Source organism: Salvia splendens, chromosome 20, assembly GCF_004379255.2.
Source record: "Salvia splendens isolate huo1 chromosome 20, SspV2, whole genome shotgun sequence".
Lineage (NCBI taxonomy): Eukaryota > Viridiplantae > Streptophyta > Magnoliopsida > Lamiales > Lamiaceae > Salvia > Salvia splendens.
In genome coordinates this window covers 16,312,958-16,457,136 of record NC_056051.1, presented here as the reverse complement: position 1 = coordinate 16,457,136, position 144,179 = coordinate 16,312,958, and the positions used below count along the sequence as shown (strand labels likewise).

The window sequence follows — 144,179 nt, the reverse complement described above, 5'->3', positions numbered from 1 at the left end:
TTTACTTTTTTCAAAATCAGAATCCCCACCACCAACATTCACAATGTACTCATACAGGTAATTCAAGGATATAGGAAAATAATGCATTGACATATAAAAATAATGTAGAGTATATATGAATTAATGAATATACAAATATCACATTTGTCATCTGCCAATTTAAAACAGAAACAACCATAATTCATTCAGAATCTGAAATAATGTTGTCTCATTGGCAAATAATGAAGCGTTTAAATAACGTAACGAACAAACAATTTCTGAATTTACTCTTTCACAATCTAAAATCCAACCAACAACATTCACAATGTACTCACACATTAACAATAATGGATTGAGATTCTAAAAACACAAATATTACACTTGTTATCTGACAAATTAAAAAAGATATGAGCAAACTGCATTTACATGTTAAAATAATGTAGTCACATTGACAAATAATGTACAGTTTATATCAAGTAATGAACAAACAGATTTTATAAACCATTTATCATAACAGGGAATGCACATATACAGATTACACCAACTCCGCGACAACTTCAAACCATCAAAATACACATATAATGTCCATATCCATCACAGTAATGAACACGCCAACATTGAATAATTTTATACAAATACAATCAACCAGCATACGACTAATGGATACAGTAGTTAAATTAATGCACACAATTATGCAAATAATGTACAAATTATGTTTTTCCATATGGGATTACAAACCAAACATACAAAGCAATTCGAATTGAACCTACAGACAAAAGCTCACCCTCTTGCTGGGATTGCTGTGAATTGGTTGGTCGTCCTCTTTTTGTCATTTTAAGATCTGCGAAGGAATCCAACCAAACAAAAACGGAGATTGATTTTATTAACAAATACGTCGGATTGGTGGTAATCGGCTGAATGGTGGTGTGGGTGTTGTGTTACTAGCGAATCTTGAAGAAAGGGTTATTGAAACACGAAATTAACAATCGGAAAACCCTACCTCTTCTTAAAACTCGGTGGAGTATTGTTAGAACAGAACCGAAGCCTGCAAATCGACTGTAAAACGGCTTGAATTTCAGTTTAACCGGCGAATACAATGGCGGTGGCGGCTAGGGTTTGCTAGTTGAATGGAATTTGAGAAGACGCTTTGGAGAGATAAGCGGGAGTAAATACGGTTTCTGATGAATGAGGCGGTAGATGGAAAGTAGTGGGGGTATCCCGCTAAAATCGCGGCTCCTCATTTTCTTCAGATTTTAGAACGTAAAATTACTAATTCACCCTCATAATGCACGAAATAAACGAAATAATGAACTACGGAATGTTTAAGTAGGACTTAAATCAGCGTCGTTCATCTAGCAGATCCAACGATCCAAATCAAATTGGAACTTAAATCTAAGCATAGAAAAGGACTTTAACATGACCCTACATATATATATATAAATATAGGGGTGTGATCCATTGCTAACTTTCTTAAGTTGCTAACTCTGCTAACTCATCAATACAGTGTATCAAAAGTGTCAACACAATGATATTAAAATGTCAACATTAACTTAGTTGATATTTAAATATAATGTGTTGACATTTATATATAAAATGTAAACTGTATTAAAATTAGGGGTGACAAATCGTGCGTGTCGGGTCGTTATCGTGTCGACACGATAACAACAAACACGAACACGACCCATTAAGAAAACCCCAAACACAAACACGAACACGACCCGCTACCCTCAGACACGAACACGATACGAACACGACACGAACCCATTAACGACACGAACCACTTCGGGTCAACACGACACGATAACACCACGTACATGAGATGACACGATAACGACTCGATAACAACACGACCTGATAACGGTTAAACCTATTAAAAACATCCAATTGCTAATTACAAAATATGATCTAAACATAAAAACATCAATAATTTCTTAGTAACAAAATCCAACAAAATCCAACAAATATCCAACAAAATTCAACAAAAATGAAAATAATAAGAATTAATAATATTATAATATTATTTCTTAACGGATAACACGAACCCCGACACGAACACGACACGAAATTTTCGTGTCCTTAACGGGTCGACCCGATAAGGAAACGAACCCAATAAGCTCTAACCCAAACCCATTAATTTCGTGCCGGTTCGTGTCGTGTTATCGTGTCGTATCAAAAATTGACAGCCCTAATTAAAATGTCAATACAAATTTTTATTGACATTTTTTATACATTGCATTGATGATTGATGAGTTACCAAGTTAGCAATTTAAAAAAAAATTAGCATTATAACACACCTCAATAAATATATTAATCAATGTTATCTTCTTGTCGTAGCACAAGACCAGATTTGTAGGATGGAATCGCTCTATACGACCCGAATGATCTAAATGGGGAAAGTGATAGTGATATCCAGCCCGTTGATAGCCGTGCATAGACTGCCCCATCATTACCTGGTTTCACAATCACACTAATATCTTCTCATCCTGAGTGGGGCATTGTAAGTGCAATATTCTATAATACATATATCAAAATGGTATCATTAATAAAATAAATCCAAAATTCCTTGTTAGTAATCGAATCAAAATTTAATTATGAATGAACATATTATTTTATTTACTTTTCAAAGTTTGCCAAGTATATTTTGGTGTACACATGTGGAGGACAAGGACTCCATTAAACCTGCTAAGTTTTGGGTTGACTGTTGGAATAATTGAGTGAACAATTACATAAAGCTCTCTATGGTGATTAACTAAGAACGACGGAGAAGGAGCATAAACTGTAGAGCGGAAGCGTACATTGATCCATAACGAATTAAACGGTGGAATTGCTTTGCAGTGGCTATGGATCTTCCAAACGATCAGAGACGTCCTTCACAATAGTCTGCCGAGAGAATACAGAGACATTGAACGTTCTTCTGACGTCTGGGGACCATAACTTGACTTATATTTATATTAAATATAAACCCCTTTATTTTCTATTCGGTCCATCATCAAATAGAAAATCTCATATGGTATCTACACTTATTTCCATAACAAATAAATGCACTTTAGCCCAAACTTTATTCTTTAATAGATCACTTTAATTTGGCAACTGAAAGATAGCCATACACATTAAATTGGTAATGTGGAAGCCCAAAAATTCTAACAATCTCTCACTTGGGCAACACATGACACCAAATAAATGTGTACTAACCGAATGAGCGCTTAAAAGTGCTATCACATAGTGTATTTCCGAACAATCTTATTATCAACCATACCGACATAGGACTAAAGAGGCAGTCACCATATTTTTTTCATGATTAAACCCATCAGTAATCACATATGCAAATATAATCAACAACAGATCAATTATGGAGTGTAGCATGGAAATTTCATGCAAGGTGATCATACATGCCTATTTCCAACTGGTCCTCCCAAATCCTTAGTAAGATCAAACCAAAACCAAATTACAAAAGTAATGGACAAAACACAATACTTTATTTTTGCAGAGAATAACATGAGTTTATAACTTCATGTTCAAAACACAATATAGAGCAATAACCAAAATTACTCCCACTGAACGGAAATACCCTTAAATAACATAATACCTATTTGGGCTACATGCCCATGAATGACCTTGAGTGTTAGTCCTTTAGTGAACGAATTTTCTATCAAATGCGTTACCTTATGCTCTATAGGTATTTGTCCATTCTGAACTTTAATTTACAACCAAGAAACTATGACATAGCAGAGCTTTTGTCGTTTGGAATACAATAATGCATGGTTATTGTCAAAACATAACTTTAGTGGTCTTTCAATACCTTTAACAATATGCAGCTTAGTGACAAAATTTCACAGTCATATTCAATAACTAGATACCCAAAACAAGTTACGAATTTTGTTGTCATGGCAGAAGTAGCTACAAGTGTTTGCTCAGCACTTCTCCATGAAATGGCTCCACAGCCAACAGACACACGTAACCTAAAATGGATCATTTACTGTATTGGCATCTAACAAAATCAGAATCAAAATGCCTAAAGATCTCTCCAAATGATCTGATTTTCTGTATCCGAGCATGTAATGCTTAGTTCTCTGTAAATATCCCATAACCCGTTTTGTTGCTTCCTAATGATCCATGTCGGGTTATTGAGATATCTGCCATGAATATTTTGAACTTGTCTAGAACCTCAAACTTTTCATTGGTTAAATATAGGTACACATAATGAGAACAGTTGTCTATACTTGATATAAAATATTGTCGACCATTCCATGAAACCAAAGGGAATGAACCACAAATGTCCGTATATATCAATTCTTGGACGTCTGCACCTCTGTCGGCACCTAATTTCTTATGTTTGGTCTGCTTTTGATTCAACATGTAAAGCTTCTGAATATGAAGTAACATAATTGAGCATACAAAGATTGTTATATGCACTTCAGGAAACAGTGCCCACAATATTAAAATTATTTGAAGGAAGAACTTTACTATTTCTGAATGAACAAGAGAAACCAAATTTGTTCAAAGCAGAAATAGAAACCAAATTCTGTCTAAAGACAGTACAACAGAGTATCCTTCAAAAACCAGAAAAAAATCCAGTCTTTAATAACAATCAATCTACAACGCCCAATAGTCTATAGTTCCACCGATTTGTCATATCACACATAGATGTATCTTTCACCATCAATGGACTTTCGGTAGCTCAGACAGCCTTACATTGATAACCTTATGTGAGCAGTAGCACCAGAATCTACCCACTAAATATCATTAGGGATTAAATCCAAATTAACTTCAAAACAGACCAAAAACATGGATTGTAACTTCCTTTGCATGTCATGCGTGATATTTACAATTCTTCTTTATATATCCTTGTTTACCACAAACGAAACAACTATCATTATCCTTATTTTGTTTCTTTTGTGATGAACCCTTATCCATAGCAGCATTCTCAATAAACTTTTCTTAATGCCCTTTACTTTATTTCTTGAGATACTAACCAGATGTGCAACACCAAATGCACAAGCAAGTCTTTAGAATTCAAGCTTAAGTGAAGCAACATAAGACATTTTCATAATGTGCTCCATTATGTTGCACTTGCTCTTATACTTTATTGAGATCAAGCATGCTTGTCTCAGCCTTAATGTTTTTCGCAAAACGTTCCTTAATTTTGGCAAGGTATTCACTGACCTTAGTAATATTCTCAGATGTAGTGCCTCGAAAGGCTTCTAGGATGCTATACTTAATGATCATTAGACTTACGCTATTCAAGCATTTTCATTTCTCATAGTTTCTCCTTTGATCAAGAGTACTATTATCCATACGAGAAACAAATTGCTCGGTCCTTAGCACGTAATCCAGATCCATGCAACCCAGAGTAATTAGAATATTATCTTTCCAATCCTTAAAATTTGACCCATTCAACACTAACATATTGTTCATGTTGGAAGAAACCGCAGAAGCAGACATCATAAATGAACAGAGAACAAAACCGAAATAATTGTCATGCTCACATAATGAAATTCAAATAAGAAGGTAACATCTCGAGGTACCGGCACAACATTTAAATCAAGTCTTTGGACAGTAATATAAACTTGTAAGTGGCAACCTCTATGTAGTGATCAAACACTGACAATAAAATCATGTCAAGCAATGTCCACCTTTGGGCATCACACTACTCACACGATAAACTGGATAATTGTCATGTACTTACCACCACAGGTATGTGTGTATCTCGTGCCAAATAATAATCTTCCTTTGGGCCGACTAATATCCGCATTAAAATACACACACTTCACCGTCCTAATATTCGCAATAAAAAAGTCTAGACAAGAGAGGTTACTTTGGCAACGTCATGTTTCGACTAATCTACTTTGAATATTAGTAAAACATTACGAGGTTCCGAGCACAACATCCACATTAAGTCTTTTGACAGTAATATGAACTTGTAAATGGCAGCCTCCTTACAGTGGTTAAACACTGACAATAAGATCTTGTTGAGTAGCGTCCACCTTTTAGCATCACACCACTCACAAGAAAACTGAATAATTATCATGTATTTATTACCACAAGTATATGTGTATTTCGTGCCAAATATTAATCTTCCTTTTGACCGACTAATATCCGCATTAAAATACACACTCGTCAATGAAGGAACATGAGATGCACCCTACAATTTGAATTTAAAACTTTAATTAAATTCTCAAAAGAATTATTAATTCCCAATTAATTAGCCAATTAATTGAGACTTTATGTGAATTAATTATTCAAATTTCTTTCTTAATGTAAAGACGTTAAAAACGTGCATAAAACACATTAAATTGAATAATTAATTCACACTCAATATAATATATGCATAAATTTCGACGAACAAAAGTTCACGCAACACTAATGCACCAACTAAAATCCATACATATATGCAGAATCAATATTTTTCCATAAAGAAATTGCTTATTAGCATAATTAAAATAATTCACTAACCAAAGTTATAATCTGTAGGCGTACAAATTATATACGCAAACTTAATGATGCAGCGGCTAAAAAAAGAATTCATCCATAATCATATACCTCATGAATTCTTAATAATCAAAACCTAATTGAAATGCGTGCCTAACCATAACTTTGAATTATACAACCAATTCGATCAACTCTATAATAATTAAATCTAATATTTTTGAACTTTGTGAATTATTCACCACAATGAATTCCCCATGAATACAAACACGAAGGAATTCAATTCTGTAACCAAAAATCATTCCATATATATGTAGCGACCATATGCATACAACTCATCAAATAAGATAACTAAATCAAACCATGAATCATCAACAATATCCACAGTGATGTCCGCATATTTTTGTCTTTCATCAAAAGACAACCGTAGGAATGAACTCAGTTTATTAATCCAAAGCAATTCTGGAATACGAGTACAATTATACATCCAAATGGAATTCATCAATACAAATCTTATCAACGAATTCTAATATACTCCAGCAGATTCAACATGATTCACAATTCATTAACATAAAACGGAGTGCATCCAAAATAAGATTAACCAAAACCTTAATTCTCCTTTCCTAATTCTCAGAGAATCATCAATAGAGTGGCTCTGATACACTTGTTGGAATAATTGAGTGAACAATTACATAAAGCTCTCTATGATGATTAACCTAGAACGACGGAGAAGGAGCATAAACTGTAGAGCGGAAGCGTACCTTGATCCATAACGAATTAAACCGTGAAATTGCTTTGCAGCGGCTATGGATCTTCCAAACGATCAGAGACGTCCTTCACAATAGTAACCCTAACTTATATTTATATTAAATATAAACCCCTTTATTTTCTATTCGGTCCCTCATCAAATAGAAAATCTCATATGGTATCTACACTTATTTCCATAACAAATAAATACACTTTAGCCCAAACTTTAATATTTAATAGATGACTTTAATTAGGCAACTGAAAGATAGCATACACATTAAATTAGTCATGTGGAAGCCCAAAAATTCTAACATTGACAACTAAGCATGGGACGTTGCTGTCATGATACGAGACCACAAGATCACTGTTAAGCTTGGGTGGAAAAAGTTCGTGCGTGATAATCATCTCGAAGTTGGCACTATTTGTAAGTTCGAGCTGCTCCTGACAGACCACACCAACACCAACACCAACACCAACATTATAGTCTCATTTCGTCGCTAGGAAAGGAACAAATGTTGATTGTTGATTATGCATATGTGTGTCTGTATCTATCTATCTATGTTTCGTGTATTGGATAATCAGGTCTCGTTCTCTGTTGATAAAATATTGGCTGACTTCAACATTTGTGAACTTGATCATGTAAGATTGATTATCTAATTTAGTTTTTATCATCTTAGTTACTTTTCTCTGTATTCAGTATCTAATGGGAACTCCAAAATTATCTGTTAATGTTCGTCTACTCATCTAAATTTTTATTTTCAATGGTGTTAAGAAATATAATATGCTAACTACATGCATATGAAATGAAATTAAAGTTACGGCAAAATCGACACAAATAGCAACATGGATTGAGACCCAAAATGAAAATAAACTCACAGATAAACCCAAACTTGGAAAAGTATTATGGCAAACTACAAAGCTCCAAAATGAAAATGGAGTCGTGGTCTATCTTGACTACATCCGATTGCTACATAATAAAATATGCAAAATACAACAACATATGAGATATATTAGCGTCGAAATCCCTACCCCAAACCGTTGTCCTGTCAGATTGAAAAAAACAGACATGAGATGTTCACATAATATGAGTATAAGATTAGACAACAAGTCGAAAGTGACCAAATCACTTACATGAGCCAATATAGCTTGGGCAAGTTCATCTCTGCGTTGGTTCCATGCAGCGGTTGGTTCTATTCCACCAACCAACTCTGCATCCTCATTATCTTCAAATGCTATCTAACCCCTTTGTAAGGGATGAGGAACCCATCGCTATTAGCATAACCGTTACCACAAAGGTGTATTAATTCCCTATTAGAGTTGCCAATTAGTAAACCGAGTAAATTACCACATCAGTAAATTAGCAAAAACGTCATTAGTAGTGTTAGTTGAAGCTGGAAAATAGGAATTGGTGGAATTGCTTTACCTATAGGAACTCTCAACACTATTGCTGAAGCATAGCAACATTCATTGCCTGATTAAAAATTAATCACATGACAACAATACTTGGAACTAAAAGAAGGATGTAGACAAACATATGAATTGAAACATAGCTAGAAAAACTCAAATAAGAAACCATATTGCAGGACAAAATTTTTTAACCTAAACAATCCAATCAATTTTACGAATCTTGAAATTTTCAAAATTATCAAAATTTTACTGAACTCAAAATTCTCGTGGAGTAGGAAACTGACCTCGAAATCGATATGGAGCAAGGAATGAATTTTTGAATTCCAGATCTTCAACGCCGATGAAGAAGTGTTGGTGAATATGTTGGGGATATGGCAGCGGAAATTGCAAATTAAATAAATCCACAAAAGAATCTATTTAGGAGATTATGTGGATCGATTCAATTTCATGCTTGAACATGTAGAGACATATTATTGCGCAATTAATCACATAATTTAGAATTACATTATGACGTTGAATACTTACAATTATGATTCTCTAAAAAATCGAAGTGGCTTGCTACTTCTCCACGTGTAGATTTTGAATCTTGATTGTGATTGCAAGACCAATGATCTTCAAACCTATGAGCCAACTCATCTAAATTCCTTATGGGAGGAATCTCTTAGAAATAATAAGGATCTTGAAGGAGAAGACAAGAATGCCAAGAACACACAAAAGAGGAATTTCGAATTCCTCTATGAGAGAGAGGGCCGAAAATTTCATGTGTGGAGGCTAGGGTTTCACTTCATGTGTTGTGTCTATTTGTCAAGCCTCCTTCATCCCTATTTATAAAGTTTGTGATGGACTAGGTTAGGGATCTATGGGGCTTGGATTGGGCCTCCCCCATTGGACATTCTTTACTAATTAAATTATAACTCATAATTCAATATAAGGCCAATGGAATATTTCTTGTGCCACTATTGAAAAAATACTGACCGCCCATCCAATCCGTGATTACAAGCAATCTGGGTTAACCTCTTTAATATATTATTTCTCGTGTCTAAGACTTTCTATATCCATTAATTAATTTGTAGTCTGCTATGGACTTTAAATTAATCAATATCTTTTATTTCCAAGAGTTTGTCTAGTACGAAAAGTATATTAAAATATACTTTTCCTTTTCTATTATTCTTGGATAAAATCCAAACCAACGGGTTTCCGAATAGTAGAACTTTTCTCGAACACCTCTTGGGATATAGTCATACCGCGTAGGCACACGATGTAATAATAAAACTGACACCATACTAGTTATCAATTACTACTGCCCAAGATATCAAGAATATTGGGTTACGAAAAACCCTCACCTACTGATAAGTGAAAGCAGTGTATGATTAAATAACGTGTGTCCTATATTATTACAAAGATTAAGAAATATTAAATCTCTAAGACATTGTCTTACAGTAGATAGCAATAAAGACGTGTCTATATATTTTAGATCCTTTCAATGCCACACCAGTGTCACTAGTCATTCTCAAAGTAAAGACGACTTTCGGATGAACACTGCAACCTTTCGCGATAGGTAGCTGATGAGGCTCGTTTCATGCATGTGTTTTTTTTTGTTTACTAAAATTAACTCCTATATAAGGGAGGAAATTACAAATAAACTCATATACTATAGATAGGAGGAAATTACAACTGATGTCAAGAGGGCTTGAACTCGGCACCTCATGCAATAATGTATAAGCTCCTTGCCGCTAGGACAAAGACATGTGTTCCGTGGCAAAACTGTGCTCAAATCCATGAACTAACGTCTTTTTTTGAGCCAGGTGTGTGAGGAATCCGCCATTTTCAGAAGAAAGAAAAAATCAGTTGGCGGAAGAGCGAAGCAAGAAAAGAAGCAAAAAACTGCAGCATTAAGTGGATCAAGTCAAAAATCAAACGAAGCCAGCAGGAGTTCCACATGAAGATAGAGAAAGAGATCGCACTACAAAATGTGAAGGGCAGTAATGATATTTCAGAGAGGACGGTACGCTAGGGATCAGAGCCCTACGCCTCTCTATATAAGGAAAGCCCAACACAAGAGAAAAGGGGAGTCCCAGCGAGTAGTGAAGGGGGGTCTCACAACCACTCTTAGTGAGAATATCTTTAGGATTTCAAATCGGAGCTCTTTCACTTCTTGTTCTTGAATCCGTCGCGCACACACACACTTGGTCCTAGCTTAGTTTAGTTAGCTGGTAGTTTGGTGCTGGTTTTCTGCATTTTTCAGCTTTCGGTTCTGTATTCCGCTCCAAGAAGGGGCGATGAAACAATTTAATGCTTTTGTAGTTTGTTTTCAGCTTACTTTTGATGTTATTGATCTTTGATGTTTTGATTTAGTAGATTTGAATTTATGATTTCATTTCCAGCCGATGTGTTCTATTTTCATGCATGGTATTTCAGATCTGCTGTTGATTTCTGTTTTGTGATGCATATCTTAGTTTAAATTGTTTGGTTATGTTTTGATTTGGCCAAATATGATGTTTCATGTCTGAGTTTTCTTGGGATGTTTAAATCTGGGTGTTTATGTTTCATTTCTGCATGATCATGGGTTAGTTTTGTGTTACGTAGCCGCAGCTTAGATTCTAGGAATAGATTTAATTTCATGGATTGTTATGATGTTTCGTCTTCCTTAACTTTTCAGATCTGTTCTTTGCTCTGTTTTCCATGTTGATTTGTTAAAGAAGATGAAGTTGTTAGAAAGTTTTTACTTTATCGTACACTTTGCAAGGGACTGACAGCCCCGTTTATTCTGTTCATCCACTTATGGAAAGTTCAGTCGAGTTGATCAAGTAGACTAGTTAAGCTTTTATGAGTTGATCAGTTTAATAATTAAATCTCTCCAGTCCAGTAGTTAACTTAACCCACCCCTAGAAGCGTGGCAGCAGCCATTCCCATTTCGTGTCCAGCATGCAAATCTCAAACGCCTCTTCTCTGTGGGATCGATCCTTATTTCCCTATAATATTAATAGTATTAGTGGGTTAAGGTTTTGAAAGAACGCTCCCTTTTGCTATCTTATTCATATCACTCAAGTCGAATCAATATCGAGTTGATCAACCCGAGCTTTTGCTGGATCCACTCATCTGCAGTTTGCAGGTAGCAGGCGTATGTAGGCTGGCTTGATCAGTTCGACGATCCAGCTTGAGCAGTCCACAACAATACAAATACAAGAAGAAGGAAGTTACGAAAGTGGAGAAGCACGACAAGACCTTTCAGTAGCCAAAACCTATCTAGGTTGTGAAAAAGTTTTACTTCTGCAAGGTTCCGGCTGGGCCACCTACTGTGATGACCTGTTCCACGACCCAGCCTTCAATGTATAAGACTTAGAATGATTTTACTTTCCGGCGTTTTAATTATATAATTAAATATATAATTAAAGACGGTCAATACCCATTAAAGTAAAATACACAGCATGAAGAAAACATTTATTATTCTCATTAAACGAGGAGAATTTACAATATACAAGCAATTTATCAAATTCATAATAAACTCGAAAAATATTTTTTAGTATATATGTTCCAACAATCTCCCAGTTGTTAGGGTTTTGTATACTAGAAATCACCTTTCGAGTGATTGCATACTGTAAAACTCTAATGGTTATTTTCCAATAAATACAACAGATTATTTTTGTCATAATGTTGTTATGTTTTACATTTAATGGTTGTTTATTGCATATTTAAATGTATAAGCAAACGTAACAAAGTCTAAGTCTTTGTTTTAGTAGACCGGTTGTGGGCGTCGTCCAATTTAAGGTAACACGGTCAGTTCTAAACAAAGAAAAATAAGAATTTCACAACCTAGATAGGCCTAGACTACCTATCGCGAAAGGTTGCAATGTCAGTCCGATTATTTCTAAGCCTAATTGAAATAAGATGACGTTGGTGTGGTATAACACTGAATGGATCTAACAGCAAGACGAGTCTTTATGCTATCTACTGAAAGACGAGGTATTGATAATTAATTTCTTAATCAATGAACGTTAGCATTGCGCATACGATATTGAGTATCCACTACTTTGACTTACTAAAGGTGCGGGTTTTTCGTAACCCAACGATCCAGGTATATTGGGTAGTGGTGATCATTATCTAGAGGTGCTAGGATTGCTATTATGTTGAATCATGCGCGAGGAGAGTCTCGTTTGATAACATCCACAAGAGGAGCTCGAAACAAGGTTTTTTTATTCGGAACCTAGCTAGTTGGAGTTTAATTACTCTATGAATAATAAATAAGAGTTTCTTGCTAAGTCCACTATTGGAATTCAAAATATGTTAATTAATTAAGTCTATAGCAGACATTAATTAATTCATGAATGTTTCCATCTTAAGCGCGGAAAATAAATAAAATGCAATTAAAGGAAACCCGGGATACTTGTAATTTCGGATTTGGAAGGCAGTGCAATATTACTTCTGTAGTGGGTGCTCGTAATATTCCAATATAAGCTTATATTAAATTGTGGGTTCAATTTAATTAGTAAAAAGCTAATTGGGTGAGGCCTGTTCCAAATTCTTCCTTAGATCCCTGACTGGGCCCAATGTGTGACTTAATATAAATAGGAGAATAAAGGAGACAAAAATCACTTTTTTGAATACACAAAAATTTTTGTCCCCCTCTAGAAAGAGAGAGCTCGAAATTTGTGCTTCCTCCATGAGCAGTTTCTGTCTTCCGTTATTCGAGTCCTAGTACGTTGGTGAGATTTGCCCACACAAATATCAGCGTATAATCCGGGACACCAGTCAGAAGATCCGAGGTCTTGTATTGAAGATCTTCACGTGGAGACGGAGCAAGCCATCATCGATTCTTAATTGAATCTACGAGGTAAATTCGCTAATTCTGTAGTAAGCATGTTTTAGGATTTTATGTGCTAAAGCATGTTTTTTAATTCAAGTTATGAGCATGATACATGTGATAATTACGCGAATAGAATTTGTCTAAATAATCTGCTAAATAGATCAAATTCATATGATCGGTAAATTCATGCACGCTTCCGCTGCCAACCCCTTCAATTGGTATGAGAGCCAGTCTTTGGCTCTGATTATTTGGATTTAAATTTCGTGAAATTCATATATGCATGTGTTATTTGATTGCGAAACATGTTCTTGGTGTTTTTGTTTAATTTTATGCATGATGAACTCAAGAACTATCGAATCAAATAACTTGAATTGCTCGAACCCACCACGTGCGATCGAGGTAGGGATATCGAGACAGTGGGAGCCGGGAGCCATGATCACGGGGCGACGCGCAGACAAGTGGGGGCTCGTGCGCGCCGCCGGCCGAGACCACACGCACCAGACGGAACCCGGGTCGAGGTCGACGCGGCGATGACTGGCGCGGAGTGGTGGTTCGTCCGAGAACCACCGAGACACCGCGAGACACTAGGCCAACCCTAGGCGGAAGGCTTCCCGAGACGAAGCTCCAGTCGTGGCCGAGACGTGTGCGCCATAAGGCGCGACATGTGCCGAGACGAGAGGAGAATCCAGGCTCGGGAGGGACGAGACGGGCGATAGCAACTGGCCGAGAGCAGCGCCGCAGTCGTGCGCGCTGCTGGCTGAGAGTCGCGGCACCCGACGAGCCACGACACCGAGACGGACTTAGCTGCTGGCCGAGAGCTGAGGCGCCTGTGCGCGTCTCGCTGGCTGAGAGCTGCCGAGACACCGACGAGCCGGTGGTCTGGCCAGGCGGCCGAGAGCATGTGCGCACTCGTGCGCTGCTGGCCGAGACGTTTCATGCGTCGTGATCTTTTTGGATCTTCGTCGTTCATCGTTCATTCGAACCTCGTACGATGAGATAACGATGAACGATTATTTTAATGATTATTTAATTATTTTATTAAAAGATATCATTAAAATATTATTATTTAATGGAAATAAAATCTTTTTGGAAGATTTGTTTAGATTTTAGGAATATTTTTATTATTATCTATATCTATGGAAATAAATAATATTATTTTATTCCTAGATGATATAGATGAGAATAATTTAATAGTTTCCTAATATTTATCTAGATTTAAGGAATATTTTTATTATTTTCTATATCTATGGAAATAAATAATATTATTTTGATTCCTAGATGATATGGATAAGAATAATTTAATAGTTTCCTAATATTTATATATCTAAGATCCTAAAAATGATAGATATGTATGAAAACATTAAATATTGAAATATCTCTTCCTAATCTTGAACATGTTTGAATTTAATTTTTCATGTCTTATTAAGAATTAAATAATTTATTTATTTTAGACAAATCTTATAGTAGACATGAATAAGAATTAAATTCTAGATCAACAATTTTCTAAAGGAAGATAACAACGTTAATCTAAAGATTTAATTATCCAGTAGATTAAATACCAACAGAATTTAATTAAGCCTTAAACTGCCTCAAGGCTAAGGATAATTAAAGTAAAACCATAACCAAAAATATCTAAGCTATAATTACGAACTCAACGTTTGTATATGGTCTCCATCAATTGGTCTGCAATTTATGAAGCCTTTTTCTAATATTATCGCCACCTGCTCTGTGCGGAAAATAATCCTAAGAAAATAGCAAGTTCATGAGGGCGGACTTCTCAAATATAAATAGTATGAACTAGAATGTGGTTTCCAATATTATCGCCACCTGCTCTGTGAGGACAATAATCCTAAGAAACTACGAGATTCAGAAGTTCACACAGAATTTATGAGTTAGCCATATCTTGTTAGCAGCACATAAGCATTGTTATGGGAGTGTGTTGTAGAAACGAGACTCTGTAATGCTAAAGAGATGGTCTTGCTTAGGCAACATTTGGCGGCCATGCCACTCTGTGGTCTCTGGACTATTCCTCGGTGTTGTGACCAGTAAAATTGTAAGATTTTAATGCGTATTGACTTCCTCTGGAGGGTACACAATTTTAATTTTACAGTTGTAAGATTTTGAAAAGTTTTATGGTTAATCTAATCAAACTTCTTACATAAGTTTATGACAATAGAAAAATACTCTGTTTTGCAGTGCAAATCAAATCGTCAATATGTCGTTCAATCCTCTTTCTGCAATTCTCAAAGAAAATAAACTCGAGGTCCAAAATTACATAGAATGGAAACAAAATTTGGACATCGTTCTCACAGCAGATGAGTACATCTTTGTGCTCACCACCCCGCGACCTCCAGTGCCGCCGGCTAACGCTGCGGCAGGAGTCAGAGATGCACACAGACGGTGGCATAAGGCGAATGAGATGGCTAAGTGCTACATGTTGGCTTCTATGTCTTCGGTACTCAAGCATCAGCATTCGGCCATGGAAACAGCCGCCGAGATTATGCAGAATCTCAAAAATCTTTTTGATACTCAGAATCGAACGGCTAAGTCTCAAGCCTTTCGAAGTATCATGTCGAAGACAATGAAGGAAGGCTCGTCTGTGAGGGACCACGTGCTCGAGATGATGGGCCACCTCAACCAAATTGAGGTCTTGGGAGGGACTATCGATCCCGAGTCCCAGGTGACTATCATCCTTCAAAGTCTTCCCCCTAACTACCAACAGTTCAAGCTCAACTTCGAGATGAACAAAAGGAATTACACCTTGGCAGAGTTGTTGACTGAACTTCAGTCGGCAGAGGACCTTATGGTCCAGGCTAAGGCAGCCATGATGATTTCGGCGCCTCGTTCCTCTGGCATAAAGCCTAGCAAAGGAAAAAGGCAGGCACCGAACTTAGGACCGGCCAAGATAGCTAAGGGAAAGAAGAAGAAGAGGGCTAACAAGAAGCCCACGGGGAAGTGTTTCAAGTGTGGAGAGAAGGGGCATTGGAAGCCAGACAGTCCTAAACGGGGCAAGGCTACAGGTATGCACCAGGCTCTAGTTGTCGAGTCTTGTTTGACTTCGACATCAATTTGCACTTGGGTTATTGACACAGGAGCCACTGATCATATTTGTTTTGATCCTGACTTAATGCAGGTGACAAGACGGCTACATGATCGTGAGATCGAAGTCCAGCTGGGCGACACTACCAAAGTGGCAGCCGTTGCAGTGGGAGACATTTATTTGCGTTTTACTAGTGATAGATTTTTTATTTTGAAGAATGTTTTGTTGATACCTTCTTTTAGAAGAAATTTAATTTCAGTTTCTAAATTGGTTTATGATGGATATTCAATTTCTTTTAATGACAACTACGTTATTAAGAAAGATGGTTCTTATATCTGTCGTGGTATCATGGAAAACAATCTGTACACAATCACTTCTACACAGTTTAATAATCGTAAATCAGAACTCAATACAACATCGAAAATTTCAAAGTAACGAAAGGAACCTTCAAGTTCAATGAACGAAACGTACTTATGGCACCTTAGACTTGGTCATGCAAATGAAAGGAGGATACATTCTCTTGTTCAACAAGATCTTATTAAAGGTCTAGATGAGGAACCTTTTCATAAGTGTGAGTCATGCTTAGAAGGCAAGATGACCAAGAGGCCTTTTAAGGCTAAGGGCAATAGGGCCAAAGAAGTACTTGAGCTCGTTCATTCCGATGTATGTGGACCAATGTCAACGGAGGCAAGAGGTGGTTTTCGATACTTCATCACATTTATTGATGACTTCTCGAAAATTGGATATGTCTATTTGATGCGTCACAAGTCAGAGTCTTTTGACAAGTTTAAAGACTTTAAGACTCTTGTGGAGAAGTATCATGGAAAGAATATCAAAAGCCTATGATCTGATCGTGGAGGCGAATACCTCATGCCGAATTTTTAGACTACTTATCGGAGTCGGGTATTGAATCCCAACTGACTGCGCCGGGCACGCCCCAACAGAACGGCGTGGCTGAAAGAAGGAACAGGACCTTGTTAAATATGGTTCGATCGATGATGAGTTATGCACGTCTGCCTATTTCGTTTTAGGGACATGCCTTGCTTTCTGCAAGTCACATTTTAGACAATTTACCATCAAAATCCGTACCTAAAACTCCATATGAGTTGTGGACTGGGCGTAAGCCCAATCTAGCACATCTCAAGGTTTGGGGTTGCCCGGCTCATGTATTGGAAAAGGATCCAACTAAGCTAGGATCTAGGACTGAGGTATGTTTGTTTATAGGATACCCCAAAGGGACGAAAGGTTATGAATTCTTTAGTCTCCGAGATAAGAAAGTCATTGTGAGCACTCACGCGACATTCTTAGAGGAAGACTATGTAATGAATCATAAACCCAGCAGTGAAGTGGCTCTTGATGAGCTAACTTCTGTCACAAGTTTCATTAACCAAGAACAAGTACCAAGTGTACAAACAATTCCCGAAACTTCAACTTCTAATCAAAATATTGTAGTGCCGCGCCGCAGTGGGAGGGTCTCACATGAGCCCGACAGATACATTAGTTTGGGGGAATCTATGGATCACTCCTCGGACAGCAATGTATTAGATCCCTGGAACTTTACGGAAGCGCTGGCAGATGTCGATCATTGCGAATGGGTGAAAGCAATGGATTCGGAACTACAATCTATGATAGACAAAGACGTCTACGATTTGTCCGTCTTACCCGAAGGTTGTACTGCCATTGGGAGCAAGTGGATATATAAGCGTAAACGTGGACCCGATGGACGAGTTAAAGTCTTCAAAGCAAGACTAGTGGCCAAGGGGTATACCCAAAAGGAAGGCATCGATTATGATGAGACCTTCTCCCCATTGGCCATGCTCAAATCGATCTGGATACTGTTGTCTATTGCAGCTTATATGGATTGGGATGTATGGCAGATGGACGTTAAGACTGCGTTTCTAAACGGCATTCTTGAGGAGACCATCTACATGGAACAACCTCAAGGATATGTGAAGGACGAAAAGTCTAGTGAGTTGTGCGCTTGCAAAAATCGATCTGAGCAACTGCTAGGTCGAGACACCACGCTTCTCCGAATTAACTGAATCACAGGGTCCAGTAACTCGAGGGATCGAATGGCGCTTCGGTCGTTGGGCACTCACGACTCTCCTTCAACAATTAAATTTCCTCAACCCGAATACTATGGATTAGTATAGGGAAGTGGAGTCGATCCCACAGAGATGGATTCGTAGGCTAGTATTGAGAGAATTTGGACAAAATGGCTGCTGCCACGCAAAAGGGGTTGAGATTTTAACTACTACTAGACCTAGGCACAAAACGTAAATACTAGACCGAAGAACAAGGACTCTTAAACCAAGTAACAGGCAGAAAAAGTTAAACAATTCCTAGACCCAGTACATAACTACCGATAACCACTAGACAAAGGAAATAAAAAGTGGGGACCATGAAAGCCAAGCCTGACAACGTACGGTAAAGCTGCAGCTAACAATCTTCATGCACTTTTCTAACTAATTCAGATTCGCAAATGGAGAAAACAGAGGAAATGCCCAGATTCAAACATAATAAATAGATTTGGTCGACGGAAACTTACAATAACTCGAAAATACGACAGATCTACGTAAACTAGGCGAAATGAAATGTAAATACGTAAACTAGGCATGGAAATCAAGTACTCCTTCTCAGATTACGTCGGACGCTTAATCCACTCCGGATCCAAGCCATCCGAACCCAACGAACAGCAAAACCAACGCCATAACTCCGATTTTCACAGATCTACTCCGATCTCAATCAAACATGAACAATCTGCAAACAAATCACAAACTCCAGCAAAACCCAACCTCCGATTCATCCAAAAAGCGGAACCATTCTTCAGATCCAAACAACAAGTATCGGCAATAAATCAGAACCAACTGCAAAAATAACTAACTCCGACAATCCTAACTCGAAATCAATCGAACTCAACCAGCAAACCAGAAATGAACACAATAGACATAAGCGAAAGTAAAATCTGAAATAAAACAGGAAATATTGGTTGTCAAAACAAAACCGAGCTTCGAACAGCGAAGCTCGGCGGAATCAGTGTAAATAGCAATGGAAATGTAAATTGTTTCTTCGCCCTTGAACTAGGACGGTGTTACAACCCTCGAACCATTGTCGGAAAGCTAAACGTGAACCACCAGTCGAGTGCTAACTGGAATCTCTCGCAAATTCAGAGTCAAGTGTGTGGAAAGGTGAATCGAGCAAGGAGCTGTTAGTGAGGCCTCCACCGAGAAGGTCCCTCCAGCCTGCATGCTTCTCCCGTTTATAGATGCGGACATAGCCTTCTAGAGTTTTCGTAGAAATCCCTATTCTACCCTTCAACTCCGAGGCTTTCTCCGTCTAGCAATTTTCTTCCAATTGTTCACCCTTTCGCCAGTTTCCTAGGACCATGCAAGCGTCCTCTTCTTTTCCTGGATCTGGCGAAAAACTTCACATACCTGACTTAATTCAATGCGTTAGACCCAGCAATTTCATGAAATGAACCCCTAGACCGATGCATGAAATTAGCCTTATCAATATGCCATAAAGGGCAAAGAACACATGGTTTGGAAGCTTAAGAAGGCCATCTATGGCCTCAAGCAAGCATCTAGATCGTGGAACCAATGTTTCGATCAAACTGTTTGCAAGTTTGGATTCGAAAAGTGCCCAAGTGAAAGCTGCGTGTATAAGAAAGTTGATAAGGGGAATGTAGTGTTCTTAGTTTTATATGTAGATGACATTCTTCTAATTGGAAACAATAAAAAGATGTTGTCATCAGTTCGAACATGGTTATCAAACCAGTTCGAGATGAAGGATATGGGAGACGCGGGACACATCCTCGGGGATCAAGGTTCTTCGAAATCGAGAGAAGAAGATGTTGTGCTTATCTCAAGAATCTTACATCGAAACAGTACTTAGTCGTTTTAGCATGCAGGATGCCAAGAAATGTTTCTTACCTTTTAGACATGGCATCCATTTATCTCAAGAGATGTGCCCTAAAACGCCGTCTGAGATACAGGAAATGAGAAGGATTCCATATGCTTCGGCAGTTGGAAGTCTCATGTATGTTATGCTTTGTACTAGACCTGATATTTGCTTTGTTGTTGGCATGGTAGCAAGATATCAGTCGAATTCGGGCCAAGGACATTGGACTGCCGTAAATAACATACTCAAGTACCTTAAACGGACTAAGGACTATGCTCTAGTTTACAATGCAGTCGAGCTATGCCCTTTGGGATATACTGACTCAGACTTTCAAGCTGATCAGGACTCGAGAAAATCTACTTCAGGATATGTGTTCACCTTAGGAGGTGGAGCCGTAATTTGGAAGAGTGTGAAGCAGAAATGCATCGCGGACTGGACCATGGAAGCCGAGTATGTGGCCGCTTCGGAGGCTGCAAAAGAGGCTGTATGGTTCAAGAACTTCTTTATGGATTTAGGTGTGGTTTCGAATCTGCCCAAGAGCATCACCATTTATTGTGACAATTCTGGTGCTGTGGCAAACTCGAAAGAACCAAGAGCTCACGAAGCGAGCAAACACATAGAGCGGAAGTATCATATCATTAGAGATATAGTGCAGAGAGGAGACATAAAAGTGGTCAAGTTTGCGTCAGAGAACAACCTGTCAGATCCTTTTACAAAGGCTTTGGCGGTGAAACCGTTCGAGTGCCACATTGAAGGGATGGGAGTTCGACTCATTCAAGACCTCAACTCGCTTTCAGTATAAGTGGGAGAAATTTAGACGTGTGCACTACCATTTTGTATACTCGAAAGCTGTTTTGAGTATAAGTGGGAGATTGTTAGGGTTTTGTATACTAGAAATCACCTTTCGAGTGATTGCATACTGTAAAACTCTAATGGTTATTTTCCAATAAATACAACATATTATTTTTGTCATGATGTTGTTATGTTTTACATTTAATGGTTGTTTATTGCATATTTAAATGTATAAGCAAACGTAACAAAGTCTAAGTCTTTGGTAGACAGGTTGTGGGCGTCGTCCAATTTAAGGTTGCAATGTCAGTCCGATTATTTCTAAGCCTTATTGAAATAAGATGACGTTGGTGTGGTATAGCACTGAATGAATCTAACAGCAAGACGAGTCTTTATGCTATCTACTGAAAGACGAGGTATTGATAATCAATTTCTTAATCAATGTACGTTAGCATTGAGCATACGATATTGAGTATCTACTACTTTGACTTACCAAAGGTGCGGGTTTTTCGTAACCCAACGATCCAGGTATATTGGGTAGTGGTGATCATTATCTAGAGGTGCTAGGATTGCTATTATGTTGAAACGTGCGCGAGGAGAGTCTCGTTTGATAACATCCACAAGAGGAGCTCGAAACAAGGTTTTTTTATTCGGAACCTAGCTAGTTGGAGTTTAATTACTCTATGAATAATAAATAAGAGTTTCTTGCTAAGTCCACTCTTGAAATTCGAAATATGTTAATTAATTAAGTCTATAGCAGACATTAATTAATTAATGTATGTTTCTATCTTAAGCGCGAGAAATAAATCAAATGCAATTAAAGGAAACCCGAAATACTTGTAATTTCGGATTTGGAAGGCAGTGCAATATTACTTCTGTAGTGGTTGCTCGTAATATTCCAATATAAGCTTATATTAAATTGTGGGTTCAATTTAATTAGTAAAAAGCTAATTGGGTGAGGCTTGTTCCAAATTCTTCCTTAGATCCCTGACTGGGCCCAAGTGTGGCTTAATATAAATAGGAGAATAAAGGAGACAAAAATCACTTTTTTGAATACACAAAAATTTTCATCCCCCTCTAGAAAGAGAGAGCTCGAAATTTGTGCTTCCTCCGTGAGCAGTTTCTGTCTTCCATTATTCGAGTCCTAGTACGTTGGTGAGATTTGCCCACACAAATATCAGCGTATAGTCCGGGACACCAGTCAGAAGATCCGAGGTCTTGTATTGAAGATCTTCACGTGGAGACGGAGCAAGCCATCATCGATTCTTAATTGAATCTACGAGGTAAATTGGTTAATTCCGTAGTAAGCATGTTTTAGGATTTTATGTGCTAAAGCATGTTTTTTAATTCAAGTTATGAGCATGATACATGTGATAATTACGCGAATAGAATTTGTCTAAATAATCTGCTAAATAGATCAAATTCATATGATCGGTAAATTCATGCACGCTTCCGCTGCCAACCCCTTCACCACTTATACTCAAAACATGCTTTCGAGTATACTACTGTCAATTTTCTTCAATTTCTCCCACTTATAGAGAAAGCAGGTCTGAGTCTTTAATGCACTTAACACCTATGCCTTCCATATGACGATAAAACGTCCCACCCAATAGGGCTTTTGTGAAAGGATCAACAAGGTTGTTTTCTATTGCAATCTTGACTACTTGTATGTCTCATTTCTGTACAATCTCATGAATGATATTATACTTCCCCTCTATGTGTTTGCTTAGCTTCATCAGGTCGTGTTTCCCTTGAGTTAGACGCATGGCTAGAGTAATCATAACAAAATATAATACTCATTGGCATACTCGGAATCACGGTCAAAGCTATTAGGAAATTACTGAGATGAATAACTACCTTAGCAGTTTCTGATGAAACCGCACTTGTAATTTTCATGATACAGTCCATGATGTAATCACACTCCTTCATGACTCAGTTTTCAACTCCTAACGGAACACATAGTTAGAGGATGACTTTCTCGATCATCGATCAATTATAAAATTTGGTCGATGTAACCTAAAGGACATAACATGGATGTCTGGTAAACTAGAGCATACCGTTTAGTCTTCTTCAAGTACTACAGTATTTTCTTTACCATCCAATGTCCTTGGCCATGGTTAATATGATATCAAACTTCTATGCCAACGGCAAAGCTAATATCTAACTTAATACACATCATAGCATACATGAGACTTCCAATTATAGAACTTGTCTCATTCTTCTTGATCTCATTCAGAAAAACACTTGACTAGAGACAAGATAATTCCATCTAGAGGAGTAAAACTTTTCTTTGAAATTTTCAATGCTAAAGTGTCTAAGTATTGTGTAGATGTAGGATTTTTAAGAAAACATAACATTCTTTTCTAGCAATCTAAAGACTTAGATGCTTGGAATGTAACTAGTTTATCTCAAATCCTCCATCGTTAAACTGGGTAGACAACCAGTTTCCTACTCTAGATAACCCTCTTAGTTGTTTATCAACTTTTATAGATGTCATCATCGTAGAGTACTGAAAATACCAAATATTGTGCACTTTTAACTTTCTTGTACTTGTACCTATGTAGAGGGCACTGGTCAAATTCAAAAGATTTGACAACGAGGATGAAACGCATGTTCTATGATTTAGATCCTTGCCTAAGACCATAAATGATCTACATAATCTTCCAAATCACGTGTTTCTTGCCCTTCATTATATAACTATTAAGATGTTCCATGTAGATGATCTCCTCAAGACTTCTACCAATGAGAACTGTCTTGACAATCATAATACATACATCCTAATTTATGTAGGCTACAATAGACAATATGATACAAATCGACTTAGGCATAATGTCAGGCGAGAAGACGATTATCTCTGGGCATAACCCATTAGCCATTATTCTAGCCTTCTAAGATCCATGTTTACACTTGTCATCACTAGCTCCCACTGGCTTAAATAGCCTATGGGTAGTATCGCAAGTCTTACAAACATTCTTGTCTATCTAAAATTATTATTCATAATCTATCATTTTTACAAAAATGATTATCTGAATGAGCCAATGCGTCCTTGTAGTTACAGGGATTATGTTCAATTTGATCTAAGACTGAGTCTAAAGACTCTCTTAGGCCCATGAACTTATTATGTTCGCGAAGAACGCTCCCACTACGATGTGACTCTTATAATCATAGGTACAAACATTGTTTTTCTTAGTGCACAAGTTTCTAATGGTATGACTTCTTGGTTAAGATGGAAAATAAATATTCTCATTATCTTGAGAATCGTCATGTTTGTTAGGATCAAAACGCTCCAAAGTTAGAGTTATACCACTGATGCGTCGGGTTATGAGAGTTTTCTCCCTATTCTTCCCCCTTTCCTATAAATTTCCCTGGGCCAGGCTACGATTTTTTTCTGCCCTTGAGGATTATTTTTTTTTTTTTTTTTTTTCCTCTTCCTCATTTTCCTGTATTATAACCCCTTTCCCCTGGACTTCGTCCAGCTTATACCTCCGAATTTTTAGTTTATTTCTCCCCTGGACTTCGTCCAGCTTATACCTCCACTTCCTGGACTTCGTCCAGCTTATGCCTCCTTTTTCTGGACTTCGTCCAGCTTATACCTCCAGAAACCCCTTTTTTTTCCGTCAGACTCTACTCCCTAAGCATCAAGTGATAGCCCATTTTTTTTTCATGTTAGCTCTAAAAGTGTTTAGGCTTATAACTCACTTTATAGTAGGGCTGTACAGCTAGGTTATCTAAGGCATTTTCCATCGTCCTAACTTCATTCAGATCGCATTCGGCTTATTAAGGAAGAAGGTGTCAAAGTTGATCTGCTTTCTCTCTTCAATCACTCTTACTAAGGGGATCTCGCCTTATTATCTAGCTAGCTCATGCGAAGCACACAACCTAAGACACAAAAACGAAACTTACTCCCCCCCTCCCCCCTCCCGCTTCACTCAAGCTTGTCCCAAAGCTATCGTAGTGAAGGGGGGAAAAGGGAAGTACTAACAGCAGACTAATAAAGCAAACAACAACAAACATAAATACAGAGCAAAACTTCTCACACTTAGACCGAGCATCGGGCTAAGTGGGAGAAGGCGCAACAAACAACCAAGGCATGCAAAAAAAAAACAAAACACCCTCTTCTCACACTTAGACCAAAAGTTGGGCTAAGTGTAAGAAAGGCAACACATATGTACAATTACAGAGCATGCTGGCATATAAGAACACAAACGAAACGGAAAATAATAAAATAATAAAAAAAAGAAAATAAGGGTTACTTGGCTCCGTGGGGGGTTCAATTCGGGGTCTGGCCCCCGCGAGGGCCAGACTTTGGTGGCGCTGTCTGGTGGGTCACCTTAGCTTTCTTTCTGGCCGGCAACTCCGGCTTCTCATGTCGTTCTTCTGTCGGGCGGGGTACGGTTGTTCTCAATATCACGGGCCGAGAGGGAGATGGAGTAGTCTGGGGCCTTGGGGCATGCGGTGGCTTCTGCGCAGTCAGACTTCCTTGACCTGGCGTTGTAGAATCGCCGCTAGGCTTCGGAAGTTCCTTCGGAGTCTCTGGGAACCTTGCTCTAACCCACTTTGTCATCGCCATCATCAACTCAACTCCTTCCGTCATCTTCTCAGTACATCTGGTCGATGTCGCCACAAGATCGGACAAGCGCCCCTTGAGGGCCACCATTTCCTCCCTAACCTTCCGAACTTCCGTCCGTATGTCTTCCAGTTCTGTTCGTACTCCAGCGACATCCTTCCTGACACTCTCAGTACTATTCTTACTTTTTCCCCACAGGGACACAATTTTCTCCCGAACCATCTTCATTTCTGACCTCATCCAACCTACCTCCTTTCGCACTTCCTCTACTTCAATCCTGGCTCCTGCTTCTTCGTCAGTCGTATCCTTCACTTCCACCACATCGGGGTCCTGTTTCACCTGAGCCTCTGACTGCCCAACCTCGTAAAGCACACTTCCCTTCCGCGTGCGATCAGCAACCCTTTATTGAAAAAATAATCCATGTTAAAAACCTCAGGGGGCGAACATGTCTTTACCTCTCGGCATGCCTTATGGATCTTCATGATTACATTCCTCTGCAGATAGGCTCCGAGCAGGTGGCACGTGTATAGGTGCCGGGAAGGATTTGCACTCACTTGATGGCAGGCTTGGGCTATCCAATAGCCCAAGTGAACTCTTACCCCCGTAGCCATGCACCATGTGAAGTATAGATCGGCGGTAGTCAGAGCGTTGTTGGCAGTTCCCATTAAATTGTAACTAATAAAAGTTTGGGCAAATCGCAGGACCCTATTTTCGATGTGGTGTGCCTTTGAAAAGCTTGTTTTAAACTGACCCACCCTCGGGTGAGTCAAGAACTCCCAGGCGCTTTGCGCTTTGAATCCCGGCGTCAGTTTTGGTGGACCAATCATCCTCTCATTCCACAGGCCTTCATCGTCCTCCGTTCGCGTCTGCAAACCCATCCGCAAGGTCCATTCCCGGATGCTCATTGTATGTTCCTCACTGAAAAGTCTGAAATTGATGGATTCGGCATCCAAATCGGTAGTGGACTTGAATCGGAAGGTGGAAAAGAATTCTCGGGCTAGGTCAATCGGGACCTAGGTAGTACTGTGCTTGAGCAACCAATCGAAGCCTATTGCATCGATATAAGTCCGGAATTCATCGTTGCAAGCAATCGTTTTGAGCTCCGATGAGCTATACATCTTTCCTGACTTAGCGACCTTCCCCTCAGTACTCTTCTCCTTATAAATGGCCGTGCGCTTTGGGTCATCAAACGTCCTCATTTTATCTAGCAAGCTGTTTGTTATCCACACTTCGGTCGGCTCAAAGTTGAATTCCTCTTCCTGTTCTTCTTTCGAGTCGTTGGACTCAGAAGAGCTCTCGGTTTCTGCGGCATATGGTACCTTGGCTGCCGGCGGAAGCGTGGATTTAGTAGAGTTCCCTCTCGCCTTTTTGGTCGAGGAAGGAGCAATTTGTTTCCCCTTCCTTTTCTTCTCAGCCGCTTGGCGACGCTTCTCCTCATCACTCTCCCCCCTGCCAGGTCTGGGAGAGTTCACCTGTTCAGATGCTGCGGTCTCTGGACCCAGCGATTCTTCCTCCGTCGGCTCCACTGTCTCAACAATCTCCTCAATGAGGCTCCGGCGAGCCCGCCGCCTAGCATCTCTGGGGTTGACCGGCGAGTCGGTATCCTCCGGGATCTCGGTCAGATCCACAATCAACTTCACCCCGGCGTCAGCGGGTTCCGGGCTATTTTCAGAATCGAGGGCTTCTCCCTCCTTGGACAACAATGGGGGTGCCCCCGAGATGTAAACAGGGGTCTCTACCCCCTCAAATCTTTCCCCGACGTGGGCCTCAGTACCCACCGGTTTCTCAGGGGTATCCCCCTCAACATTTTGTTCAGAAATTAGGGCCTCGTCGCCCCCATCTTCACCAACTATAGGGGCCTCCCCCCCCACAGATTTTTCCAAAACAGGGGTTTCCCCCTCCACAGATTTTTCCAAAACAGGGGTTTCCCCCTCGGAAATACTAACAATAGCAGCAAAATCTTTAACTTCCCCAGATGGCTCCATAACATCTCTCTCAACATATTCCTCACTAGCAAGTACGGGCTTCACCCCCTCAGAAACACTAACCGAAACAGGGGTTTCCCCCTCAGTTGCAGAGTCTACCCTTGGTTCGCACATAGCCAACAGTTCCAACCCTGTGACCAAATCTGAGTTGTCTTCACGATTCCCTGCGGTGGTTGGTTCCGGGCTAGTGGTTGTGGCTTCTTGAACGGTTTCAGGTTCGGTGACGGGTTCTGAGACGGCCTCCGGTTGTGGTACACTAGAAAACGGAGCAGCCTGTACGGATTTACCCATTACGGTTGCAAACATGGCGAATGCCTCCATTGCCTTCTCCGCACCCCCAAATTTCTGGAATAGCTCGGCCATAAACGCCGCCGCCCCAGAGTCGGCGGATCCTGAGGTGCTACCGGTTCCTTGCTTGTTTTCCATGGATGTTCTGTGGAATTTTTGTAAAGAATTTGGGGCGGAATTTGCAGATTAGGGTTAGAGAGAGAGAAAAAGGGGAGAGGAAATTGGGGATTTTTTCATTTTCGTGAATATTGGAGAGAGAATAGGTAATGAAAATAGGAAGGCTAAACCGATTATAGTGTAGGCATGAGAGAGGACGTTTTTGGCAGGCGGTTGCAGGTGATGACGCTTGCGACCGTACGCCTCCCCATAAAGTTCCTTTTGAAATCCGAACCGGGGCCAACTCCCTCCAAAATTTTTACTCCACAATTCCTTGCCCTTGTGAATTCCTTCTGCAAAATCACACTTAAAGAAAAACATTAAACTAAAAATTGAAACGCCAGACTCCCCGGGTCTAGGGTATGACGGTATCAAAAAAATTCCTTAAGGAGTCTGGTATTTCAAAAATATTTTTGGAAGATTATTATTTTTTTCTGATTTGTTTGGGTTTTTCTTGATTTAAAGAAAGCGATTGAATATTTACAATTTATGTTCAAGTGTTCTCAAGATTCCCTAGGTCAGGTCATGCTAAAACTTCTTGGATGCTGGACCTAGGAAATCTCTAAGAACACTCACTTCCCAGATCTATTAGGCGATATCGTGGAGTGCGCGTAGTGGCATTTCGTCCACTACGCACATCTCCGAGCTATCCCTAAATACCTTTACCCTATGACCGTTAACAAGAAAAGGAGTAGAGTTTGAAGAACTTCCCTGGATTTCTACAGCTCCATTTACACGCAAGCTCACAACAGTGTATGGCCCAATCCATTTGGATTTTAACTTACCAGGCATTAGCTTGAGCCGGGATTGGAATAGAAGAACCTTCTGCCCGACTTGCAATTCCTTGACCCGGAGGTTCTTGTCATGCCAGAGTCTTGTTTTCTCTTTGTACCACATCGCCGATTCATATGACTCCAGCCTTAGCTCCTCCAACTCCTGCAGCTGCAATTTCCTCTCCTCCTCGCAGGATTCGGGTCTCATGTTTATTTCCTTGACCGCCCAATATGCTCGGTGTTCTACTCCCACGGGCAAGTGACACATTTTGCCGAACACAAGCCTATATGGTGACATCCCAATAGGCGTCTTGTATGCCGTCCGGTAAGCCCATAGTGCGTCTCCAAGCCTCTTACTCCAGTCTTTCCTGGACGGATTAACCGTCTTTTCCAGTATCGCCTTTATTTCTCTGTTGGATATTTCCGCCTGGCCGTTGGATTGAGGATGATAAGGTGTAGACAGTCTGTGATGGACGCCATATTTTCTCATCAGAGCTTCAATAGTCCGGTTGCGAAAGTGTGTCCCATTGTCAGATATTATAGCTCTGGGCACTCCGTACCTGTTGAAAATGTTAGCTCTAAGAAACCTTGCTACCTCCTTAGCTTCGCACGAGGTGGTTGCTTTTGCCTCTATCCATTTTGACACATAATCCACTGCCACAAGTATGTAGGTGTTCCCGTATGAAGACGGAAATGGACCCATGAAGTCCATCCCCCAAACATCGAAGATCTCACACACAATCACTGGGACTTGCGGCATCTCATCCCTCCTGGATATTCCCCCGGTCTGCTGACACCTCTCACAATTCTGACAAAACTCGAACGCATCTTTATGCAACGTAGGCCAGTAAAAACCACTATCTAACACCTTCCTTGCTGTCTTCCTAGGTCCAAAGTGACCTCCACAAGCTAGGGCATGGCAATGATTCAGCACATCCCTCTGTTCCCACTCCGGGATACACCTCCGGATTACTTGGTCGGCTCCCATTCGCCACAAATACGGGTCATCCCAGAAATAGTACTTGGCCTCGCTCTTCAATTTCATCTTCTGGGCCCGGGAGATTACTTGCGAACTGGGCACTTCTCCAGTGACTAAGTAATTTGCCAGATCTGCGAACCATGGCTCAGCGTTTTTATGGCTTTTCCCTTTTTCGTCATCCCCTGGACCTGTTAACTCCATAACCTCCTCCCAGCTGGTAGGTCGAGGAAATTTTTTTACGTAGTACAAATGTTCCTCAGGGAATGCGTCCGGTATTGCTTCCTTGGTCTCCCCTTGAAATATCCTGCTCAGATGATCGGCTACTTTATTTTCAGTTCCCTTTTTATCTCTAACTTCCCAATCGAATTCTTGCAAAAGCAACACCCAACGGATTAATCTCGGCTTGGATTCTTTCTTCGCCAGCAAGTACTTTATCGCAGCGTGATCAGTGAAGACTATCACCCTCGACCCAAGCAAATATGGTCGGAATTTTTCAAAAGAGTACACGACTGCCAACATTTCCTTCTCCGTGGTGTCATAGTTTTTCTGGGCCTGGTTGAGCGTTTTTTACGCATAGAAAATTACGTAACTTTTTCCGTCAACTCTTTGACCTAGCACCGCCCCTACTGCATAGTCACTCGCGTCGCACATTATTTCAAATGGCAAACTCCAATCGGGCGCTCGGATAATGGGAGCCGATACTAGTCTATCTTTCAGTAGTTGAAAAGCCTTTATGCACTCCTCATTGAAAACAAACTCAACATCATTGTGCAGCAAATGAGTGAGTGGCTGAGCAATCTTCGCAAAATCCTTAATGAATCTTCTATAAAATCCTGCGTGCCCTAGGAATCCTCTTACCTCCTTCTGGTTCGTCGGGTAAGGCAGTTTTGATATCACCTCAATCTTTGCCTGGTCTACTTGTATACCTTTTTCCGAGACTACGTGCCCTAGGACAATTCCCTTAGGGACCATAAAGTGGCATTTCTCGAAGTTCAAAACCAAATGTTTTTCCTGGCATCTTCTCAATACTTTATCCAGACTAGCCAAACATGAGTCAAATGAATTCCCGTACACAGTGAAGTCGTCCATAAAAATCTCGATGCAGTCCTCCAAAAGATCCGAGAAGATACTCATCATACACCACTGAAAAGTGCCTGGCGCATTGCACAGGCCAAACGACATCCTCCTGTACGCATACGTGCCGAAAGGACACGTGAAAGTTGTCTTCTCCTGGTCCTCGGGATCCACATAGATTTGAAAATACCCACTATACCCGTCTAGGAAACAGAAGTATTGCTTGCCCGCTAACCTCTCCAGCATCTGGTCAATGAAAGGTAGAGGGAAATGATCTTTCTTGGTCGCTTCATTTAACTTCCTATAATCGATGCACATCCTCCACCCAGTGACTAGTCTGGTGGGCACCAATTCATTCTTGTCGTTCTTGACCACTTGTATTCCTGACTTCTTGGGTACCATATGGACTGGACTCACTCATTCACTGTCTGGTATGGAATAAATGATTTCTAGGGAGAGTAGTTTCAATACTTCCTTCAGCACTTCCTCCCTCATGTTAGGATTCAATTTGCGTTGAGGGTCTCTGCAGGCTTTTGCTCCTTCCTCCAAGCGGATGTGATGCATGCACAAATCTGGACTAATTCCTACCAGGTCAGAGAGTGTCCACCCAATAGCCTTCTTGTTTCTTCGGATTACCTTCAGCAGTTCCTCTTCTTGTCCCTCGGTCAAGCTGCTGTTGATAATAATAGGGAAAGTTTCGTTCTCCTCTAGATAAGCATACTTTAGGCCTGGTTGAAGTGTTTTCAGCTCTTTCTTGGGAACATCTTTTTCCTGGGGCAAGGGATTTTTCTCTGTTACTTCCGTAGTTATTCCCTTCCTTGACCCAGCAGAACCTTCCACACTCGCCACATAAGGTGTATTCCTTGACCTGGCTAGCTCCGGATTTGCACAGAATTCCAGAATTGCTTCAGCTAACTCCTCATCAGATAACTCACTTGTGTTCATTGCTTGACACCAACTGGCTACCTCTTTATCAATGTCAAGACTCATTTCGGAGTTCTCAATCTGTTCCTGCATTAATTCCGTCTCAAGATATTCCTGGACCAAAGGGTTAATAACATCTATAGCATGCATATTTTCAACGTCAAGAGGTTTCTTCATTGCCTCATCAATGCTGAATGTATATTTCTCCCCATTGTAATCAAGGCAAATTGTTCCATCAAAAACATCAATGATAGTCTTAGCGGTTCGTAGGAAGGGTCTCCCTAAAAGTACTCCGCCCGACTCAGCAGACTCATTATCACTCATCTTAATCACATGGAAATCAGCAGGGTACAAGAAGTCATGTACCCTGACTATCACATTCTCAAGCACCCCTTCAGGACAAATGCATGACCTATCCGCCAATTGAATCACAACTTTCGTATCTACCATGCCTACCCCAACTAACTTCTTGTATATGGAAAGTGGTAACACGTTTATCGATGCACCTAAATCACACATAGCATGCTCGATTTTCACATTACCAATAGAGATGGGTAAGGTGAACATACCTGGGTCATTGCATTTTGAAGGCATCTTCCTTTTCTGAATTACTGCGGAGACATTCTCGCCTATCAGAATTTTCCCACTGGGCCTAGCCTTCCCAGCTATAAATTCCTTGATGAACTTGCTAAATACTGGCATCTTCAGGGCCTGTAAAAATGGCAGATTGATTTCCAACTTCCCAAAAATGTCCATGAAGTCTACCGGTTCTTCCTTCTGTTTCTTGGCTTCCCCCCGACTCGGAAAAGGTTTCAGTCGCTTCCCTGCTCCGGTAGAACTTTCAGCTGATAACTCTCCAGTTTCTTTTCCCACTGCCCCATCTTCCAACTCCGGCTCTGGATCGAGGAAGAATGGTTCGGTCGGTGTAGGTAATTGTTTCTCCAAATCTTTCTCCTCAAGGTCATCCTTGACCAAGGGACTTCCTCCCTCCAAGTGTCTGGGTCTGGGAGTTGTATCCTCTTTCTTCTTGCCTTCCTTAGGATCTGTCCTCTCCTTTGTTCTCACCACCGGTCCCTCATATCCTTTCCCGGACCTCAAGGTAATATGACTTATATTATCTCTATCAGGTGGCCTTACTGAGGCCGGAATTTTTCTTTCGTTTCCCCGCATGTCACTCAAAGAAGTGGCTATTTGGGACAATTGCTTAGTCAACATATCCATGGCTGCTTTCTGCTCCTGTTGAGCGTCTTGCAACTTGTGCACTACGTCATTGTTCGATTGCAGGTTGTTTTGCATATGTTGCTGAGAACTGACGAGGTCTTGCACCATATCATCGATATTCTTTGTTAACTTTGGTGGTTGACTGGGTCCCGGCCCTATACTCAGAGTCGGTCCACTTGCTTGATTCTGACGAGCGTTTCCTTGACCGCCTGAAGAGTTATTGTATTGATTTCCTTGGCCCTGGTAATTGTTTTGGAAATTCCTTTGGTGCGGTGGTACATAAGGGTTCCCTTGATAATTCTGATTCCTGTTTCCCCAGCTCGAGTGGTCTCCTTGGTTCCAATTAATCCAGTTGCCCTGCCCCTCTTGATTCCTTCCTGACCAGTTACCTTGTCTTTCGGGCTGAGGTGCAAACTGCTGACTTTGTTGTGGTGCCGGCTGATTCTGTTCGTTGTCAGTCCATCTGAAATTTGGATGGTTTCTCCAAGGCGCATCTCTCTGTCTCCCTGGATTCCAGCTCCCATCGGGATTCCAACTTCCCATTGCATTGACCTGGGCCTGATAATCTCCTTCCTGGGTCCCGTAATATTGTTGCATTTGATTATCTCCTGGACCAGGAGATTTCTCCTTCCCTTGTGAAGCCAGTGGAATCGTCTTTTCAATCGCGTTCAAAAGAGCCTTCTCGAGCCTATCAATCCTCGCTTCGACTTTGTTATCTTCTTGTTCTCTGCCAGCATGCACCGATCCTCTTTTCACTGCATTCCTAGGGTTATCGTACGCCTTCTTAGCGTCAATCAACTTCCCTAGGATCTCTCTTGCCTCACTTCCCCTTTTTCTTGTGAAATTTCCCCCACTCGAGGAGTTCATTAAGTCCTTTGACTCGGGAGTGGCTCCTTCGTAAAACAGAGAGTAGGTCTCTGCCTCTATCATCTGGTGATTCGGGCATGCATCCAACAACCCCTTAAATCTCGACCAGTACTGACTCAATGATTCATCGTAATCTTGCTTACACTCTAGTATTTCTTTCTTAAGTGCATTCGTCTTGTTGGATGGGAAGAAATAATCTAAGAATTCCAACTTGAAGTCCCTCCACGTGCGGATAGAATCCGGAGGCAACCTCAATAGCCACGTATTAGCTTCCCCTTTCAAGGTAAACGGAATCGCTCGTAAGCGATAATCCTCCTCTGTTGCATCATTCGGCCTCTTCTGAATACCACATAACTTACTGAATTCATTTAAGAACTCATACGGACACTCATTTCTACGCCCAGAGAACGTCGGCAAGATGCCGAGTACGTTTGTCTTGATCTCGATAGTCCTCTGGCGTGGATTCATTACTATAGCTTGAGCTGGTTCTCCATCTAAATGGGCAGTGAGAGAGCCGATTTCTGGATCTGGGTCTACCACCTGCGCCATGACTAATTCCTCTGCTTCCCCCTGTTTCTGACTCTGTTTCTGATTCGGGTGGTGATTCTGGATCTCCGCGTCCTGACGACGTCCAAGATTCTTCGCTAGTAAATTCACTCGGAAACGGGCCTCCTGTGGTGAACCCTGATCTGGTGGTTACAGTAGAGACTATATCCTTAACCCGCCAACCAAACTGTCCGTGTGTCCACCCAGATGAGTTGCTCCAGTAGGTAGACCTTGAGCCTCTGCTCATAAACTGCAAAACAAAAAGAGAAAGAAAACAAATCAATACTATTTACACCACAGACTCTGAACACTAGCACTAAGCACACCATCCATCCCCGGCAACGGCGCCATTTGAAGGACGAAAAGTCTAGTGAGTTGTGCGCTTGCAAAAATCGATCTGAGCAACTGCTAGGTCGAGACACCACGCTTCTCCGAATTAACTGAATCACAGGGTCCAGTAACTCGAGGGATCAAATGGCGCTTCGGTCGTTGGGCACTCACGACTCTCCTTCAACAATTAAATTTCCTCAACCCGAATACTATGGATTAGTATAGGGAAGTGGAGTCGATCCCACAGAGATGGATTCGTAGGCTAGTATTGAGAGAATTTGGACAAAATGGCTGCTGCCACGCAAAAGGGGTTGAGATTTTAACTACTACTAGACCTAGGCACAAAACGTAAATACTAGACCGAAGAACAAGGACTCTTAAACCAAGTAACAGGCAGAAAAAGTTAAACAATTCCTAGACCGAGTACATAACTACCGATAACCACTAGACAAAGGAAATAAAAAGTGGGGACCATGAAAGCCAAGCCTGACAACGTACGGTAAAGCTGCAGCTAACAATCTTCATGCACTTTTCTAACTAATTCAGATTCGCAAATGGAGAAAACAGAGGAAATGCCCAGATTCAAACATAATAAACAGATTTGGTCGACGGAAACTTACAATAACTCGAAAATACGACAGATCTACGTAAACTAGGCGAAATGAAATGTAAATACGTAAACTAGGCATGGAAATCAAGTACTCCTTCTCAGATTACGTCGGACGCTTAATCCACTCCGGATCCAAGCCATCCGAACCCAACGAACAGCAAAACCAACGCCATAACTCCGATTTTCACAGATCTACTCCGATCTCAATCAAACATGAACAATCTGCAAACAAATCACAAACTCCAGCAAAACCCAACCTCCGATTCATCCAAAAAGCGGAACCATTCTTCAGATCCAAACAACAAGTATCGGCAATAAATCAGAACCAACTGCAAAAATAACTAACTCCGACAATCCTAACTCGAAATCAATCGAACTCAACCAGCAAACCAGAAATGAACACAATAGACATAAGCGAAAGTAAAATCTGAAATAAAACAGGAAATATTGGTTGTCAAAACAAAACCGAGCTTCGAACAGCGAAGCTCGGCGGAATCAGTGTAAATAGCAACGGAAATGTAAATTGTTTCTTCGCCCTTGAACTAGGACGGTGTTACAACCCTCGAACCATTGTCGGAAAGCTAAACGTGAACCACCAGTCGAGTGCTAACTGGAATATCTCGCAAATTCAGAGTCAAGTGTGTGGAAAGGTGAATCGAGCAAGGAGCTGTTAGTGAGGCCTCCACCGAGAAGGTCCCTCCAGCCTGCATGCTTCTCCCGTTTATAGATGCGGACATAGCCTTCTAGAGTTTTCGTAGAAATCCCTATTCTACCCTTCAACTCCGAGGCTTTCTCCGTCTAGCAATTTTCTTCCAATTGTTCACCCTTTCGCCAGTTTCCTAGGACCATGCAAGCGTCCTCTTCTTTTCCTGGATCTGGCGAAAAACTTCACATACCTGACTTAATTCAATGCGTTAGACCCAGCAATTTCATGAAATGAACCCCTAGACCGATGCATGAAATTAGCCTTATCAATATGCCATAAAGGGCAAAGAACACATGGTTTGGAAGCTTAAGAAGGCCATCTATGGCCTCAAGCAAGCATCTAGATCGTGGAACCAATGTTTCGATCAAACTGTTTGCAAGTTTGGATTCGAAAAGTGCCCAAGTGAAAGCTGCGTGTATAAGAAAGTTGATAAGGGGAATGTAGTGTTCTTAGTTTTATATGTAGATGACATTCTTCTAATTGGAAACAATAAAAAGATGTTGTCATCAGTTCGAACATGGTTATCAAACCAGTTCGAGATGAAGGATATGGGAGACGCGGGACACATCCTCGGGGATCAAGGTTCTTCGAAATCGAGAGAAGAAGATGTTGTGCTTATCTCAAGAATCTTACATCGAAACAGTACTTAGTCGTTTTAGCATGCAGGATGCCAAGAAATGTTTCTTACCTTTTAGACATGGCATCCATTTATCTCAAGAGATGTGCCCTAAAACGCCGTCTGAGATACAGGAAATGAGAAGGATTCCATATGCTTCGGCAGTTGGAAGTCTCATGTATGTTATGCTTTGTACTAGACCTGATATTTGCTTTGTTGTTGGCATGGTAGCAAGATATCAGTCGAATTCGGGCCAAGGACATTGGACTGCCGTAAAGAACATACTCAAGTACCTTAAACGGACTAAGGACTATGCTCTAGTTTACAATGCAGTCGAGCTATGCCCTTTGGGATATACTGACTCAGACTTTCAAGCTGATCAGGACTCGAGAAAATCTACTTCAGGATATGTGTTCACCTTAGGAGGTGGAGCCGTAATTTGGAAGAGTGTGAAGCAGAAATGCATCGCGGACTGGACCATGGAAGCCGAGTATGTGGCCGCTTCGGAGGCTGCAAAAGAGGCTGTATGGTTCAAGAACTTCTTTATGGATTTAGGTGTGGTTTCGAATCTGCCCAAGAGCATCACCATTTATTGTGACAATTCTGGTGCTGTGGCAAACTCGAAAGAACCAAGAGCTCACGAAGCGAGCAAACACATAGAGCGGAAGTATCATATCATTAGAGATATAGTGCAGAGAGGAGACATAAAAGTGGTCAAGTTTGCGTCAGAGAACAACCTGGCAGATCCTTTTACAAAGGCTTTGGCGGTGAAACCGTTCGAGTGCCACATTGAAGGGATGGGAGTTCGACTCATTCAAGACCTCAACTCGCTTTCAGTATAAGTGGGAGAAATTTAGACGTGTGCACTACCATTTTGTATACTCGAAAGCTGTTTTGAGTATAAGTGGGAGATTGTTAGGGTTTTGTATACTAGAAATCACCTTTCGAGTGATTGCATACTGTAAAACTCTAATGGTTATTTTCCAATAAATACAACATATTATTTTTGTCATGATGTTGTTATGTTTTACATTTAATGGTTGTTTATTGCATATTTAAATGTATAAGCAAACGTAACAAAGTCTAAGTCTTTGGTAGACCGGTTGTGGGCGTCGTCCAATTTAAGGTAACATGGTCAGTTCTAAACAAAGAAAAATAAGAATTTCACAACCTAGATAGGCCTAGACTACCTATCGCGAAAGGTTGCAATGTCAGTCCGATTATTTCTAAGCCTTATTGAAATAAGATGACGTTGGTGTGGTATAGCACTGAATGGATCTAACAGCAAGACGAGTCTTTATGCTATCTACTGAAAGACGAGGTATTGATAATCAATTTCTTAATCAATGTACGTTAGCATTGAGCATACGATATTGAGTATCTACTACTTTGACTTACCAAAGGTGCGGGTTTTTCGTAACCCAACGATCCAGGTATATTGGGTAGTGGTGATCATTATCTAGAGGTGCTAGGATTGCTATTATGTTGAAACGTGCGCGAGGAGAGTCTCGTTTGATAACATCCACAAGAGGAGCTCGAAACAAGGTTTTTTTATTCGGAACCTAGCTAGTTGGAGTTTAATTACTCTATGAATAATAAATAAGAGTTTCTTGCTAAGTCCACTCTTGAAATTCGAAATATGTTAATTAATTAAGTCTATAGCAGACATTAATTAATTAATGTATGTTTCTATCTTAAGCGCGAGAAATAAATCAAATGCAATTAAAGGAAACCCGAAATACTTGTAATTTCGGATTTGGAAGGCAGTGCAATATTACTTCTGTAGTGGTTGCTCGTAATATTCCAATATAAGCTTATATTAAATTGTGGGTTCAATTTAATTAGTAAAAAGCTAATTGGGTGAGGCTTGTTCCAAATTCTTCCTTAGATCCCTGACTGGGCCCGATGTGTGGCTTAATATAAATAGGAGAATAAAGGAGACAAAAATCACTTTTTTGAATACACAAAAATTTTCATCCCCCTCTAGAAAGAGAGAGCTCGAAATTTGTGCTTCCTCCGTGAGCAGTTTCTGTCTTCCATTATTCGAGTCCTAGTACGTTGGTGAGATTTGCCCACACAAATATCAGCGTATAGTCCGGGACACCAGTCAGAAGATCCGAGGTCTTGTATTGAAGATCTTCACGTGGAGACGGAGCAAGCCATCATCGATTCTTAATTGAATCTACGAGGTAAATTGGCTAATTCCGTAGTAAGCATGTTTTAGGATTTTATGTGCTAAAGCATGTTTTTTAATTCAAGTTATGAGCATGATACATGTGATAATTACGCGAATAGAATTTGTCTAAATAATCTGCTAAATAGATCAAATTCATATGATCGGTAAATTCATGCACGCTTCCGCTGCCAACCCCTTCACCACTTATACTCAAAACATGCTTTCGAGTATACTACTGTCAATTTTCTTCAATTTCTCCCACTTATAGAGAAAGCAGGTCTGAGTCTTTAATGCACTTAACACCTATGCCTTCCATATGACGATAAAACGTCCCACCCAATAGGGCTTTTGTGAAAGGATCAACAAGGTTGTTTTCTATTGCAATCTTGACTACTTGTATGTCTCATTTCTGTACAATCTCATGAATGATATTATACTTCCCCTCTATGTGTTTGCTTAGCTTCATCAGGTCGTGTTTCCCTTGAGTTAGACGCATGGCTAGAGTAATCATAACAAAATATAATACTCATTGGCATACTCGGAATCACGGTCAAAGCTATTAGGAAATTACTGAGATGAATAACTACCTTAGCAGTTTCTGATGAAACCGCACTTGTAATTTTCATGATACAGTCCATGATGTAATCACACTCCTTCATGACTCAGTTTTCAACTCCTAACGGAACACATAGTCAGAGGATGACTTTCTCGATCATCGATCAATTATAAAATTTGGTCGATGTAACCTAAAGGACATAACATGGATGTCTGGTAAACTAGAGCATACCGTTTAGTCTTCTTCAAGTACTACAGTATTTTCTTTACCATCCAATGTCCTTGGCCATGGTTAATATGATATCAAACTTCTATGCCAACGGCAAAGCTAATATCTAACTTAATACACATCATAGCATACATGAGACTTCCAATTATAGAACTTGTCTCATTCTTCTTGATCTCATTCAGAAAAACACTTGACTAGAGACAAGATAATTCCATCTAGAGGAGTAAAACTTTTCTTTGAAATTTTCAATGCTAAAGTGTCTAAGTATTGTGTAGATGTAGGATTTTTAAGAAAACATAACATTCTTTTCTAGCAATCTAAAGACTTAGATGCTTGGAATGTAACTAGTTTATCTCAAATCCTCCATCGTTAAACTGGGTAGACAACCAGTTTCCTACTCTAGATAACCCCCTTAGTTGTTTATCAACTTTTATAGATGTCATCATCGTAGAGTACTGAAAATACCAAATATTGTGCACTTTTAACTTTCTTGTACTTGTACCTATGTAGAGGGCACTGGTCAAATTCAAAAGATTTGACAACGAGGATGAAACGCATGTTCTATGATTTAGATCCTTGCCTAAGACCATAAATGATCTACATAATCTTCCAAATCACGTGTTTCTTGCCCTTCATTATATAACCATTAAGATGTTCCATGTAGATGATCTCCTCAAGACTTCTACCAATGTGAACTGTCTTGACAATCATAATACATACATCCTAATTTATGTAGGCTACAATAGACAATATGATACAGATCGACTTAGGCATAATGTCAGGCGAGAAGACGATTATCTCTGGGCATAACCCATTAGCCATTATTCTAGCCTTCTAAGATCCATGTTTACACTTGTCATCACTAGCTCCCACTGGCTTAAATAGCCTATGGGTAGTATCGCAAGTCTTACAAACATTCTTGTCTATCTAAAATTATTATTCATAATCTATCATTTTTACAAAAATGATTATCTGAATGAGCCAATGCGTCCTTGTAGTTACAGGGATTATGTTCAATTTGATCTAAGACTGAGTCTAAAGACTCTCTTAGGCCCATGAACTTATTATGTTCGCGAAGAACGCTCCCACTACGATGTGACTCTTATAATCATAGGTACAAACATTGTTTTTCTTAGTGCACAAGTTTCTAATGGTATGACTTCTTGGTTAAGATGGAAAATAAATATTCTCATTATCTTGAGAATCGTCATGTTTGTTAGGCTTGTAGTTTTTCTCATAGTCTTAATCCAAATCTAGTATTCGTATAAACAAATACCTTTTAGTTCTGAAGAATTTAGAACTTATACCATTTCTATCATTTGGGATAACTTTAAAACATACCTCAGCACACAATTCCAATTACTTGGATACCTTTTCCAAAACATGTGTTGGAATAACTCCACACCTTGAGATATGTAGGACTAGACTTACCTCTAGTCCGCAACTCGTGTGTTGTAAAAGGTACTGATGTTATGGTAGTTTCTTTAAGGTATAACTCGTTGTTTTCAACGTATATCCCATCAATGATAAGGTGTTATTGAGTAAAACTGTTCACATATCGAACTTATCATCGAGAGACTTCGATATCTTCTTATATGACTATCTCATTCTTTAGAAGAATGCTTGGAGTAGACAACTAGATTTTAACCCCCACTACTTATCTTAACTCATTGCTCGTCTCCTATGGTGTAAACCAATTAGACTTGCTAGTCTTTCTGTAACGCCCCACTTTCGGAACCCTATTTTGCGAAGCATAAAATTTTTGCATTTAATGCTTTTAATGCCATGAAGTATGCGAATTAAATGATGAGTGAATTAATTTCTTGTTTCCTATGTGACCTAATTGTGCCTTGGAATTGAGTTTTGGTTTGAATAGTCAAGGATGTGGAATATATGACGTGGCTGTTTGAATAATTGATACGGGGTGAAATATATTGCGACGAATTATTTTTTTCAAGGGCGAGTGAGATTAAATAGGATCGTCAATAATTACCTTGCCCATTTTTTTTATTTGAAATATTCGACCACTCCTATTTATTTGAGAGGGATTCTATTTTCCTTGGATTTAATTATTTGCTTGGGATATTTATCCAAATTAAATTCAAAGCCAATTATTGTTTATCTTCTTCATGGGGAAAAATTGACCCCCATGCTTGCCCATGGAGATTTCGAAAATCTCCTAATCTTGGAGAGGGGGAATTATTCTTCATACTAATTGATCCCCTCTTTATTTCCTTCCATGAATAAATAATGAATATCCTAGCATATCTAAGGAAATCTTGCCTTACCTTATTCAATTAAAATTTTGAAATTGATTCCTTGTGGGAGGAACATAAAAAATCGTCTATTCCCTATTTTAATAGTAGGATTTTATTTTTTTATTCTGCTCCGTATTATTTTATTCCACTCCGTGAAAATACCAAATTAAATAATAGGCTAAGTAAATAGCCAAGATTTCAAAATATTCTCCCCCACATTCACGCCTATTTTCTCCATTCCCTCATATTTTCCCAAATCTTTATTTAATTATGGGATATTTTATTTCTAACTCTATAAATAAGAGAGGAGAGAAAACCCTAAACCTAGCCACTACACGCCTTCTCTCTTCTCCACTCCTCTACCACTTGTTCTTCCCTTTCTCTCAAGATCTCTTCATCCCTTGCCAAGAATTTGTTGAATAATCAAGATTTTACCTTGTTCTACCGATCATTTCAATCAAGAAAGGTATAACTGAACTTCTTTTCTCATCCTCCCCTTTCAAACATTTATTTCGATGCTCTCATGCATATAATGAGTGTAGGGATCGTAAATCTAAGAAATTAATCGGGTGGGATTGATGGTTGCATGAGAAAAAGATATGTTTATGCGCTTATGGTTGTATATAAATGAACATGTGAATGATTTGTAGTGAATGCGATGTGAATATATGAGAACATGATGGTGAGATCTTTTTGAAGCATGATTATGTGTTGGAAGCATGAATATATGTGTTTGGATGAGTATTTGATAAACCTAGTTCGAAATTGTGAGGCGTGAAAACTGTGATGTTTGGACAGTAGATTCCGACGTATGTTTGACTGAGCAAATGATCTTATTTTGGTGTGAAGTTTTAACTGAGTAAACTTAAAGGTGTCTTCTGTGTTGTGTGTAAATTTCAGCCTTTTTGAACGAAATATGAATTTTTAATGAATTTTTTAAGTTGACTGCGCAGTCCTGCCATAATTGGTATTCTCGTCCAGTGAGTTTCGTTTTTTATTTGACCCACCTAGGAATGTGAGTTTAATGTGAATTTTTAACTGAATGATCTTTGAGATGTCTACTGTATTGTGGTAAAATTTCAGCCCCAACGGAGGTTGGATGAATTTTTAATAATTTTACAACATGACTGCGCTATTCTGCCAGATTGCTACTATACAAAAAATACCTATGTTGTTAAGTTTGAATGATATTTGTGATGCATATGTGTTAAGGAACCATTCTATGATGAAGTGATGTATTATACGTTGGTGTGTTCCTTGTGTTGATGAACGTTTGGGATGGGTAAGTTAAAGAGACGATGGAAGGAACGTTAGGACATGCATGATTTTGAGCCGATAGTTGAGACTGATGTTTGACTGAGCAAATGATCTTATTTTGGTGTGAAGTTTTAACTGAGTAAACTTCAAGGTGTCTTCTGTGTTGTGTGTAAATTTCAGCCTTTTTGAACGAAATATGAATTTTTAATGAATTTTTTAAGTTGACTGCGCAGTCCTGCCATAATTGGTATTCTCGTCCAGTGAGTTTCGTTTTTTATTTGACCCACCTAGGAATGTGAGTTTAATGTGAATTTTTAACTGAATGATCTTTGAGATGTCTACTGTATTGTGGTAAAATTTCAGCCCCAACGGAGGTTGGATGAATTTTTAATAATTTTACAACATGACTGCGCTATTCTGCCAGATTGCTACTATACAAAAAATACCTATGTTGTTAAGTTTGAATGATATTTATGATGCATATGTGTTAAGGAACCATTCTATGATGAAGTGATGTATTATACGTTGGTGTGTTCCTTGTGTTGATGAACGTTTGGGATGGGTAAATTAAAGAGACGATGGAAGGAACGTTAGGACATGCATGATTTTGAGCCGATAGTTGAGACTGATTTTTGATACACATAATTTAAAGGTGATAACTCGCGCTCTCAGCGTGACCGCAAGGGAAAAGAAGTACTTGAAATCTAAGCATTCGAGGTGGGCTTTCTTTTAAATAAGGACGATGTCCTAAATATTTTTCCGATGAGAATGAAATTGTGTTTATCATGCCTTGTTTGATTTTAACGTGCCTATCTGATGTGGCTTTTGCCACTATTATTTAAACCGAATTCAGGTCCTCGTAGAGCCGCAAACTCTACTTGGATTAGTGTACACCAATGATAGACCGTGTGTCAGCGTACGGGTTGGCCGGTCTAGTGACCTAGTTTGCGGCCGCATTCCTTGTCATGTATGTGCGGATATGGCTAACGTCTATGGAAAATGACTGATCAGTCGACTTTTTACAATGGGAAATGATTTTGAGTGCCTCGGGCCTTTCTAAAGCTAAACCCCGATGGTTACTTATGTAAGGCATGATAGATCAATAATAATTTTTTTGAAAATGTTTTCGGCATAAGTCCACTAAGTATCTTTATAGTACTCAGCCCTGCGTGTGTTTTCCCTATATGCAGGTTGAGCGGCGGCGAGAGGTTGGTGGTGTTGAGCAAGTAACTTAAAGAATTTAATGTTTATCTTTGAATTATGGGTGTCGTTGTGTCTTCACACATGACGTCACTCCTTCTCTTGGTCGTTTTCCGCTGCAATACTTCTTTTACTTATTAGTTGTGGGGCCCGAACTTAAATTTGTCCGGTTATTGGTTTCTTGTGATTTTGTTGGATAATGTCAAACTCTTAATCGTTTCCCTTTGAGTATTAATTGTCGGCCCAACTCATTATTTAAACCCGAGTCCTCTTCTTGTTTTATACTTAATTGTTCATTTAGTATGTCGGTCAAACCTCCTTGATGAAACCCTAGCCTATTTTTCTTGTTATATTTAAGTCCGTTTAAGTCGCGATCGCCGCATTTATCATACCCTAGAAGGGCGGTCGTGACACTTTCTATGTTGCATCTCTATAAGTATTTCGAATCTCTTGAACCATTAAATAATTCTAATTTATAGTGCATGAACCAGACTATCTTGACTTTCAAGCTATTTAACAAAGAAGTTATTAAAATCTCGATAGTCACTTGAGTTAGACAAAATCAATTTGAACAATCTCCAAGTACTTTCTTGGCCTTATGTCTAAGTGTCATAAATACTTTTATCATTCATTGTCTAAAAATTTGAACGGTTGTGTAAGCTCAATCTTGTTGCATTTATATTGTTTTGATTAGATACTATGATGTTTTTCTATGGTACTATGATAGATATCTGAATCACATTTCTTAATAATGCACGCATTATAAAATGTCATCGAACATATCTTAATCATATACAAGTTTAAAAACTGAAACTGAATTCTTTCTAAACACAATTGTACCGAAAAACAAAATCTTACTTACCAAAACAAAACAATAACATGAGTATAAATAAATAGCTCCCACTGCAACAACTGCCCAACTGGATCTGGAACTCTCTTTTAGAAGTTGCATTGCTACCTAAGCCATTGTCCTTCTATAGAAGAGGTCAATCCTACTTACAATGCATCTACTCTCTTTTAGAAGTTGTATTGCTATCTAAGCCATTGTAAGTCGGATTGACCCCATTGTCCTTCTATTGAAGAGGTCAATCTGACTTACAATGCATCTTCTCTTTGCTTCTTCGCCAATTTTTCTTGCCTTTCTTGCTTTCTAGCAGACATTGATGACAATTCAACTATTCCATCTTTCCATTGCAAGTCTTCTGTTCGATAAAACTAGGACATAGAAAAGATGTAGCCTTAATGAATTCGTCAACTATCATGTTATCTTCCTCCAACAGTAGTAAAGTGAATACCATGTTGAAGGTTTCCAACTTTTCAGTAACAACCTTCTTATAGTCACTTCTTATTACAGTTGTCGATGCACTAAGTATATAAACTATTTGAGTAATCAGAAGATTCTTCAAAACATTCTACCTCTTTTGGATTTCCAATAAAATCTGGACAACGTCCTCATTGGATATCCCTTTTACATCGGTATAAACCAAGACTTGTCTTACTACTTCCAAGAAAGTAGCTTGACCTTCTACCTTAAAGAATTTGTCGAGTACATGCATAAAATGCATTCTCAAACTTTCTTTGTGAAATTTTGTCTAGGAAATGGAGGACATGAATTGGTGAGTACAAACTTTAAGTTTTCAGCAATGAGAATCTTATCCATTTATATTTCCAGTCTACTTAATTTTGGCCTTCGAGTTTTCTTTCAAGATCACAAATAATGGATTGAGCGACATAATTGATATTGACTGAGAAAAATAAAAGGTATCCTTCACACAAACCATACATGATAAAAGAATGTAAAAAATCATAAAACATTCGAGAATCACATATGCTATTAAAACGCTAAATAAACAAGCACCAATAGATGTCATGGATTATTTAGCTTTTAAAAGGGTTTTCTTGGTCACAATACCGACAGATAGTCCAGAGACCATAAGAATGACATGGCTGCCTAATATTGCCTAATCTAGTACCATAATTCTAGTCCTCAAGAATCTTATCTTGCTTTGAATACTCCTCTAAAGAAAGGTCGCACGCCACTCAATAAGATTCTAAGACCATGGTTAACATCTTTTAAACAATGTTCACTTCTTGATAATATTGCTCCCACTAGACACGATATTACTTCAGAAATATGCCTTTCATTTAAAAGAACCATTTTAGTTATTCAAATATTGTGAAAACTGTAAATACTACTGATAACATGACTCCTCTAAAGAAAGGTCGAAATGTTATTTAATTTACTTCACATTTGAATATCATTTATGGAGACCATATACAACATGGTTGTTCGTAATTGTCGCTTAGTCATTTTTAAATAAAATGGTTTTCATTTGATTATCATGCAAGCAAATAATTATTTAACTCACATAAAATGTAAATCGCATAGGAAAATATTTTTGCACACTTTGTCACATCACACATAATCAAATAAATCATTTGATTTTAAACCACTAAGTGTCTAAAACCAAATAATTAAAATAAATCACATTTTATCCTTTCCATGAACCATGGTATTCCAGATAAAAAGGATTAAATAAAACATATACCCCATTTGGGGGTCAGCCTTAACATATACCCCATTTGATGGTGTTTGAAAAAAAAACATATACCCCATTTGACTAAATCAAATATCTAGGGCATAAAAATTAGGTCAAGACCACACATTGGACCTTGCCTATTAATCGGGCCATCTAAAACTCTAATTAGGGTTTTGCCCTAAAATAAAAACAACCGTCGTCGCCGTCTTCATCCGGGCTGCCCAGCCCGCCGCTGCCTCGATCTGGGTGCGTTCGAACCCTAGGGTTTCCGGCCTACGCTGCTGGCCTGCTGCCGCCGTCAGCCCGCGCCATTGTCGCCACTTCAAGGCAGCAGCAGCAGCAGCCGCTGCTGTAGGCTCTTCTCTCCAGTCGCACCGCTGCCTCGTTCTGCGTGCGGTTGGACCCTAGGGTTTCCGGCCGCCGCCGGTCTTGTTCTTCGTCAAGTTTGCTCCATTGTATTACATTTCTTTGTATTCTAACTATTTCATTTGTTTACAAAAGAAAATACAAGGAAAAACAAATCCTAATCTACCACGGGCAACCCCCGTGGGTTTACAATAAAGCGAAGAACAATAAGATTCAACAATCACACAATATAACAAGCATGAAAACAATCATCCATCACATTTTTCAAACATGTAAATCTACATAATTGAAACACATATGTAGAACACAACCACATAGATCTAGAATAAACTATCATAGATCTACAATATTCTTGATCTAGAATATTCTCTTAGATCTAGAATATAATTTCATAGATCTAGAATATTCTTTCTTGCAACTATGTTAAAAAAATAGATCTAGAATATACTCTATAGATGTTGGAATATTCTATCATAGATCAAGACATTCTTCACGGATCTTGAATAAAATTCATAGATCTAGAATGTTCTTTAGTAGATCTAGAATATTCACTTATAGATCTAAAATATTCTTCACGGATGCATTCAATTTTTGAAAAAACTAGATTAAATCCACATAATCAGAGCCTAAAAGCATGTCTCTGATACCATTTGTTGGGGATATCACAGCGGAAATTGCAAATAAATAAATCCACAAAAGAATCTATTTAGGAGATTGTGTGGATCGATTCAATTACATGCTTGAACATGTAGAGACATATTATTGCGCAACTAATCACATAATTTAGAATTAAATTATGATGTTGAATACTTACAATTATGATTCTCCAAAGAATCGAAGTGGCTTGCTACTTCTCCACGTGTAGATCTTGAAGCTTGATTGTGATTGCAAGACCAAGGATCTTCTAACCTATGACCCAACTCTAGATCTAAATTCCTTGTGGGAGGAATCTCTTAGAAAAATAAGAATCTTGAAGGAGAAGACAAGAATGCCAAGAACACACAAAAGAGGAATTTTGAATTTCTCTATGAGAGAGAGGGCCGAAAATTCCAGTGTGGAGGCTAGGGTTTCACTTCATGTGTTGTGTCTATTTGTCAAGCCCCCTTCATCCCTATTTATAGAGTTTGTGATGGGCTAGGTTAGGGATCTATGGGGTTTGGATTGAGCCTCCCCTATTGGACCTTCTTTACTAATTATATTATAACACATAATTCAATATAAGGCCAATGGAATATTTCCTGTGCCACTATCGAAAAAATACTGACCGCCCATCCAATCCGTGATTACAAGCAATCTGGGTTAACCTCTTTAATATATTATTTCTCGTGTCTAAGACTTTCTATATCCATTAATTAATTTGTAGTCTGCTATGGACTTTAAATTAATCAATATCTTTTATTTCCAATAGTTTGTCTAGAACGAGAAGTATATTAAAATATACTTTGCCTTTTCTATTATTCTTGGATAAAATCCAAACCGGTCGGGTTTCCGAACAATAGAACTTTTCTCGAACACCTCTTGGGGATATAGTCATACAGCGCAGACACACGATTCAATGTAATAATAAAACTGACACCATACTAGTTATCAATTACTACTGCCCAAGATATCGGGAATATTGGGTTACGAAAAACCCACACCTACTGATAAGTGAAAGCAGCGTATGATTAAATAATGTGTGCCCTATATTATTACAAAGATTAAGAAATATTAAATCTCCAAGACATCGTCTTACAGTAGATAGCAATAAAGACGTGTCTATATATTTTAGATCCTTTCAATGCTATACCAACCAGTGTCACTAGTCATTCTCAAGGTAAAGACGACTTTCGGATGGACACTGTAACCTTTCGCGATAGTTAGTCAAAGTCTGTCTAGGTTGTGAAAAAGTTTTACTTCTACAAGGTTCCGATTTGGCCACCTATTGTGATGACCTGTTCCACGACCCAGCCTTCAATGTAGAAGACTTAGACTGATTTTACTTTCGGTGTTTTAATTATATAATTAAATATATAATTAAAGACGATCAATACCCATTAAAGTAAAATACACAATATGAAGAAAATATTTATTATAATAAGCTGATTTTTTGGTATATATGTTCCAACAAAATAATCTTTTGGTCGAAGAAGTAAAGCATTGTCGAAGAAGGAAACCAGCGAATGTAGTGGTGAAAACAATAATAGAGGGATAAAATAGGAATTTCAGCTTCTTTGCTGGGTGTGGAGAACGAGGCAATTTACATATCGGAGCCTCACTCTACGATTTGTAAACAGCAGCTCTCTGAACGATTACAACGGGCCTGCTCCCAATTCTTGGGCCAATGAGTAATAAATGCTGGAAAACCAAACACATGCAATCCACAGATAAAATTCACTAAATGCCCATTTCGTGAAAATCAAACTCCTCGTTATTTTTTTTAAAAGCTTCTCTCACGTTAATATAGATATACTATTTTTCTTTTTCCATCTAACACATCATCTACTAAAATCTCGTGTTATTCTCAAATGTGTCATCTATTATGAGACGGGAGAGTATATTGCAGAATTACAAAAAAAACAAAGGAAAAGAAAGAAGAATGAATATGAGGTAAAGCGACGTCGTTTGCTGCACCGCAGACTGCTGTGATTACCCACCACTGAAGCTCCCTTGAAATTTAACCTTGCTCGCAAAGGATTTCTCTTCTCCTACTTTTAGCTCCGAATTCTTCTGCAGCTCGCTAATCAGGGTTTAGGTAAACCTAATCTCTGAATCCTATATTGACATTGTTTGGAGATTGAACCTTTTTGTGCTGATTCAGATCTTACAATATGCTAAGTTGCGCAAGGCTTCATTTTTTTGCTATTGTTTTAAATGTTTTCGGGTCTCTCATTTGATGATTCCTGGGGTTTTCTTAACTTTGAGTTAACCTTTGTTTTTCTGAATCTAATTGAAGGAAACGTTTTCGGGTCTCGTTCTAGTTTGTCTAGAACGAGAAGTATATTAAAATATACTTTGCCTTTTCTATTATTCTTGGATAAAATCCAAACCGGTCGGGTTTCCGAACAATAGAACTTTTCTCGAACACCTCTTGGGGATATAATCATACAGCGCAGACACACGATTCAATGTAATAATAAAACTGACACCATACTAGTTATCAATTACTACTGCCCAAGATATCAGGAATATTGGGTTACGAAAAACCCACACCTACTGATAAGTGAAAGCAGCGTATGATTAAATAATGTGTGCCCTATATTATTACAAAGATTAAGAAATATTAAATCTCCAAGACATCGTCTTACAGTAGATAGCAATAAAGACGTGTCTATATATTTTAGATCCTTTCAATGCTATACCAACCAGTGTCACTAGTCATTCTCAAGGTAAAGACGACTTTCGGATGGACACTGTAACCTTTCGCGATAGTTAGTCAAAGTCTGTCTAGGTTGTGAAAAAGTTTTACTTCTACAAGGTTCCGATTTGGCCACCTATTGTGATGACCTGTTCCACGACCCAGCCTTCAATGTAGAAGACTTAGACTGATTTTACTTTCGGTGTTTTAATTATATAATTAAATATATAATTAAAGACGATCAATACCCATTAAAGTAAAATACACAATATGAAGAAAATATTTATTATAATAAGCTGATTTTTTTGGTATATATGTTCCAACAAAATAATCTTTTGGTCGAAGAAGTAAAGCATTGTCGAAGAAGGAAACCAGCGAATGTAGTGGTGAAAACAATAATAGAGGGATAAAATAGGAATTTCAGCTTCTTTGCTGGGTGTGGAGAACGAGGCAATTTACATATCGGAGCCTCACTCTACGATTTGTAAACAGCAGCTCTCTGAACGATTACAACGGGCCTGCTCCCAATTCTTGGGCCAATGAGTAATAAATGCTGGAAAACCAAACACATGCAATCCACAGATAAAATTCACTAAATGCCCATTTCGTGAAAATCAAACTCCTCGTTATTTTTTTAAAAGCTTCTCTCACGTTAATATAGATATACTATTTTTCTTTTTCCATCTAACACATAATCTACTAAAATCTCGTGTTATTCTCAAATGTGTCATCTATTATGAGACGGGAGAGTATATTGCAGAATTACAAAAAAAACAAAGGAAAAGAAAGAAGAATGAATATGAGGTAAAGCGACGTCGTTTGCTGCACCGCAGACTGCTGTGATTACCCACCACTGAAGCTCCTTGAAATTTAACCTTGCTCGCAAAGGATTTCTCTTCTCCTACTTTTAGCTCCGAATTCTTCTGCAGCTCGCTAATCAGGGTTTAGGTAAACCTAATCTCTGAATCCTATATTGACATTGTTTGGAGATTGAACCTTTTTGTGCTGATTCAGATCTTACAATATGCTAAGTTGCGCAAGGCTTCATTTTTTTGCTATTGTTTTAAATGTTTTCGGGTCTCTCATTTGATGATTCCTGGGGTTTTCTTAACTTTGAGTTAACCTTTGTTTTTCTGAATCTAATTAAAGGAAACGTTTCCCCCCCCCCCCTTGTTTTGAGCAATTTAATCAAATAAAGATGGAGAGACAGTACTCCTTAGAAGATTCAAGACTTTAAATAATGTTTCAGATCTGCAATCTCCATCCAGTCATCTTGGTTAATCAATACAATCATTATTCAGATAAATCCCCTGCTCTACATTTGATTGTATGATGAAATTTATTGTGTATTTTTTCCCCCTTGTATTGTTCTTACTGCTGAGATAAAGAACCCTAGTGAATTTCTTTGTCAAATGTAGAGAATCACATTTTCTGTTTATTAAACTTAGACTTGATGATTCATATTGTTTAGTGATTCTGTTAACAAGTACTGAAAATTTCTTTTATTGGTGGATTGGTGTTACACTTGCTTCTCTTATAGCTTGATTAAATTCTTGATGTTCATGGTTCTGGAGAGATCTTTTCTGCATTTTATGAAGTGAATTATGATCGGGAGTTTGGTCCGATTATATTTTCGTTTACATATACTTATGTTCTTGGCCTCATAGTTGCTGAAGTGGAAGAGAAGGGAAGGGGGAACTATGATGTTTTCTTTCTTTGCCTGTGAAGCTTTATTGAGTTTGGATTTGAATGTGTAAAGGTTTAATGGCTGTGTTTTTAACATGTCACATATTATTTCCTAAGCTGTACCAAAATTATAGGATTTCCATTTCTTTGCACAAAATCAAAATGGAGCTTGTGGAGTTTGGTAATACTACATGTTGCTTTTCTCAATCTAATTAGTGTTTTTGGCAGATCTAAGCAGTAGGGATCAAAGTATTACTGTCGAGTCAAAAGATGGCTCGAGCTGGGGGGATAACGAATGCAGTGAATGTGGGAATCGCAGTCCAAGCTGACTGGGAGAATCGAGAATTCATTTCTCACGTCTCCCTCAATGTTCGACGCCTGTTTGACTTCCTTGTGCAATTTGGTATGCCTGCTCGATTCCCGTTTTATTTGTCATTCTTCTCATTGCTTACTTAATTCATTGTCATTGTTTTGTTTAAAAAATCAGAATCTACTACAAAAAACAAATTATCAAAACTGAATGAGAAGCTGGGTACGTTGGAGCGGCGCCTGGAATTGCTGGAAGTGCAAGTCAGCAATGCAACAGCTAATCCTGCTCTCTTCACTTCTACTTGATCTCCTCACCATCTTTGAGAAAAAATGACTACATGTGGTTAATTTGCTGGACTACTATAAATTCATTTGTTTCTTACACCAATGTATATCGAGATGTATAACAAATATTTGACCCCCTCGAATGTTGCTGCTGCACCTCATTTTATGTACGATTTATATAGAATTATTTCCGACTTAGACCATATCCAACCATACACTGAATCTCATTTTTTATATAAAAAACTAATCATATTGCAAACCCAAACCCATTTTTGTGTTTTTCTACCGAATAACAACAAATATGATATGGAGCTATTGCAAAAAATTTGTGAGATATATGCTCAAAAAATGAGTTTGGAGTAAAATATGGTTGGAGTAAAATAACTCTTTGGTGTGACATATACACAAAAATGAGTTTGACTTTTGAGCAAATGGTTAGAGATGCCCTAAGAGCAATGGTTTTGGTATAAACTTACAAGAATGGCTCCTGTCAAACTGAGACACGGATTATGTTTTTCTTGTACCAATTTTAAGCACCTAAATTGAATCGAATGATGATACATTTATTGCAAAATATACAAAGAACGAGAGGAACGTGTATGGTTTAAAATAAAATCAAAAAGAATGTGTAATCTACAAATCTTGAACAAAGAATTAAAAATCATCAGAAATTTGGGTTTTCGGTATGCAAAATAACCCCAAGATCAGAGAGGTCCTTTCGCAATGAATCAGCAGTTTTGAAGTGGATGCCATTGAAGCCAGCATGGAGCGCAGCCTCAACATTTTTCATCCTGTTAGGAAGATTACAATAAGCATATATATGCTGTAAGCTAAAACTTTATGTGAACTTCCTATTGTTCAAAATAAAGCATTCACGTGCAATTCCTAGTTTCACAATAATTTCAGGAATCTAACCTACTGCTATGTCTGTTTATCAGAGGCTTGATTTTAGGATCACATGGCATGGGAGACAAGCATATGCAGAACAACCATCAACCTAGCACCATATGAGTTCTGTCTAATACATTGTTGTGTCTGCTCACACATTTTAAGCCTAATGTTGTGAAACTAGTGAACCTGATACGATCCCACATCGGTTTCACACGAAAGTGTGGAATAGCATATAATAGGGAGTCAACCCTTTACCTTTGACCATGGTTTTGGGTTAAGTTAGGGCTTCCTATCTTATATGCTTATCAGAACCCAATCTCATGTTGCATCTACTTTGTAGATTTAATAGCCTATTTGCCTGCTATGGGACTTGTGTGCAAAATTTTGTAGCCTATTTGCCTGCTAAGGGATGGTTAAGAGACTGTCCACTGCAGATGCTCTTAGCACAGTAATGTTACCTGTCATCAATAAAGATACATGATGTTGGCTCGACCTTCAAGTGCTTCAACATATCCATATAGAAGTCAGGATCAGGCTTCCTTTTTCCTGCATTGATTTATTTTCAATTTTTCATCATCCCACTTTTGCGAGGTGAAAATTGGGAATAGAATTGTGTGCAACTGATAGTGCAAGCAGAGATTTCAGCCTAGTTTTCTATTTTTTCTGACAGCAACTACTTCAATATTTTCCTAGAGATATGGATAAACATCAGGAAAAAGTAGCAAAATATGAAAACATAGGATTCAAAATTGTGTGGAAAAATAATTTGAACTACTTTTGCAGAATAGAGTTAAATGCACATCACACTGCAAACCCAGACATCCTCCAAAGTTGAACATAGGATAGCTTCCTAATTCATATGCCTATTGGTCCAATACAAGCAATGAAAAGTCCAGTTTTTGGTCCATAATGGTGAAAAAATGAATCGTTCAATATCTAGCAAAAAACACCAACCACAGTTTCTCCACACCTGTATATATAGCAATGATGACTACCCAATTCGGTTTTCCTTTTGCTATCACAGTAATGAGAATAGCAAGCAAAAAAAGGCTGGGGAAGAAAAATGTACCCATTGTGCATGAACAGAATGTCCAAGATAAGTAGGATGAGAGTTTTAGCTTTTCTTCAATGATTTCATACCTGCAACAGAAAAGTTCAGAAAAAGAAACAAGGGGACAATGCCTCTCAGAGCTTTCACAAAAGCATGTCCATTCAAACAAACCAAATGGGATAGTTTGTTGAAGTATGCATTTCATATCCATTGTTCTTTAGATCAATAAGTAATTCTTCAACTCCTTCAATGTAGGCATATGCTCTCCTCATGCAGCTTTTGAGTCCTGCAAGAAAGCAGACATGATCATGACTATCCACTCAAACTTACGTTGTAAGCCAGCAATTTTGACCCATTTGAGAGATATCCAATGTTACATAATCAAGCCGGTTTCATGCATACCAGGAATATTTTGCAAGAAATAAGTTATCAGGTTAGAAGTTCAAACACGTGTTCATGATTAAGTTTTGAAATTATGAACTCGAAATTTGATTGTGCGGACAAAAAGTTGCTCTGAATAGCTAATTACAGCTCTCGATCTCAACTTTCATGAGGAACCAGATATATTATGTCGAATTATATTAATACACAAGATCTGTTAACTTTACCTTCCAAGTCAAATGGCCTGCCATCCTTGAAAAACTTTTGTGCCAGCTCAACCTGAAAAGAAGTAACTTGTATGTACTTACATATAGAGAATATGTGTAGGCAATCAAAAAGTGAATGGTGAACTCTAATATTAGGCTACAGAGTTATTCCGAATAAATTCTATATCACTGCAAACAAGTACCTGTAGGAGAGTCTTCTAAATGTATTTGTATTTCTGAGAGTTGAGCTAAAGGCTACCATGAATATCAGCTACAGGAAATGGGGTTCATATACAATGAACGCATCAGTTAGGGGCTACTTGGTATGGTGGAATGGAATGAGGGAATGGAATGGATTCCTACCTCCATTCCATTCCTTTGCTTGGTATTTTTATTCCTTATGAATTACCATTCCCTTTGGAATCATCATTCCATTCCACATGGGAATAGCCATTCCTTCCATTTAGCTAAGGAATGGCCATTCCATTCCATTTCACACACAACCCCCCACCCCCACCCCACACACATAGCAACACACACCCACAGCAACACGCACAAACACACACACACACACACACAGCAATACACACACACTCTGCAACACACAAAAACACACGCACACACATACACACACGCACACAGCAACACACACGCACACAAACACATAACAACACACACAGAAACACACACACACAGTAACACATGCACATATGCACACACACAAGCACATATATGCACACACACACATACATACACCACATATACACACAATCATTTACATAGTACAAATTAATATGATCCAAAATATTTGAGAAAAATATTTTTGAATAAATATTTTTTTATAGAATCAACATATTAATTATTCATATTTCATTCCATTCCATTATATTCCTATATTATTTGTAGTTACCCCAAGTATAAGAATGAAATCAATCAAGGAGTAATAATTCCATTCCATTTGTAAACCTTACATTCACCAAGCACATGAATGGAATGGAATCCCCATTCCATTCCTATCCTCATTCCATTCCCATCTCCATTCCATTCCCTCCTCATTCCATTCCATCATACCAAGAATCCCCTTACTTGCTTTGGAGACAGTGGATGGTGGTCACAGAATAACGGACAGCAGTTTCATCCCATGATGATGAGAGTAGTTGCTGTTAAGCAGTCTTTACTATCATTAATTGCCAGTTATTAGCTAATAGTCCTTAATAATCATTTGTTGCATGTTAATTATTCTTCATTTATATGTAGTGTCCCTAAGATTAGAAGGACATGTATGAAGATATAGTAATCAGGGAAGGCAATAGCCAAGGCACTCTCTACATTGGCAAATGAACCTGGTCATTTGGGCAATTGAGTTGGGTTTAGGTCTAAGCATGCCCTAAGCAACTGCAGTAGCCATTCTGCAGAGGCTGATAATACTCCAGGCTACTTAAAAAGGTTTACACTTACCCCTCCTACCCCAGCTCAGTAACCTATCTATCTCACTCTCACAATCAAAACCGTGGAGTTCGGATAGCCAATCTGATGAGTGCCACAAGTTCATACATAGTACTACCCCCGTCCACAAAAAAGAGACTAATTTTACCATCTTGGGTCATCCGCAAAAATTAGACCAATTCTAAATATAGAATGTTTTAAACAAATACTATCCTTACGCATCATTCTGAATGTGGACCCCATGATTCACTAACACTACTTCCACCCCTTTCTCCCTCCCTCTCTTACTTTACCAATCGCGCAATAAAACCCGTGTCATTTACAACTTTGTCTATATTTTTGTGGACGGAGGTAGTACTATGCAGAGAATCTTGCTCCTTCATCGCTCCATCCTCATAGGTTAGACTTGAAAAAGGTAACATTCTGTTTGATCACTACCTACAAGGCTACAACATTGGTTTCACTGTTTCGCGCTTTTAGTGGCTACTAGAAATGGATCCACTGATTTTAGTATTCTATTGCCAACTCTGTAAGTGGTGACGGTCTCATTTATTAGTAGTATGTCGTAAGATCAGAACTATAGTTACAAGCTTCACAGGAACCAGGATTGATTAATTGATAATACAAAGAAAGAAACTTTGGATCAACAACACATTGCTTCATATTCATTCTGGCATTCTACAAATGGTGAGCATAGTAAAATTGATATTATACCTCATTAATAAGACCCTTCTCAAACTCAACCCAGGCAGTAGGATGCTTGCATTCCAGAAGCTCTTCCATGGACATTCTGCACAAAGGAAAACACACCAATTGCAAAATTAAAGATGATTTTGTTCCAGCTAATATCAAAGAGAGAGGAAGAATACCCGAAAAAGGCAGGGATGTGGTGGTAAAAAGGATCGCGGACGATTGTGTCCATAATATCAAAAAGCAGTACTGGAAGCCTTCTTGTAGAATGCGAATTGGCGGCGGACATTTTGATTCGACGGGCAGAAGCTGTAAAGGGCGGGCGTTGCTCTACTTTTGCCACCGGAAAGCTACTCAATCTCCAAACCAATCTTTGAGCTGCCATAAACCGCCGCCGCTTTAAATCGAGATTTTCCCTTTCCTAAATTTTTCGATTAGGATTAATGGATTACTACTATTTAGCAAATAGAGTGGGTAAATTTGAATTGGTGCTCGTGATACTGACGCATGTGGACGCTAAAATTCTCACCAATTTTTCTTTGGACATATATGAATCTCTTCTTGACTAGGAGTAGTACATTTTAGTTTTACAATCAATCCATTTCTTAAAAATAAAAATTTTAATACAAAATTGATAAGATGTTAAGGTGTGAGAGAAACAACCCTAAAAAAATAGAAAATCTTTCTCCTTCGGACCCTTGAAAAAAATATATAACTAGAAAATAGATCTCGTTTTAAAAAAATAAAATAAAAAGCTTTTAAAATGGGAAGTTTCTATATTTAGAAATTGAACAATGAAAATAGTTTCTATTATAAGAAACGGAGGGAATAATTTATATTCTATGTTATAGTACCCCCTCCGTTTCAACTTTAGAAGTCTTATTTGAGTTCAACACGGATTTTAAGAAATACTCTCTCCGTTCTCAAAGAATATACACTTTAGGTTCGACACGGATTTTAATACAAAATTGGTAGAGTAAGAGAGAGGTAGAGAGAAAAAATAATTAAAGTATTGTTAGTGGGAAATGGTCTCTCCTCGTTAGATAGAAAAGAGTTTTTGAAATTGGAAAGTGCGTATTCTTGTGGGACGGATGGAGTATAAAGGAAAGTTGGTGAAAAAAGATAGTAGAATGTGAGTTTTACTTTTATTAGTAGTATTAGTTATATACTCCCCCGTCCCACAAGAATATACATTTTTTTCCTTTTTGGTCCGTCCCACGAGAATATGCACTTTCCAATTTTAGAAAACTATTTACTGTCTAACGAGGTAAGACTCATTCTCCACTAAGAGCATCCACTATGGATGCCCCAGTTGGAGCCATAGTGGTTGCCATATCAGTATGCCCCTTCTTTCTGCAATGGTTTGACCCTAGTGGGTGCCCTATCTATTATCCATTTTTCATTTCAATTTTAATATTTGTTTTTTATGGTTACCCATTATAAATAGCAAAATTAGACTCTAGATTAAAGAACTAGCAATAAACATACATTACTTAATTTTAAAAAAAATTACAACAAAAATACTTAAAAAGATGTACAATTTCAACGAACACTACGTGTCAAAAATTCTTCAATCATGTCGTTCATGAGTTGAAGATGAGCTTGTTGGTTGCGCATGCTCTCCTGAGCTTGTAATCTCTCGCTGACTCCATAGGGTAAACCTCGAGCGACCGGCGGGGTTGCATGACCTGCGCTCGGACCCGCTTCATTGTAGGACCAATCGCTATCTCTTCGACCTTCATCGTGAATAATCATGTTGTGCAAGATGATGCACGCGTACATGACATTGGCGATATGATGCATGTACCATGAACGAGCTGGACCTTTCACTATTGCCCAACGTGCTTGAAGCACACTGAATCCTCGCTCGACGTCCTTCCGAGCAGACTCTTGTCGCGCTGCAAAAAGCTCTCTCCTCGCATCCGTTGGGCAGGAGATCGTCTTCAAGAAAACTGGCCATCTCGGGTATATGCTATCGGCTAAGTAGTACTTCATATGATGTTGCCGTCCGTTGGCAGTGAACTATATAACCGGACCGTTGTCATTGCATTGCTCGGTGAAGATACTCGACGTGTTCAACACGTTGACGTCATTGTCTGACCCCGCCACGCCAAAGTGAGCATGTCAAATCCAAAGACGGTGGTCAACGATGGCTTCAAGGATCATCGTCGGGTGGGTACCCTTATACCCACTGGTGAATTGGCCTCTCCACGCTGCCGGACAATTCTTCCACTCTCAGTGCATACAATCAATGCTCCCTAACATTCCAGGAAAGTCGTGCACCCTATCGTGCATCCCCATCAGGAACTGGCAATCTTCGGCATTCAGCTTGCGTAAATATGTGGCGCTGAAGGCGTCAATAACGCCCTCACAAAATTTTACCAGACACTCCCGACCAGTTGTACCCCCGACGTGAAAATACTCGTCGAACATGTCCATCATGGTGTAGTATGCCAACTGACAAAGCGCAACCGTGCACTTCGTGAGCGGGGATAGACCCCTTCTATGGGCCGCATCTTGCCGCTGGTGGAAGTACTCGTTGCGCGCCTCCAGCGCGTGAACAATCCGGAGAAACAGTTCTCGCCGCATCCTAAACCGTCAGCGAAAAACCGTCGGTCCCCACAGGGGCTCATCGGCGAATTAGTCCTCGAACAGACATTGATGAGCTAGGCCATGCTCTCGACGGACGGATGTCCGGTGGCGGATGGGCCTCGGGACTTGCTCTTCGGCCTGCTCTTGCTCTTGTATTGCACGAATATCTGCGAGAATCTGGTTCCCGAAAGCGCAACCGTGTGGTGTCGTATGCCAACTGACGAAGCGGAACCATGCACTTCGTGAGCGGGGATAGACCCCTTTTGTGGGCCGCATCTTGCCGCTGCTAGAAGTACTCGTCGCGTGCCTCCAGCGCGTGAACAATCCAGAGAAACAATTCTCGCCGCATCCTAAACCGTCGGTCCCCACCGAGGCTCATCGGCGAATTAGTCCTCGAACAAACGTTGATGAGCTAGGCCATGCTCTCGATGGACGGATGGGCCTCGGGACCTGCTCTTCGGCCTGCTCTTGCTCTTGTATTGCACGAATATCTGCGGGAATCTGGTTCCCGAAAGCAAACATTGTGCGTTCCATAGCCCGACCCATATCTTCCCCGGGAAACATTTTGATTTAGTGAGTGAAAGAGAGATATTGGAATGGAGAGAGAGTTGAGACATGTGTGAGAGTTGTGTGAAAAATGAGTGAACATAAGGTATATTTATAGATAGAAAATTTAAAACAAATAGGAAAACGCGTCGATCGGGCGCGACGCTGCAGTGGATGCCCGATCAGGCGCCCGATGGATCGGGCGCGACCGACTACTCCCGAGCCCGATCTCGGGCGATCAGGCGTGAGATCGGGCATCCATTGTGGATGCTCTAACAATACTCTATTTACTTTTTCTCTCTACATCTCTCTTACTGTACCAATTTTGAATTAAAACTCGTGTCGAATCCAAAGTACATATTCTTTGGGGACGGAGGGAGTAATAAAATGTAATTGGAAAAATATTAATGGAATGTAGGGCCTATTATTATTTATGGAATATTTCAACCGAGACTTCTAAAGTGAAACACCCAACAATGGTAAACCGAGATTGCTAAAGCTAGACGGAGGGAGTATTTTTTAACGGAACCGACCAATATTAACTATCAATTCATTTTTTTATTTAATGAACATACTAAAAATACACCGTAACAAAAAAAATTAAAATTATATGAAAATAGAGATAGCACCAGAACTCCAGCCCCTTTTACTCAATTTGCGAAATCTATAGGAAGACAATTTCCTGACAATTTCCTGTTGGAGCGGGGCGGTCCCTCCAACAAACGCCCTCGCCCAAACCATCCAAACGACAAAGGCGACTGCTACAAGTGTGGCAAACCAGGCCACTTTGCTAAAGACTGCCGCAGCAAGAAGAAGAAGCCGGCTGCCCACGTCGTTGAGAAGGAGTTCAAGGACTGGGATGAGAACGACCTCATTGCTGTGGTCACTGAAGAGGTCAACCTTGTTAACAACAACAAGGGTGGCTGGTATATTGATACCGGCGCTACTGCACAGGTCTGCGCAGATAGAAGTATGTTCTCCACCTACAACAACGTTGAAGGGAGAAAGATAAACATGGGGAATCAAGCCTCGTCTGAAATCCTCGGAGTTGGTGATGTAATCCTCAAGATGACGTCTGGCGTCTCAATCACCTTGAAGGATGCGCTGCACGTTCCGGACATCCGGAAGAACCTAGTTTCAGGATCAATACTAGTGAATAAGGGTTTTAAACTTGTATTTGAATCCGATAGGTTTGCATTGTATAAGTTTGGGAAGTCCCTCGGAAAAGGTTATGTAACCGACGGACTTTTCAAGCTTAGTGTAGCAACACTGCGTGTTCCAAAGCCATTGGCTAATAAGAATAAAGCATCTACTTCCTCTTATTTGACCGAGTCTTCAAATTTGTGGCATTGTAGATTGGGACATGTAAATTCAAAAGCCATTAAAAGATTAGTAAATTTAGATTTACTAAAGGCTAATGAATTGGATATCCAAGATAAATATGAAATTTGTCTTGAAGCAAAAATGACTAAGTTGTCGTTTCACTCGGTTGAACGAAGCACAAAACCCCTTGAATTAATTCACACGGACGTATGTGATTTAAAGATGGTGCAAACTAGAGGTGGTAAAAAGTACTTTATCACTTTCATAGATGATTGCACAAGGTATTGCTATATTTATCTTTTAAGAGGTAAAGATGAAGCAATAGAAGCGTTCAAAAATTATAAGAACGAAGTTGAGAATCAACTTGGTTGTAAAATCAAATCGATTCGAAGTGATAGAGGAGGTGAATATGTAGCCCCGTTTGAGGAATTATGCAACGAAAGTGGTATAATCCATCAAACGACTGCACCATATTCACCACAATCTAATGGTGTTGCAGAACGCAAAAATCGAACTCTAAAAGAGATGATGAATGCACTGCTTCTAACTTCAGGATTACCACATAACATGTGGGGGGAAGCTGTTTTGACAGCCAACTATATCTTGAATAAGATCCATCTCAAAGGAAAAGATGTCACTCCTTATGAGTTGTGGAAGGGAAGGAAGTCATCCTACAAATACCTCAAAGTGTGGGGGTGTTTGGCAAAGGTGATGGTTCCTCCGCCCAAAGAAGTTACAATCGGACCTAAGACGGTTGATTGCATCTTCATTGGATATGCACTTAACAGTAGTGCATATCGATTTGTTGTTCACAAGTCTGAAATATCGACTATCACAGTAGGAACAACAATTGAGTCGAGGAATGCTGTATTTCTCGAAAATACATTTCCTTGCAAAGACAAGGAAAAAGTCTCAACCAATTCTGAGACAAGAATTGAAGAAGCCACTAGTTCTAAACCAGTGGAAGAAGAAGCCACTAGTTCTAAATCAGCGGATGCGGAACCTGAATCGCGCAAGCGTGCAAGACCCGATCCAAAAGATACAGTACTAAGACGTGGTAATAGAGTCAGAACACCAAAAAGTTTTGGTCCTGACTATATTGCTTTCATGTTGGATGAAGAACCAACATCGATAAAAGTAGCCTTTGCAGGCCCAGACGGGCTGCATTGGAGAGAAGCTGTTCAAAGCGAAATTGATTCAATTTTGCTAAACCACACATGGGTGTTGGTTGATTTGCCCGAAGGTGCTAAACCTTTAGGATGCAAATGGGTTCTTAAAAGAAAGTTTAAGGCCGATGGAACAGTTGATAAGTATAAAGCCCGATTAGTAGTAAAGGGTTTTAAACAAAAGGAAGGACATGACTTCTTCGATACCTATTCACCTGTAACAAGGATTACATCTATACGAGTGCTTCTCGCTATTGCTGCATTGCACAATCTTGAGATTCATCAAATGGATGTAAAGACCGCGTTTCTAAATGGTGAACTAGAAGATGAAATCTATATGGAACAACCCGAAGGGTTTGTAGTACCTGGACAAGAGAAAAAGGTATGTAAGCTCGTAAAGTCCCTATATGGATTGAAACAAGCGCCATTGCAGTGGCACTTGAAGTTTGATAATGTGATGTTATCAAATGGGTTTAAAATCAACGAGTGCGACAAATGTGTCTACATCAAGAGCACTAATAACGGTCATGTTTTAGTGTGTCTCTACGTTGATGATATGTTAATCTTGGGTAGCAACACTCAAGTAATTAACGATACAAAGACCATGTTAAAGAGAAACTTTGACATGAAAGACATGGGTCTAGCCGATGTAATTCTTGGAATGAAGATTCTAAGAACGAATGATGGAATCATCTTAACACAATCACATTATGTTGAGAAGATATTGAATAAATTCAAAGCCTATGATGGCGCGCCGGTTAAGACTCCAATTGAACTCGACGTTCACTTGAGCAAGAACAAAGGCGAGCCCGTTGCACAAGAAGAGTATGCACGGGTCATCGGGTGCATTATGTACTTGACTAATTGCACTCGACCTGACATTGCTTGTGCCGTGAACAAGTTGAGTCGTTACACGAGCAATCCAAGCAAAGAGCATTGGAGAGCTCTTGTGAGGGTTTTGAGATATTTAAAACATACTCAAAATCTTGGGCTACACTTCTCGAGATACCCCCCGGTACTTGAAGGGTACTGTGATGCCAATTGGATATCCGATAATAGAGACTCACTCTCAACAAGTGGATACGTCTTTACTATTGGGGGTGGTGCTGTATCGTGGAAATCCACAAAACAGACATGTATAGCCTGATCAACAATGGAATCGGAGTTCATTGCCTTAGATAAGGCGGGTGAGGAAGCCGAGTGGCTTAAGAACTTCCTTGAAGATATTCCATATTGGTCTAAGCCAGTGCCACCAGTGCTAATCCACTGCGATAGTCAAGCGGCTATTGGAAGGGCAAACAATGGTTTCTATAACGGTAAGTCTCGACATATACGTCGAAGACATAACACCGTGAGACATTTGATCACAACTGGCGTGATTACAATTGACTATGTGAAGTCAATAGATAATCTAGCGGATCCGCTAACCAAAGGGTTAAACCGTGATCAAATGAATAAGTTGCTAGAGGGAATGGGTTTGAAATCCACAAACTAAAGAATTATCATAGCGGTAACCCAACCATGATGACTGGAGATCCCAAGAACTTGGTTCAAAGGGACAACTAAGCTATGAGAGTTCATGAGAAACACTCGACTATATCTATTCCCTAGAGAGCAATAGAGTGTTGGAGAACTTGCCTAGTGGTAAAGGCCAAGTCTATGACTTCTAATGGTTCTTAAGAATCTCAAAGAGATGGAGTTCTCAAAGAGACCAAGTATGGCAAGGTACTTGACTAAGAATCACCTATGTAAGTGTGAAGTGTGGTCGCTTCATAAAACACACTTACGAATCCAAAGTGGTGTCCAAGACCGCAATGGACACAAAACGTGAGAACGGATGAGGTTGAGGTGTTTAAGAGTTAACACTATTGTCTCGGTGCACGCCGTGGGGGATTAGTTCAAAGCATCGCGCTACTAAGCCGCATGTGTATCCGATGGTGTCGACTATGGAAGGTTCAAGGCCAACAACTACCTATCCTTATGCTTATATACCTCTCGAGGGTTGAGCTTGTGTCTGCACGCATATGCATTTGGCTATTTCCACTCATGTGGGGGATTGTAAAAATCATGGATTAAATATGCCCGGTCAATGGATTTTGACCAAATAATAAATGTGACGAGACATTTAATTTTGTGAAATTAAATGACATAGCGTCGATCTACATTTTACGTAGATAAATGTAGTATATTCACTTTCTCAAATCCGATTTCCGGTGAGTGAGAAATAGTGGATTAAAGTTGGGCATAATTAGCTTTTAATTAAAGCTTGGAGTTTGAGCGTAGGGAATAATTAACTAGTATTAATTATCCCACATTGGAGGATTAACACATCTTTTAATGTGTATAAATTAAGTGACTTTATGTTACTTAATAATTATAGTGGACCAAGATGGGTGAAAGAGCCCACACGCGCGCACACGCGCGCGCCGCCGCCGCCGCCCGAGCCCGTGCCCGCGCTCGCGCTCGCGGCCGCGGGCCTCGGGCACAGGCCCGGGCCCGGGCCCGATCTTGATCTTGATCCTGATCTTGATCTTGATCGTGGACTTGGATCTTGGCAATTGGTCTTTGGGTGGTCTTTGGGCTTGGTGCTTGGCCCAAACTATTCTTTTTAGACCACCGCCGAGTCAGCAATCAAATTGGCTTGACACGTCGTCAAGCGAGGCACAGTCACGGCTGCCACGTGAGAAATCCACACGCTCCACACACGGGTGGCACACTCCAGCCACAAGCCTGTAACCGACGTCGGTTACGAATTGCCATGATGAGCCTTCAATGGCTGGTTGACCCTGCATGGTGGCTTAGCCTATAAATAGGCTAGCCATACCACTGCATTAAGACACATATACAAGCATTCTCTGCATAAGTTCTCCCCTTCTCTCTGCATTGTCTTTCTGTCGAAGCTCTGCTCTCTCCTCCATCCCGTTCGCCGGAGCTCTACTGATTGCGGTGCTGCATCAATAGAGACGTAGCCGTTTTACCTTTGGGGACGACACGCCAAACCGAAGAGCACTACCGGGGCGTATCTCGTCTTGCGGGAAGAGGCCTCCTCGACTCGGCTATCATACCATACTGGTTTAGTTGCTTCTTTTTTAAGTTGTAATTTCAGTTCAGTTCTTCCCACTGTATTCCTTCTTTTGGGTTGTATTACGCCCGATTTTGCTATCTTGTAATCCAGAAACCAACATTTATATTACTCCATATGTATGTGAATATGAGTCTCAATTCTTTCTAGCACGAGTTTTAAGAAATGTTAAGAAAAGTGAGTAGAAAAAAGAAAAATGAAATGTGAATAAAATGATTTAGTAGAATGCGAGAGCCTAATACTCTCTCCGTTCCCTCATAGTTGAGGCAAAACTTTTCGGCACGGAGTTTAAGAAAGAGATGTTGAGTGTGTTAAATAAATAGATAAAAAGTAAGAGATGGAAAAAACTAGAGATAATAAAGTAAAAAGTGAATAAAGTAGAGATAACAAAGTAAGAGATGGTAAAGTAAGAAAGAGAAAAAAATTATATATGAAAATGACTCAACTATGAGGGAACTTCTCGAAATGAACAAAATGGCTCAACTATAAGGGAACAGATGGAGTACCATTTATATTAAAAATGAATTGTGAATCCTATTCCTAGGCGGATTGAAATGGAAAAACATAACTCATATTCGCAAGACGAAGGGAGTATTTACTTTTAACAAACAAAGAATTATAAAATAAATGAAGTACAAGGTTCCCAATCCAAACCATTTAGGAAATTGATGTGTTAAATGTTAAAGTGAAGAGAGAAAAATAAGACATGGAATAAAGTATTGCATGAGAGACGAAGAGAGAGTAAAGTACGAGAGATGAAAAAGTTTTTGCCAAAAAGAAAATAACTCTACTACCTTTGGACATTGAATACGACAAACTACCTTGGGGGATGAATGAAGTACTATATATGAACTTAGATATGCCCAAGGTTTTCGGTTCCGGCGGTTACCGCGAAACCATAACAGCCGGTTCCGGTTCCAAACCAGAACCGTGACTTTTTTCTTGAACCGGAACCGCCATATTTTGAACCGCGGGCCGGTTCCGGTTCCAAATTTTACGAACCGAACCCGTGCCGGAACCGCTGGTTCTGGACGGTTCTAAACTGGATCCGTGAAAAACCGTCGGAAAACTGTGAAATCTAGCCGGAACCGCGAAAAACCGCCGGAAACCGGAGGTTTGGAATCGTGAAAAACCATAAAAAACTGCTAGAAAACCGGCGGTTCGGAATCGGAACCGGAACCGCCGGTTCCACATTTCTCGAAACCAGAACCTCCGGTTTATGAACCGTGAGCATGTCTAGATAAACTTATCTATCAAAAATACGCATTTCTTGTTTCCTTTTGTGCAAACAGTACTGTCGGTTTACAAGCTGTGGGCATGTCTAGATGAACTTATCTATCAAAAATACGCATTTCTTGTTTCCTTTTGTGCAAACAGTGCGAATATTCATTAATCAACTTCTCAAATAGAAGAATATGAATAAATGCCACTTCTGTAATTCATCACCTGCTCGAATTTTAATTCTGGCAAACATGATGGGAATAAAAAGTCATATAATTTTGACATATATGGAACATGGATTATTCTATTTGCTATGTTTTGCATCGAATCCAAATCTTGTTATTCTTCTTTTTTACCGTTCTCAACGTCATAAATTCAAGTTTGAAAACCGCGTTGTGCTTAATTATTTTTATTTTTTACTAGAAGGATTGAATTGATAGTTGCCAAACTATTCAAAGAAAAAGAGCCAGTCTACCTAAAAGCCTTCCCTTACCTACCTCCTTAGGGTATTCATACCCGAGGTGTCTAATGTCTAATCTAAAGAGTCAGATAGAATGTGGTGATATTTTATCACAGTTGAATTAGAAAGTATAACGTCAAGACTCCTTAGGGTTCAAAGTAAACTTTTTTCTAGGCCAATAAAGGTTGCCAAAGAAATTGTGATTTGTGACTATATTGCTGTTGGAATACAGAACATATTCACCCAAAGATGTTCTCTCAAATCCTTAGGGTTCAAAGTAAACTTTTTTTCTACGCCAATAAAGGTTGCCAAAGAAATTGTGATTTGTGACTATATTGCTGTTAGAATACAGAACATATTCACCCAAAGATGTTCTCTATATTGAGGAAGGTTATTTTTTCTTCAATCCCCACCACTATTCAAGTTAATTGATACTCACTCCTTCCCACTTTAGCAGTCCCGATTTACCATTTTTAGGGTCTCACTTTAAGAGGCCCGATTGGAGATTCCATAAATGGTAATAGACCCCACATTCCTAGCGAGTAAGTTTCGAATGACAAGCGAATTCGGACCAAGTTATATTGAAGATAACCGAACTGATTGGATCAGTTAGCAAATGTCGTTGCCACTTGATCGATGCAAACTCGCTCTCACTCGTTTACCCACCAAAGTAATTTATAACTCCCAATTTTGCACTACTTTAACAGTAAAGCGGCAAGTTCAGGGTCGATCCCACAGAGAAGTTGGTGTATCAAGTGTGTGAATAGTGAACAGGGGGTTGACTGCTGCCACACTTTAACTTGGAAGTTTTTAACTACTGATTTTACTCTAGGCAGAATTAAACTTGCTAGCTTGATCAAGGTAACTTTAACTACTGGGTCAAGTGCTCGAAGATGAAATTAAAGCAGTAAATGCGAGGATGAAAACGGAAGTAACTTTGATTAAAACTAAACTCATTACAACGCGAAATTTAAACTAAGCTAATACTTGGGCAACTACGAAAGCAATTAAAACCGAGAAGAGCCTCGGCGAGAAACTTAAGACTTACGCCGACAGATAACAAGTATTCTGCAGCGCTTCTTCAATCCCCCTTTCTAACTAAGCATTACTTTATCTAAGCTAAGCTAAGCTATTCTAGAGAACTGAACTAAACACTAGAACTAAGCTAAATTAGGCGGAAAGTACAGGATCGGCTCTCTTTTGTGTGGTGGCACATCCTCTATTTATAGGCTCGGCACGACCTCCAGTTGGATAACGATCTTGGTAGGGAATATTCGCTCATGCTGAGAGTGAGCGGCTCATTGATTGCTACGTGCTCTTCTTCTAGAATTACGACGCTTTTCAGCAACAGAATCGTGACTCAGCTCCGTCCTTGCGTCTCATATTCCAGCACGTGTCCCCTTCTAGAACGTCGTCCTTGATAACAGAATGTTGCGCACCATCCAGCTCATAGCCTCGCGTGTCCTTCTTCTGACATCCAGTGGTCCCCTCCTTAACTGCTTGATTACTCCCCTTGATCAACTTCCCCCGAAACCTGGCCTTTTTCGCCTATTGTGCTTGCTTAATCAGTCTGACCTAGTTGCCTTGGTCAAGTAGCATTTCTGCACATTTAACACTTGTTTTGCGCGATAAAACCGATCAAGTAGCGTACATTTTACCCCTAAATCGATGCATAAAATGAGCCTTATCAATTCCATAAACCTTTTTTCAACTCAAATTTTGTTAATAAAACTAATACTCCTCCGTCTTATAGAAATAGGCCATTTAGGGTTGACCCGAGTTTTAATGTGTAATTGGTAACGTAAGGGAGAAGGAGAAAATATAGTTGAAATTGTGTCGTGGTGATGGAGCCCATAAATAATAAAGTAAAAGAGTAGGAGAAAAAGGTTACCATAAATGGATATTGACTATTTCTATCAGACGAATACGATAAATGAAATATGGCCTATTTCTATGAGATGGAGGAGGTATATAAAAGTATGACTCACATTCCACTATCTTTTTTCACCCATTTTCTTTTACATTTTCTAAAACTCGTGCCGAACTCAAATGGGACTCCTAAAGTGGAATAGAGGGAGTAGGTATTATTTACTTAAACATTTCTTATTTTTTTTATTTTTCAAGCCGGATAGAGTACTCTATTATAATCGTTACTCCCTTCGTCACATAGTAGATGTCACACTTTCCTTTTTTGTTTGTCTCACAAAAGATGTCACATTTTCTTTTTTGGAAAAAGTTCATTCTCATATCAATTATAAAATTATATTTTCTCCCACCACTTAACACACAAAATAACATCTTCTAAAATCTCGTGCCATCTCCCAAGTGTGACATCTATTATGAGACGGAGGGAGTATTGGCTAACATTAATCAGCAAAAAGCTCCAAAATAATACTGTAAATAAACCAGAGGTATATGGAGTGGTAAACTGAAAAACTAAAAAGTACAGTATATGTGACAGTGGAGATAAAAGTAGCGCAGCATATATGATCAAATAATTTGATTTAACAACACACAAGTCTTAGTACTATAAATCATGGTGAATAGCAAATTACATTTGCAAAAAGAGAGATAGAAAGAGGATGCAGATAGGGTGGGGAGATGTGTACAAAGTGGTAGAGGCGATGGCACCGCTATACGTAGCGTTGCTATTAGGCTACGGGTCGAGGCGCATGTTCAAGGCGGAAGAATGCGATGCCATAAACCGTTTCAACTGCTATTTCATCCTCCCTTTCTTCACCTTCCACTTCACCGCCAGCGTCAATCCCTACGCCTTCAACTTGCGTTTCCTGGCTTGCAAAAGCAGTTGTTGGTGCAGCCTTGGTTTTGTGGTGTAAGGCGGGATTTGGCTTTGCGTGGGCGATCACCTCCTTCTCTCTCTCCAGCTTCAACAACACCTTGGTGGTTGGGGTGCCTTTGCTCAAAGCCATGTATGGCGACGCGGGAGAGCATCTTGTTATACAGTCGTCCGTCATACAGTCTATCCTCTGGTTCCCCATTCTCTTGTCCTTGCTTGAATTCCGCAGCGCCAAACTACTTTCTTCTTCTAATATTCATAATCACATTAATATTCGTACTGATGCGTCTGTTGTTGCTGGTGACCATAGTTGCACCACCACATCAGCCTCGTCCTCGTTTAGTTTCTGTTCAACTGTCAAGATAGTCGGAATGAAGCTACAGAAGAATCCAAATTGCTATGCTTGTGTCCTTGGACTCGTTTGGGCTCTATTAGCAAACAGGTTACCTTTCTCTGCGTTATAGTACATCACATGGTTAATGTTGGGATCGTAGACTGCACATTAGTTTGATATAGACTGAAAAGCCTCAAACTAATTAGAGTTGGACAACACTTATATATAGCTTCCAACTTTCCCCTCATACAAGCAATCATGTGATGAGTATGTATGTGTATGTAGGTGGCATATTGTGATGCCTCCGATAGTGGAAGGATCGATTCAGATAATGGCAAAGGCGGGAAGTGGGGTGGCCATGTTCACCATGGGTACGTATATATAGTAGGTTATTATGTTTGTGTGCGACAGAGAGAGAGAGAGTGAGATGTGATGAAGAAGTGAGATTAATCACGGATACAGGGCTATTCATGGCGTTGCAAGAGAAGATAATTGCTTGTGGCGTAGGACTAAGCATGTACGGTATGTGTCTGAGATTCGTATGCGGACCACTTATCACAGGCGTTAGCGCTCTCGCTTTGGGCTTGCGCTCAGACATTCTCGCTATCGTTATTATACAGGTCTAGCAAGCTTCATCTACATGCTTAGAAATTAGTTATTGATTCAAGTTCAACGTATACATGCAAATTGTGCAATGCAGGCGGCTCTTCCGCAGTCGATAACCTGCTTCATGTTTGCTCAGGAGTATAGCTTGCACGCTAACATACTCAGCACCGCGTCAGTATTTCATCACTTTCATTTTTATTTTGCTTTATATATGTGAAACACAAAAACTAACTAATCTATTCTTTCTTATATGTTGCAGGGTCATTTTCGGCACAATCGCATCCCTTCCTCTCTTGATTGCTTACTATGTCATTCTAGATATTCTTGTTCATTAATTATATAAATTGTGATTGCGAGAGTGAAGAGCAATGGATTGATTCATCATCACACCACCATTCTCACTCTCTAAATAAAGACATCACTATCTACTGGGATTTTCAAATTCACCCCACTAATAGCAATAACAATGTCTCATAAGTGTATATTGATTATTCTGTCTCAACTGCTATTCACTTTTTCTCACCATCCTGACTTCTGTTACATACTGTTAGTATCTTCATCTATAGCTAAAACTTGACTGCAATTGACATTCATGTGCAAAGGAATTTCATATAAATGAACTCACTCGGCCAAAGGAATACCGTAAAAACTTGATGACGCTACCTGAACCACAATTTTATGATTTCGTTGGTGCATCGCGCGATTGTCTGAGAAGAAGTTGTTTTATCTTTGAGGACAATGCATGAATCCAAAACCACCAGTCGGGGCGTATTTCATCTTGCAGAAAAACGGTTTTCTTCACTCTTGTTAGTTTTGTTTATTTTGTGGTAACAATAACATATGCTTCATTTGTTTGCTACCCAGTCGAATCATCGAGCTAGGTAAATCCCACGGATGCGCATGTCGTTTTTTGTATCTTCACTCTTTTAAATTGGTCCCAGAGTTTGTATTAATTTGCACCAAAACATATATTGAAATCGTAACTATATAGTAAGAAATTAAAATAAAATGTTAGTTTACACTCATTTGATATTTATTTAAACACCTTTTTACTTTTAAATTGCAATATTAAATTTAAACTAATTTTACGTGAAAATTCGAAGAAAAATTTCTTCTAATCGGCCTTCTATTAAGGGACAATGCCCGTCTTCTTCGGTTTACTTCATCTCTCTCTCTCCTTGTCGTGGCGAAGACGACGAGTCTTCGATTGATTTTTAGCTTACACATCTCACTAAAATGGTGCAATCAAATGTGCAAATCAATTACTCCTAATCAGACCTTTCTCGATCACGTATACACAATCGGAACATGGAATGCGGCCGGTTTTGGGAGACATTTCACGAGTTTCTGATCTTCCATGGCTCGATCATCTAATTTGGTAACGATTCATTGCATGTGCGCCTAATTTTCCATCAACACACACACATTTCCTATTTCTTCTGCAAAATCTCAACCATTTTGGATCTTCATATGCATACGCCAATTATAAGGTTATTTTTCAATTTTCCCCCAAACTCCATCTCGTAACATGATTATTTGATATCGACATCAGCTCCTGCTCTTTCTACGAACGTTTCTAAACAGCATTTGATTTCAAAGCTTAAATTATGAAGATAACAATGTGATTAGGCTTCTGTCTTGGTTGCCTTGTTGAATTTCAGTAAAATTATGCATCATTATCTGGACTAATGAGCAGCAGTGACAAGTTCCACAAATTCTGTAGTTTGATTCGATATAACTACGTTCGAATGCTTATTTTCTGCTAACCTTTGTTCGATACGAAAGGTTTTCTAATTTGATGAAGAACAAGTAGATGCATTATATATATGGATGCAAATAATGTTTCTTATGCCAGTCCTCTGTTTTATGACGAGTCGAATTTATATGACACTTGCATTACTTTCTCAGATGCCGGTAGTGAGGCATCAAAAATGTTGTAGAATATTCTTGCGAGGCAGTGTCTTTCCTGCAGCTTCTTTGATCTTAGTCGGACTCTTCTTATGGAGCAGAACAATAACACAACACAATATAGAGGTTGCTTACTGCATTCCCTTCATACTTTGATGAACATGAAATACTTGGATTTTTTGATGTATTATTCTAGAGACGCCACAACGTTTTAGAGCCTAAGACTTCTTTTGCAGGACATGTTAATATGGAATTTACAAGGTCCGAAAGGTTTATGTAAGGTACGGGCAGTCCTACTTTCAAACTAGCATTCTACTGAAAATATGGAGAGCTCAGATGACTGGTTGAAAAGTGAATGAGAATATGGAGACTCGTTAACACAACTCGTACTCCATTATTCCCCGCTCTTCATGCCTTACTGGCATAATTTTTGTTGTCTTTAGAACCAATGCAGGCTTCCTGGAAGTGAGACGTTACCCGAAGGCATAGTTTCCAGGACCTCTAACTTGGAGAGAAGACCACTATGGGGTCTTCCAAAGGTCAGTAATGAGAGAATGCCGCGTTACATTTTGAGGTTTTTCTCTTTACAAAGCTGTATAGTTGCTGAAAGTGGGAAAGAACTCAATCTGGCTGATTGCCTAGCAACAGTCATTTGATGATCTTCTCTATTTGTATATTTACTTATTTTGGAAGTTTTTCATTGATAAATTACTTTTGGAAAAACAAAGCAAAAGTATATTCCATGAACAGACTCAAGCTTAACGACGTAAATGTGCAAACAGAAGACAAATACTTCTAAAAGTCTGTTTGCTGTTGCTGTGGGGATAAGGCAGAAAAATAATGTAGATATGATGGTCCAGAAGGTAAAGTTATAACTTATTATTGAAAATCTGAACCTTGAATATCTGCGATATATATACGTGTATATAGATAGATAGAAAGATAACATAAGGCTACTGAAATTGCAGTTCCTAGGAAGTGATTTTTCTGTCATGCTTTTCCATTATGATGGTATTGTTGATGAGTGGAAGGATTATAACTGGAGCAGCAGTGTCATACATGTGTCTGCTGATAATCAAACTAAATGGTATGAGTAGCTAGTTTTCTCCTTGAAATCTATAAATTGTCCAAGTGATTAGTAGTTAGTCATGATAATGAATGAATATCTAAAAGTTTAATGCTCTCTTTGATTAATCTGTTCAAAATTTGATGGTGTGTAATGAGCAGGTGGTTTGCAAAGCGGTTTCTACATCCAGATATTGTAGCAGAGTATAACTATATTTTCTTATGGGACGAAGATCTTGGTGTTGAAAACTTCGATCCTGCCAGGTACGCAGCTCACCCCGTGTTTCTTTTTCATCCAGCGTGAAGTTAAAAGTATTCAGATTGTATTGTAAGCGTATAACTTAAATTTGGGATGTGCTTAGGTACCTATCGATTGTGAAATACGAAGGGCTAGAGATATCACAACCAGCGCTAGATCTTGACAAGTCTGAGATGCATCATCTTATCACAGCTCGATCGGGGAGATCTAAAGTCCACAGGAGGTCTTATAAACACGACGGTAAGGGTATTCAGTGCAATGACAACAGCACCGGTCCTCCTTGCACAGGGTAGAATTTACAGTTAAACAACTGGACTTGTTACAACGTTTTATTAAAAAGGTCAAAGGGTGTTTGGTATATTAATCTAGTTGGCAATGGCAATAGGTGGATAGAAGTGATGGCCCCTGTATTCTCGAAAGCTGCATGGCGTTGTGTGTGGTATATGATCCAGGTATATTAAGTTACAGATGAAATGTTTTTGCATACATAGCTAGATTGAGGAGTGACATTTGTGTATGTGTAGAACGATTTGATCCATGCCTGGGGACTAGACATACGGCTTGGTTATTGCGCACAGGTACGGTCAAGTTTATATAGCTGTTTTCTAGAATTTCGTCTACTATCTCATACAATCGTCTCTTGCATAGGGTGATCGAACGAAAAAGATAGGGGTTGTGGATACCGAATATCTTGTTCACTACGGCCTCCCAACTCTGGGAGATCCTCGCCAAAAGGTAAAGTTAATTTCCATCCCCTCATCATATGTATTGGTTTCATAAAATACGTCTTATCAACTAAGCTGCTTATACACATGCAGACGTCTAGATGGAACAAGACCTCTTCTAATGAAAAAAAGGTGCTACCAAGTAGTGTGTATACTGAATTTATTCTAGTAAGAGTAGGAATGTGAGATTGTGGTGGTATTTATTTGCAGGATAAATCCGGGTCGGGCGAAATCGACCAAAGACTCGCAGTAAGCTATCTATAATTAGGCAGAATTAATTACTCCCTCCGTCCCCTATTAACGGTCCACTTTTGTCATTTTCACCCGACCCCATTAATTGTCCACTTTCACTTTTTACTATAAATGGTAAGTAGGTCCTGCATTCCACTAACTTCTTTCACTCATATTTTATTATAAAATTAATATACAAAAGTAAGACCTATATTTCATTAACTTTTACTATTCACTTTCTTTTACATTTCTTAAAACCCGTGTCGAAACCAAAGTGGACAATTATTGGGGGACGGATGGAGTAACTCGCAAAAAAGCAAGTGACGGTGATGATGGTGGCCATGAAATCAGGTGCGAAGAGAGTCGTATAACGAGTACAAGGTGTTCAGGAGGAGGTGGAAGAAGGCAGCGGAGTCGGACCAGTGCTGGGCCGACCCGTACCCGGAGGAGGACCATGAGCAAAACCAAAAGGACCACCCCTCCTTTTGGACCCAGACCTGATCCATCACATATCCATTTTATCATTTTAATACTTGTGCAATATACAGCTGGTGGGAATGAATGGTTGGACCAATCCCGTTTGTACTATAATTTTTGTCCACTCTTTTCACCTTACATTATTACTTACCACTATTCATAAACTGCAAATAATAGTATAATTGTAATAACAATGACAAATTTATGATACTTACCACGAATAATTACAAGAAGATTAGAGATGGCATCCAAAGCAATTGCAAGTCTTGGGAGTGAAAGAGCAAAAGCCAAAGGGTCTGTTTGGGATATTGCAATTGATTGCATAGCAACACGGCGTCGACACACAGTAGTTTCTGCTTCCGCCGCCGCAGCAAGTGCAGAGAGCGCATATCTGGAAGCTCCCCAGCCTCCTCCGGCCGATGATCGTCTCCGCCTCCACCGCCGCCGGCACCATCATCTCCTGCAACTAAATCCACACCACCTTGTCAATAAAGATTCGATTTTTTTCCATGGGATCTATCTATGGGAAGCAAACTCACGTGGCAAAATCCGAAACTCAACAGCAAGGCCAAAATTAAAAACACCCCACCAACAATCGCACGCATCTCCACACCTTTTTAGTCAGAATTGAAGTTTTTGTGTGAAAATTAAAATAAATTTGGAATCTTGAAATGGGGTGTGGTGGAAGTGGGATATTTGTGAGTGACGGATGTAATTAGGTGCGAGGATCAGCCAGTTCTCTCTAATAAATGAAGTGGTTCGGAATGGATAGGAGGAAGGTGGGGTTTGAAGGACTTTTTAAAAATGGACTCTGCATTTCTCAATTGCCTTTTATCCTCATTTCTTCAAATTGCCCCAAAATTGGCCTGAATTTAACACAAACATGTGGGATCGGGAATGGGTTTGTACTAACTAGGGTTGAGATTAAAATAAGGTGAGAAGAGAAAGAAAAGAAGTGATTGAAGAATAAAAAAAGCAATTGATTTTGGGTGTGAATGTGAAAAGGAGCATGCATGGTGCATTATAGCATTTAATACAGCAAGGGGAACAGTTGAAGACCTGTGAGTCCATTGACATGTGTTGATGTATGACATTTGCCCCACTAATTCTTGGCTGGATTTGCTGGTTTCCTTTCATCATTTGAATCCACACTTTGTAAATAGAAATACCGATTCGAGTAAAATAGAGAACTCTTGATGAAAATGTTTGTATAGTTTTAGGAAGACTAAAGACACATTTTTATCCTTAACATATTGTGATTTTATGATTTTGATCTAAAACATTATCTTTTGAATTATTCGGTCCCGCACAAATAAAAACGGGTCACATTTGATCCGAATTTGACGGAACTGTTAAAATTTAACGGTCAACGAATTTTAATTACATTTTGACAGGATTAAATTAATAAATATATTTTATTAATGTCTAATATCTAATTAATCCAAAACTAATAAATTATGAATTTTATTAGTCGGGCACAGGGTCGGTAAAGCTATTCTGCCTCAACGACAAATCCTGCAATTGAATCAACCCAGTGAAATCAGGCAAGGGGCCGTAGAAATCATTTTTGTGTAGCCAGATTTGAGTCAATTGAGTCATGTTTTGCATAACAGAAATGGAGCCGTTCATTCCAATCATCTGGCCATTCAGCCACAGGCTTTGTATCGAGGAGCCGGGCAACGAGGGCGGCAGCGGGCCCTCGATATTGCCCGGGCCCTCGATATTGTTGAACCCTAAGTGATTGTAATCCATGGAGACCTCTTGCAAAGAGGTCATACCGTCGAAGAAGTCGGGAGGGACGAAGGTGAAGTTGTTGTTGCTGACGAAGAGCGTTTTCAGCGAGTTCAACCCGACGAGACTCGGGAGGGCGCCGAAGAGCTGGTTGTTTTGGACCTCCACAGTTTGGAGAGATGTGAGCTTTCCGAGGGAGGGAGGCAGCGAGCCCTGGAGGTTTTGTTGCCTGATTTGGATCTTGATGACACGTTTGTCTCTGGAGCAGGTGACAGACTTCCACTTGCAGGGGTCTGGGTCAGTCCACCCGAGTTGACTCGGCACGTTGATGCTCTACTTCAATTCCTGCATCACCGCCGAGTCGCCGGACTGAGAGCGGGAGGCGGCGACTAGAAACGAAAAGACGGTGAAAAAAATCAATCTTGTTGACGCCATCGGACTAGGGATTGAATTGCAATGGACGCTTTTTTCTCACTGCAGAGAATTGAATGAGAAAAAAAAATTTGCTCATGCAAACAGAGAGATTGTTTTCCTTGATTGGAATTATTTGTTTCCGTTTTAAAATTATGGTGATTTTGAATCCGAATCAGAATCAGAATCCGAAGTCAAAATCTGTGACAGCAATGAGTTGTTTCCATTTATAATTCTTAATTTATTAGTTTTGGGTTAATTAGATTTAGACATTAATAAAACATTTTTATTAACTTAATCCGGTCAAAATGTAATTAAAGTTCGTTGACTGTTAAATTTTAACAGTTCCGTCAAATTCAGACCAAATGTGACCCATTTTTATTTGTGAGGGACCGAATAATTCTAAAGATAATGTTTTGGACCAAAATCATAAAATTGCAATATGTTAAGGACCAAATTGGGCCTTTACTATTTTAGGAAAGAAGGGCACTAAACAGCCATGTTCTTTGGGTACGTGTGACTTGTGATGGACTACTCATTAGTTATTTTTAAAAATTATTCCATATATATGGAATATGATGTTAAGAAACACCTGAATTAATCTAAATTAGGATATGTTACGTAAATGATTATTTGTAATACTAGCTAGCATTTAACAAATATATTTATAGCAACTATAAGCAAGAGAATCCAGAAGCCAAACGAGACATGGTGCTGAAATATAGGCAACAAATGTATATTCGTCCATTCTCCGAAAATTTGGGAGAAACTCATCAATGAATGGGTGTTTTATCTCGTGTTCCCATGTTCAATCTTAAATTTCCAAACAAAATGATAATGATAATGATGGTGATGGTGAGAGAGCGTTGCATGAAATAATTAGTTGTAGAGATAAAGGATTGAATAAGGAGAGTGAGGGATCAAGAAAAAAGTGAATGGCGTCGCCAACGAATCAATCGTCGAAGAAGGGAGGAAAAGGAGGCGTCAAATTCGCGAGGAGAACTTCCAGCGGCAAGTACGTCAGCCTTTCCAAGGAGGAGATCGAGATGTCTAGTGGTGAAGGCGGCAACTACACAGTCCACATTCCGGTGACGCCAGACAACCAGCCGGTGGCAGCGAAAGCGGAGGAGCAATACGTGTCAAGTTCCCTATTCACAGGGGGATTCAATAGCGTAACGCGGGCCCATCTAATGGACAAGGTGATCGACTCGCAGGTTTCCCATCCCCAGATGGCCGGCTGCAAAGGGTCATCGTGCGCGATGCCGGCCTGCGATGGGAACGTGATCAAGGACGCGCGCGGAAACGACGTGATCCCTTGCGAATGCCGGTTCAAAATCTGTCGGGATTGCTACCTGGACGCCCAGAAAGACACTGGGCTCTGTCCTGGATGCAAAGAGCCTTACAAGAGCGGTGATTCTGACGATGAAATACCCAACTACGCCAAGGGAGCCCTCCATCTCACCGGGCCTCAAAAGGATAATAAACAAATGTCGATGATGAAGAGGAACCAAAATGGAGAATTCGATCACAACAAATGGTTGTTTGAAACACAGGGCACTTATGGATATGGCAATGCGTATTGGCCTGAGGACGGGGACGAAGATGGAGGAGGAATGCACCATGGCATGCTCGAGACCTCTGATAAACCATGGAGGCCTCTCAGCCGCGTCATTAATATCCCTAATAGTATTATTAGCCCATACAGGCTCCTCATTGCTCTTCGCTTTGTTATCATGTGCTTCTTCTTGGTGTGGAGAGTGCGCCATCCAAACGAGGATGCTCTCTGGCTCTGGTTCATGTCAGTCGTCTGCGAAATATGGTTTGCATTCTCTTGGATTCTTGATCAGCTCCCCAAGATGCACCCCATCAATCGAAGCACGGATTTACCTCTCTTGCGCGACAAGTTTGAAGCTCCTTCCCCCGCCAACCCCACAGGCCAATCAGATCTTCCTGGGATGGACTTGTTTGTATCCACTGCTGATCCCGAGAAGGAACCCCCTCTCGTAACTGCCAACACTATTCTCTCCATCTTAGCTGTGGAGTATCCCGTTGAAAAACTAGCTTGTTATGTTTCTGATGATGGAGGAGCCCTACTTAACTTCGAAGCAATGGCTGAGGCCTGTAGTTTTGCTGATCTATGGGTTCCCTTTTGTAGGAAACACGACATAGAACCCCGGAATCCGGAGAGCTACTTTAGTCTCAAGGGAGATCCCACCAAGAACAAGAACAGAGTGGACTTTGTTAAGGACAGAAGAAGAGTGAAAAGAGAGTATGATGAGTTCAAAGTAAGAATCAATGGACTTTCAGATTCCATCAGGAGAAGATCAGATGCTTTCAATGCAAGAGAAGAAATGAAAATGCTCAAGCACATGAGGGAGACTGGGGCTGATACATTAGAGCCTATTAAGGTCACTAAAGCTACATGGATGGCTGACGGCACCCACTGGCCAGGAACGTGGGCAGTTGCATCCCGTGAGCATGCCAAGGGTGACCATGCTGGAATTATACAAGTCATGTTGAAGCCTCCTAGCTCTGATCCACTTATGGGAAGTTCTGAAGACAATATTCTCGACTTTAGTGATGTCGACATACGCCTGCCTATGTTCGTCTACATGTCGCGTGAGAAACGCCCCGGTTATGACCACAACAAAAAAGCGGGTGCCATGAATGCCCTCGTCCGAGCATCAGCTATTTTGTCCAATGGACCTTTCATACTCAACCTCGACTGCGATCACTACATCAACAACTACAACGCTATTCGGGAAGGAATGTGCTTCATGATGGACAGGGGTGGGGAAGATATCTGTTACATTCAGTTCCCACAGAGATTTGAAGGCATTGATCCATCGGATCGTTATGCCAACCACAATACAGTCTTCTTCGATGGAAACATGCGAGCTCTCGATGGCCTACAAGGTCCTGTCTATGTTGGGACAGGCTGCATGTTTCGAAGATTTGCACTGTATGGCTTCGATCCTCCAAAAGCGGAAAAACTTCCTCCTCATGCAGACAAAACCGCCGAACTCAAGGCCATTGATTTTGACCCTGAACTCAATGTCGACTTACTACCTAAGAGATTCGGGAATTCCACATTATTAGCGGAGTCCATACCCGTGGCTGAGTTCCAAGGTCGTCCGATTGCTGATCATCCGGCTGTCAAGTACGGTCGCCCTCCAGGTATTCTTAGAGCGCCTCGCGAACCACTTGATGCCACCACTGTTGCTGAAGCTGTCTCTGTAGTCTCATGCTGGTATATTCATTACTCATTGCTCTTTTTTTGGTTAGTTCCATTCTTAGAGGCTCTATCTAAAATATGACTATTCTTATGCAAAAAAGTGGGCCCAAACTTGTGTAGTCATACTAATCTTTATATATAATTGCAAAACATACTTATACTATTAAACAACATGTTGAAAAGTTTATAATGACAATTTGTATTTCATTATAGGTATGAGGACAAGACGGAATGGGGGGATCGCGTGGGATGGATCTACGGTTCAGTGACAGAAGATGTGGTGACAGGATACAGAATGCACAACCGCGGGTGGCGCTCTGTCTACTGCGTAACCAAGCGTGACGCGTTTCGCGGATCCGCTCCCATCAATCTGACTGACAGGCTACACCAAGTGTTGAGATGGGCCACGGGCTCTGTTGAGATCTTCTTCTCACAAAACAACGCTTTTTTAGCCACTAAAAGGCTCAATGTTCTACAACGCCTGGCCTATATAAACGTCGGCGTCTACCCCTTCACCTCCTTGTTCCTCATCATATATTGCTTTCTCCCGGCCCTCTCTCTCTTCTCCGGCTACTTCATCGTGCAAAATCTAGACGTCACCTTCCTACTCCTGCTCCTCACCATGTCCCTTTGCCTCATTGGTCTGGCCCTACTCGAGGTCAAATGGTCGGGCGTTAGTTTGGAAGATTGGTGGAGGAACGAACAGTTTTGGCTCATCTCTGGCACCAGCGCGCATTTAGCTGCGGTGGTGCAAGGCCTACTGAAGGTGATCGCCGGGATCGAGATCTCCTTCACGTTGACATCGAAGGCCGCTGGCGAGGACAACGATGATATATTCGCAGAGCTGTACTTGGTGAAGTGGTCATCGCTGATGATTCCGCCGATTGTGATTGGGATGGTAAACATAATAGCAATGGTGGTGGCGTTTTCAAGGACGATATACGAGACGACACCGCAGTGGAGCAAGTTCATCGGGGGAGCCTTCTTTAGTTTCTGGGTGCTGGCGCATCTTTATCCTTTTGCAAAGGGACTCATGGGGAGAAGAAAAAAGACGCCTACCATTGTCATTGTGTGGTCGGGTCTTATTGCTATCACTATATCATTGCTCTGGGTTGCCATTAACCCCGCTGTCAGCCAGCGTCCTGCCGCCACCGCTGGTGGTGGAGGTTTTACTTTCCCATGAACAACTCTATCCCTTTCTTTAACATCCATCCACCATCCTTGTCTTCTCTTCATACTTATATATATATATATATAATATGTGTAGTATACTTGCTTACTTTCGTGTTTTCTCCTCCTTAGTTCTTTTCAAACCTACTCACTCAAGGCCTTCTTTTTTTTTTCCATACATTTCTTAGCTAGCATGAAATATTAGTTTTGCACTAGTTTACAAAATTTATCTCAACACTTGTAATTACAATGATAAACATCATAGTATCTTTGTTATGTATTAAATATTGATATTCCTATTTTCATTATTTTATTATGGTATGACTAATTTCAGGCGGTAACTAATAGTGTAAAATAATGACTGAATATCTTTTTAATCCTTTAACTATGGATTCGTATCAAATTATGTACTAAAACTTTAAAAATATATTTTGAGATCCTTTAATTTTGATTTAATATTGTTTAAACTACTTTTTTTACTTTTTGGACATTTTTTTGGGTGAAACTATCCTAAAACCCCAAAAGGGCATTTTAGTCTATTTGTGAGGAGAGGGAGACATGATCTAATATATTGTTGCATTTTATAATCCCACTTCCATTTCTTCACTTTCTCTTCTTCTTCGTTTCTTTATCCAAAATTTACAAAATTTAGATAGTTTTCCGAAATTCTTAAAAATAAATTTTTTCAAATCTCATTTTCTTTCATCCAATTGTATACCGCAACAGCATCAGCAGCAAGACCATTTTGAGCATAGTAGGTGGTCATTGTATTCCATGAGATCACATCTTTATGAGAAAGTCTCCCATAAACTTTTCATGCAAAATCAGTAATGCCCAATTTTGCGTACATATCATTAACTCCATTTCCAATCACTATATCTTCTGTAATCCAGCACTTCATTGAATCCATGAACAAAGTTAACCCATAAAGGATCCTTCATTTGAGCAACTCAAGAAGACAAGCAAACTAGAGTAAAAAAATCTAGTAAACTTATCACTTGCATCCGATGGAAGAACTTGATTGCAACATATGGATGATTACTTTGCTCATATTTTGCAATTATGGAATTCCATAAAATTATATCTGTCATGGTCATAGACATTTGAGACATATTTTAATTCACCAAATTCGGCATGCATATTAATAAAAAAACCAGAAACAAATAAACTAAACTCTGAGATGTGTTTTGTGACAAATAAATAGATTGGCAACTAATAAACACGGGTTTTGCATGTTTTTAAGGCCTAGATTTGGCTCGTTTTAAATGTCAATCATGCAAATTATGTTATTAAATTGCATATGTTATACATTTTGGTATTTTGACGGGTTTGTTGATAAATGATAGAAAAAGATAGAAAAAAGTGCATAAGTGTCAAGGTGCAACAACCTCTGTTTGATCCTATTCTGCCAGCAAGTTTGAAGTCCAGTCAGTTCCTACTATATATCATTTTCTTCTTCTTTGAAAGAGCTTCGTGTAGGTACCTTGAACATCTAAATCAGAGTTATGTGGAGAAGTTATAGTCATTTTACGAACATTGCGTAGTGCAGTAAAAAACTGGCGGAAATTCAAGGAATGAAAGAAATTGTTGCCTAATCTCTCCTATTAATTGAAGGGCTCGAATTTATCATCTTTCCCATTACTTGGAGGATACTTTTACCAATTCTAAATATTTTTCAAGCATATGTATACCCCATAGCCTAATTCATACTCCCTCCATCCCACATAATTTGACCCAGTTTTCCATTTTGGACCCTCCCACATAATTTGACCCATTTCACTTTTACCATTTTTGGTAGTGGACCTCACATTCCACTAACACATTCCTACTCACATTTAATTATAAAACTAATATATAAAAGTAGGACCCCACATTCCACTAACTTTTTCAACTCACTTTTCATTATATTTCTTAAAACCCGTGCCCGGTCAAAGTGTCCCAAATTAAGTGGGACGGAGGGAGTAATATTTATCTCAGAGCCTCCAATCCTCTCCCTTTCTATATTTCTTCCATCCCATATTCCACATATTATTCTTCCATCTTCCATTGGAGTGGAGCTCTGTAGATCAAGTGTCACGACCGCCCTTACTAAGGATAGTGAAGACGGGGAAAACGTGACGAGGTGAGGGACTAAGGAGCGGGGAAGAAAATGGGGACGCAAACATGAAAAACCCAGTTAACTTCAAAAAGAAATATTTTAGTTTATTGAAAAGTTAAGCAACGGATTTTAGCCTCAAAATACTTAATGTCATAAAACAGTATTAAATAGTGCGGAAGACTTTTAGAAATTAATTTCAAACACGGCAGCGGAAAAACAAGTATTCAAGAGAGTCAAAGGGAGACGCCTATGTATGAAGACACGACGCATCCGAAATTTCTTAAGGCTCGACTCAACATCCGCCGCAACATCACCGTTCAACCTGCACATAAAGAAAACATATGCAGGGCTGAGTACTTGATATACTCAGTGGACACATGCCAAAATATTTGATAAAAGTTATGTCATCCATACCATAGTGAACTCGAGTTTTAACATTTTAGAAAAGAAATATCATCGAGTATCACAAAAACAGTTTCATAGCCTGGCCAGGCAAAACAATCTCTCCACTTTCTCAACAATCAATCATTCACATCCTCTTACCATAGTGCGACGAAAGTGTGGCCACACTATTCACCCACGAGACCGACCGACTAGCAAGGACGGCTCACGATCCCCTCTGTGTACACAGCCTGATAGGGTTTGCGGCCCTACTCAGACCCGAATTCGTTTATCATAGCCATATAGTCTAATGGAGAGAACTCACAAACTAGGCATCAAGCACAATCTCAACATAGCCCTATAGCCTAACGGAGCAAGCTCAAACGAACTAGGCATCAGGCAACAATCTCAACATCAAAACAATCACGGCATGACATAACACTTTAAACCACCCTTATAGCTCCATAATCATACTTTTGAAACGTAAAAGAGTTTAGTAAAAGAAAGCCCACCTCGCTTGCTTATACCACACAATCACGACTTTACGCAACCTTTTGCTCTTGGTACCCTCGTACGTACAACAACCCTTGTCAATATCACCACACAATTAGGTTTTCCATTATTACAATTATCATGCATGTCCTATCGTTCATTTCATCGTTTTCTTAGATTGCCCATCCCCAAACGTTCATCAACAAAAATGAAACGAACACTCAAGCATACATCAACGTGTAACACATAGCCACATCATAGGATACGTTTCTTATTCACACATGTATCATTTATTCATTCCAAACTTGACAACAAGTATTATTTTAGCATGACAGAAATCTGGCAGAATTGCGCAGTCGTTTTATATAAATCATTAAAAATCCATCCGACCTCCGTTGGAGCTGAAGTTTTATCACAACACAGTAGAAACATCAAATATTATCCAGTTAAAATTTCACATCAAAATCATATCTTTAGGTTGGTCAAATAAAAAACGAAACTTACTGGACGAGAATACAAATTCTTACAGAACTGCGCAGTTAACTTTAAAAATTCATTTAAAATTCATCTTTCTTCAAAGGAGGCTGAAATTTATACACAACACAGAAGACATCTCAAATTTTACTTAGTTTAATATTCGTGCCAAAATAAGATCGTTCGGTCGGTCAAACACACGTCGGAATCTATTGTCCGAACACCACAGTTTTTATGCTTCACAAATTCGAATTAGGGTTTATCTATCATTCATCCAAACACATATATTCATGCTTCCAACACATAATCATGCTTCAAAAAGATCTCACAACCAAGTTCTCATATATTCACTTATCACTCACCAACGAATCATCCACAACCTCACACATACACATACATAAACGCATATCCACATACTTTTTTATGCAAAACATCAATCCCAACCGATTAATTTTTAGATCTATGATTTCTACACTCACTATATGCATGAGGGGATCAAGAAAACATGGGTTCAATGGAAAGGATGAGAAAGAGAATTCAAATATACCTTTCTTGTTAAAAAACAATCGGTAGGAAAGATAATTGATGCGATTCTTCGATGAATCTTGAATTTCCAACTCCAAATTGATGCAAGAACAAAGCATTGGTGAAGAATTGGTGGAGAAGGAGAGGAAGAGAGGAAAAAAAAAGTGTGGGCGGAGAGAAGAGAGGGAGGCGAAAAATATGAGGGCTAGAGTTAGGGTTCTTTTAATTTATAGTCTAGGATAAATTCCACAATAAAATAAAATAATTAAATTGTGGGGGAATAAAATAAAATCCCACAATTAAAATTGAAAGTAGGCGTGTGGAATGGGAGAGATCAAGGAAAAAAATACTTAAATCCTCAAATCAAATAGGAATAGGATTTAAATTTGGTAAGATATGGTAAGATTTAATTGGATTTTAAATCAAGGAATGAGACAAACAAGATACCAATTAAATCCACAAAATAATTCCTTCTCCTAATTACTAGGAGAAGTCGAAAATCTCAATGGATGGCCAAGGGGTCGAAAATCATGTAGAATAGCATAGGGATAATTTGGTTTGCATTTAATTTGGATAAATCTCCCAAAGTAATTAATTAAATTTGAGAAGAAAATATTATTTCCAATAAATAGGAGGGCTGAAAATTTCAATAGAATGGCTAGAACAATTATGCATGATCCCATTTAATTTAATTACAGATTGGAAGCTTAATCACATTAACTCACATAACTCACAACAACTAATTTCACATAATTAACTCAAACACATAGACACTCAATTTCCACAAAAGAAATTCTTATTCAACATCCACATAAATTTTTTAAAAAAATAGTAAGCCATCAAATAAAAATAATAAAAAAAATCACAATTTTCCGGGGTGCTACATCAAGGCAAGAAAAGACTGAAGACTGCATAATTCAACCTTAGGTTTTGTTTTATTTTACTTCATGTCTAGTAATTTAATTTGTTTTTTGTTTGTCTATGAGTAATAAACATCTTTTGTGGAAGTTTTTAGTAAACATGCTATGATTTTGAGTTATTTATTCAATTGTTTTTCTTTGTTAGCTCTTGTAGTTATTTCAATTTCTCTTGTGCTTTTACGTTGGTTTGATTGGCCATCTTATAAATGCATGTGGATTCTACTACAATAATTGAGAGATGAGTAGTTTAATTTGAAAGAGGAGAAATTGACGTCTTTGCCGGTATAATCGAGAGATTTGAGCCTTTGAACGAAGCAAATTTAACTTATGAGCTTTTAAGAGTTGTTGCCTTAGTTCTAGGAAGGAGACTTCGGTTCTAAGTAACAATCTACAAATTGTATGCTTCGGGAGAAGATATAGTTTTACATCTGTGATAGCTTAATAACTCTAGATACCGTAATTCAAGGAAGTCGATTGAATATTAGCTTTTGATTATGGTTTATAAAACTCTACATTCCTTAGCCTACTTTAGACATGCACACGGTTCAATATTTTCATGAACCAGAACCGGCCCGCCAAGGGTTTCGGCGGTTCCGGTTCCGGTTCAAAACCGTCTGTTTTTGGCCAAAACCGCCGGTTCCGAGCCGGTTCGGTTGTTCGTAATTTTATTTTTTTTGTATTTTCTTATTTATTTATCTATGAAATGTGCGTAAATAAAATTCAAAAAATCAGTTTGAAAATTGCAATTTTATTGAGATTACAAGTTATAACAATTACAAATCACAAAAAATTGAAGTCTTAAACAAAAAATTTAAATACAACGACACTACTAGTCTACAATGAAGCTAATTACAAAAAAGACTTGAAGTTCTGAACAATAAATTTATAAGTATATATACTCTTAGTCGGCGAAAGAGATGTTTCTACATAACTAAATTGAGGACAACTTTAGCAATTTAACCTTAAATGTTGAGTTTAGTCTAACAATCAACAATTATAGTAGAATTGTCAAAAGTTTCCCGGATTTAGCCTTATAGAGAAATCTACTTAACCAACTAGAGTATATACAGATACAATTATTTAATTGTATTTGCATATTTTTAAAATAGAAACAAATGAGAAAAAAAAGAAATAAAGGAAAAAGGACTTGAGCTCAACTTAAATTTAAAATTTAAGTTGAGGTGCATACGTATCCCCAATGCTCATTTGCATTAGGGAATCAAAGCCCACGCAGTTCTCTTACCTTACTTACCTATTTGGCTTGGCCGACGGTTGACTGTTGGCCTACGATTCATCCCCGGTGAATTCTTCTTGTGATTCCTCCTGACGATCATCCCAATCATTTTCTTGTTCTCTGACGTCAGCTTTGGCCCAATCATCAAGTAACATCACGGCTTCCATATTTTTCGCGGAGAGCTTACTTCTTGATTCATCCAACACACGTGATCCAACACTGAAAGCGGACTCAACGACGATAGTGGAAGCCGGAATTGAAAAAATCTCCTTGGCCATTGACGCAAGTATGGGAAAATCTTTCTCGTGTGTTTCCCACCAATCGAGGACGTCGATTTTGGCGGGAAGGGTAGGACCTTCATCACCAAAGGAAAAGAGTGATTCGAAATATAAATCTAACTCATTTACCATACCTGAGGTCGACCTTCCGCCGGTGTTGTAGCTGTATAGGTCGGCTAATTGGGATTGCGCGTCTGGATCATCATAATCAGTTTGAAATGCGAAGCCAAAATTATGTTGTTGAGGAGGGGTAGGTCTTCTGACTTGGTGGGTACTGTTATACTTGGTTTCATATTCGGTGTAGAGAGCACGCAAGTTAAACTCGAAGGTTTGTTGGACAATTGACCGGTCCGGGAGGTTTATTTGAAATATTTCGGTTAGGTTTACTCCCCATTGGTCATTGGTATCCGCTTGCAATGCTTGAAGTGGACCAAGATCAATAGAACTCAAATTGTTAAAATAAAAATCTAAAATCCTGGAGGTACCGGCTAATTTCCATTTTGGATCCAAGACCTTTGCAATCAAAAACACCGTTGGAATCTCACTGAAATTCTTAAGCCATTTGTCTATCATATAATATAAAACACACATCAATTCAGGAGAAGAGCAAGCATTTTTCATCGCAGTTTTAAAACCAAGTGATATGTACATGCAATGCTCTAAAACACGAACATCAGTGCAATAATAAACACCCGATAATTCAACAGTCGCATTTTTTAAAGATTTGAACAATTTAAATAAACTCACGCTATGATCCTAACAACTATGCGGCAGATATAAATTAGAAACGGGATAGGTTCTAAAAAAATCACACAAAGAATCTTTATGCGTCAAAGTAGAATTCAGACAATCATATGTCGAATTCCATGTATGAGACACATCCATGGTAAAATTCGTATGTCTTACTTTCTTTTGATGGCAATACTTCTTCCAAGCTTTGCTAATAGACGGCTTTTGATGGATTAATCTAACTGCAGTTCTAATAGGACTAACATGCTTTTGCCATAATTCAAGTGCATCTTGTACACATAAATTCAAAATATGACATATGCATCTTAGATGAAAATACTTACCACCAATAACCGGAGCACAAGCCGCAATCAAGTCATTAATACTTGCAGTGTTAGTAGTTGCATTATCAAAACCAACAGAAAATATCTTATTGCATAATTGAAATTCATTCAAAACTTGAATAATTAAAGAAGCAATTTCGGGTGCAGTGTGTGGTGTCTCAAATTCTCTAAAACCAAGCAAACGCTTGTTCAAAGTCCAACTATTGTCCACAAAGTGAACCGTAATGCTCATGTATGAATGTCTATTAAAACAATCAGTCCATACATCTGAGCAATAGTTCACTTTGTATCCCAAGTTGAGTAAATAACGTGATAATTCAACTTTTTTCTCCAAACATTGTCGAACGGTAGATCGTTGAACGGTTATTCGACCTACTCTTTTGACAGCTACGTTCAAACCACTTTGCATAGTAACCTCAAATTTTTTGTCATCATAAACATTAAAAGGAAAATGCTTCATTGCAGCCCATCTAGTCATAACGTCAGCAAAATTTTTAGGATCATATTTAAAAAGTTGCGTACCTGACAAACCTGAGCCACCGGATTGGAAGTTTAGTTGGGTTTGGATAGCGGCAGTGCCACATTCTACCAGATGCTTTGTCACCAAATGACGACGGAGAGTGCCATATCCCCCACCACTGGCAAATTTGTAGACTTTATCACAATAGTTACAATATGCATGAAACGCTGATGTCTCTTCTTGAGAGAGCGGATCATTAGGACTTGGAATTACCACCGGGACCTTCTTGTAGTGTTTAACAAAAATATCAGATTTCAATGCTTTTTTAGTGGGTGGAGGGGGAGGCTGTCCTCATTTCCGCCGGTGCTAGACGGAATACGAGAATGAGATCTATCATCATTGTTGTCCGAGTCCGACGATATAGACACGCCGTACTCGTCATCTTGTTGTTGGGAACTACCACCGCCCTTCCCCCCACCTTGATGCATTTCAGCGAGTAGCATGGTTGTTCTATGATCTTCTTCTATCTATAAATATTATATAAATTGAAGTTTTAATTAGGAATACAAAAAAATAAAAAAAAAAACTCAATCTTATGAAATTATGAATTGTAAAAATAATTTTATTTTTTAGAACTTACTTGCATGCGTTCAGCCGCCACTCGGGAAACCTCTTCCATAACTTCTCAACGACTAGATCGCTTTGATCTTTGGGGACGACTACTTTGATGTTTTTAGAAAAAAAAAGTTGTTTTTAAAAATTTTGGAGGACACCCTAAATTTTGTTAATCTAGCATTAAATAGTCCACTCAACGGAGAAAAAGGAAGAAATGGAGGAGGAGGGAGAAAGAAGAAATGAGAGATATATTACAAAAAGTTTGCTTAAAAAAGAAACAATAATGTCAAATCTTGTCTCTCTCATTACAAACTAAAATGCCCTTCAGGGCTTGAGTATAGTTTGGCAAAACAAAAATGCCCTTCACGGCTTGAGTATAGTTTGGCAAAAGAAAATGAAAAAAATAGTTCAAATATATTAAATAAAAATTGAAGGACCTCTAGTAATATTTTTAAAGTTTTAATACTAAATTTGATACTAATCCATAATGGAAGGACCAAAAAAGACGTTCAATACAAAATAAAAAAATTATAAGAATTTCTTTTAAAAGGTCGATAATTACTATTCTTTTTGTGCCAGCTAAAATAACACATTTCTTGATCGAAATGAGATTTTATGAATTATTGGTTAATATTTAATTGAAGATAGAAAAAGTGGGTATAAGTATTACATGGAAAGAGAAAGAAAAAGGAAAATTTTAATTGGAAAGAGAAAAGGCGATATAGTGTATTAATTGGAAAGTTACTTTATTATTGCCAAAAATATAAATGTATCATCTTATCAGAGACAGATTAAAAAGGAAAACGTGTCATCATATCCGGGATGGATAGAATACAAATTTGAAAGGAAAAGAAGCTTTCCAAAGAAACATATTCTCATATACTGAACTTAGGGGTATGTAAATGGTTATATGGTTATCGGCAACCAATACTTGAAGCAAGTATCGGTATAGTATCGGGCAGCAGATACAGAGAGAGGTCGGTTATTGGTTATAACCAATAACCAACCGGTTAACCATACTAAATGTTAGTAGTATAGGTGCACGCGGTTCAAAAACTGCCGGTTTCACGGTTCATGAAATCATTGAACTTGAACCGGCCCGGATTGGTATTTGGAGGTTCTGGTTCACGGCCCGAAACCACCTGTTTTTGGGCCAAAACCGACGGTTCTGGGCCAGTTCAACAGTTTGTGATTTTTTTTTGTCTTTTAAATCTTTATTTGTCAATAAAAGTTGCATAAATAATATTCAAACAATAAGGATGACAATTGCAATTTTATTAATACAAATTTCAATAAAACAACAAGTTACAACTTATAAGTTTCAACGGGACTATAAGTTGTACAAGTTACAACTTATAACTTAAAGTTATAAAGATTATAATATACACTTAATTTTGGACTTGAGCCTTTGAGCTGGAAGAGTATGTATTGGATGATTCTCTTTTATAGCTACACATTCTTGGATGTATTGTTCTTTCTTTAAATGTGGGATAAAAGTCACTATTTATAATTACATGATAGATCCCCATCATCTCTGTCTATATTATTACTCTATCTTGACTATCTTCTATTATTATAATTTAACAACAAATATTATTACATGAAGTATTATTCCTTAATTCTTTATCATTATCGATTCGTTTATGTGTATAATTTTTGTATATGTTAACTAATAAATGCTATATCATATAAGAGAATAATTATTATACAAATTGTATTAATCTATCGATAAGTATTATACAAATAGTTATTTTACTATACGCAAATCATATTATTCAATAATTATTTATTCTTATCTATCAAAGAATATATTCAAATAATAATTTTATTTATATAAGTTATACTACATCTATAAGAATAATAATTACTCCCTCCGTCCACGAAAAATAGACCAAGTTTTAAAAAAGACCCCACATTTGCTACATAACTCAATTAAACACTACTAATAATATGGACCTCACATTCCACTGACACTACCTTTTTTTTAAAAAAAAAAAATTAACTTCATATATTTATATCATATATATGAAGGAGAAAATTACAAATCAACTCCTATAACAAGGAGGAAAGACAAATTACGCCACCCAGGGTTCGAACTCGAGACCTCCAGGATGGACGCGGTATCCAGCACCCTTTACCGCTAGGCCAAGGGGCTTGGATACATTCCACTGACACTACTTCTCTCTTACATTTTTTATTTTTTCTCACTTTACCAATTTCACATTAAAACCCGAGTCAATCACAATGTGGTCTATTTTTTCGTGGAGGAAGTATTATACAAAATCATACTATTAGTCTACCACTAATATATAAATATGAAAACTGTATTATACCGCTCTACAAATCATTCATTAATTGTCTATTTTTTATCATTATTATAGAGAGAGTAAATGTCAATTTTGGTCCTTAACATATGGCTGAAATACGAATTTGGTCCAAAACATTCACTTTTTGAAAAATGGGTCGATAACAAATGAAATTCGTGTCGAACCGATCCTTTTTAACGGCGCCGTCAATTTCTGACGGTCAACCGTTAATTAGTGTTTTGTTGACCAGATTAGGCCTAATTATTTTCTAATTATTTTGTTACAAAAATCAATTTTTCTTATTTCAAATTTCATTAAAAATTCTGTCAATTAAAAAGAACAAATATTGCGACTTTTAGTCTCTACCAAATCAAACCAATCAATTTCTTTTATCTCTTCTCTCTCGTCGTTCTCAACGAAACCCTAAATCAGTCGTTCGATTCCGACCAAAATCGAGTAACTGTTGTTGGAGATAAGTTGGGACTAGCCGAATCATTACATCCGGTCCAGCGGCGGACTTATCGGAGTTTGATTGTGATGGTTTGATTTCTCCTCCTCCGAAGCAAATGGAAGAAGTCTCGTCGCCGAACCCTAGTTTCTACGCTACGAAAGTGGAAGCGGCGATGACGGTTGCCGCCAGCGAAGTCCCACAGGAAGAAGATTAAGCAAGGAGGACGACGCCGAACCCTAGTTCATATTACTCTAAATACTTGTTTTTGTTGTTGGCTACTTTTTTTATGGTGGGTATTGGTTTTTGAATAATGGGTACCTGTTTTTTAATTAGGTTGACCGTCGTAAATTGACAGCGCCGTCAAAAAAGGACCAGATCGACACAAATTTCATTTGTTATGGACACGTTTTTCAAAAAAATGAATATTTTGGACCAAATTCGTATTTCGGCCATATGTTTAGGACCAAAATTGACATTTACTCTTATACAAATTATATTAATTGTTGCTTTTTTGCACATTTTAATCAATACATTGTGAAAAATGAGCAACATACCTACATTTAAATCCAATTATTTGAACACGTCCACATTCTATAAATATACACATTATGAGCAACATGCAACATTCAAATTTAATTAAACTATTTCAACTAAGCTATTCTAGATGATGCTATTATTATCTATAAATTTATCTTAGAAAAGGAATTATGACAAAAATAAAGATAAACATAGTAAATAGTAATAAAATGTGAAAAATAAAGAAAAGTAGAAGATAAAACAAAGTTTTGTATCCCACGTTGGAAAAAGATGAATGAATGATCAAAACATGTAGTTATAAAAGAAAATACTTCAACATATTTTGTCTCACATCGAAAGTGAAAAATAAAATATTCAAGGATGTCTTTTAAAAGAGAAACAACCAAGAATGATTTCATAGAATCCAGAGGCTCAACAAATAAATATGGACTATTATGAAATTCTTATATTTATAAATAATAAATTTTTTATTTTTATTTTTATTTTATTTGAACTGCCGGTTCAAACCATTGAACTGGTGGTTCCGATTTAGCATTTCATTAAACATAAACCGAACCTTGTGAATCGTTGAACCGTCCGGCAGTTAGAACCGCCGTCCAGTTCCGGTTTGTTCATGTCTAGTTAGACCATCCACAATAGCGCCCAGCCGACCGCCCAGCCGAGCGCCGGCGCTGGGCGGTTCGCTGGGCTGTCTATTGCAGTCTCTCAGCGGACGAATGGAGAGAGAAACCGCGCAGCGCTTGGCGGTTTCGTGGCGCTGGGCGGTGCGCTGGGCGATCCGCTCGGCGCTATTGCAGCACCCGGATCGCCCAGCGCACCGCCTAGCGCGAAATTTAAAATTTGTTTTCCAAAACACTATATATACGCGCTTTGCTCGTCATTTTCATTCGCACCACTTGTTTTAACGAGTACTCTCTCTATCTTAATTTCTGTACAAGATCAACAACGGGAAATGGATCTCAACAACGAGCCTAGTTCTGGGAGTAGCGGGTCACAAACTCCATCGATCCCCGTGGGAAGTGGATGGGGTCAGATGCCCGGGTACTACAACATGTACCCGTGGCAGCAGATGTTTTCCGGGATGCCAACGGGGGGGGGGGGGTCCGCCGGGGGGGCTTCCGGCGATACCGGGGTGGGCACCAACGGGATGGGCACCCGGGATGCAAATGATGCCCGGGGGGGTACCGCCGACACAGGGGACTCCGGGGGTCGTACCGGCTACACAGTGGACTTCTGAGGGGTCCCCGGCGACGACGGGGGATGTCTATCGCCCCAGTTTTGATTTTTAGACTGGTTCTTCGCACACATCGACCCAAACGCCCTTGGGGTTTGATAGTTTCTCCTTAGATGACTTGGTGTTTGATACTATCGGAGCTCCGGAAACTCTCGTTCAAGGGGGGGCAGAGCGGGGGCGTGGCGCCCTAAATAAGAAGGGCAAGAAGAAGGTCGGCGAGTCGTCGCAGCCGGGTGAGGAGGAGGTACGGAGGAGGTGGACGGACGAGGAGAACGTCGCGCTCTGCATGGCGTGGGTGAGTGTTTGCGACGATCCTCTCGTTTCGAACGAGCAGAGGATCGTCAACATGTGGGGCAAGATAGCAGCAGCCTACAAGAGATTTTGCCCGGAGGGGAGGCCACGCAACGGGGAGGATTGCCGGAAGGCCTGGAACCGAATCAGGGCTGCGGTCTCCCGATTTTCGGGTTTGTACACCAACGCACTCCGCATGATGAGCAGTGGCCAAACAGAGGAGGACTGCAGGAGAATAGCGGAGAAAGCCTTCCCACTGAAGGGGGTATACAAGGACTTCACCTACTGGAACTGCTATCTTGTGCTGAACGAGTCCGAGAAGTTCCGAGTAGGTGTCGACTCTGGCTGGCCGAAGAAGCAACGACTGAACTACACCGGCGATTCAGCGGCAGCAGAGGTGGTTCCCACGACCTCCCCGAGACGACGCAGGAGTTCCCCACGCCGCGTTCGGTCGGTGGCCGACCTCGCCCGATTGGGCGCAAGCGCGCTCAGCGGGAGGCGAGGGGGAACGCCGGGGCTTCCCAGGAGGTCCAGTCGGCATCCCCCCTTGGCCAATCTACCGAGGATCTCAAATTCTTCGCTCGCGCCCAAACGCGCGCTCAGTTGATCAAGACGATGGCCGAATGGCGGGTGGCGACGGATCCCGTGGAGAAGAGCGTGCTTCAAACCTTGCTCATGAGCCTGCAGGACGAGTTGGAGGCGGCACGGAGGGAGACCGGCGGTGATGGTGGCGACAGCGTCGGAGGCGGCGATGACGGAGACGAGGAGTGAATTGGCACTCCTTTTTATTATTGTATTTTTTTAAAATTAATGTATTTTTTTAAATTATTCTACTTTTTTAAATTTTAATAGTATTATTAAATTTTTCCTGTATATGTCTCGTAAATTAAATTTCGTATATTGTGTGATTGTTAATTATTTCATTTTGTATATATTTCTTAATAGTGATGTGGATATTATGTGGCTAGGCTATGAATGAGCTATTGCTGGGCTATTTGCTTATTTTAATGATGTGGCAAGAGGATTTTTAGTGCTGATGATATGGCAGGCTATGGCTGGGCAATTGCTGGGCTATTCCTATGGTGGATGGCCTTAGGAGTACAAGTAGTGTTGCGATGAGTGGAATGAATTCAACGCATAGTTTTGGTGGGGAATGGTGCAGGTCAAAACCCACCTAAAATTTCGAAATCCAGACACTGTATTGATTCGGATTTTCGGAGAGACTTCAAAATCAAAATATCTCTCTCTTTCTCTATCGCTAATGTCGGCGTAGATCTCAATCTGCAATTTCCCATTTCCAGTCGAGATTCCCCTAATTGAGCTGCGATGCGAGCGCCGAAACTGCTTTCACTCGTTCACCAGATCGAATCCAGAAACATGGGGAATTCGTCGCCGTCGTATAAATTTCGAGGGATATCATTCCTCGTCGCATTTCTCCTATTCATATCCCTCTCCGTTCCTCTAATTTCCGCTCAGGTGCATTTTTTTGTTATGATTTTATTTATTCTACATAATTTGATTATGATGCTTCGGATATAATTTAGGAGAATGGAAGTGACGAGTCGAGTACTTCAATTAAGGATCTGGGCCGGCGTAGTAAAGTGAGTTCTATTTGTTTCAAATGCTTATATTAATGTATGATAAGCAAGTATAACTTTTTGTAATTGTGAAGTAGCTGAATTGGACAATCTATTCTATTTTATTTTCCATCTTTTAGTACTTGTAATTTCTCTCATGATTCAGTGATTCCAACCTCATGGCATCTTATTCAAGATTGTCTATTTTAGCTTTGATTGAGTTACTGAGTCTATGTAATAATGAATGGACTTTGACACGCTTTTATCGAACTCATTGGGCAGATAATTGTGGACAGAATAAAGACCGGTATCAGCCAAAAAAATGATCTTGATTCTTATGGTGTGGATGTGGACTCTGGTCTTGGAATCTTTGATGGCTTCTTTGCTAGTTTATCGATGATACTTGTCAGTGAGGTTAGTGGACTCAGTTTCACTGGATTCGCTTTGCCAGATTTTTCTTAACTAGCACTGTTGAATTTCTCGTCTGCGTAGATTGTGATTGGTATTTTCTACCTGTTTTATCATCTCAGAGGTTGAATATGTAATTGTAACTGTGAATGAAGCACTTGTTATTTTTGAGTTAAACTTTTATCCTGGATATAACAGTCCGTTTATGATCACTTGGTTTTATATTGTTATACTTCATTCTTCTGATCTTCTCTTGTGATGATGGTTTTGATGCTAGATTGGAGATGAAACGTTCATCATTGCAGCTCTCATGGCTATGCGGCACCCAAAGTCAATTGTTCTATCAGGTGCACTCAGTGCCTTGTTTGTGATGACGGTAAGCCAGTATTCCTTCTCTTACTTTGTTACAGGGATTGAAAGTTATGGGTTCATAAAGGTACTTTTGATGGATGGTACTAATTATGTTGATAACATACTTCTATCAGATACTTTCAACTGGCCTTGGTAGAATTGTTCCTAATCTGATATCGAGGAAGCATACCAATAGTGCAGCTACAGGTTTGTTTCTGCATCTCTCCATACATGTGACTTAAAGGTTTGTTTTATTTGTCTTTGAGGGGGGAGTAAATACAAAAATGCTCAAATGTGTCAAAAGACTCTGAAACTGAAACGCATTACAGGATCTAGCTGAAAGGAATGTTTTTTAGTAGCTATCATCCTATATAGGAACAGCATGCTCATTTGTGAGTGGTTTTCTTATGTGCAGGTCATTTATAAATCTGACATGAAACCCTTATTGCAGTTCTTTATACCTTTTTTGGTCTCCGACTACTTTACATTGCGTGGAAATCTGACCCAAAAGGTTCCCAGAAGAAAGAAATTGAGGAAGTATGTTGAAGTTTTCAATTTTGATCTATTAGTCCTTTTATTTATGATTTCCCGTCTCCTTTGGTGGTGTTCGGTTTGTAAGATTGTATTCGGGATTATATTTGTAGTGTGTTTGGTTCATGAGATTCAATCTCACAACTCATTCCCAGATTATATCTTGGTATTATTTTATCTTGGAAACCCAACACCACCCTTCTTTACTGTGTTTAAGACTTAGAACTTTATAGTATTTTGATATATATGGTCTCCTCATGTACCTATTACCCTTTTCTGTAAAACTAAACTATTATGCTTGGTTTTATTTTATTTATGCTGGTTGTAAGTGTTTAAGTATTTATTTCTGTTTTTTTTTCTCTTGAAATGTGGAATGTGATGGTTAAGTCAATTTACTCTGATATGTGGCATATCACGAGTCACTTGCTGTTTTGTTAATCTTTTTTACATCTAGTACCTGCACTGCACTTTTTGTTTCTTTACTGAAATTCTCCCCGAAACACCTGGTCGCGTAAATTTCTTATGTATGGATCAACTTGCTGGAGCTTTTTTTGTTTACATCTCAACTTTGTTTGTATGTTACACTATGAGCTGGTCCTAAGACTGATTGCTCCAGGTAGAAGAGAAACTTGAAGCTGGACAGGGCAAGACAACTTGGCGACGATTCTTTTCTAGATTTTGTACACCAATCTATCTAGAGGTATAGGTTAATATTCTGTTCTAGTTTTACATTATACTATTTCCACCTTGAACTGTTCAAGTTTCACATTAAACTATCTGGAAATTCAAGTCTTGACACTAATGTTTTTTTCCCCTCTCCTGTGATTTTCTTGCAGTCATTTATATTGACATTCTTGGCAGAGTGGGGCGATCGCAGCCAGATAGCAACAATCGCTGTAAGTTTCTCTACCTTTTTTGTATTTTACTTCCAATTTCAGAATAACTGGCTCCCAAAGTGGCTATGATAATCTTTTTGAAATACGTTGGTACATGATCTATTCAAGGGCCAACATTGTCCATTTTCGTAAGTCAGCAGATATGCAACCAGTCTTTTCCAATATGTATATGTTGGTATCTGGTGCTGACACTTTTACAATTCAGGCTTTGTGAACATGAGCATGTTTGCATAACAAAGTTTAGTTACATCTGTTTCTTAACTTGGAAAGTTATCTTCTTTCTGTGGTACAGCTAGCCACACATAAGAATGCTGTGGGAGTTGCTGCCGGAGCTACCATAGGGCACACCATCTGCACTTCCGTCGCAGTGATTGGTGGAAGTATGCTGGCATCTAAGATTTCACAGCGAACCGTTGCTACAGTTGGTGGCTTGCTTTTCCTGGGTTTTTCAGTGTCCTCTTACTTCTACCCTCCTCTATAATGATCCCAAGTTTTGTAGATTAACTTGATATTGCCTGCCTAGTCATCATTATTCAACCAACTTTGTATGCCTTCTTTTTTTGAATAGATTGGAAGTATATGTTTCCAATCTTTGACACCAATTTAAAATTCATTATTAATACCATAGGTTACAAGTTGTGCATATGATCTCTCTTGTTTCCATTTCCAACTAGTAAAAATTTCAAACAAACTGAATTTTGCAGATTTTAAAACTCATCAATTGATCATAGCTTGATTCGACACCAATTCTCGAATTCTTGCCACTCAAATTTTGTTGAACACAATTAACTGCCACTGACTATGTTGAAACTAAATTCACTTGCTATTCTATGCCATTATATAATGGTGGCGATCCAAAGAAACAGCTCTAAAGTCTATGGAGCTAAGCGGATTTGGTAGACGACGGCTGCTAGTATGTTAAGATGATGAAGAATTTTGTTTACGAGAACATGATCAATCTTTTCAAAGAGGTTTCGAAAGCATATCTATCTTGTTGTTTGCTTCACAAGAATGTTGAGACGTCGAATTGGGAGTCCAACAAACTGCTTGAACTGGATCCACACCAACCCGAGCCTTATCTTCTCGCCTCTAATACTGTCTCAGCTAACGAAGTGTGGAGGAAGTGAGGAAACTTCCTGCCCAATCTTGGATCTAGCCGGTGCATGCTGAATATCATGTGCCAATTGCAGCATAAATGAGTAAAAGGGAAGCAAATTTTCACTTTGGATTCGTGAGCCTTGATTTTGATTTTATATAGCTATGGACTAATGTGTGTACAAAGTTTTAAGGAATGAATCCTGCTTTTCAACTAATCAAGAATCTAGAGGAGAATTTTAGAAGTTTGCTTGTTTATCACTTCTTTCTGGTGGAATTTAAAGACTACGTATCCATTTAGAAAGAAAGGAGAACAAAATGGAAAGAGACACATATTCCTGAAGACAATCTCACCACTCACTTTCTACTTTTCTACAATCCAATCTCTTACTTAGTGTTTAGCACACAAAATAAAGGTGAAAGAGCACAACACACATGTTGTTAGCTTCGCCTTTATGAGTGTGGGAGTAAAAGCAGGAGCCCACCATTTGGGAACTAACAGAGAGAGAAAATATTGTATGTGTAAATTGAAAATCTAGCAATCACCTGTGAGCTTATCAACTCAAATCACCTTTCGTACTTGGTATCACAAACTTGAGTAGATATTGACTCCCATTCCTAAGTATAATTATAACTTAAAACTAAAGCCAATATGCAGCATATATATTCTAACACACCATTCAGAACTCATAACTTGTTTCAACATGAAGGATCGATTGGAGAGATTCGTACTCCTGCCCTTTGCTGCAGGTTGCATCTCGGAATCCAGTATTCCGGTTGTGATGCACCATTCTAAAAGATCAAAGCATGGTACCAAATCAGCTCTGCCTCATTCCATACAACATCGGCTTTTTATGTGATCCTGTTTTTACCATGTCTGAAGCTAACTTTTTGCCATGTCTATGAAGAAAAAGTTGAAGAGGGAAAGAAAGACGAGGAAGAGGGATGTTTGGACAATGAGAAAAGTTTATCGGGTCAAAACTGGAAGACCAACCTCCCAAAATTCCAGAAGGCGTTCAAGAACTTGTCTCAGTTATTTGGTAAGCTACGTGACTAGTACTCTCATATATAGCATAAATCTATAAACAGCATAACTACTGAATTCACACTGTTCCTCAATACCTCGACTAAAGAGGTTTCTTGAATATATAATCAAGTTATCATGAGGTTTCTTGAATATATAATCAAATCTAAATTACTGGACCAGATGTAGAACAATTTCTAAATCCTCTCTAGCTCTAGAGCCTTTTTAATGCACATATACACATCTCCAACATAATATATAAACTATGCATCTGTTTTCAGTGTATAAAGATGAGCAGGAAGCAGAAATGGGGATGGAAATTGGATTACCAACAGATGTGAAGCATGTGAGTCACATAGGCCTTGATGGCTGCACGAGTTCAATCTTTTCAATGGGCTGGGCTGAACAGGAGTTGATCGATCTCCATTCTTTCAGAGCTGGAATTTTCCATCAAAGCGCAAGCTGAAACACCCAAGATAATGAGTTTGCTAGAAACCAAATGTCATTCTAATAATAACTCCATTGCCCAATGAGAGTGTCACATTGATACACTGAAATCTAAATGTATGCACCAGCAAACAGCATCTTAGTTCTACCAATTTTTTTTACTTGTTGGCTCTAGTTATGATTTGTTGAGTGAAGCTATTCAATAGATACATAGGAGAGTTATTATACAGAAAAAAAATGTAAAACACTTACTGAAGTTTGATTTCCATTGGATTTGCATGGGACTTTTTTGTACGTCGCAATGAAACTCACGGGCTACAGCCTCTCACTACTTGAGGTGAACACAATTCAGGAAAGTAAACAAAAACCAAAAGATACTTATTCAATAAATGGCAAGCAGCAAAACATGATCTATATTTCTCAGCCAATGTAAGAGATGGATTGTTTTTCTCTACCAACATTTGATCAAGCCAATTTTTCCCCAAGCAGGAGCAAAATTCCATAAAACAGAGGACAATTTGTACCAGAAGAATACAAAATTACCTCAAAGCACAAACCAACAATTGCAAAGAGGCACAAACAACAAGAAATGAACAATTTCAGCCATATATATATTCACAGAAAGTCACAGCAGCTAATGAACCTAATGTGGAATAATTTTTTGAGTTTCTAATTAACCTAATTCATGAAGAAGGAGATGAAGTGCCCTCCAAAATGAATTTGTGAATATCATCAATTAATGAATGATGAATCGGCCGATCCTTCCTCCTCACATACTTTTTCCCCAAATCCACACCGTACTCACTCAATCCAACCTCTCCACACCTCTTCCACAGCTTTTGCCCAAATTCCTTATGCGCAAAATACGCCTCCGCATCCTTCAATTCTTCTCCTTCAGCAACAGCTACAGCCACCGGCAGTCTCTCGTAATGGCCCCGCTCCACGCCTTCAAGCTCATCGAGGCGGGCTAGCCCGTGGACCGAAGGCACGGAGTAGAGCTCGCCCCGGACCCGGAGACCCGACCCGGGCAGATTGACTAAATAGGGGATGCCGTGGGGCCCGCAGACCAGTGGAAAAGCTTCGACGGTGGTGCAGGAGCCGACGTAGGCGGCGGCGCCCGTCCGGATAAGGTCTTCGAGCAGCGAGTGGTTGTAGAAGCCCCGCTTGAGAGTGCCATAGACGAAGATCAGCTTATCTCCTCCATTCACCATTGCTGAATTTTGATAAAAAAGAAAATAATGATAAAAATAAAATAATAGTAACGGCTAATATAACCAACTAAACTTACGACATTATTCACGTGAACTTAATAAATACCACCTCTGTCCAGATATTGCTCTTTAAAACCATGAATTTTGCTTAAAATTCGGTATTTCCCATCAACTTTGAAATTGGTCTATAATATTACAAACTTTGCATTTTGTTTGGTATTTTCCAAACTCACTCAAATAAGATATATTCATCAAAATCTTATTTTACGTAGACAACCGTGATACGTTTTATTATATTTTAAAACACTTTTTAAGTTTATAACATGTAGGATAAAAAGTAACGTTGATTTAATTGTGTCAAGTATGATAAAAATGTCTCGTAAGTTAGTCAAATATAGTAATAGACATGCCGTGGGAAATACCAAACAAAGTGCAAAGTTTGTGATATTATATATCAATTCCAAAGTTCGTGGGAAATACCAAATTTTAGGCAAAGTTTATGGTTTTAGGGACCAATTTCCCCCACTATAAGGGAAACGTTTCTTTTCGGTCGTTGTTTTACGAAGATGATAATAAATAGTTAAAGTAAGAGATAATAATATAGAAGAGAGTTGAATATAGACAAAATTTTGCGGGCTTCTAAGAGTCACCACAATACTACCGCCGCGGCGGTCCTTCTATAGGCGAGGACATGGCAGCGGCAGGTGGGCGGACAGCGGTCGCGCGGCGGTGCCGCGACGGCCTATTGTGAGCCGCAGGACCACCGCGGGGTGAAGAACGATTTATTATTATTATTATTATTATTATTATTATTATTATTATTATTATTATTTCTTTAATTTTTTCTATAAAATATCTATTCCCAACTCATTTTTTTCATTCCATTCCATTCCATTCTATTTATTTTTGTCCAATTAATTTTGTTCTAGTCCAATTAAAATATACAAACAATTAAAAAAATGTGAGGCGTGGCTAGACGTGATTGGATAAATTTTTTGTGGCTATGATAACTAGGCGGACAAGTTTTTTTCGTGACCGTACCGAGGCTATTCCATTGTTGTAGACACTCGAAGGTGTCAATTAATCTTACTGAAACTGGAAAAGGGTATTTCACCTCATATCTCTTCCCTCTCAAATCATAAAGCTTTGTATTGTTGGTTCTGAATGGGGTTGTCTGCCGAGAGATACCACAATTGCAGTTGCCCAGTCACACTAAAGATGTCAGTCACACTAAAGATGTCAATACAGGCCAAATTCTGCGGGCGAAGCCCAATAACTCGCTAATTTTAGATAAGGATATTGGTCTCTAAAATCATAAATTTTACCTAAAATTTGGAATTTCCCACTAACTTTGAAATTGGTATATAATATCACAAACTTTGCACTTTGTTTGGTATTTTTCACAGCATGTCTATTACTACATTTGACTAACTTACGAAGCATTTATATCATACTTGACACAATTAAATAAATGTGAGTTTCAACATTTTTATCATACTTGACACAATTAAATAAATGTGATTTTCAACGTGACTTTTTATCTTACATGTTATGAATTTAAAAAGTGATTTAAATATAGATTAGCTTGCAATCTAGTAGGATTGGTCTGGAACATGATGGATTCACCCAATTAAGTTTATCTTCAGTATTCTTCCACCACCTTAATAAGCAATTGATTCACTATTTTTATTATAGTTTTGATAAAAAAAAAAATAACTCTACGATTTTTATAATATGCTCCTATACACATTAGTTTAAATTAATAAAAGTCGAAAGTTTAAAATTCATCATAAGAATTATTTTCAATTTCGAACACATTCCTTTATATATATTTCATTGTACTTTAACAAATTTTAAATTATGGAGTAAAATTTAGTAACGTGACACTATTTAAATGATTCAACATTTCAAATTATCAAATACTCCGTAATATTCTTATAAAATTCACTATTTACCTCAAACTCAAACTTATTTTTGAGTTTGTATCACACCAAAAAGTAATTCTACTTCAATCATTTATTCCAAATTTAAACCCAAAAATATATTCCATATTTACCTACTTTTTATACTTTTTTTAATTATGCCTACATACTTATTCAAATTACATGTTAATCCCACAATATTTTATGAATAATTTATATAAATTAAATAACTATACAAAATATCTTATTAACATATTTTTATATTAAATATACTTTATATTCAAAAAAGAAACATAATTTTAGTAGATTTATTAATTATTACTTGCAAAAGAAACATAATTTATTATGATATGATAGTCTCACAATAACTTGCTGATTTCTATTAAATATTTTTTGATGAAAAAATGTTGGCAAATTCCAAAAAAAAGTTACGTGTAAAATATGGCCGGCTAATTCAACATTAACACTACTTATGTTCAAAATATGGCCGGCTAATTCAAGATCTCAAAATATTAAGGAATGATATGCAATACCTCAAACAATTTTGCAGTAACTAAGTCATTTTTGTGTTTACTCTGAATTTGGTGTTGTTTCATTAAAAAAATTCAAAAATTGATTTGAGTATGAGGTATGGTTAGAGACAGGGACGGATCTAGCATTAAGCTAGATGGGGCAAATGCCCCTGCTCATATTTTATTCTTTATATGTATGTATAACCAATTATAGATATTTTTGTATTAATCTTCCACTAATTGCCCCTTCTTTATTTTTTAAAATTTCTCCATGTATATTTTTACCCCTCTTGCTAAGAATTCCTAGATCCGTCTCTGGTTAGAGAACATTTTTACACCAAAAATGAGATTTAGTGTATGGTTGAAGGTGGTCTAATGAATCTCCGTGTGAATTTTAGTTCATTGTAGTTGGTTTTATCGTTGTAGTATTTTTTTGAAATTTCCATAAAATGTTTCTACTACAAATTTGATATGCATGGCATGAATTTGACAACTCATACCATGCATGCCAAACTTGTATGCAATCAGTCTTAACATTGCATGCGCAAGTTTGGTATGCATGGTATGAATCATACAATTCACACCATGCATGTCAAACATGAATGCAGCCGTCATAGTATCATCAACATTACATAAATTCAACCAATTCATACCACGCATATCAAACCTACATGAATTCCGCCTCATCACCATGCATGCTTCTTTGCCATGCATAGTTTGAATTTATACCATACATAATAAACACATACGATATCCGGAAAATAAAATATTGAAATGATATATGGTGAAGATGATCCAAAATTTCATTCCCAAAGTAAAGAACAAAATAAGGAGACAAGAGTAGAACTTCAGTGGCGACTTTGACGTTGCGCTAGCAGGATAATGGCGATAGAAAGATAAGAGATATATGTTTGCCTAGAGATGTCAATACAACCCAAAATACTTACTTAAATCATTCACTAAATTTAATCATTCGCTAAATTTAGAAGATTAAGTTCAAAATTTCTAACAAGATGAAAATGTAGTCCAATTAAGCCTACAACACATGTGTTTACCCTAGTTGTAACCAACATCAATTATTTTGTTTTGTTTGGTGACGGATTCGAGACTAATAATAATTTTGATAACATGATAATTAACCAAAAATAAATTAAATCTTTCAATTTATTCACTTACAAAAATTAATTTTAACTAAATTATAAATTTTAATTTAAAATGGCTGTTTTGTAAATTATTCTTCTTTTATATATGTGTATATAGGATTGTATTAAGATGACAACCACTTTTAAAATGACAATGTACCACCAATGAGAATCCTTAAATTTAGAAGCATATTCAATCTTAGTCTTCCATGTGACTGACTTGCTTGCCTATGTATAGTAGATTGCTTGATTATATCTGATTTCGTATCGCAAATTGCTTAAAACCATATGCCGAGTTGCTTGCCTATGTATCGCAGATTTCTTGCATAGGCTGTTATTTTAACTATGGTGTCACCCTAGTGATCTGATTTAGTATCGCAAATTGCTTGGAACTATATGTCGAGTTGTTTGCATATGTATCACAGATTGCTTATTTATGTATTGCAGATTGTTTGCCTAGGTTGTCAAGTTGTCATTTTCACTATGATGTCACCAAAACTAATGTGTATACATATATTAGTTTTTTTTATTAAGATAATATTTCATATATATGAATTGGAAAATTTAAGTCATTATAAGAAATATTATAGTACATTTTAAACAATATTTTAAAACTTGTGGATTTTTTTATGTTTCATTTAAATTTTACAAATCTTAAATTAATTTTTTAATCATTTCATGGTTTTTTAATATGTTAATTCATTTAACAACCTAAAATTTATCAAATGCAATTCTTATTCAATATAGTATTATATTTTTAAAAATTTTATACTAGTACTAATATTTAATCATATTTTAGTTTAATTATACATTCCAGAATTTTCCTAATAAAATATTATGAATTCTATAATAGTATGAGTTATTTTCTACAATTATGCATTCGAGCAGCAAGATCACATATTACTAATTTTTATCGTCCATGTCTAGTGATTCATCCATTGAAGAGATAAACATGTTACTTTTAATTGTTAAATTTGACATTGATTAGCATAATGGTCTAGCCCAAAACTCAGATGATATTTTAGATGTTAGCCTATAATCCAAATGAGGTTTTACCTTGGAGTTGGCCAATTAACTGAACTTTATTTAAATATAATATATTTACATCTGTTTTTCTTAATTATGATCAGCTATTATTTATATTATCCAAAAAATGTTACTCTTTCAAACTATTTCCACAAAATCAATTCCCCCTTCAAATGGTAACAAATTATTAAGAAAGGAGAGAGTATATAAAAATTGAGTCAATATTACACTAACTTATTTCCCCTCTTTTATCTTAAAGTCAGACAATCTTTTAAATTTTAATTTTTACTATAAAATTAAACCATTTTTCAAAAGTCGTGCCAAATTAGGATGAAACTATAAATAGGCCAAGAGATTTTATTAGGGTGTCCACTGTATGGCGGACACCCAAATAGCCCCGCCCCAGTTTTTGTCCATATCCCCAGTTTTTTTTGTCCACGACCACAAATTTTTGTTTCCGTCACTATGATGGACACCAATAGCCCCAAAATTTTATAATCAATTTTTATTTTAATGTTTCAAGCAATTATGAATAAATTTATCGGACTATACATAATTAGAAGAAAAAGACTATACGTGAAGAAATTAAAATTAAACACTAAATTTTCATCGTATTAAAGTACAGGAAAAATTATACAACGAAAATTTTATCTAGTGCAAATCACAAAGGTGTTCACACTGCGCCGCCACCTCCCCTACGTGCCCACACTTCTTCAATCAAACCGGCCTGGAGTGTGGTATGTGATGTGGTCCTGCGCATATCAGCGAAACGTTGGATCAAATATTCATTGCTCAGTGGTACGCCCATCTGGATCGGCGCGGAGGCAACACCGTGACTTGTACTTGCGCCCTCTTCCGGTGCCCAGCGCTCTGCTGCAAATCTTTCATCTTCTATTATCATATTATGCAATATGATACATGCTAACATATTATTCGCGACATCATCTTCATGCCAAACTCGTGCCGGGCACCGTATAATGGCCCATCGCGATTGGAGGACACCAAAAACCCGCTCAACATCCTTCCTAGCACCCTCTTGTTTGCGCGCAAAATATTATTTCTTCGGTCCAACCGGTTGGCGGACAGTCTTGACGAATACGGGCCACCGCGGATATATCTCATCTGTGAAATAGTATCCCCTACTGTACTGCGTGTCGTTGGCTACGAAGCTGATTTCTAAACCCCCCCGGCACTCATCGTTGAAGAGCGGCGATGACTGAAGAACATTGATGTCGTTGTTCAAACCTGCCACACCGAAATACGCATGCCAGATCCGCAAACGGTAGTCAGCAACGGCTTCCAAAATCATCGATGGATGTTTGTTTTTGAATCCAGTTGTGAATTGGCCTTTCCATGCCACGAGGCAGTTCCTCCACTCCCAATGCATGCAATCGATGCTTCCTAACATTCCTGGGAACCCGTGGATCGAACCGTGCATATCCAGCAGGCTCTGACACTCATTAGGGGTGGGCTTCCGTAGAAACTCCCCACCAAAAATTTCCCGGATCCCCTTACAAAACTGCCTAAGCACCGTGAGGCTAGTCGTCTCACCCATCTGTAGGTATTCATCGAACATATCGGCTGGTCCGGCGTAGGCAAGCTGCCGGATTGCAGCGGTGCACTTCTGTTGCGTAGACTGCCCGATCCGGCCCGCGGCATCACACCGGAGGGTGAAGCACTGGTAACGCTCCGCCAAATTCGTCGCTATATGGTTGAACAGCCGTTGCGACATTCTGAATCTCCGGCGGAATATCTCGGGTGGATAACGAGGGTTATCCCCAAAGTAATCAGCCATTAGACGCTGGTGTGCACCGACGTGGTCTCGTTGGATGGTCCGCCGATGAGTAATCGCACGAGGGATCGCAGCCTCCGCCTCATCCGCCAAGCGCGCCGCATCCTCCTGGGCGGCCTGGTGTTGCACATGTTGAATCAGAGCATCCACGTGTCTTTCCACAAATTGTCCATTTCTGACCACAAATTCTAGTGAGAGAAATTTTGAGTGATGAAGAGTTGGAATGGTGTGAAAATAATGAATGGAATGAGGTGTATTTATAGGTGAATTAAATTGAATTAAAAAAAAATTCACCGACTACCGCCGCGCCGGGAACCACTCCACTATAGCAGCCCCGCCTATTCGCCGCGTCTGCCCTGGAGTAGGCGCGTCCTCGCCCCAAACTCGCCGCATGCCCGTCCGCCGCCTACCGCCCCCATTTTCCTCGTCCGCCCCCTGGGCGGACGTCACCTCCACTATAGACCGCCCCGGGACCGCCCCCGCCGAGGCTATAGGCTAGACATCACCAAACCGAACCGGCCCGGCTGAACCGGCCCGGAACCGTCACCGGCGGTTCCGAACCGGAACCGGAACCGTCGGCGGCGGTTCCGAACCGTGACCGGAACCGGCGGTTCCGACGGGCCGGTTCAGGTTCATGAAATTTGCGAACCGTAACCGGCGGTTCCGAACCGCCGGTTTTCACCGGAACCGGCGGTTCCGAACCGGCGGTTCACCGGTTCCGACACCTTTTCAGGCTACCACCGGCCTAGACGTAGCCTTTTCAGAAACCGGGTCAGAAACCGCCGGTTTTTGTCAGAAAACCGTTGACGAAACCGGCGGTTTCTGACCAAAAACCGGCGGTTCAACGAGTAAACCGGCGGTTCCGGCGGTAAACCGGCGGTTCCGCCGGATTTCAAAAATTTGAAATTTTTTCTTTTTTTTTTTCTTTTTTTAATCACATTTTTCCCCTATAAATAACCCCCTCATCTTCATTTTCTACTTACCCCCATTCTTGTGTTGATAAGAATTTCTCTCTCAATCTCAATTTCTCTATTCTCCATCCTCTTTCTCTCAAGTTGTTTACGTTATTTGCGCTCATAATTTACTCACGTTGTTCTTGTTTACGTTAATATCACATAAACACTACTCTCTATTCTCTACTTCCAATTTCCATAATATCATGTCTTCATCTCGTCGTGGTGGTGATCGGGGCAAGGGAATTGCCCAAGATCAAAGTGACTCTCGTCGTCGTCGTGCCCCTTCTAGAGCACAAGTTGCGGAGGAGGTGGGAAGGCGAGCCGCTCTTCGATTACAAGTAAGTTCTAAACTTCTAAATTAAATGTTTTACTATGTTAATATGTTATAATAAGTTTTAATATGTTAGTAGTTTTTTAATATGTTTTATTATGTTATATGATATAAGTTTTAATATGTTAGTAAGTTTTAATATGTTTTAATATGTTATATGATAAGTCTTTAATTTGAGAGCACCATTTGGTATACTTGCTCGGAAAAAGATTATGTGCGGACTACCGCCTTTTCTTATATCCTTGTGCAAGATGGCCTATTGTGGAATGCCTCAGCGTCGTCCTTCCTTTGATTTATATGTTATAAGTTTTAATATGTTTTAGTAAGTTTTAATATGTTAATATGTTTTAATATGTTTTAATATGTTTTAGTAAGTTTTATATGTTTTAATATGTTTTAGTAAGTTTTAATATGTTTTAATATGTTATATGATAAGTCTTTAATTTGAGAGCACCATTTGGTATACTTGCTCGGAAAAAGATTATGTGCGGACTACCGCCTTTTCTTATATCCTTGTGCAAGATGGCCTATTGTGGAATGCCTCAGCGTGGTCCTTCCTTTGATTTATATGTTATAAGTTTTAATATGTTTTAGTAAGTTTTAATATGTTAATATGTTTTAATATGTTTTAATATGTTTTAGTAAGTTTTAATATGTTTTAGTAAGTTTTATATGTTTTAATATGTTTTAGTAAGTTTTAATATGTTTTAATATGTTATATGATATGTTTTAATGTGTATAATTCTCGTAGGAGGAAGAAGATCGAAATGCGGCCTTGTTACTTGCCACCCTCGGCGACGAAGAGCCACATTCGGATTCGCGTTTCGAATACGATGTGAATCTATCATCGGACGAAGGCGACGATGGATCGCATCAATTCCCACCTTCTAGCGCCGGCCAAGTTGGCGAAAATGACGAGGAGGCCGAAGCTCCTCCTCCTTCCGGGAGACAAAAGAAGAAGATGCCTCCAAAGTTGAAATCCGACATCTTCACCAAACATTACAAGAAGGTCCCGGTGGTAATTTCTAATCCTGATGATTCGACCACTACCGTGGAGACAGGCGAGTTCAAAGCTTATTGCAACTATTGCGATAAAGTCTATCCATTTGTAATCGGTGGGGGATATGGTACTCTCACACGCCATTTGAAGGCAAAACACCCCGTGGAATTTGGGCATTCTAGATCCCAAACCCAAATCAACTTCCCCGCCGGCTCATCGTCTCAAACAGGTACGCCACTATTTAAATACGATCCCAAAAATACTACCGATACCATGGTAAGATGGGCGGCAATGAAACATTTGCCGTTCAATTTTTTTAATGACAGAAAATATGAAATGACTATGCAACAAGCTTTTAATGTTGCTGCAAAAAGAATTCCCCCCTCTACTGCTCAAAGATCTAACAACCGGCAGTATTTTGAAAAAAAAATGGAAATTGCAAAGAGTCTATCCACCTTGGGGCACAAAGTTAATATTTGCTCCGATGTGTGGACGGATTCTTTCCAACGAAATTCTTACATGGGTATTTCTTGTCATTTTATAGACAATAGTTGGTCTTTAAATAAACGTTTGATTGGTTTTAGACAATTTCCTTCCCCACACACCGCACAAGCAATTGCTTCTTTAATTATTCAAGTTTTGAATGAGTATGAGTTATGCAACAAGATATTTTCGGTTGGTTTTGATAACGCAACCGCCAACACCGCAAGTATATCCGATTTAATTGCGGCTTGCTCCCCGGTGATAAGTGGTAAGTATTTTCATCAACGATGTATTTGTCATATTTTAAACTTATGTGTACAAGATGCTTTGTCTTTATGGCAAAGACATATTCAACCTATTACTACAGCTGTATCCTTGATCCACTGGAAGCCTCAAATTGGCAAGGCGTGGAAGAAGTATTGCCACTCGAAGAAAATAAGGTACACAAAGTTTACTTTAGACTTTTCTACTAGATGGAACTCTACATATGACATGTTGCAATCTACAATGGAGCATATAGACTATTTAGTTGATTTTTATAGAACTTACCCTGTTGATGATTTATATCTAACATCTTCTTGTTGGGAACAAAGCCTGAGTTTATTTAAATTATTCAAAAATTTTCGAAGTGCAACTATGGAGTTATCGGGTGTGTATTATTGCACATCCGTTCGTGTTTTAGAACATTGCATGATCATATCACTTGGTTTTAAAACTGCAATGAAAAATTCCGCAAACAATCTTGAGCTTATGTGTGTTTTATATTACATGGTTGAAAAATGGCTCAAGTATTTCAATGAGATCCCAACAGTTTTTTTGCTTGCCAAAGTTTTGGATCCAAAGTGGAAACTAGTTGGTACTTTCAAAATTTTAGAATTTTATTACAACAGTTTAGCTTCTATTGATCTTGAACCACTCCGAGCTTTGCAAACTGACGACGACGACAACTACATAAACCTTGCCCAAACATTCCAAATAAACCTCCCCCACCTCCCAAGCCTCCAAAGAAATTTTGAGTTCGACTTGCGGTCTCTCTTTCACGATTACGAAGTCAAGTACAACACTACCCACCAAGTTCGACCTAGACCCCCCCGTCAAACACAGAACTTTGGCTTCTTCCAAGTTGATGACCCCGACACCCAATCCCAATTGGCGGACCTATACGCCTTCAGCAGCGGAGGAAGGACGGCACATTCGGTAAGTGAGTTAGATTTATATTTAGACTCACACTTTTCATTCAATGAGGAAGAAGGAGGTCCCGTTCCCCAACAAATCGACGTCCTAGATTGGTGGTCTTCACACGAGAAAGATTTTCCCATCCTTGCATCAATGGCCAAGGAGATCTTTTCGGTTCCGGCTTCCACTGTCGCCGTCGAGTCCGCCTTTAGTGTTGGAGGCAACGTCTTGGACGACCGAAGAAGTAGGCTCACCGGACAAAACATGGAAGCCACCATGTTACTTGATGATTGGTGCTCCGCCGAAATTAGAGACCAAGAACCGGATTGGGACAAACTAGTAGTACAACCCGACCAAGACTACTTCCCCGACGAAGAAGAGTAGGCGCCAATACTTCCGATCAAGCCAAATAGGTAAGCAAGGTAAGAGAACTACGTGGACTTTGATTCCAAAATGCAATTGAGCATTGAGGATACGTAGGCATCTCAACTTATATTTCAACTTAAATTTTAAATTTAAGTTTAAATTTAAGTTGAGCTCAAGTCCTTTTCCTTTATTTCTTTTTTCTCCCCTTTATTTCGAATATGTAATTTTGTAAATTGTAATGAAGACTTTAAGTCTTTTGTAATTTATAATTTTGAAGTTGTAATTTCTAATTTTTATGTTGTAATTTGTAAATTTTAACTTGTAATTTGTAATTTTAAAGTTGTAATTTGTAATTTTGAAGTTGTAATTTGTATCAATAAAATTACATTTGTACATCGCTTCATTCTAATGTTATTTACGCAAGTTTTTTTACATTTTAAACTTGAATTACAATTTACAAAATGCAAAAAAAAAAAAAAAAAAAATCAAAACGAACCGCCGAACCGGCCGAACCGGCCCGGAACCGGCCAATCACCGGCGGTTCCACGGTTCACTTGAACCGGCGGTTCCACGGTTCACGAACCGGAACCGCCACACCTTGGCCGGGCCGGTTCAGGTTCATCAATTTATTGAACCGGAACCGGCGGTTCCGAACCGTGAACCGCCGGTTCCGGAACCGTGGTGACGTCTACTATAGGCGCGGCGGTCCCATAGTGGACACTCTTAGAGTGTCCACTATAATGAGGCGCGGCTATAGCCGCGTTTGGGGAAAAAGCGGGGCGGAAGCGGGGCGAGTTATAGTGGGAAGGGTGTCCGCCGCGGGGGTGGACGCGGCGAGTGGGGCGAGATGCGGCGGACGCGCGATAGCCGTGTGCGCGGCGAGGACGCGGCAGGGGTGCTATAGCCGCGCCTATAGGCGCGGCGCCTATAGTGGAGACATTAGCGGCGGCGGTTGCATGCGATTTTTTTTTTCACTTCAATTCACCTATAAATACACCCCACTCCATTCATTATTTTCACACCATTCAAACACAACATCTATACAAATTTCTCTCACTACAATTTGGGGTCGGAAATGAACAATTTGTGGAGAGACAACTGGAATGCTCTGATTCAACAGGTGCAACACCAGGCCGCCCAGGAGGTAGCGGCCCGTTTGGCGGAGGAGGCGGAGGATGCGGAGGATCCGATCCCTCGCACCATTACTCATCGGCGGACAATCCCACGAGACCACGTCGGTGCTCACCAACGTTTAATGGATGATTACTTCGTGGATAACCCCCGTTATCCACCCGAGATATTCCGTCGGAGATTCAGGATGTCGCAGCGGCTGTTCAATTATATAGCGACGAATTTGGCGGAGCGTTACCGGTGCTTCACCCTCCGGCGTGATGCGGCTGGCCGGATCGGGCTGTCCACACAACAGAAGTGCACCGCTGCAATCCGACAGCTTGCCTACGCCGGACCAGCGGACATGTTCGATGAATACCTACAGATGGGTGAGACTACTGGCCTCACGGTGCTTAGGCAGTTCTGTAAGGGGATCCGAGAAATTTTCGGTGGGGAGTTTCTACGGAAGCCCAACCCGAATGAGTGTCAGCGCCTACTTGATATGCACGGGTCGGTGCACGGCTTCCCAGGAATGTTAGGAAGCATCGATTGCATGCATTGGGAGTGGAGGAACTGCCCCGTGGCATGGAAAGGCCAGTTCACTACTGGATTCAAAAGCAAACATCCAACGATGATACTGGAAGCCGTTGCGGACTACCGACTGAAGATCTGGCATGCGTATTTCGGCGTGGCAGGTTCGAACAACGACATCAATGTTCTTCAGTCGTCGCCTCTCTTCAACGAGGAGTGCCGGGGGGAGGGGCCAGAAATCAACTTCGTAGCCAACGGTACGCAGTACAGTAGGGGCTACTATTTGGCAGATGGAATATATCCGCGGTGGCCCGTATTCGTGAAGACTGTCCGCCAACCGGTAGGACCGAAGAAACAATATTTTGCGCGCAAACAAGAGAGTGCTAGGAAGGACGTTGAGCGGGCTTTTGGTGTCCTCCAATCGCGGTGGGCTATTATACGGTGTCCGGCACGAGTTTGGCACGAAGATGATGTCGCGAATATTATGTTAGCCTGCATCATATTGCATAATATGATAATAGAAGATGAAGGATTTGCGGCAGAGCGATGGGCGCCGGAAGAGGGTGCAAGTACAAGTCACGGTGTCGCCTCCGCGCCGATCCAGATGGGCGTACCACGGAGCAATGAATATTTGATCCAACGCTTCGCTGATATGCGCAGGACCACATCACATAACACAATGCAGGCCGATTTGATTGAAGAAGTGTGGGCACGTAGGGGAGGTGGTGGCGTTGTGTAAACTTGATAGTGATTTGTACTAGATTCAATGTAGTGTGTGATTTTAATTTTAAATATAATTTAGTGTGTAATTTTTATTTTTATTTTTATTTTTATTTTATTTTTATTTTTATTTTTATTTTTATTTTATTTTATTTTTATTTTTATTTTTATTTTTATTTTTATTTTTATTTTTATTTCGTATAGTCGGCTTCTTCTAATTACGTATAGCCTGATAAAGTTGTTCATAATTACTTGAAATATTATAAAATAAAAGTTGATTATAAAATTTTGGGGCTATTGGAGGTGTCCACCATAGTGGCGGACACAAAATTTTGGGGCTATGGATAACAAAATTGGGGCTATTGACAAAAACTGGGGCGGGGCTATTGGACGTGTCCGCCTTATAGTGGACACTCTTATACAGTAGGTAGGGCTAAGTTCCTTTGAATTGCTGAATTCCGTTTCGCCCCCAAATCAAAATCTGCTCGCCATGACCGGAAAAGCCAAGCCGAAGAAGCACACCGCCAAGGAACTTGCCGCCAAACTCGACGCGGCCACCACCAACCGCGGCGGAGGCAAGGCCGGCCTCGCCGATCGCACCGGCAAAGAGAAAGGCGGCCACGCCAAGCTGGAGTGCCCCCTCTGCAAGGTCACTGCCCCCGACATCAAGTCTATGCAGATCCACCACGATGCTCGCCATCCTAAGATCCCCTTCGACGATTCCAAGCTCAATAATCTCCACTCCACCGTCGTTGCCGATACCTCTACCTCTACCTCCAAGCCTAAGCCCGGCGTCCGCGGCAGCTTGAAGAAGTGAAATTTTCTATTTCCCCTTTCCCCTGCTTCTACTCTCTTTTTGCAATCCAACAGGAGATCGAGAGAGAGAGAGAAGAAGGAGCTGCTGCAGCTGCCTATTGTCTGTGGTTATACAATAATTGTCTATTGCTCTATTATCATGACTTGTGTATTGATACTTGCAGCTGCCTTAGCTGGATTATTAAATCCATCCTTCTACTTGTGTGTTTTTCTGCTAATCGATATTGCTCTTAATTTGCCTCTAATTATGTTTCGCTGCAACATTTTAATTACTTCTCTTATACAATGGCTTTGTTTTAGCTTTGAGTTTTCATTTATGAAGATGATAAGAATGAGATAATTCTCAACATATGTAACAAAATTTTGTCACTCCAATGGTAGGTTGCTTAATAGAATTAATATTTGTGGTTACATGATGTGTTGGTTGGATTATATACATCCATTTACATGTCTACGTTCTTCCTCGTCCCGGATTCAGGATATGTATGCTCTGGAAATGCCAATAGTTATATTGACTACTAATTTGATATTGATCTTTATTATCAAATTCCATGCATAATATCTCATTGAGAGTGGTGGATGGAGTTTCTTAGATGTTAATGTTGAATCAGTTGACAAGGGTAATTATCTTGGAGCATTTAATTTGGTGTGATTCTTGGCTTTCCTTTTTCATATTATTGCTTTTGCGGTACTGCTAAACTTCATCCTGTGATAGCTTTCATAAAAAATCTTGCATGAGTTGAGTCCCTCAGTCCATGGCTGGTCAATTTCCTAGATTCTTATACTGTTATTTGCTATCAGCTGCTTAATTTACATGTAATAGTGCCATGTAGCTTGTTTTGTTATGGCTCTTACACATCTACAAAGTAAACACACACGAGATAACTCAAGGAGAATTGGTTCCTTTGTTTACATCCTCCATTAGGCATATCTATAGCTCAGTCCTGCTAAGCTCTGTAGAGAGTAGATCTTACATAATACTTCTAGATAGTAATTTATGCGGTAGTAGCTGAGTGCAACGAATATAACCAGGAATATCTTGTAATCGTCATAAGGTAGTTATTCAGTCTCGAGTAATTATGGCTTCAGGGGTGATGCAAGAGTAGGACTTCCTTCAGCTGCCTGCCTTAAGGAAAATAGGGCTTCTTGGGTGTTGAATTCTGTAGATGTGTCGTAACAAAATATAGAAGACAGTGATCTGGTTTCCAGTTGTAGGGGTGATTGGGAGCTCCAACAGTAGCATGTTTCAGTTTAATGCAGAGTTGTAGAGTGTGGAATTATTGGGTGTTATTAATTGCTATGCTGTGAAGTTTCTTGATTTCCATTTGAACTGCATATATCAGTTCTTGAAAGATTGTCCACATGGGCCCTGTGCTTACCTAATATGAATCTTTGCTTGTTGGCGCAGTTAAGGGTGGTAGGTATACTCTGGGGTGGTATGTATGAATTTGGTACTCCTATTTAGTTCTAGTTTGTAACAAAAGGTGGAGAATTATGGAGCCTCGGGGCTAGTTGTGGATGCTTGAAGGGGAATGTGTATTTTGGTGAAGTATGAAGGTCTGGAGATGATTATTCAAAATGTGTTTGAAGCAATAGAAAAAGACCATCCGTTTTTTTCACGTGATTGTAAGATAGCACTTGTTATAATCTCCACCTACATTTATTAAGAGAATGAGAAAAAATTGTTGTTGCCTTTCTTATCCTAATTCCTTGTAGTAAATATTGTTACTACTACCTATTCGATTGAGTCATATTTCTTGCGTTGCTCATGTTTATCTTATTTTTCATCCATCTCCATAAGTTTGTATCGAGACAAAGAGGAAAATTATCTGAGATGGGAGGCTCTCTATCTTTTTCATTTTTGGAAGTTTGTACAGAAATTAGGACTTCGTGATGCAGGGATTTGACTCTCGGTGAATGTAAATAATCTCCACAGATAGTTTGTAACACTTTATTGGCATAATGAAGTAGATTTATTTATAAAGCTACATGATTTAATTTGTGGTCATTTGAAAAAGAAGGCAGAAAATTTGTTACAAACACAGTTAATCAAAGTCTGATTATTCATTCTATAACACTAGTATATGACCGATGTTTGAAGTAAAAATTAGGAGCAAACAGATTCAGAATCACCAGAGCCTTCTTGGAGGCTGCAGGTGATACTAGACGCTTGAAGAAGTGCAGCCTTCCTTTTACTTCTCCTCGTTTGCCATCTCTCTAGCGACTCCGACACCTGCCTCTCCTCCACCGCCGCCTCTCGAGGCTCCACCTCTTCGTATCGCTTTCCCCCTCCGCGAGTGGCCGGGAAAATCAAGGGCTTCAAAAACAAGACGAGGAACATCACGAGAATCACAAAAACGTACAAGCTCGTCCACACAGACAACGTCAGCCTCCAACGATGCACGACCTCCTTGAGCCAAGGAGGCCGCGACCGCACCACGACCTCCGCCTCGTAAAACTGCGGGAGGGCCGTGGTCCCGGCCTGCGGGAACAAGGTGAGGCGGATGTCCTCTGTGCGAGGATAGGCCACCTCCCTGTGCCTCAAGGCCGGGAAGGTCACCCTCTGCGTCTCGCTGGCCATACCGAACACCAGCGGGACGCCCATCAGGAGCGTCCGGGCGTACCGGATCGGCCAGCTCCGGAAGCGGAGCATGCTCGGGTGGCTCGACCTCGCGATCACGCCTCCCTGCGCAGAGATCAGCTCGGCGCTCAGCTGAAATATGCCGACGTCTCGGTTGTAGTCGGAGTCGGGCATCAGGAGGGACAAGGTGACGAGGACGGTGTGGCCGGGCGGCACGGCTGGGCCGTTGGCGAAGGTCAAGAGGGCGGTGGGATGAGCGTCGCTGTAATCGAACAGCACGCTCTCCTTCACGTAAACCGGCTGCTCGGCCCACGAATTGACCAGGCCGAAGCCTACCACCGCGGCCGCAACCATGGCTGCGATCAGGACCATCAAGACGTAGGCAGCCGCAGCCACGCCCATGGCCACCCTCCCTAGGAGGGGCGTACCACCGCCGCCGCCCATACGCCGGAAGAGGGGCGGTGTGCAGTAGGAGAGGAGCTTAGTGCAAAAAAGGAAGGGGGTGGGAAGCTTGTAGGTGTCCATGGATAAACAGTTGCAGTGACAAAGACAAGAACAGGTGTAATGAAGGGGGACGGGAAGGGGAAGGGGAAGGGGAGACCAACCCAACACCATGCACATTTCTGATCCGACACCTGTACTCAACTGACTGCTCGCCTCCTTATCTTTTTTTGATGATGTCAATTAATGGATGAAGTATAATTTAATTAATTGTATATGATCATATATTAACCAAACTATTGTACCAACATAAAACGGACACAGATGTTTAGATTACTTCGTAATTAACAAACTCTTATTTTACCAATGGAAGGACTCTCTGGTGGCAGTTAGAGCATTATACTGGAAGGATCTCAGCATTTTATCGGATGGCTCTTTTATTCCACGTCAGCATTTTAGCAAGGGCCTATTTCCCTGCAATGGAAGGGCCCTTCCAACTGGTTTATCTCACTTCCATTTCATTTCACATTATTACTATTTTATTTTAATTTTTTTTGCACTTCTATATAATATGTTATTAAATTAAACAAATTTATATAAAAAATATTAATATGCAATTGGCCAATATCAGCCAATTGGGATCAGCCAAGGCAGTTCCAACGGTCCTATGGGAGGAGCCTTTTATAGGCCCTTTTCTTGCAATGGAGGGCTGATGAAGGCCGATGATCGGCCCTTCCATAGTGAATGCTCTTATACACATTCAATGTAATGTAAGAGCGCTCCACCTTACTTCGTCACATAACTCTTTGTTCAAACCATGCTCAACTCATAAATCCTTCACATTCTTAAATCATTTATGAATAGAGAGATTTCAAAAAAAATGATTAACTTCACAAGCTTTTTGAAATTTGAGATTAAATTCGCTGACTTTTTAAAACATGAGATCGAGAATTTATGAATTACGGGTTTTCGAATTTCTTCTTTTTTTCTTATTATTTTCCTCACAATAATACTTATGAATTAACCAAACTATCCCAAATATTTTCAACCCAGGTCTGAAACACAAAAGAGCAAAAGCGAGAAATTTCCCCCTCCACATCAAGATGGAAGACTCGGCTACACTTGGGGCACGTCACATCTAATTGACCCAACCTTTGATCCTTCTGATGTACTGTTCAGTTCCATGAACTTTTCGTATGCCAAAGAACCCATCCAAACATGGTCAAGCCCGTTGTCAGTGCAGTCCAAGAAGAGTTATGTGCTGAATTTACTGAAAAGTTTTCTTTTTCCATTGGAACATAGTAATCTTGATCTATCAGAGTATTTAAACTCCAATGTTAATATATGCATTCTCTTTTCACCTTCTTGTTTGGTTACTTTTAAATAATTCCACATCAATCAGGCTGTATAGTTTGGGGTGAAAAATATAAATGAAAATATTAGGGATAGTTTGGTCAATGAATAAATGTTGTGAGGGAAATATTATGAGAAAAAGAGAGAAATTCAAAAATCTCTTATTCTAAAAATTTTGCATGTATAATCTCATATTTTAAAAGGTTAGCGAATTTATTTCTAAATTTTGAAAAGCTTGCGAATTTAATCTTTTTTTTCTGAAATCTCTCTTGAAGGATATAACACAAAGTATTTAAAATTGTTACATGTTAAATCATTGAAGGTTCCGATCGGTTCTTGAGATAATCTATGACAATTCCATCTCTTTGTTCCCTCTTATATGTGGTTAGGTTTACATTTCTCTCAAATTCAATCCGTGAAAAAGATAATCTAGGTCTGTCTCTATAGAAACAGTTTAGTTGCCATGGTCTATCATAATCTAAAGTGCAAGTTGGGTGAAAAGACATTGATGCCCTTTTTGGAGGGAAAATAGAAAAATAGAGTGTCTTGTATCCAAAAACAATTTTTGCAGGTAAAAACAATTGGACAAATAATGGTCCAATAAAATGCTAACTTCTTGAAGAAGTTTTAAAACACATTTAAATAGTGCACTACCATTAATTTTTTTTATAATTAAGTTAATAAATTTATTTATTAATTAGCCTTATATTCGGGTTAAAATTGAAATTGTGTTAGAGAGTTTAGATTGCCTTCCATTTATTTAGGTTAAAATTGAGATTTAATCATTTATTGCAATCATTTTTCTCTGAATTAATTCACAAGCTAAACTAAAACACAAATAAGTAATGTTTACAGTTTTCATCCTATATTTATTCAATTAAAGTTTTTAATTCTTATATTTTAATTCGCCTCTAATTAATTAAACAATGCTACTAAGTTTATAGATTAAACTATGAAATAAGATGAAAAAATATATATTTTAAATTAAATCTAACTAATAAAGATTGTATAACTTCTTAATATAAAGAGTAGTGTAAATTGTCACATTATTCAAAACAAACAAGATGCATAAAATATTATCGTTATTTTAAGTGATAATTTACTTTTTATACGTATATGTGGCGGGAAGTAAGAAATTTATTCTTTCCAATATAAAAAATTCATTTAGGATAATAAAACGTTTTAAATTAAACGGAAGAAATAAATAGTCAACTAAAATGTGATTATTGGATAATACAAATTTTCTAACTTGACTTCTCAAAGAAGTTTTAAATTTTAATGATTTAAATTATTCATATATTTAATGTGGTTATCTTTAATATTCCATATATATTTTTCAATTTAATTTTCTTTTTAAATTAAACTATTAAATTTATATATTAATTTACCTTTTATTTGGATTAGAGACTTGCAAGCACTGTCAATAAACATATTTACTCACACATATTTTCTTTATTTGTATATCTTATTTTAATTAACTCATACTCTTTTATGATTGGTCACACATCTTCTTTTGTCATTAGTTTTATTATTTTTACTCCAATAAAATTATAAATTAAAATTACATAAATATTTCATTCATTAGGGAGTAGTAAATTCTTCATTTAGAGTGAGACAAGATAAGTGTATTTCTGTTTTTTAAAATCTTATCTCTCTTCTCACCTTTTCTCATGCCATTTTTCTCTCATCCACTGTCTCCTTCCATTTTATCATTTTGACCACCAAATCGCCTCCTTGCACTCACCGGCGACTTTGCCATGCAACTGGTAGCCCACGTCGTGAACCATGATTTCCAAATCTTATGAAGTTGTATCCAATTTCAAAAAAATAAACTTGGAGCTCCATATATAGCTATTTCAAATATTCTTGGGATTTCAGGTTTGAATCTTCTTCTCAACATGTTATTTTTGCTTCTAATTCTATCATTGAGCTTTATATATGGGTAATTCGGACTCTGTGTTTGAGCATGAAGAAAATTGAAAATCTGTCAATTTTCTCACTTCTATTTTTGAATTAGTTAACTGATCTTTATTGATGGAATATGAATATGGAGTAAATTTCTAGCATGCTTTGATTATGAAAATAGCCTATAATTCAAGTTTGTGACAAATAAAAATTAGGGTTCTTTGAATTGGGGATTTTATACTTGTCATAAATTTGTTTAATTTTAGTTTCATATTTATGCAATTGGAGCCATGGTATGATATTACAAGTATGATGGCGACAAAAAGATATGATTTTTGGGGATAATATGTTGGCCATAAGCTTATAACTTTACTTTAGAGATTTTTGATTAATAGTTGAAAAAATGATTTTGGGGAGTTGTATAAAATGTGAATTTTATTTTAGCAACTAAAATGTGTGCATTAAGTGGTTTTAAACTCCATGTAGTAGGGTTTGAAATCATATGTTAATTTTAAACAAAGAAAGTTTGGTCTGCCTTGTTAATGCAATATTTGTTGGAATTGTGACCATAACAACTTACACCCCTCCAGCCCCTACAACTTAGGAGGAAATTGACCCCAACTGAGCTTTCTCTAGGAAGATGAAGGTCAAGGGTACCAATCAAGAATCACAAAAAAAAAACTCCAAGTAATGTAGTTCACACTTTCTTGTCAGTCCATGAATTTGACATTGCAATCTTAGATAACTTTCGATGGAACTCTACTCCTAAGATATTTTCTTGTTTCTTATATCTTTCATTACGTCTGCTAGTGTCCTTTTTTCATACTCAACTTCGTTCCTGTTAATCAAAAGATTTTATAGTGTGTTAAACGACTCATAGGAAAAGTATCATTTCTTCAACAAATCAGGACCACAAACAACATCATTTTATGCACCTAAACTACAATAGTATCATTTCTTCAATAAAACAGAGGAACTACAAACATCATCCAAACCATATCATTTTATGAACTCGAAGTATCATTTTATCAGCTAAACCTATTATTTTGAAAGTACCATTTTATGAAGCCACACATTCTTGTCAGTCCATAAATTTGACATTGCAATTTCGATGGAACTCTACTCTTAAGATATTTCCTTGGATAATTGTTATGAATGTTTATTTCAATTTGAATCTCACTAATGTACTGACAGGTGTCTCAAGCTGTTATGTCTTCAAGAACCAACTGCTAGAATACTGCCAGAAAACAGGACTAACTACGCCAGTTTATGAGACTATCAAGGAAGGCCCTTCTCACGAGCCAGTTTATAAATAATTGTTGTCGTAAACAATGCCAGATATGATTCTCTAAATGGCCTTTTCAATCGGAAGGCAGCAGAGCATTCGGCTGCTGGAGTTTCCCTCTTGGCACTCGCCAAATACAAAAATACTTGTAGTGGGACCTCCCAACCTATGGTAATTGTCATATATTGCTTTGTTGCAACTTTCACGAAATTTAAGTCATGCCGTTGTCTATACTTAACTTTTGATTTTGTTTCAGCACGAGACAGGCTTTTGCAAGAACTTGCTCCGAGATTATACTCTAAAGGTGAACAATGTTGTTTCTATGTATACGAGCTGTTGGGAACAGAACGAAGGAAACTGTCCATGTTTTCATACGTCGTTGCAATTGGGAGTACCGAGTATATTGGAGCTTCAGCATGCACAAAGAAAGAAGCCGAGATTAATGCTGCTAGGACGACCTTGCTAGCCATTGAGACACTAGTGCCCGTCACCGAAGATCACACGGGCAACATTCAGGAGACAAAAGAGAAAGGCCTTATGGTTCGTTCAGATGTAACACCTCTGTCCCTTGGTATTAGAGTTAATGGAGGTGAAAATCATAAAATTTAAACCCCCATTGTCTCTTTGAAGAAGTAAAAATCGCCAGATAGAGATCGACAACTCTCTAGCTCGATCGAGCTATTATCTACATGTTCTACAGCTCGGTCGAGCTAATATCTACATGTTCTCCAGCTCGATCGAGCAACATCCCAAAATGTTCTTTTGACCTTTAGATTATAACATTGTTATTGTAACAACCCAAAATTTTATAAGGGGATTTTACAAGATCAAATAAAAGCACGTTGCTACTAATGTTGTGACATTTCAAAGTGCCACCTAAGATTTTAAGGTATATGATGACGAGTCTAAGAAAATTTAGACAAGACATCCTATAAATGTTGTTTTTTTTTTATGTTTAGCAATTATTTCCAATGACTATCAAAGAATAAATTGGAAGAAAAGTTGTAGTGCCCGTTTCACAAACGTCCAACATTACAAAACAAATTGGATCATTGAGATCTCGTAAAGATATTAAAAAGATATGCGTCATTAATACAAAATCTTAAAAAGATATGCGTCATTAATACAACATCTTAAAAAGATATGTGTCATTAATACAATATCTTAAAAAGATATGCGTAATTAATAAGCTTAGCCACTTGCCATTTTTTTTATGCATATGTACACGCCACTTGCCATCTTATATTTATATGTATATGTACTTTTATGCAAATCTCTCTCTCTACTCCCTAAATATCTCCCACCCTTCCCTCTATATTATTTCTTTTCCAAAAACCGTTCTCTCTATCTCTGCAATGAAGAAGACAAGGTTTTTCCTCTCAACCTTAATTCAAGAAACCGAGAACCCAACTCGACAAGGGGAAACTACCGTTCATTCGCTCAGAATTTGCTCAAAATCCGTTCAAGGTATATGATCCCTTGTTTCCTCAATTTTAGTCACATTCGTTGCATATCATGTAACCAACGCAATGTACGGCAACGGTAACTAAATCAAACTAGTAACTCGGGCAACTCAATTAAAAGAAACGAACTTTAACTTCACCAAAACAAGTAAGAACTTATCTGCAAGTTTAAAATCAAGAATTTCGGGTTGGTTTCGGGGCTGTCGGTGTCGTTTCAGAGCTGTTCGGGGCGAGTTCGGACAACTGCGCGAACCGGCGGAGAAGCCGACAGCGATGGCGACGGTTCTGTGGATTGACGGCAGCGGTGGCTGGACGCTGCTGACAGCGACGGCTGGCCGCGAGCAGCAGCTCCTCCGGCGGCGCACAGCAGTAACTTTCCTCCCCCGTGGCAGCAGCAGCGCAGCGCGACAGCAGCCCCACCCCCCCGGCGACTCCAACAGCAGCGGCTCCTTCCCGGGGCAGCAGCACCGGCGACTCCAGCAGCAACGGAGGCGGCCGGCGACTCAGACGGAAGAAGAAGAGAGGGCGACAGATTTCAAAAAAAAAGGGGAGAGAAGAATGGGGAAGAAGATGAAATCGGTAGTGAGAGAGAGGGAGAAAGAGATGGAGATAAGATGGTGTTAAGAATGAGGCTTTTGTCTTTTGTTGTTGTTAGGCTTTTGTTTGGGCCTCACAAATTCTTTTGAAAATGGAGGTTTTATTTAAGTTTGGGGCCTTTTATTTTAATTGGGGCTTTTAAATTAAATGAGAAGTAAGAGGTGAGGTAAATAATTAAGTCTTGGGCTTTTAAATAAATCTTTGGGCCGATAATTAATCGTGACAAAATTATTTAATTAATCCCGGAATATTTCGAAGGATAAATAATTTTATCCTAAGTCCGAAATAAATATAGTTCGAGGGGAAATGGTTGCGATAATTTAATTATGCACTTTTAAATTATTTTGAGGATTTATTTCGATATCGTGGAGGGAAATACGAGGAGCCAACGGAGGAATTATGGGCGTAAGCGGCCGACCGGCGTCTCAAGCGACGCCTTGGGCGGCCGCTGAATAATAAATAAATAAATAAATAAATAAAATACGCGAAAATCGAGAAGCGAGATAAAAGACTTTAATGAGGGTGCATGCATTCTAATTTAGGTAGTTTTGTCCTTGAGTCTAATTAGTGTATTATTATATTGTGATATTTTCAAAAGGGTACGTCCGCAAGTAAAGTCGGAACGAATGATTCAAGTTAAAGGAACTAAATGATCCAGGTGAGCTTTCTTATACTAAAATACAAATCGTATTTTATGAAAACACGAACACATGTTCGTGATTTTAATGATGTTGTCTTGCCACAAATGTTTTGTTATGATGCCTATCTGTTGGCTACGGCCAAGTGAATTATGAATGATGAAATATGTGAATCGATTCGATTTTTAGTCCGGGTAGGGTGGTGTCCCTACTTGGAACCTCTGGCCGTGAACGGCAGAGAAGGTGACCGTGGAAGGTGGCCACCTTCCAGGCACAAGGATACCTCTGACGTGTTGGGCAGGGAAGGTGACCGTATAAGAACACCATCTCAGCGGCACAATGTGATCAGATATGGCTAAAGTACAGGAAAAGGGGGGTTGCAACCCAATGTGATATTTTTAGTAAGCTCGGGCCTTTTCAATAAATCCCCGAGTGTTACTGTGATGATGGCTCGACAATATTTTCAAATGTATATGTGTAATTTTCGGCAATGTGTTCACTGAGTACTTTTTGTACTCAGCCCTGCATATATTTCTAAATGTGCAGGTTGAGCAGCGAAGTAGTGGAGGAAGTGCTATTGAGACAAGATACTTAATTCAGTCAGATTTTGACTCTCGGAGGTTCATGTCTTCATACATGGAACCGCGTTCATTTGCTTCTGTTGTGCATCTTAAAAGACTCAAGTGTATTTTGTTCAAAACTCTGATTTTATTTCGAGTTATTCCCATTTGTTTCGAGCTATGGTCGATTTGTGTTTTCCCATTTTTTTCCCGCTTCTTTAATCCTCCCCTAGTCGCGATCAACCGTATTTTCTATCCTTAGAAAATGCGGTCGTGACAGTTATGTTGGGGTTTGTATACTAAAAGATGCTTCGAGCGTACATACCTTTGTACAATCAGCTTGCGCATGTATACGAGAAACGCCACGTCCACTTGTTTACTTATTTGTGAGAATAAATAATATAATATAATATAATGGTTTATTTATTGAAATATAATAAACAAGTCTAAGGCTTCTTACTAAGAAGATCAAAGTAGGGAAATTCGATGAATCCTCATGAGTTTTCCAGTAGGGAACCTGGCCAGATCTAGTAAGAAGAAAAACGTATTCACAACCTAGATATGCTTTGGCTACGTATTGGTATGGTTGTGGGAATTTCCTGAAGTGGTACGGGAATTTCCCGATGTTTTTCCTGAAGCATTACCAGGACTGCCGCCAGATAGGCAACTAGAGTTCACAATCGATCTGGAGCTAGAGTCGGCCCCAGTATCAAAGACACCATACAGAATGGCTCCTAAAGAGTTAGAAGAACTTAAGATACAATTGCAAGAACTACTGGACCTGGGCTTCATCAGACCCAGTGTATCGCCAAGGGGCGCACCAGTACTCTTCGTGAAGAAGAAAGACGGGACACTGAGAATGTGTATCGACTACCGAGAGTTGAACAAGTTAACACTCAAGAACAAGTACCCTCAACTGAGGATTGATGACCTATTTGACCAGCTTCGAGGAGCCGGAGTATTATCAAAGATGGACTTAAGATCATGTTATCATCAGCTGAAAGTTCGACAGGACGATATACCCAAGACTGCATTCCGCACCAGATATGGCCATTATGAGTTCACTGTAATGCCTTTTGGGCTTACAAATGCCCCAGCTGTGTTCATGGACTTAATGAACCGCGTGTTCCACCCGTACTTGGACAAGTTTGTCCTAGTCTTTATAGATGATGTGCTCATTTACTCGAAGAACGAGAAGGAACACGAGGAACATCTGAGGACCACCTTGGAGATGTTAAGAGCCGAGAAGCTCTATTCTAAGTTTAGCAAATGTGAGTTATGGCTTAACGAAGTAAATTTCCTTGGACACATAGTGACGGCAGAAGGGATTCGAGTAGACCCTGCCAAAGTAGAAGCAGTACAACGTTGGCAGTCACCAACGACACTTAATGAAATTCGGAGTTTCTTAGGATTGGCCGGATACTACCGTAGATTTATTGAGAGATTTTCCAAAATAGCAAGGCCAATGACTCAACAACTCAATAAAGGAGTTAAGTTCAATTGGACACCAGAATGTGAAGCAAGTTTCCAACTGTTAAAGGAAAAGTTGACCATAACACCAGTTCTAGCAGTGCTGGAATCAGGGACAAGTTACGTGGTGTATATAGATGCATCAAAAGTCAGACTCAGATGCGTGCTAATGTAAAATGGTAAGGTGATTGCGTATGCATCACGCCAACTCAGGCCGCACGAGTTAAACTACCCAACGCACGACTTGGAATTAGCGGTAGTGGTACATGCCTTGAAGATTTGGAGACATCATCTCTACGGAGTTCGATGCGAAATCTTCACGGATCACAAAAGTCTCAAGTATTTCTTTGAACAATAGGATTTGAACATGCGACAACGCAGATGGCTTTATGATTGTAGTATAAATTACCATCCGAGCAAGGCAAACGTAGTGGCAGATGCCTTGAGCAGGAAGGTTACACCCCAATTGGCCACTTTTCTCACACAAAATGAAGATCTGATACATGAGTTTGACAAGATGCGATTGGAAGTAGTAAGAGCATCGGAGACGGCGGAAAGTAGGATCTCCACCTTGGTGATTGAACCAGACCTAAGAGCCAGAATCGTTGAGGCTCAAAGGAGTGGTGAAGCGTTGGAGAAAATCCGTCTTAAAGTGAGGACGAGAAAAGATGAGAGTTACCGCGAAGAGGCGGATAACGCCCTCACTTTTGAAGGAAGATTGTGTATGCCCAATGACGAAGAAGTCAGGAATGAGATCATGAGTGAAGCACATGAAACACCTTACACTGCTCACCCAGGGAGCACAAAAATGTATCAAGATATGAAGAAACAATTTTGGTGGGATGGCATGAAGAGGAACATAGCATCATTTGTAGAAAGATGTCTGCCTTGTCATCAAGTGAAGGCTCTACACCAACGACCCTATGGAAAATTGCAACCCCTTGAGATTCTAGAGTGGAAATGGGAGCACATTGCGATGGACTTCGTGACGAGACTGCCAAAGTCCCAACGAGGAAACACTGCCATTTGGGTGATTATATATCGTCTCACCAAAAGTGCTCACTTCATACCAATCCGTATCACGTATGGATCAGACAAGTTAGCCCAAATCTATGTGCAGGAGATCATACGCTTACATGGAGTACTGGTAACGATCACTTCGGACCGTGATTCAAAGTTTACTACTAGATTTTGGATAAGCCTGCAGCGAGAGCCAGGCACTCAGTTGAACTTCAGTACTGCTTTCCATCCGCAGAGTGATGGGCAGTCTGAAAGAACGATCCAGACTTTGGAAGATATGCTGAGAGCCGTAGTGCTCGACCATGGAGGAAACTGGGAGCTAGTACTACCACTTATAGAGTTTGCTTACAACAACACTTATCAAACAACTATAAATATGGCCCCATATGAAGCATTGTGTGGGAAGAAATGTAGATCACCACTTTACTGGGATGAAGTCGGTGAGAGGAAGATTCTTGGACCGGACTCTGTAGAAGAGATGATAAAAATTGTCCGACGGATCCGAGAAAGAATCAAGGAAGCTCAGGATAGGCAAAAATCTTACGCAGATGTTCGCAGAACCGATATACAATTCAATGTGGGAGACAAATTTTCCTGAAAGTATCCCCGTCTAAGGGGATAACAAGAGTCGGTGTCAAAGGCAAACTAAGGCTGCGTTTCGTCGGACCCTATGAAATCCTGGAAGAAGTCGGTCCCGTGGCATATAGATTAGCGCTACCACCGAGTTTCAGAAATGTGGACAACGTTTTTTCATGTGTCACAATTGAGGAAATATGTGTTTGACCCCAAACACATAGTCCACCAAGAGGAGATGGTGTTGGAACCAGATTTAAGCTATGAAGAAAAACCAGAGGCAATCTTGGATCGGAAGACAAAAGAATTGAGGAATAAATCTTTTGTAACTGTGAAAGTTCTATGGAAACATCATGGCCATGAGGAAGCTACATGGGAACTTGAAGATAAAATGAAAGAAAAATACCCGGAGCTTTTTGTTTCGACATAAGCAAATTTCGGGATGAAATTTTTTTAAGGAGGGTAGAATGTAATACCCGCCCTTTCTTTTGTACCTTTTCCCTATGTTAATGTCGAACTAGCGATGTAACACTCTTTTATTTGTGAAAATAAATGAAAGTGTACAAGGATACGAAGGTATTTCCCGAATGAAAGTGTTTGCGTATACATATCGAATAATACTTAAAGTACATGATCGTTTCGCACAAAATGATGAAGGGGATATGGGACACTACTCTATTACAATTATTCATGGATGGGCCAAAAGGCTAAGAAACTAAAAGTTTTGCTAAACTTTGGGCCTTCTTCTCCCGAGCCCAAATTGCAACTGCCGCGGCCCTACCCGATCAGCCTGTTGGCCTAGGGCAGCGAGCCCACGTCGCGGTCAGCAGCGAGGCAGCCGGATCAGTGTCCAAACCTGCAAGACAAAAACAAATCACACTCTAAGGTACCATGAGCTAACAACCAAAACTAATAAATCCTAATGTACTAAAGGTCAACAAACCACCAAGTATGAGAGAAACTTAAGGAAGAAGACCACTTTACCTTTCAAAAAGTACGCACAAGTCTTGCCTAAGATGGCAAGTAAACTCCTACACTCTCTCCTAGCCAACCGAGAGCTGTGCAAATCAAACAAGAGTAATTAAATGACTTGTAAGGTGATGTATTAGGTAGTCATGTAGGAACAAGAGGAAATAAATGGAAAAGTGCATAGTACTACAAGAAACACCAAAACTTAGTCCTACAAATGAATCAACTAAAGAGATATGCTTCAAGTGGAGACAAAGCTATACTAACAGCCATTTAAAAGTTCTCCTATAAGAACCCCCACACCACCTCCAAGACCCTCCCCCTTATTCAAAATCTTCAACCTAATAGCGAGTTTGAAAGTGAGTATTTGGGAGAAGAGTTTCTGCAGATTTCCCTGCAGATAGTTTCTTTCCTCCTTAGGTAACACATCTTCCTTCCTTTCCTCAAGACTTTGTTATGCTCAACCCAAACTCACTCTTTCCCTAACTTAACAAAAGGGCCAGAGACACAAGTGAACTGGCTGCGAGTCTTAGGATCAGAGGAAGAGATCAGCAGTTGTTTCAAGAGGTAATACACCTCCACCCCCACCCAAATTGAAATGTCATCAGGAAGAAGCACGATAATTTAGGAATCTCAAATAGCATGCTAACCCCATATAGGATCAGTAAATCACATCATAGCAAATTGGTACAGGGAAAATCATAATCTGCCTCTTAGGCCAAATCAGTAGCAACTATGCGGAACTCCAACGCGGAAAACAAATTCAAGAACCTAAAATCTCACAAGCTACTGCCTAAGTTTTGTCGTAAACAAGAGTTCGGACTTAGGGCAAAATCCCTCCAAATCGAACTTAATTCACCAAGATAAAGAACTTAGCTCGTGTCTGAGAAACGCCGGGAAAAAAGGGGGCGGCTCGTCGCTGAGGAAGATCTGCGAGATCGCGGATGTAGCCAAAAGCAGAGGTGGCGGCGGCGTGAACCTCGCCGAACGAGAGCGCGACGGAGGGCCCTGCTGGATCCCGGCAGCTGTTTTGCGAACGCCGGAGAGGGGATGACAGCGGCGAATCGAGCGAAGAAGAGTAGGAGGCGCTGTTGTGTCCAACGGGAGAGGTTTCCGAATCTGGAGAAGGAAGGGAAATGAGAGAGAGAGAGAGTCCTCAGAGATGTGAGGGAGCCGGCGATTTTCTGACCGGTGACGGAGGGAAGCGAGGGCGACGGGGGATATACCGGCGCCTCCAGATTGAATTCGGAGAAATTGTGTTTTTGAGGGGAAGTTTCCGATGGGTTAAGGGAAGGGAGTGCTAGAGTTTTGTTTTCTATTTGGGCCACTTAGTTTTGATCTGGACCTCCCTAACTAAAATGTTGGGCTAATATTTTAATTAAATGGGAACTGGGCTCGAGAAGTAGTAAAGGAAGGGTTGGATTAATTGTTTTGAGTTGGGTTGCCGTGCCAAGTTATTTTCGTGTCAAATTAATTCACGGACCCCCGAACGTTTCAATCAAATAAGAAATGGTACGTTAATAACTTCCGAAATAACGAATATGCTCGGATTATTTTAAGGCTTGAATAATTTTGCATAGAAGGTAATGCTCTCTTCGTTAAACGAATAATTTTGTAAGCCTCCACATAAATTGAATCTCTCGATTTGATTAATGCTCAAAGACTTCTTATGAATTAAGGAAGAGGGGAATAAAATGATCATGCATTTAGGATGCATTCACGTCAATTATTTGGCTTCTTAAGCCTAATTTAGTATTACTTTATTTACTACATCGCACGTCAAGTAAGACCAAGTCGAGGAACTTTCAAATCAAGGAATTAAGCTCTGAGGTGGGCATCCTTTTCAAAACGTGATTTTAGTATGAAAATATGAATCTTTTCTAAACATGTTTGTCATGCCATGTTTTGCTTTTACGATTACCTATCTACTGGCTATGCCAATCGTGTTAAATCGAATTCGGGTCCCAGTAGGGCCGCACACCCTACTTGGACTAGTGTACACATATGGGGATCGTGAGCTAGCTTTCGAGTTGGTCGGTCCAGTGACCGTCGTTGAATGTGGCCACATTCCTGGTTCACATACGTTCAGATATGGTATCTATGTGTATGTCATTGCGCAATCAATTTTATGAAATGAAAGGGATTTAGTGACTAGGGTCCTTTAAAATGAAAAACCCCGTGTTCACTCAACTGTGGCTGACAAATAAAGAGGAACTTATATTTTGGCACTATGTCCACTGAGTATATCAAGTACTCAGCCCTGCATGTTTTTTTTCTAACGTGCAGGTTGAGCGTGTACGAGGAGGCGAAGGTGTTGGGAAATGATTATTAATAAGTAGCAATAGGTAGCTGGCGGGCTGCGAAAATGCGGTTTTTCTTTGATTCAAGTTATATGGAAGAGATAACTGAACCGGATGAATTATTTAGCAAATGTCGTTGCCACTTGATCAAGTTGATCTCGCTTTCGCACGCCACCAATGTAATTTATAAACTCCCAATTTTGCACTACTTTAACAGTAAAACGACAAGTTCGGGGTCGATCCCACAGAGAAGCTAGTGTATCAAGTGTGTGAGTAGTGAACAGGGGGTTGGCTGCTGCCACGCTTTACTTTTGGGAGTTTTTAACTACTGATTTTAACTTAGGCAGAAAAGTAACTAACTACTTGCTCAAGGGAACTTTAACTAATGAGTCAAGTAAATCTCAGACTGGAATGAAAGTTAACTACTCAGAACAGTAAACACGATGATGAAAACGAAAGCAACTTTGATTAAAAATTAAACTCAGAACAGTACAACGTGAAATTTAAACTAAGCTAGCACTTCGGAACTACGAAAGCAAGTAAACCGAGGAAATCCTCAGCGGGAAACTTAAGAATACGTCGACGGATATCAAGTATTCTGCAGCGCTCCTTCAATCGCCCTTTCTAACTAAGCATTACTTTATCTAAGCTATCTAGGGAACTGAACTAGAGAGCTAAACTAAACTAAACTAAAGACAGAAAGTAAAGGATTCATCCCCCTTCAAGGTGGTGGCACATCCTCTATTTATAGGCTCGGCACGACCTCCAGCTGGATAACGATCTTGGCAGGGAATATTTGTTCATGCTGAGAGTGAGCGACTCATTGATTGCTACGTGCTCTCCTTCTAGAATGACGATGTTTTTCAGTAACAGATTCGTGACTCAACTCCGTCCTTGCGTCTCATATATCAGCACGTGTCCCATTCTAGAACGTTGTCCTTGATAACAGAATGATGCGCACCACCAGCTCATAGCCTCATGTGTCCTTCTTCTGGAAACAGTGGTCCCCTCCTTGACTGCTTGATTACTCCCCTTGATCAACTCCCCCGATATTTGGCCTTTTTCGCCTATTGTACTCGCTTGATCAGTTTGGCCTTGTTGCCTTGGTCAAGCGGCATTCTTGCATATTTAACACTTGCTTTGCGCGATAAACTGATCAAGTAGCATACATTTTACCCCTAAACCGATGCATGAAATGAGCCTTATCAAACTGCTCACACTTAAAACATACTTGTCACCAAGTATAAAGAAAAAGAAAAGAAAAAGATATGGTAAATTTCAGGCATGGTTTACTCATTTCAAGAAAGTAAAAGAAGATGAAAAAGAAACAAGACTCGAAATAAAAACACATATTCACATAGATGCATTAGATCGAATAAATTTCCAACAATCATACCCGAGGTCGAGGTCAATCCATTTACCAGCAGCTTATGTTTCTTCCTTGTCGCTTTTACTTGATCAAGGTGTCAGTTCGTCAAGATTGCTCAATTTTGAAACCACTGTTGGATTCACTTAGTCACTCATTTCTCACCAGAGATATTAGGATTGTTCACTCGGCATCACCACAAATTTAATACCTTGAATCCGATTGCACAAGATAGTTCCTTAAGGTCTTTGTTTCGGGTGTAATGGGGCTTAAGGGTAGTGGTGTATCAGGGTAGGGTCCTAGGGGTTCTAAGTTTAAAAATATAAACTATAAAAAAGAAAAACACATGAGTCAAGCGACCAAAGATTTGAACTTTATATTTCGCCACTGGATATCTTATTTGGTCAGTGGCGACTTCTAGCCTTTAATTTTGGCTTTATTTTATAACTTTCGACTACTGGGCCAGGCTACAATTTTCTTTTCCCTGCCCTCTTTTTCTCAAACTTTTCTCGACTCTTTTTTCCGACATTTTTTTTTCCGACTTGATTTCTCTGACTTGATCAACCTGATTGACTAACTTGCTCAACCCGACTACCCTTTTATTTTGACTTTTTATCGGTATCCTAACTCATCTCTCTGACCCCTTTTCCTCACGTGTTTATATATATATAAAAGTATATGGAAGTTGGATTGGGTTTCAAAAGAACGGGTAAAAGTGTATTTGAGCTCAATGTGGTTAACTAAGGGGTGTCTTGCTTGACGAGGCGGGTTCGTGGAGCGAAAGAAGAAAATGCTCAATTGGTTAAGTCCTAATGCCTTTAGTCCTCACTACTTGTGCAATTTTCATCTAAATATTAAAATCAACCTCTCGTAAAATATATTTTTTCTTTGTAAAATTAGTAGAAAGTGTTCTACTTTGGCTTATGAAAGCGTATGAAGTAACAGAGAGGCTCTTTCGTACGTATGCACAGAAATTGATCAATGCAAGCGCTCGGTCAAGACACCATGCTTCTTAAGTCCACTGGAGCACAGGGTCCAGGAACTCAAGAGAACATACAGTGCTTCAGTCGTTGGGCACTCTCAACTTCCCTTTCAAAAAATAATATAAATCCCTCAACCCGAATACTATGAATTAGTATAGGGAAGTGGGGTCGATCCCACAGAGATGGACTCGCAAAGTAGTGCTCAGAGGCTTTGGACAAACAAATGGCTGCTGCCACGCAAAAGGGTTGAGAATTTTAAACTAACTCTAGACCTAGGCAGGAAATGTAAATGCTAGACCTAGGACATATTAAACTTGTAAATTCAGACTTCAACAGCAAGAAACATAACCACTTCCTAGACAGTGTAAACAACTACCTAATCTAGCTAAACAGAAGATAACTGAAAGTGGGGACCATAATTCCAAAAGTGGCAAGTACGGAAAAAAAAACTGCAGATAACAAACTCTGACGCTAGCTCGCAGCGAAATGTATCCTCTCAACCGAGTTAAACTTGCAGATGAACAAAACAGAGCACAAAGCGAGATTCGAACAGAATATAGAAATTTGGTCGTCGGAAACTTGCCACAAAACGGAAACACATCAGATCTGCGTACACTAGACGGAATGAAAGAAAAACTCGTAAACTAAGCATGAAAATCAGATCGAAACTACTCAGATTCACGTCAGAATACTTGATCCACTCCGGATCCAAGACATCCGAACCCAACAACCAACAAATCCAGCAAATCCAACCAAAGTTCTTCCACAATCCAACTCCAACTTCCCAGATCTGACCATTAACCTATAATAACTCAGAAAACAGCTGCGAAACGCATCCAACTCAGACAATTTAAAACACCAAAATCTCAATAAATGAAGCAATCAAACTAGAAATCAACACAATCACCATAACGGAAAATCAAACTTGCATTTAAACCAGAAACTATTTGGTGAAAACAGAGAACCGAGCTTCGAACAACGAAGCTCGGCAGAGTAAGTAAAATACGGAAAGTGGAAAATAAATTGTTTCTTCGCTCCTAACAAGAGCGGTGTTACACCATATCGGAAGCTAAGATGAAACCCGAACGTGTGAACTGAGATCTCCTCAAACTAGTATCAAGTGTGTGTGGGGGAAAGTGAACTAGGCAACAAGCTGTGGTGAGGTCTCCACCGAGAAGATCCCTCCAGCTTGCATGCTTCTGCCTTTTATAGATGCGGACATAGCCCTTGAGTCTTCGTAGAAATCCCTATTCTACCCTTCAACTCTAGAGCTTCCTCCGTCGAGCAATTCTCTTCATAATCGTTCACTAAATCGCCAGTTCCTCGACCTTGTGATTTTTTGGTCTTCTTTCTTGGACCTGGCGAATTCCTTTACACACCTGGCTTAAAACGTGCGTTAGCCCCAGTAAAATCACGAATTAAATCCCTAGACCCATGCATGAAATTAGCCTTATCAAACTGCTCACACTTAAACCATGCTTGTCCTCAAGTATGAAAGACAAGAAAAAGAAATAAGGCGAATTTCAATGCACGGTCCCCCCCAAGTACTATTCCACAAACAAAACAGGCTCCTAGACCTAGACAACTACAACACGAAACACATAAAAATCACAAAAGAAAAGAAAACACATAAGCGAATAAACTGGTATTTTCCTAGCAGCCATCCCCACAAGTTTAAGGTCAATCCAAGCGTTTACAGCCTCAGATTCCTCCCCCTCCCTTCTTCTGTCTAGTCAAGTTGTCAGTTCGTCAAGATAGCCTTTTGACTTCCCAATTGTTAGAATCACTCGATCACTCATTCCTCACCAGGGATGTTAGGATCGAATCGCTCTTAAGTTAAAGTTACACCACTGATGCGTCGGGTTATGAGAGTTTCTCCTTCCTACAATCCTCCTTGTACTTTTATTTCCTGGGTCATGTTACTACTGCTTCCTGCCCCTAAATTTTTTTTTTTTATTTTTTTTTTTTCTCTGGACTTCGTCCAGCTTATACCTCATTTTCCTGGACTTCGTCCAGCTTATACCTCCTTTTCCTGGACTTCGTCCAGCTTATACCTCCAGAACCCTATTCCCAATTTTTTCTCCTTCGGACTCTTCTCCCTAAACATCCAGTGGCGGCCCCCTTTTTATACATGTTAGCTCAAAGTGTTTTGGCTTATAACTCACTTTTATAGTAGGGCTGCACAACTAGGTTATCTAAGGCATCCTCTATCGTTCTTACTTCATCCAACTGACTTTGATTTATTAAGAGAAAAGGATTCACAAATTAGCATGTATTTTCTCTTCAATTACTCTCCCTAAGGGGCTTTTGCTATTTATTATACCAGTTATGCAAACACAGAACCTAAAAAAAAAACTGCAAACTCCTAGGCCTAACAGAATATGTACAAGACACTAACTACACTAACTGTTTCCCCCCCTCCCACTTCATCCATGCTTGACCCCAAGCAATCCCAATGAAGTGGAAAACAGGACAGTTAGTGGCGACATGAAACGAACACAATAAAACACAAACTTCTCACACTCAGACCAAGCATTGGGCTGAGTGGGAGAAGGGACAACATACAACACGAAACATGTTATGACATACAACCCCTTCTCACACTTAGACCAAAGATTGGGCTAAGTGTGGAAGGGTTCAACACGTATATACAGAACCTAGCATGCTGGCAGGTATAAACAGAAATAAAAACGAAAGCACTTTGAAAGAAAAGAAAAGAAAAAGTTACTTGGGTTTGAGGGGAAATTCAATTCGGTGTCTGGCCCCCGCGGGAGCCAAACTTTGGTGGCACCGTCGGCTGGGTCACCTTTGCTTTCTTACTGGCCGGCATCTCCGGCTTCTCTGGTCTGTCATCAGTGGGTCGGGGTATGGCTGTTCTCAGGATCACGGGTCTAGCAGAAGAGGGGGTGGTGTGAGGCCTCGGGCCTTGCGATGGCTTCTGCGCGGATACACTTCCTGGACTCGGCGTTGTAATGTTGCCGCTAGACCCAGGAATAATTTCTGATGTATCCGGGAACTTTTTGTGCAGCCATTTCAGCATTGTCGTCATTAAAGCAACACCCTCCGCCATCTTGTTGGTTTGCTTAGTTGACGAAGCCACCCAATCGGTGATACGTCCCCTCAGGACTGCGGCCTCTTCCCTGCTTCTTCCGAATTCCCTTCGGATCTCGGTCATTTCCTTGCGTACCCCGTCGATTCCTTTCCTTACCTCCTCAACTAACATCATCACCATCAACAACGGCATCCTTCTCAACAGACGCCTCCAGAACAGGGGTTCCCCCCTCAACATCCTTACTAACAGTGATAGCGGTGTCCTCAACTACCGCCACAAGAACATTTACCCCCTCAACAACACTCTCCACTAAGCCCACAGCAGAAATATCATCACCTCCATCCTTTAAAACGGGGATTTCCCTCTGAGAAGCAGAAACTAACCTGGGTTCACTTACGGCCAATAAATTCAGTCTCGCGGCCAGATCTGTCTCTACTTCGCGAATTTCCGCAATGGAAGGTTCTGGAACGGCGGGTACTGTAATGTCCTCCGGCCTGGTGGTGGTTTCTGGGACTGTGTCCTGTGCAGAGGTGGTTTCTTCTGGAATAATGGTAGCAGCCTCCGGTGCGGTTTCTTGTACAGCAGTGGGCGGTGTCTCGACAGCTTCCGGTTGTGTCACGGTGGTTGTTGGACCGGCTGGCATGGTTTGTCCCATTGCGAACATCGCGAACGCCTGCATCGCTTTATCGGCCCCTCCGAACTTCTGAAATAGTTCATTCATAAACTCCGCCGCATTCTTCTCGGCGGATCCAGAGGCGCTGCTAGCTTCTTGTTTGTTATCCATGGTATTCTGCAGAAATTTTTGAAAAGAAATTTGTGCGAAATTTGCAGATTAGGGTTAGAAAGAGAGAGAGCGAAATTTGGGGTTTTTTGATTTGAGAGAGAGAATATTTGGAGAGAGAATGAGTAAAGAGAAGATAAGAATGCCAAAACCGATTATAGTGTAGGCATGGGAGAGGACATCTTTCTTTTGCAGGCGGTGGCAGGTGGTGACGCTAGCGACCGTACGCCTCCCCATAAAGTGCCATGTGAAATCCGAACCGGTGCCAATTCCCTCCAAAACTCCTTTACCCCACAATTCCTTGCTCAAGTAAATCCCTACTGCCAAAACACACTAAAAGAAAACATCAAACTAAAAAGAATGAAACGCCAAACTCCCCGGGCCTAGGATATGACAGCATCAAAATCATTCCCGATGGGTCTGGTGTTTCGAAAATATTTTTGAATTTTTTTTTTTTTTTAAAAGAAAGCAATTAAATATTTACAAAATTTGTTTTTAAGTGTTCTCAAAATTTCCTGGATCAGGGTATGGTCAAACTTTTAAGTGCTAGACCCAGGAGATATTCTAAGAACACTTCCTTCCTAGACTGGTTAGGTGATATCAAAGAGTGCGCGTAGTGGCACTTCGTCCACTACACACAACTCCGAGCTATCCCTAAAGACCTTTATCCTATGTCCATTGACAAGAAAGGGTATGGAATTTGGTGCACTTCCCTGGATTTCAACTGCTCCGTTTGCTCGAAGTCCCACGATGATAAAAGGCCTAATCCATTTAGACTTTAACTTTCCAGGCATCAACTTGAGCTTGGATTGAAACAAAAGGACTTTCTGTCCTACCCTGAGTTCCTTGCCCCGGAGATTTTTATCATGCCAAAGCTTAGTTTTTTCCTTATACCACATGGCAGATTCATAAGACTCAAGCCGTAACTCTTCCAGTTCCTGGAGCTGCATCTTCCTCTCTTCTTCACAAGCCTGCGGGTTCATGTTGATCTCTTTGACCGCCCAGTATGCTCTGTGTTCGATTCCCACGGGCAAGTGGCACATTTTTCCGAATACCAACCTATATGGTGACATACCAATAGGTGTCTTATAAGCTGTCCTATAAGCCCATAATGCATCATCCAGTCTCTTACTCCAATCCTTCCTAGACGGGTTCACCGTTTTTTCGAGAATGGCCTTTATCTCCCTATTTGATACTTCTGCCTGGCCGTTGGACTGAGGATGATAAGGTGTAGACAACCTATGGTGGACTCCGTATTTCTTCATGAGAGCCTCTATTGTACGGTTCTTAAAATGGGTTCCTTGGTCTGAGATGACAGCCCTAGGGATTCCGTACCTGTTGAAAATGTTAGATCGCAGAAATTTAGCTACTTCTAGAGCTTCGCAGGAGGTCGTAGCTTTTGCCTCTATCCATTTCGAAACGTAGTCCACCGCCACAAGTATGTATGTATTCCCATATGAAGATGGAAATGGACCCATAAAGTCCATACCCCAAATATCGAAAATCTCACAAACAATCACCGGGACTTGTGGCATTTCGTCCCTTCTAGAAATTCCTCCGGTCTGCTGACACCTTTCGCAATTCTGGCAGAATTCGAATGCATCCTTGTGTAATGTCGGCCAGTAGAAACCACTGTCTAAAACCTTCCTTGCAGTCTTCCTAGGTCCAAAGTGACCCCCACAAGCTAGAGCATGGCAATGATTCAGCACATCCCTTTGCTCCCACTCCGGAATGCATCTCCTAATTACCTGGTCAGCTCCCATTTTCCACAAATACGGATCGTCCCAAAAGTAGTATTTGGCTTCACTTTTTAATTTCATCTTCTGGGTCCGGGAAATTTCGTCGGAGCTGGGCACTTCTTTAGTGACCAAGTAATTTGCTAGGTCAGCGAACCATGGTTCTGCATTCGTCTGGCATTTCCCTTTTTCAGCACCTCCTGGACCTGTCGCTGCCATTACTTCTTCAAAATCGATAGGTCTAGGAGAATCGTTAAGATAATAAAGATGTTCTTCCGGGAACGCATCAGGTATTGCTTCATCCGTCTCACCTTGGTGAATGCGACTCAAGTGATCAGCCACCTTGTTCTCCGTTCCCTTCTTGTCTCTGACTTCCCAGTTAAACTCCTGTAACAGTAACACCCAACGGATCAACCTTGGCTTAGACTCCTTCTTTGCCAGTAAGTACTTTATCGCAGCGTGATCTGTGAAGACTATCACCCTTGACCCGAGCAGATATGGTCGGAATTTTTCAAAAGAGTACACGACTGCCAACATTTCCTTCTCCGTGGTGTCGTAATTTTTCTGGGCTTGATTTAGCGTTTTTGACGCATAGAAAATCACGTAACTTTTTCCGTCAACTCTTTGACCTAGCACCGCCCCTACTGCATAGTCACTCGCATCGCACATGATTTCAAACGGCAAACCCCAATCAGGTGCTCTGATGATGGGGGCAGATACTAATCTGTCCTTCAGCAGCTGAAAAGCCTTAATGCACTCCTCATTAAAAACAAACTCAACATCGTTGTGCAACAGATGAGTGAGTGGCTGAGCAATTTTGGCAAAATCCTTTATGAATCTCCTGTAGAATCCTGCGTGACCTAGGAATCCCCTTACCTCCTTTTGATTTGTCGGGTGGGGCAGTTTTGATATCACGTCCACTTTTGCTTGGTCCACCTGTATGCCCTTTTCCGATACTACATGCCCTAGGACAATTCCTTCAGGGACCATGAAGTGGCATTTCTCGAAATTCAAGACCAAGTGCATCTCTTGACATCTTTTCAGTACTACATCCAAGCTCGCCAGACATGAATCAAATGAATCCCCGTATACAGTGAAGTCATCCATAAAGATTTCAATGCAATCTTCCAGCAGGTCTGAGAAAATACTCATCATACACCGTTGAAAAGTGCCTGGTGCATTGCAAAGGCCAAACGGCATTCTCCGATATGCATACGTTCCGAACGGACACGTGAAAGTTGTCTTCTCCTGGTCCTCGGGGTCCACGTAAATTTGGAAATACCCACTGTATCCGTCCAAGAAACAGAAATATTGCTTGCCTGCTAATCTCTCCAGCATCTGGTCAATGAACAGAAGGGGAAAATGGTCTTTCTTGGTT

At 39.5% G+C, this 144,179-nt stretch overlaps 10 protein-coding genes, 3 long non-coding RNA genes and 1 pseudogene across 17 annotated transcripts; 8 read left to right on the top strand and 6 right to left on the bottom strand.

The window, feature by feature from the left end:
* Positions 1 to 49,938: 49,938 nt before the first annotated feature.
* LOC121780940 (protein BRICK 1-like) lies at positions 49,939 to 53,130 on the top strand. Of its 2 annotated transcripts, none has more exons than XM_042178600.1 (3): positions 49,939 to 50,049; positions 52,567 to 52,741; positions 52,826 to 53,130. In XM_042178600.1, exons 2-3 carry the CDS (start codon positions 52,609 to 52,611, stop codon positions 52,951 to 52,953), a joined length of 261 nt encoding a protein of 86 aa, XP_042034534.1. In that variant the 5' UTR covers positions 49,939 to 50,049; positions 52,567 to 52,608; the 3' UTR covers positions 52,954 to 53,130. The 2 variants fall into 2 exon arrangements, with proteins under 2 accessions (XP_042034534.1, XP_042034533.1); XM_042178599.1 differs by lacking the exon at positions 49,939 to 50,049 and adding an exon at positions 51,447 to 51,600.
* Positions 53,131 to 53,474: 344 nt separating this feature from the next.
* On the bottom strand, positions 53,475 to 58,152 carry LOC121780961 (flavin mononucleotide hydrolase 1, chloroplatic-like). The gene is made up of 7 exons (XM_042178626.1): positions 57,777 to 58,152; positions 57,622 to 57,697; positions 55,483 to 55,534; positions 55,046 to 55,160; positions 54,893 to 54,963; positions 54,282 to 54,369; positions 53,475 to 53,723 (listed from the first exon to the last, which is right to left on the bottom strand). Exons 1-7 carry the CDS (start codon positions 57,980 to 57,982, stop codon positions 53,597 to 53,599), a joined length of 735 nt encoding a protein of 244 aa, XP_042034560.1. The 5' UTR covers positions 57,983 to 58,152; the 3' UTR covers positions 53,475 to 53,596.
* A 987-nt stretch (positions 58,153 to 59,139) lies between these two features.
* LOC121781551 lies at positions 59,140 to 59,592 on the bottom strand. The gene has a single exon (XM_042179276.1). The coding sequence runs from the start codon at positions 59,590 to 59,592 to the stop codon at positions 59,140 to 59,142; it is 453 nt and encodes a 150-aa protein (XP_042035210.1).
* Positions 59,593 to 70,447: 10,855 nt separating this feature from the next.
* LOC121782694 lies at positions 70,448 to 72,226 on the top strand (annotated as a pseudogene).
* Positions 72,227 to 72,418: 192 nt separating this feature from the next.
* On the top strand, positions 72,419 to 76,527 carry LOC121782693. Of its 2 annotated transcripts, XM_042180649.1 has the most exons (14): positions 72,419 to 73,102; positions 73,633 to 73,758; positions 73,869 to 73,913; positions 74,076 to 74,171; positions 74,415 to 74,495; positions 74,601 to 74,719; positions 74,860 to 74,961; positions 75,060 to 75,245; positions 75,342 to 75,408; positions 75,481 to 75,534; positions 75,605 to 75,691; positions 75,775 to 75,813; positions 75,892 to 75,930; positions 76,264 to 76,527. In XM_042180649.1, exons 1-14 carry the CDS (start codon positions 73,082 to 73,084, stop codon positions 76,411 to 76,413), a joined length of 1,212 nt encoding a protein of 403 aa, XP_042036583.1. In that variant the 5' UTR covers positions 72,419 to 73,081; the 3' UTR covers positions 76,414 to 76,527. The 2 variants fall into 2 exon arrangements, with proteins under 2 accessions (XP_042036583.1, XP_042036582.1); XM_042180648.1 differs by having other exon boundaries at positions 72,419 to 73,758.
* On the bottom strand, positions 76,462 to 77,396 carry LOC121782695. The gene is made up of 2 exons (XR_006046445.1): positions 76,929 to 77,396; positions 76,462 to 76,855 (listed from the first exon to the last, which is right to left on the bottom strand). It is a non-coding gene; the product is annotated as an uncharacterized LOC121782695 (long non-coding RNA).
* Positions 77,397 to 79,466: 2,070 nt separating this feature from the next.
* LOC121782692 (cellulose synthase-like protein D4) lies at positions 79,467 to 83,123 on the top strand. Its single transcript, XM_042180646.1, has 2 exons — positions 79,467 to 81,781; positions 81,980 to 83,123. Exons 1-2 carry the CDS (start codon positions 79,467 to 79,469, stop codon positions 82,947 to 82,949), a joined length of 3,285 nt encoding a protein of 1,094 aa, XP_042036580.1. The 3' UTR covers positions 82,950 to 83,123.
* Positions 83,124 to 97,450: 14,327 nt separating this feature from the next.
* On the top strand, positions 97,451 to 100,711 carry LOC121782501 (GDT1-like protein 3). The gene is made up of 9 exons (XM_042180366.1): positions 97,451 to 97,781; positions 97,850 to 97,906; positions 98,165 to 98,296; positions 98,568 to 98,666; positions 98,776 to 98,848; positions 99,093 to 99,178; positions 99,789 to 99,872; positions 100,009 to 100,068; positions 100,361 to 100,711. The coding sequence occupies exons 1-9, from the start codon at positions 97,632 to 97,634 to the stop codon at positions 100,547 to 100,549; spliced, it is 930 nt and encodes a 309-aa protein (XP_042036300.1). The 5' UTR covers positions 97,451 to 97,631; the 3' UTR covers positions 100,550 to 100,711.
* Positions 100,712 to 101,622: 911 nt separating this feature from the next.
* Positions 101,623 to 102,918, top strand: LOC121782503 (CRIB domain-containing protein RIC4-like). The gene is made up of 3 exons (XM_042180369.1): positions 101,623 to 101,973; positions 102,072 to 102,203; positions 102,469 to 102,918. The coding sequence occupies exons 1-3, from the start codon at positions 101,868 to 101,870 to the stop codon at positions 102,651 to 102,653; spliced, it is 423 nt and encodes a 140-aa protein (XP_042036303.1). The 5' UTR covers positions 101,623 to 101,867; the 3' UTR covers positions 102,654 to 102,918.
* Positions 102,509 to 103,898, bottom strand: LOC121782502 (putative gamma-glutamylcyclotransferase At3g02910). 2 transcript variants are annotated; one of them, XR_006046417.1, is made up of 3 exons: positions 103,313 to 103,898; positions 102,887 to 102,962; positions 102,509 to 102,649 (listed from the first exon to the last, which is right to left on the bottom strand). XR_006046417.1 is itself a non-coding variant. In XM_042180368.1 (2 exons), the coding sequence occupies exon 1, from the start codon at positions 103,843 to 103,845 to the stop codon at positions 103,318 to 103,320; it is 528 nt and encodes a 175-aa protein (XP_042036302.1). In that variant the 5' UTR covers positions 103,846 to 103,898; the 3' UTR covers positions 102,519 to 102,649; positions 103,313 to 103,317. The 2 variants fall into 2 exon arrangements, 1 of the variants encoding a protein (XP_042036302.1); XM_042180368.1 differs by lacking the exon at positions 102,887 to 102,962 and having other exon boundaries at positions 102,519 to 102,649.
* A 13,453-nt stretch (positions 103,899 to 117,351) lies between these two features.
* Positions 117,352 to 117,946, top strand: LOC121780742 (protein METHYLENE BLUE SENSITIVITY 1-like). Its single transcript, XM_042178369.1, has one exon. The coding sequence runs from the start codon at positions 117,403 to 117,405 to the stop codon at positions 117,727 to 117,729; it is 327 nt and encodes a 108-aa protein (XP_042034303.1). The 5' UTR covers positions 117,352 to 117,402; the 3' UTR covers positions 117,730 to 117,946.
* Positions 117,947 to 119,690: 1,744 nt separating this feature from the next.
* Positions 119,691 to 120,902, bottom strand: LOC121781808 (seipin-1-like). Its single transcript, XM_042179506.1, has one exon. It carries the CDS (start codon positions 120,832 to 120,834, stop codon positions 119,836 to 119,838), a length of 999 nt encoding a protein of 332 aa, XP_042035440.1. The 5' UTR covers positions 120,835 to 120,902; the 3' UTR covers positions 119,691 to 119,835.
* A 2,864-nt stretch (positions 120,903 to 123,766) lies between these two features.
* On the top strand, positions 123,767 to 127,501 carry LOC121782439. 2 transcript variants are annotated; one of them, XR_006046410.1, is made up of 4 exons: positions 123,767 to 123,981; positions 124,599 to 124,695; positions 125,203 to 125,464; positions 125,550 to 127,501. It is a non-coding gene; the product is annotated as an uncharacterized LOC121782439 (long non-coding RNA). The 2 variants fall into 2 exon arrangements; XR_006046409.1 differs by lacking the exon at positions 124,599 to 124,695.
* Positions 127,502 to 132,193: 4,692 nt separating this feature from the next.
* On the bottom strand, positions 132,194 to 134,058 carry LOC121782438. Its single transcript, XR_006046408.1, has 2 exons — positions 132,599 to 134,058; positions 132,194 to 132,470 (listed from the first exon to the last, which is right to left on the bottom strand). It is a non-coding gene; the product is annotated as an uncharacterized LOC121782438 (long non-coding RNA).
* Positions 134,059 to 144,179: the final 10,121 nt, after the last annotated feature.

Bases quoted from the DNA above. Each gene is read 5' to 3' on its own strand.
- LOC121780940 (XM_042178600.1), top strand. From the start codon at position 52,609: ATGGCTCGAGCTGGGGGGATAACGAATGCAGTGAATGTGGGAATCGCA. The intron at 52,742-52,825 runs GTATGCCTGCTC...TTAAAAAATCAG, and splicing joins TGACTTCCTTGTGCAATTTG to AATCTACTACAAAAAACAAA.
- LOC121780961 (XM_042178626.1), bottom strand. From the start codon at position 57,982: ATGGCAGCTCAAAGATTGGTTTGGAGATTGAGTAGCTTTCCGGTGGCA. The intron at 54,964-55,045 runs GTTTGTTTGAAT...TTTCTGTTGCAG, and splicing joins TCAACAAACTATCCCATTTG to GTATGAAATCATTGAAGAAA. The intron at 54,370-54,892 runs GTACATTTTTCT...AAATCAATGCAG, and splicing joins ATTCTGTTCATGCACAATGG to GAAAAAGGAAGCCTGATCCT.
- LOC121781551 (XM_042179276.1), bottom strand. From the start codon at position 59,592: ATGAAGTACTACTTAGCCGATAGCATATACCCGAGATGGCCAGTTTTC.
- LOC121782693 (XM_042180648.1), top strand. From the start codon at position 73,555: ATGCAAATAATGTTTCTTATGCCAGTCCTCTGTTTTATGACGAGTCGA. The intron at 75,246-75,341 runs GTAGAATTTACA...CAATGGCAATAG, and splicing joins ACCGGTCCTCCTTGCACAGG to GTGGATAGAAGTGATGGCCC. The intron at 75,931-76,263 runs GTAAGCTATCTA...CCATGAAATCAG, and splicing joins AAATCGACCAAAGACTCGCA to GTGCGAAGAGAGTCGTATAA.
- LOC121782692 (XM_042180646.1), top strand. From the start codon at position 79,467: ATGGCGTCGCCAACGAATCAATCGTCGAAGAAGGGAGGAAAAGGAGGC. The intron at 81,782-81,979 runs GTATATTCATTA...ATTTCATTATAG, and splicing joins GTCTCTGTAGTCTCATGCTG to GTATGAGGACAAGACGGAAT.
- LOC121782501 (XM_042180366.1), top strand. From the start codon at position 97,632: ATGCGAGCGCCGAAACTGCTTTCACTCGTTCACCAGATCGAATCCAGA. The intron at 99,179-99,788 runs GTATGTTGAAGT...TGATTGCTCCAG, and splicing joins AGAAGAAAGAAATTGAGGAA to GTAGAAGAGAAACTTGAAGC. The intron at 99,873-100,008 runs GTATAGGTTAAT...ATTTTCTTGCAG, and splicing joins GTACACCAATCTATCTAGAG to TCATTTATATTGACATTCTT.
- LOC121782503 (XM_042180369.1), top strand. From the start codon at position 101,868: ATGAAGGATCGATTGGAGAGATTCGTACTCCTGCCCTTTGCTGCAGGT. The intron at 101,974-102,071 runs GTACCAAATCAG...ATGTCTATGAAG, and splicing joins TTCTAAAAGATCAAAGCATG to AAAAAGTTGAAGAGGGAAAG. The intron at 102,204-102,468 runs GTAAGCTACGTG...ATCTGTTTTCAG, and splicing joins GAACTTGTCTCAGTTATTTG to TGTATAAAGATGAGCAGGAA.
- LOC121782502 (XM_042180368.1), bottom strand. From the start codon at position 103,845: ATGGTGAATGGAGGAGATAAGCTGATCTTCGTCTATGGCACTCTCAAG.
- LOC121780742 (XM_042178369.1), top strand. From the start codon at position 117,403: ATGACCGGAAAAGCCAAGCCGAAGAAGCACACCGCCAAGGAACTTGCC.
- LOC121781808 (XM_042179506.1), bottom strand. From the start codon at position 120,834: ATGGACACCTACAAGCTTCCCACCCCCTTCCTTTTTTGCACTAAGCTC.